This window comes from Carcharodon carcharias, chromosome 1, assembly GCF_017639515.1.
Source record: "Carcharodon carcharias isolate sCarCar2 chromosome 1, sCarCar2.pri, whole genome shotgun sequence".
NCBI classification, from domain to species: domain Eukaryota; kingdom Metazoa; phylum Chordata; class Chondrichthyes; order Lamniformes; family Lamnidae; genus Carcharodon; species Carcharodon carcharias.
In genome coordinates, this window is record NC_054467.1 from 15547564 (window position 1) to 15691742 (window position 144179).

The 144179-nt window shown below is 41.4% G+C and overlaps 2 protein-coding genes across 12 annotated transcripts; one reads left to right on the forward strand and one right to left on the reverse strand.

Moving 5' to 3' along the window:
- Positions 1-6086: 6086 nt before the first annotated feature.
- On the reverse strand, positions 6087-9932 carry LOC121280209 (transcriptional activator protein Pur-beta-like). The gene is made up of 2 exons (XM_041191999.1): positions 9845-9932; positions 6087-9071 (listed from the first exon to the last, which is right to left on the reverse strand). The coding sequence occupies exons 1-2, from the start codon at positions 9930-9932 to the stop codon at positions 7933-7935; spliced, it is 1227 nt and encodes a 408-aa protein (XP_041047933.1). The 3' UTR covers positions 6087-7932.
- Positions 8388-118221, forward strand: wrn (WRN RecQ like helicase). Of its 11 annotated transcripts, none has more exons than XR_005941741.1 (38): positions 12347-12972; positions 15651-15760; positions 18086-18201; positions 18866-19011; positions 21053-21201; positions 24379-24528; positions 25915-25987; positions 28193-28304; positions 30247-30691; positions 32478-32555; positions 38175-38319; positions 38623-38698; positions 40867-40934; positions 42629-42737; positions 48188-48256; positions 49717-49799; positions 50475-50581; positions 51550-51737; positions 51850-52024; positions 57229-57410; positions 62221-62322; positions 64930-65022; positions 65962-66103; positions 67367-67537; positions 69727-69821; positions 69930-70005; positions 73288-73367; positions 75349-75436; positions 80119-80231; positions 85252-85366; positions 87719-87820; positions 91440-91608; positions 93920-94059; positions 95951-96067; positions 104286-104450; positions 109187-109505; positions 109638-109709; positions 118161-118221. XR_005941741.1 is itself a non-coding variant. In XM_041177660.1 (37 exons), exons 2-37 carry the CDS (start codon positions 9975-9977, stop codon positions 109301-109303), a joined length of 4473 nt encoding a protein of 1490 aa, XP_041033594.1. In that variant the 5' UTR covers positions 8388-8490; positions 9882-9974; the 3' UTR covers positions 109304-110894. The 11 variants fall into 11 exon arrangements, 6 of the variants coding, with proteins under 6 accessions (XP_041033594.1, XP_041033690.1, XP_041033767.1 ...); XR_005941739.1 differs by lacking the exon at positions 118161-118221 and adding an exon at positions 111753-112212; XM_041177660.1 differs by lacking the exons at positions 12347-12972; positions 118161-118221 and adding exons at positions 8388-8490; positions 9882-9981 and having other exon boundaries at positions 109187-110894.
- The last annotated feature ends 25958 nt before the right edge of the window (positions 118222-144179 follow it).

Sequence of the window (144179 nt, forward strand, 5' to 3'; positions counted from 1 at the left end):
GTAAAGTCTAGAAAAACATAATTGCAATTTGCCTTGTGTTACAGCATATTTTTGCATTAAAAACATTACTTTATTTCCCTTCAAATACCAACAAAAGTGGTGTATTATTTAGTATGTCTCTAAATCTACTCTAAGATTCTGTCTCTTCAGGCGGCACAAAAATTACTAAAAGGTTAAACAAGACAACATTAAGGTGCACAACAAGCTATATTATCTGCATTCTCACTGTTCATAAAGTACATGACAAACTGTCCACAGGATTAACAGGATGAAAAATGTGTGCAATAGCTTTGTGAAATGGTCTCGTTTTGAAATCTCCAAGGTAGTCAACATATACCACAGTGGCCAGTTTAGAATAATGTAGAAACCATGTTGATGTAATTTATAAAGAAAAAGCAACATTTGTATAGTAAGGCATTCACTGCAGGGCTAAAACTTAAGTTAGCAAACCTGGCATATCAATCCAAGAACTACAACTGATATTCTACATTTGTTTCCTGGGTTTTCAGATACAAACTTATAGGGACAAGCTGCATATAAATAAAGGGATAGTTGGCACTAGTTCTGATGAAAGGTTATGTATTATTTGAAACATAGTTTCTCTCACCACAAATGCTGCCAGACCTGCTGAATATTTCTAGCATTTTCTGCTTTTATCTTAGATTTCCAGCATCCACAGTATTTTGCTTTTGGAAAATAACGTGTCGCATTATGTTTGATTACATCTGAAATAGGGATGTTTAAAATTACACATGCAATGTTTTTTTTGCATTCCACACATTGGTTTCAGTTGGAATGGGTCATCATTGATTCTTCTTTGCAACATAATTGTAATCATTTAACAAAGTCAGATTCTACACAATTTTTAAAAACATCAATTGCCATTTTTTCAGTTTAGCCAATAGGATCAAAATTACTCAACATAAATGCTGGACTAACTGGATTCTGATATTCCCTCCTTGTATTTAATACTTCTATTAAGTTACTGCAAATGTTTGAATTTAAACTTAACAAAACACAAAATTATAGCTCTGAAGTTTTGTCTTTAGGCTATTAACTATAATCTTGCAGTTTTGAATGGATTTTTTTTGTTCTTGGGACAAGGGGGACAATGGCAAGGCTGCATTTATTGAGCATTATTCGACATGCTCTGGGAAGTGGTGGTGGGCCTTCTCTTTGAAGAATTGCAGTATTCATGGTGATGGTACTTCTAAAATGGTGTTAAGTAGGGAAATCTAGGATACTGACTCAAGGAGGATGAAGGAACAACAATATATTTCTCAGTTAGGTTGGATGTATAATTTGGGAGTGCCAGTATTCCCACAACATTGCTGCTCTTGGGATAAACAAAAAAAAATTAAGGACAAAATAAGAAAGGATCATTATACCCATCAAATCCATCCCTCCCTCAGACCAAGTACAAAACAATTAACCTTCTCATTTACTCTATTAAACAACTAGCCCCACAGCGTGATGCAAATAAAAGATAAAACTTCCAGGAAAATGAAGCAAAATTTCTTCAGGACTTGTTAATTAACTTGTTTATTAAGTTAATTAACTCTAAGGTATAACCTAACCATGTAACTTCCATGGTTTAATCCCAAATATTTGTTTTCAACAATGCACCAGTAGCACGGGAACCATCATGTCCCACAGCATTTGACTACCTATATTGAAACATGGCATGCGTACAACTTGCAAATCTATTACACCTGCCAGAAGAAACCTTATCACCAAGATTCCACTTTTCCATCCTCCTCTGTAACTAAATTCTATTCATATTATCAAAGATTAACAGTTCTAAAGAAATATGTAATAGTAAATTACTGTAGCATTTACAGAATTAATTACTACAGTCTTCAGTGGCCATGCTTATGATTATATTTTATATCAATATAGGAATAACTATTGTGCTATTTAGGTCTTTGTACTGTATTCCAATTCTTCATTTCGATCATAGTAGGCACTCTTACTACTGAACTACCTTCTCATTCTTAAATGGTGTTGAAATTTTGATTGTGTAATCTTGATCTAATATGTCTACATATTACATAGAAGCATGCACGCATAGATTAACTCATTTCTTCCTCAAAACACGTGCATAACAAATTGAAGCATTTTATTCTGGGAATATTTATAATATAAAAAATTGAACTATCAAAAGGATTAACATTCTGACAGACAAAGATAGACCAGCCCAGAAAGGAAAGCAAAACTAGACTGTTTCTAAATTGTAGTATGTTTACAAATTCTATTGCACTTTATACAACAGTAGCTTGACCATACATACACCAGAGTACTGCTGCATAAGTTGCAAACAGAACTCTTGACACGGTTCACCATTTGCCTATTGCACTATAATTACGATGCTTCAGATTCAGAATGTGCAAACATCTCCATGTTTGGAACTGCTTTAAAAATACGACTGAGATACTTGTATTATGACAGTGGTAAGGGTGCAAGCAGTCAGTAGAGTAAACACATGTATTCAAGGTTCACAGCAATAGTAACTTACCAATACACATAATAAACATGATAAATTAATCTGCACTGCAAATCACTTACATGCCACCGTCTGCAAAGATGTTAGCACAGTGCATGTCAACTAAGAGCATGGTTACATCTTAAAACTTATTAAATCTAAGAAAATACAACCTGGAAGAAAATCTAGAGCCAATAGCAATAAATGTTACACAAACTGGCTTAATATTCAGAGTGTTGCGAGCTTCGCAATGAAAACAAATTGTAGGCAGTTGGAGAATTGCGAAACTCCAGTGATACAGTGCTGAACCATTACTAGATCCTACCATAATTTTATTTTGGGAGAGGAGTGAGTCAGCAAAACAAGTGTGTTTATATGAAGAATAGTGATACAAATTCTGGGGAATAGACATCCTTGCAATTCTGTTGCCTTGTGTCAGCATAAAATACTCCCTTCTCAAATATAGCACAGATTTGATGTAGAGCAAATGTTCTGCTCTGCTTCAACATTTGGTCTGTGTTAAACATGCCTTAACCGACCTTAGAATAGCAAGACCTATTACAAAATAAAATATTTCCAAATCATTCTTCTCAAAAGGAAACTGCCAGTTTTATACAGTCAATGCATTAACTAGGCACTACATCATATTAAACTAATTTTATATTGAATCTTTACAGCCAGCACTATGGGGACTTTCATTTTACTAATGAGATACCTTCAAATCCTGGTAGTAAAACAGAAAGTGTCCTAACCTCCTCTATGATCCATTTGCTACTGAGAGTCTATCGAACTTAATTGCCCTCTATTAAATGAATTGAGCTGATTTGTCACACAAAGCATTTTAGACCAACTCAAGAGAAACACCAGGACTCGTAAAACCTTTCCCTACAAACTTACCTCATTTACTTACCGAGAATGGCATTACTGAAAGTTATAAAGCAATATACAACCCAAAAAGACCCATCTAACAGCATCCAAGTGAAAAAACTGAGAAAACCAGAGTAAAGTAGATTTTAAAAAATGTAATCATTGCACCGTCAGAATGGTTACTAGGTGTTAAATTTCAACAGATTTGTGATGCTCAGCATCATACTTGTACAAAAAGGTGAATACAGCCATGGAAGAAAAATATGGAACACAAATATGAGAATCTTAAGCGCTAACCAGCTGTAAATGGAAACTTACCACACAGTTGGTAGTACAGGAAGATGGACTAATGGTTGGGTTGTACCATCAAAACCACTCAATTAGCACCCATTGTCTTCCAGCTAGTCAATCATTAACTAACTAAATTACAAGGAATCAGTTTAATGATAACTGATTTCTAAAAAGGACTTGCCTTCATAAGATTTATTGCTAATGGTCTTTAGTAAATTCCATACTGTATGTAAAAATGCTTCATACAGTTTATACATATTTCTGCTCATATTTATGATTGATTGCAATTATGTGCAATAACCTACATTGCACAGAATCTTTGAAGGATTGTTATTTTATAAATCAAGTATACTAAAAAAAACTTCTTGATCACTTTTAATCTGGATAGTTTACCTATTCTGATTTTCATTGCATCACAAATACGCACATTATTGAAGGCACAAATAAGCATTTGTGTACCTGCACAGTGCACATGTGCAATACATTCTATATGATGCAAATAGGTAAGCGTGGCACCCCTTTATTAAGGAGGGTTCTCCTGCTGCAGTAATCTTACTGTGGATTATAAACTATTACACCACTCCAAATCAGGAGAGACTGAACTCAAACTTGACATAAGTAGATATGCATAGGTAATGAAACACATCACCTATGTCCCCTTTGGGAAAGTGGCAGGACACTTTTCAAAATGTAAACACATGAAACACAACACCTTTCTCTTTTTCCCCCTGCATTCCATGCCAATAAATAAATGTATAACTTCATAACACCAGTTCAATGGCAGCTTTCTAACAAGGGTGACATGCTCTGTAAAATATCTTGAGGAAAGAGTGCAACATGTAGAATATAACTGTAATTTAAAACAAAATGATTTTGATTGTCAGCCTACGAATTTGCATGACATTTTACAACAGTCATGGTGGTTTGTCTGGATATCTACTAGATTGTCTCATGCAAAGTTTGAATTCCAATGGATGAAGGACTTTGACAGCAAAATGAGGGCTAACTTGCAAGTTATGTTAGCTCTGCTAGTTAGAGGTACTCATTTCCCAAATATCCCAAGTCCTTTCTGCAAGTTACAGAAATGGTTGCTAATGTCTTGCAGTGCATTTAGTTTTAAGAACACCGTAATGGAACTTTGAAAATACACAAGGTTGAATTTGTTTCAACTGATGTTATAAAGTTACTTCATGTGCCTTTGATAACGGGTCACAGTGCAAAAAGCTGTCATAATACTACAGAATAACCTGCTTGGGAGTGCTATGGTCATAACGATGTGCACCCGCAAATCAGAAAAATCCCCAGTTATGCCAGCAATTATGTTAACCAAAGTCCTACATGTTTCTGATGAAGCAGAGGATTCAGGCCTTGCACCCAGCACTGCAGGAAAAGTTCTTAATTCATGGTCTACATCATTATTAAAGTAACTGCAGCATGAATTAGCATAGCTATTCCATGCATGTTATAACAATTACTGCAGTTGATTGTACTGTGGTTTATTGTTAAATGTGTTTGGTACCCAAGTGAAGTGATTGCTACAGTTTGCCATTTTGTTTAGATAAGTAACAGGCACTGCACTGGTCTGCCTTTGTGCATAACAAGATATTGAAGGGTTGTCCCCAGTTAATATAGGGAAAGTAGAGCAGCAGCCAATTTTGATTCTTTAAAAATGCTATTAAATACCTGTCACGGTTGTTTTACGTGTCAGATACTGTAACAACTTTTCTTTCTCTGCCCTGCCCACCCCCACCAACCATGTCCAAATAAAAAGCAGAATTTTACACATTCTTGCAATTCAGAGTGGACAGTTCTTTCTTGTCTGGGGTTAATCCTATGGCACACTGGTCTGTAATTTACTTCTCATGGTTATTCAACAGAAGTATGGAACAACATATCTATAATGCACTTAGTCTTGTTGGTTACAAATTGATTAAAGTGCATCAGACAAGCTAAACTGAGCTATCTAGCGAGTTATTGCCTGCTTTGAACCCCATTTTTGTTTCAATAGCGGGGGAAAAGACGTGCACTGGATGTGGTACACATTGTAGAGTCAGTACTGAATTGCCTAGGAAGTACTGATTTTTGGTAAACTAAAAATCACAAATATATAGTACATGCAAAACGTACATCACATTTTGTGCTGATTTGAATTTTTAGAAGACTTGAATTTTTAAATTGCCACAAATGACAATTACAAAGGCTTTGATAGCTTGAAAGCTGTAAAAAAGCTTGATTCATTCAGGAAGAGAATGGGTATGCAGCTCATATAGTGTGAATCAAATGAAATAAGTTGCTACAACTTTACTTACAGCAGGCAGGCTGTAACTGTTCATGTAGAGAATAGGTGCGCATTTTTTTCCGTGGACAGTTTTACAATTCGAGAAGCCAGTCTATTTCTGTTTGTACAAAAAGATAAAGCAACTGCATTTTTATATTAAAAGTGCTCCTTGTTTGTACAATTAAAAAAATTATGAAAGTTTGGCTGGAGAGTTTTTTTTAAAAAAATGCAATGTTGACCACAGCAAACTCTAGTTCCTCTCAAGGAGGCTGAAATGAGCACATAACTCCTTCTCCACAAATTTGCTTTTCCGAGGGATGAACCAATGAAATAAAATGAAGGCAGACAATTTTTTGCATTGTACTTGCAATCAGTTAGCATGGTTTGGTGCTAAAGGCAGGGTGGAATGGGAAAATAAAATTATGATGGAAACTTGAAGAGAGGGGTAAGATGACGATGATGGCGGGGGGGTGTGGTGCAAAGGGAAGATGGGGTAATGATTGGGGGTGGGGGAGGCAAGACGATAAGACAATGAACTGAGGGAGGGGGAGACGATTTGATGATCGAGGGGAGGAGATGAGACAATTATCTGTGTGGGGAGACAAGATGACAACAATCGGGGGCTGGGTGAGACGAGATGGTGATGATTTGGGCAGGGGAAACAAGATGATGATAATGTGGGTAGGGAGGCAAGACGATGATCTGAGAGGGAGGAAATGATCTGGGATGGGGAGGAGAGATGACGATGATGATTTGAGTTGTGGGGGGCAGAAGAGAAGACAATGATGGTGATGACGATTTGGTGGTGATGGTGTAGTGGGGGTCCGGGGAAAATGATGTGGGAGTATATATTTGCCTTGGAGGCAGTAAAAAGAATGTTCACCAGATTGCTCCCTGGGATGTGAAGGTTGTCTTTTGATGAGAGGCTGAGTAAATTGGGCCTGTATCCTCTGGTGTTGAGAAAAATGAGTGGTGATCTTATTGAGACATATAAGATTCTGAAGGGGCTTGGCAGGGTAGACATTGACAGGCTGTTCCGCTGGCTGGGGAATCTAGAACACGGGGCACAGTCTCAGGATAAGGGGTCAATTATTTAGGACTGAGATAACGAGAATTATTTTCCACAAAAAAGGTTGTGAATCTTCAGAATTCTCTATCTGAGAGGGATGTGGATGCTGCATCGTTGAATATATTATAAACTGAGACAGATTTTTGATTTCTCGGGGCATCAAGGGATATGGTGAGTGGGCAGGAAAGTGTAGTTGAGGCAGATTAGCTATGATCATACTTAATGGCAGAGCAGCCTCTTAGGGCCATATGGTCTACTCTTGCTCCTACTGCTTATGATCTTATGCAGATATAGGGGATTTGCAGGACAGAAAAACAATGGAAGAAATTTTCAGGAGAGAGAGGGGACAACAGGGATTCGAGGGGGAGAGAAAGGATGATGGAGATTTACAGGGGGAAAGAGGGGATGAGGGGATTCATGGGGGAGAGAGAGAGAAAGGATGACGGGGATTCGTGGGGAGAGAGAAAGGACGATGGGGATTCGTGGGGAGAGAGAAAGGACGATGGGGATTCGTGGGGAGAGAGAAAGGACGGGGACTTGGGGAAAAGGGCGGACGACGGGGATTCACAGGAGAGAGAGCGAGGATGACAGGCATTTGCAGGAAGAGAGAGAGGATGACGGGGATTCATGGGGAAAGAGAGGGAGGATGAGGCTGTTTTGTGGGGAGAAAGACAATGACAGTGATTCATGGAGAGGCTGGAAGGCAGGGATATGCAGGGAAAGAGTAGGATGGGGATTTTTGGGGAGAGAGACAATGATGGAGATGGGGTGGGAAGAAGGGGAATGGGAGACAACGATGACGACAAGGAGTGAGGGGCTGCGCCTTTCATTTTGTTAAGGGTGCTATATAAATATACATTGTTGAAAACATGGGAAAACTAGGATGATGAGGTCAGCTGATATCAAGAGGGGAGAGGATATCAAAGGGACCACTGATGTAGGGTGTCAATCCTCCTCCTCTTCCTCCTCTGCACTGTCTGCGGCGGCGATTTCTCTGCTGAGCTCGGCCCTCCTGTCCCTGCGCCTCTCCTGGATGGCCCTCATCTCCTCGGCGTATCTGAGGAAGTTGTCGCCGAAGCGGGCCCAGGCTTTGTACGGCACGGTGATGGAGTGGCGGTACGAGGGCTTCACCTCGCTCAGCCGCAGGAAGATCCCGTAGCGGTTGGAGCCCGGGTCGAAGAAGAACCTCTTGTTGTCGACGGGCACCGAGATGCCGGCGGGCAGCTCGGGCGGCGGCCCGGGGGCCCCGGCCTCGTCCCGCGGGGAGGAGCCGCCGCCGCCTCCCCCTCCGCCCGCCGCCGCCGCCGCCGCCGGGGCGGCTCCGTAATCCTCGATGAGTCGGGCCAGGGCGTCCCGGAACTCGATGAGGCCCTGAGCCGGGAGGGCAATGGTCTGTCCCTGGGTCGCTCCCGGGGTCTGCCCCGGGTAGCTCCAGCCGGGGCCTCGGCTCACGGTCTGGCGGATGCGCAGGAAGCGGCCCCGCTGATTCTCCTTCAGGTCCAGGTAGTACTTGCGGTTCTCCCGCACCAGGTACTCGCTCTTCAGCACTCGCTGCGGCTGCGGCTGGGCCTGGCCCTGGGCCTCGGGCGGAGGTTGGGCCGGCGCCGGCGGCGGCGGCGGCTGCTGTTGCTGCGGCTGCGGCTGCGGCTCCTCCTCCTCCTCACCCGGCGGCCGCCGCCGCCGCCTCAGGCCCGCGCCGCTGGGCAGCCCGAGCTGCGCGTAGTGCTCGATGAAGTCCCCCAGGGAGTCGCGCATCTCGGCCGCCACCGGCATGGAGACGGTCAGGCGGCTCTTGCGGCCTCCCGCTCCCACCACCTCGGCGATCTTCAGGAAGCGGCCCTTGGCGTTCTGCTTCACGTCCAGGTAGAAGCGCTTGTTCTGGATGTCCACCCGCTTGGAGGCCAGCTCCTGGGTCTCCAGCAGCAGCGGCGGCGGCGGCGGTGGTAGTGGCGGTGGCGGCGGCTGCGGCGGCGGGGGGGGGCCGGCGGCCGGGCTCCGATCCCTCGCCTCGGCTGCCCGGGGCGCCTCACCCTCCACAACCGTCTCCGCTTCTTCCTCGTCCTCCTCCCCCTCCACCTCCTCCACCACCCCCTCCTCCTCCTCCTCCTCCTCCTCGGGAGGTACGACGATGGCCGCCGGCTGAATGTCCCCGGTGGCGCTCATTCCTCCTCTGCCAGAGTCGCTGGTCGCCATGCGAGGCCCAGGCCTAGGCCTCCCCGTCACTCCCAATCCGCCGGCTCGAGCCCCCTCCCCAACCGCCCAACGGCCGCCACTCGCGGGCGCCCGCACATAGACGCGGCCGTTCGCACCGCGCAGACTCAGCATCCGCTCGGGGAGTGGGGAGTTGGAGGGAGGGAGGGGAGGAGGAGGATACCCCCCCGCATCACCATGGCAACGGGAGGCGCCGCCGCTGTCCGTGGAAAAAGGAGGCGGGAATTCCTGGAGAGGAAGGGGCGGGGGCGCAAGCGTGCGAGGGGGCGGAGTTTTGGGTGGTGGTGTTTTGGGGAGCGGGGTCATGGGGAGGGGTCGAGCTTTTGATGGGGGGGACGGAGACTTGGCGAGGGGCGGAGATGAGAGGGGCCGTGGACTTATGGAGGGGGCGGTGCCTTGAAAGCGAAGACGGGGGGGCGGGGCAGGGGCGGGGCGGAGCGAGGGGGCGGAGGCATGTGGGCGGGGTTGTGGAATGGGGCGCGGTCTCAGGGTGGGAAACGAAGCAGCCTCGTTCAATCCTGCGCCGAGAACTCGATCGGAATACAAGTTCCACTTCCTTTATTTTTTTATATATATATATATATATAAACCCCGCGGTCTCCCCCACGACCGAAGAGGGCGCCAAGGCGGGTTCCGCCGGCGATACCGTTCACATTGACGACGCCTTTCCTCGTCTTCCTCAGGAAGCAAAGGAGGATGAGACCCGGCCAATCGAGCGACGGAAAGGTGACCATGGTTACGCGCGTGCGCGTTCCGCCGAGGTCGGGCGGGTGAAGATGGCGGGTGAGTGAGGGGTTCCAATTGGGAGGAGGTTGGCAGCCCCGGTACTTGCGTCGGCTTTCCCCAGTGTTGGCGAACTCTTTATGGGTTTTTTTCCCCTGCTGGTTGCAGCATGCACCGAGTTAATGGAATAAAAGCAGAAAGCGCTGGATAAACGCAGCGGGCCTGGCAGCAGCTGTGGAAAAAGGAACAAGAGTTAACGCTTCAAGTCCGAGTGACTGTTCTTCGGAACTGTACAGAGAGTTAAAAGAGCGTTCCCTGCTAAGCTCTTTCTGCACAGACTGCTGGACAGTTCACCTTTCGAGACACCTGCATTGATTTGCATTCATTTTTCGCCTTTAATGCAATAGGGACGGAATATACAAGTAGGGATTAAAAACAAAAAAAAACCGTGGATGCTGGAAATCCAAAACGAAAACAGAAATACCTGGAAAAACTCAGCAGGTCTGGCAGCATCGGCAGAGAAGAGCACATTTGACGTTTCGAGTCCTCATGACCCTTCAACAGAACTAAGTAGAAATAGGAAAGGGGTGAAATATAAGGTGGTTTGGGGGGGGGGGGGGTGGTGGTTGTTGGGACAAGCAAGCAGTGATAGGAGCAGATAACCAAAAGATGTCACAGACAAAAGAGCAAAGAGGTGTTGAAGGTGGTGATATTATCTAAAAGAATGTGCTAATTAAGAATGGAGAGTAGGGCAAGCAAGGTAGCTCTAGTGGGGGTGGGGTGAAATAAACCATGGGTGGAATACATTTAAAAATAATGGGAATAGGTGGGAAAAGAAAAAATCTATATAAATTATTGGAAAAGACAACAGGGAGGGGGAAGAAACGGAAAGGGGGGTGAGGATGGAGGAGGGAGTTCAAGATCTAAAGTTGTTGAACTCAATATTCAGTCTGGAAGGCTGTAAAGTGCCTAGTCGGAAGGTGAGGTGCTGTTTCTCCAGTTTGCGTTGAGCTTCACTGGAACTATGCAGCAAGCCAAGGACAGACATGTGGGCATGAGAGCAGGGTGGAGTGTTAAAATGGCAAGCGACAGGGAGGTCTGGGTCATGCTTGCGGACAGACCGAAGGTGTTCTGCAATGTGGTCACCCAGTCTGCGTTTGGTCTCTCCGATGTAGAGGAAACCGCATTGGGAGCAACGAATGCAGTAGACTAAGTTGGGGGAAATGCAAGTGAAATGTTGCTTCACTTGAAAGGAGTGTTTGGGCCCTTGGACGTTGAGGAGAGAGGAAGTGAAGGGGCAGGTGTTGCATATTTTGTGTTTGCATGGGGAGGTGCTGTAGGTGGGGTTTGAGGAGTAGGGGGTGATGGAGGAGTGGACCAGGGTGTCACGGAGGGCGTGAAGGGAAGATGTGTTTGGTGGTGGCATCATGCTGGATTGGCGGAAATGGCGGAGGATGATCCTTTGAATGCGAAGTCTGGTGGGGTGATAAGTGAGGACAAGGGGGACCCTATCATGTTTCTGGGAGGGAGGAGAAGGCGTGAGGGCGGATGCGCGGGAGATGGGCCGGACACGGTTGAGGGCCCTGTCAACTACCGTGGGTGGAAAACCTCGGTTAAGGAAGAAGGAGGACATGTCAGAGGAACTGTTTTTGAAGGTAGCACCAGAACAGATGCGACGGAGGTGAAGGGACTGAGAGAATGGGATGGAGTCCTTACAGGAAGCGGGGTGTGAGGAGCTGTAGTCGAGGTAGCTGTGGGAGTCGGTAGGCTTGTAATGGATATTGGTGGATAGTCTGTCACCAGAAATTGAGACAGAGAGGTCAAGAAAGGGAAGGGAAGTGTCAGAGATGGACCATGTGAAAATGATGGAGGGGTGGGAATTAGAAGCAAAATTAATAAATTTTTCCAGGTCCTGACGAGAGCATGAAGCAGCACCGAAGTAATCATTGATTTACCGGAGAAAGAGTTGTGGGAGGGGGCCGGAGTAGGACTGGAACAAGGAAAGTTCCACATAAAGATCAGAAGTAGGGAAGTCTGGCTACAACTGTGCAGGGCATAGTTGGAATCGCACCTGCAGCACTGTGTACAGTTTTGATCTCCTTACTTAAGGAAGGATATATTTGCATTGGAGGCAGTTCAAAGAAGGTTCACTAGGCTTATTCCTGGGATGAGGGGTGTTGTCTCAGAAGGAAAGATTGGGTCTATTACTCAGTGAAGTTTAAAAGAATGACAAGCAATTTTATTGAAACAGATGGGGCTGGCAGGGTAGATCAGGGTGACCAAACGTCCCTTATTTTATGGGTTGTCCTGTAATTGAACCAACTGTTCCACACCCTGGGTTGCATGTATTCAGGACATGGATTTTCATGTAATTCGGGCCTTTAAATCTTGTACATGTGTGGTAACTGCTCTCCTCCCATTTTTTCCTTCTGTCAGCCTCCCCACCATCCTCCTGCCCTACCTTCCCAACAGGCTGTAACAGACCCCCATACCAGTAGCCCTTATTTTTCTCTGTGAGAGTTGGTCACCCTGGGGTAAATGCTGAGAGAACATTTCCTCAGGTGGGGGAAAAATGAGTTTCCCGTTTAAGATGAAGATGAGAAATTTCCTCTCTCAAGAGGATCATTAGTCTTTGGAATTCTCTTCCTCAGGGAGCAGTGGAGGCTGGGTCATTGATTATATTTAAGGCTGTGTTAGATTTTTGATTGATAAGGGAGTCAAGCGTTATGGGGGACAGGCAAGAAAGCACCATTAAGGCAACAATCAGATCAGCCATGATCCTTTTGATTGGCGGAGCAGTGTCGATGGGCTGAGAGGCTTACTCCTGCTTATTTCTTATTTTTATGTTCTGTGATTTAAAAGCCCTGAACACCATAGACAACGAATAAGTCAGGGACAGCACACTCATCCAAGTCACAAAGCTGTGGAATCAATTTCTATTCCAGAGACCTGAGCATATAATCCAATACCGAGGGAGTGCTACACTGTCAGAGATGCTGTCTTTCAGAAGGGATGTTATTGCAAGCCCAGCATGTTGTTATGTTGTTTCAGGTGAATTTGGCCTGGTCAATTTTTATCCTCCGACCGATATCACTAACCCAAATTATCTGATAATGCCCCATTGTTGCTTGTAGGACCTTGTGTGCAAATTGGCTGCTTTATTTCCTATATTGTGGCTCCGCTTCAAACATAGAAGGCTGAGAGGAGACTTCAAAGGGATATTCAAATGGACCTGCTTGTGAAAGGATCAAGAAAGAGAGGGCACAGATTTGAAGTAATTGGCAAAAGATGCAAAAGGGATATGAGAAAAATCTTCTTCATGCAGCGAGTGGTTAAAGTTTGGGATGCACTGCCAGAGAGTGTGGTGAAGGCGGTTCAATTGAGGCATTCAAAAGGGAATTAGACCTCCCTGAAAAGGAAGAATATGCAAAGTTATGGGGAAAATGCAGGGGAATGGCATTAGGTGAGTTGCTCATTTGGAGAGCTGATGCAGACATGATGGCTGAATGGCCTGTTCTGTAACAATTCTGTGATACTTCATTGGCTGTAAAGCACTTAGGGAAGCCCTGAAAGTGTGAAAGGTATTATAATAAATGCAATTGTTTTCTTCTCGATGGTCACAGCAGACAGTGTTAGAATTGGTGGTTGAGCAGCTGTTTCTGCAGACTGCTGGACAACAGTCCAGGACACAGAAACAACTTGTGTGCCAGAGACAACTCTCTTATCTTTCAGATCGTGGTAATGCTCTTCTCCAAGTCAAAACATTGTGGATTCAAGTCTCACTCCAGAAACTTAATTAAGTGCATTAGTCAGGCTGTTACTTCACTGCAGTATTGAGAGTGCTGTCTTTCAGACAGGCGTTATACTGAGATCTGTCTTATCCTCAGATGTATTCAAAAGACTCTATAGTACTACCATTGGCCAGAACACTGGGAGAATTCTCCTGCTCTTCTTTAAATTGTGTCTTTGAATCTTTTATGCCCATCTGACGAGGTCTGGATTCACTGTTCAATCTGGAAGAATGCAGCATTGAAGTGTCAGTCTAGACTATGTAATCTACTGTCCGGACTGGGTCTTTCTAACACTTAACAGTGTGCTTGAGAAGAAAAGGGGATTTTGGACCCATGGTTCACAAAGTTCTCCACCACTGAGGTTTTCCTTGCCTCGTGCCTGGGTCTGTGGTAGACTGATTGAGATTGATTGTTAACATTAGGTAACAACATCCTTATTGTTGTATAATACGGCTCCTAAGAGAGTTGTTAGATGGACTTTTGTCAGTTTTGACTTACAATTCCTATCTCCCTATTGTTTAGCAAATGAGTATGTTTGTACAGGTTTGTACTAGTAACCCAGGCTCACATTCTCAACAAACCTGGTGTAGAGGTCCATGTTCTGTTCTCCGTATCTCTCCTGGAGCTGTCTCACTGCAATCACCGTATTGGTGGTTCCTTGGCCTTTTTTGAAACTGCTGACTCTTTGGCAGCAGATCCTAGTTTGAGGTGTTATACTACGTGGTTCATAAGGATTCTGGTGAAGATTTTGCAAGCGATGGAAAGGAGTGAGATTGGCGGGTTCTTTTCCAGTTGTATAGGTTAACATGGACTCCTGTACCATGTTTGTTCACCTGACCAGGGCCTTTTGAAGATAATGGAAAAATTTGGCTGCTCTGAGAAATTCATCACAGTGGTTCGGCAGTTGTATGGCAGCATGTTCCCGCGTGTCTTAGATTATGTTGAGTCTTCTAACCCATTCCTAGTTACTAATGGAGTTAAAGAGGGCTGCGTGCTAACCCCAGCCCACTTCAGCATGTTTTTCTCCAGCATGCTCTTCCATGCCTTCCATGATGGTGATTCTGGCATCGAAATCAGATATCACATGGATAGGAAGCTACTTAATCTGAGACAACTTCTGGTAAAGACCAAGGTTTCCAAGGACATACTTGTGATTTCCTGTTTGTCGATAACTGTATGATAGCTGCCAGTTCAGAGCTGGGGTCTTGTTCCCTAATGCATGCGGCAACTTCAGCGTTCTGAGCACGAAGAAATCTTAAGTGATGTACCAGCCTGCTGCAGGAAAGCCCTATCTCGAACCCACGGTTTGGTCCTTGATCAGAACTTGTCGGCAGTGGACACGCTCAATTATCTCGGGCAGCACACTCTCTTGAGTTCTCCATGTTTAGACAATGAGACACATGCAAGAATTGCCAAAGCAAGTGGAGCCTTTGGCAGACTTCGAACATCAGTTGGGTCCTCTTTGCAGCAGAACCTTCAGGGGCAGATTGGCCTTAGCAGTCACCCACATACCCACTGGAACCCTACCACACACCCGAGATAATGAACATTTTCACCTCGAAGGCCGATCAAGTATCGGTATCAGCCTTAAACACCGGCCACTGTCAGAAATAACCACCTGTTCAAGAATATGTAAAAGCATTTTGGAACAAGTACAAATGAATATCCATTTGTCCATGGGACATTTTTGTGAGTGATTTGAGATACTGAAAAATATGTGGTCAAAATTGAAATGGCAAAACCACGATGATTTGACTTCTTACATTTCTGGAAATCTGACATCCATTCCCTGGTGATTGGCGAAGGGCAGAAATTAATCGGGACGTGAGATTATTAAGTACTCTGTTTTTGACAGAATCTTTCCCTTTGGTCTACTTTTGATCTGGCGTGTTTCAGAGTGTTATCAATTAAAAACAACTTTTTTCCGTACCTCGGCAGGAAACCTTGAAAAGGATGCATTAAACGGTGAGAAGATGACCGCTGAGCCACGTAAACTACCGGAATGGATGGCTTTGGAAGAAATAAAAAAAGACGAAAAGCAACAGAAGGTATATAGGAATAACTGGCAAATTTTCTATCAGTTCTTGCATGACTCCGTTGTTTGAAAGATATGACTTCATTATTTTTAATTTGTTTAGGGCAAACATTACAAGGTGTTGTATTTTACTTCCAAAGTGACTGGGTGTTTTTTTTTTAAACCTTGATAGTAACACGCAAAAGGTGGAAATAGAGTGTGAAACTTTATCATGTGTTTGTACCAAGAAGATGTATTGACGTGATCAGTAAGAGAAAGATATGATTGCATCTACTGTTATTAATATTGCCTTCATCTTAGCTTTAATAGAAATGACACTGAAAAAGTTTCTGCTGCAGCACACACACATACTCCTGCACAGAAAGTAATACAGCATTGTAAAAGATTCAGGCCTTGCTTGCTCTAGGAATTAAACATTTCTGAATGCTTCCCAATTATGACTCTGACTTCTTAAGCCTCTACCCATAAGTATAATCATCCCTGTGAATCTATTCTATACCTTTTCGTTTGGCTATATCTGTCCTTTAATGGGGTTCCTAAGTTGCAGCCTAATTAATATCATTTGCAAGTTCACCGTATCCAATTAAGTGTCCTTGCCCATGATATTGCTTTTCCTTGCTATTTCTACACTGCATCTAATTCTGTTTTAATCTGTGTCTCAAATGTCCCCCTACCTTTAGGTTTCCTATGTGCTCTGCTTTTCGACTGGAGGGGCAACATAGTGATTGTTTGTTTTGTTTCAAGCAAAAACTCCCCCTTCTCATGAACATTTTCCAGTCTCTTTTTGTACTTTTTCTCCCTGCAGCTCTTGCTGTTAACATTTTTCTGTTGTTTGTTGTTAATTTAAAAAAAAATGTTTTTGGGAAGTTGACAAGGCAGTATTAATTGCCTGGCCCTAGTTGCCTCTCCCTGAAGCGATTGCTTGTATAACTTAAGACACGAACAGTCAATGGTGTGAAACTGGAGCCACATCTAGACTAGAATGAGTTGGCAGGTTTCCTTCTTTGAAGGATGCTAGTGAACCAGTTGCATTTTTAATGCCAATCCAGAAGATTTTATTAATTTCTCACTGGCTGCAAAAAATAGCTTTTACAACTTGGCAACGGTGGAGTTTTAACTCCTGAACTCTATAAATTCATTGCGTTGACCAAGTGTTTGATCAGTGTGATGTACTATAGTTAGTAATGAGCTCCCAGTACTGTGATTCATTTCTCATTCACTGCTCAGTTCTGTACAAAGGGATTCTGCATGGTCCACTTGCCTGTTTAGTTCCTTATATTCCAGTGCTATGATATTGCTCCTAATTACCTCTATTACTTACCCCTTCCTTCCTTATCCTATCTGAATCTTTTGTACCTGAAAATATTTAACTGCTAATTCTGACCCTAGTTGCAACCAAATTACTCAAGGATTCCAGTTCAGCAATTATGTTTGTTACACTCCTTAACATGTCGAGGCACAGAGTCATCTATTACACCAGAAGGCCACTTGACCCATTGAACCCATGCTGGCTGTGTGTAGAGCCATCCAGTCAGTCCCATTTGTCCAGGTCTATTCCTATAGCCCTGCAAATTTATTTTGTACCTATTCAATTTCCTTTTGATATCATTGATGTTCTCTGCTTGGTTTGGCAATTTTTCTTCTGGATTCAGTTTTATTATCTTATACTGTTGTATCATCAGCTTATTACTATAAATCTTGAGCACGCTTTCCCTTCTGCTTTTCTCCTCCCCATCCCCCCACCATGTTAGTTTAAATCTTCCCCAACAAATCTAGTTAACTTTCCTAGGAATGGTGAAAATTTGCTTCACCATTGGGTGGGTTGAAAGGAGCAGAGTCCCAGTACTTGAGAGCAGCAGCTGGTAAAAATTGAAGTGTTGTTGAGGGGGAGAAACTTAGTATGACTGAGAGAATAATTTGTGCAACTGCCCATGATTTAGCCAATTACCCAACAACTGCACTGTGACTTTTGGAGTCTAATGCTGGGTCAAATCACTTTGCGACCATGAATAATTCTTCTATTGAGGAAACAGACATCCTTTTTCCAGGCATTTGCTACTGCTGTTTATTTGAGCTGCTGTTTGGGAGGAGAAAAATTTGCATGGGTTAACCGAACCAGCAGTGTAAAATCAACTCTCACTCTTTCCTTTTGGCAATTTGCTACCCCAGTTATGGAGCTGAGAGTAGACATTTCTGTGTAGGGAATCAGTAGGGAGCCTGCTTTGTGAGGCAGTGGATTAGTATAACTCCACACTATGAGATATTGCTTCATTGGACGGCATGACAAGTAGGTGTTCATTTAAACAGAGGAGGAAAAAATGGTTTTCTTGTTTTCAAGGTTTCTTGCATCAAGAAAAATGCTCTGGAGGACAGACTTCCCTTCTTGGACTTTCCTGGATCCATTATCTTCAGTTATGAAGCAAATGACTGTTCTTTCCTATCAGAAGATTTAAGGTAAGATTTCTGAAAGTGAGCTATATTTTGTCTCTGAAACTAAATTGAATACCCTATATTTATTGTACATTGGTTTGGAAGCAGCACAATGATTGGTGCCTAGATTGTCTCTTGGTTGTTATTTCCAAGGCTTGGTTCACCAAGAGTTGCATACTTTCATGAACCAGTGATATCAGTCTCTACCCTGCAGAGAGGCATCAATCAAAAATAGATTGTTTTCTCACAGAGCATGGAAGAAAATAATAGGTGCCGTTATCATTTGGCTGCTGTAATTGTTTTAGGTGTTAGCTTGAGCGGCACTGGTGCAGGTCTGGGAACAGGTCTTTTTTGAACAATCTGGGGGAGACCAGAAAAGAACAAATAATAGATAAGTGGGTAAAATAATTGTGCAATATGCCCCTTTGTTCTTCCCCAAAAATGGGTATCTGTAGGAGAAGCCCTAGGTGCTAACAATTCAAATTTCTTGCACTGTTAGAATTGTAACAAAAATGGAAACATGTATATATGAATATTTGTTATTTTTTTCTAACAGTTTTTATCTTTAAAGAGGAGGGATCAATTTCCCTCTTATAAAACTGTGGATTTTAATTTCATATTTTTAATATTTACGGATTATAAATGCCAGTCATTTTTTTTGAATAAAATATAATTTGTTTTGTTTTAGGTCTTCTGTTCCAAAGGAATCAGCCATTGGGTTTGATATGGAGTGGCCTCCGACATATATAAAAGGAAAGGTTGGAAAAGTCGCACTTATTCAACTGTGTGCCTCTGTGAACAAGTGCTACCTGTTCCATATCTCTTCCATGTCAGGTTAAAGTTTGATATGTTTTTATCACTTATCTTTCTCCCTTCCTCTCACAGTGGTAGGTGGGTGCTAGCAATCCTTAGGTATCTCACAGAAGCAACTGCTTTTCCTGTATAAACCAGCTCTAGCAACAGTTTAACGGCTGAGTCCAACCCCATCTTTATCTGACACCTACACATTTGCAGGTTCTAGCATGGCTCGCTGGAGGAAGAAAGTTCAGAAGAAAGTTTAGTGTAACAAAAGGACTTTAAGCCCATCAAACCAAACCCATCTATTCTATATACAGTCCTCCCCACTTATACACTCCAACTCAACAATTCCAGTGCTCCCTGGCTGACCTCTGTCCATGTGAAGCGATTTAGGAGGTTAAAACTGCTGTATAAATGTAAGTTATAGCTTGACTAGCAGCCAGATTGTACCAATCCCTACCAATGTCCAGGCACAATATTCTCCCTGTGACCCTGTTCCAATTGTTATAGACAGTAAATGTCACAGTAGCAATTTCAATGTTAATAAGTAAATGTAGCCTTCATTCTAGTTGGAGGATCATACAGCCTGCATCAATGGATGAGAACTTGTGTTCTAGAATACACATTTGGAAGAACGCAAAGCATAGATTATTATTCCCTCCAACTACTGTGACGCCCACATAGTCAGTTTATGATATTGGCTGTGCTGTTAACTGAGGTGGTTGCTGAGGGGTATATGTCAGCGGGTTGATTACAAATTGCCTGCTTGCAGTATTGAAGCAGTAATCACCTGGATTTGGAGAATCCAAGAGGGTGAGAAATAAGTAGATACAATTTTTAAAACTTATAAAGTCCCAATGGATACAATAATAAATAGCAAAAGATTTGGAAAATGAAACATTTCCTAGGCCGGAGGTTCTCAACCTTTTTGCTTCTGAGGCCTCCCTCTCAAGTTGAAAAAATTCCAAATAGCACAGCTTTTTTTTTAAAAGATTGCCTCCTGTCATGTAAAAACCAGCAACAATTTGCACTTAACAGAAAAGTAGATGGATCGTCATATATGATATGCGCCTAAACTACAGGCTCAGTTCCCAATATAAACTTTCATGACTGCCCGCTCCTCAACATTGAGTTCAACAATTTTAGATTCTAACCTCTGCTCCCCATTTTGTTTCACTTTTCTCTGCAGGATTTAGTTTTACTCTCGTTTTTCCTTTGTTTTTGTTTTATGACAGCAACCGTTTATCATTCTCCTATTCATATCTCCTCTAAACACATCTTTTGTTTCTTGTCCCATTACCACTCCCTTTGGCCCTGCAGCACGACTCTTTTGTCATTTAATCTCGCCTGTCTTCCACCCGATTACCTTCCCTTTGGTTCTTCATCCACCCTCCATCCCTTACGCTTACTTTTTACTTTTCTCACTTTACCCAGGTCTGATGAAAGCTCATCGACCTGAAACATTAACTCTGTCTCCAAAGATGCTACCAGACCTGCTGAGTGTTCCCAACATTTCCTTTTTTAAAAAAATTCCACTAATCTGTTGTTCTACTTCCCAAAATTAAAAGTTGTGTCAGGGGAGCCTGTGCCGCATGGCTTGCCGGGAAAATAACCTGCTGCCAATTCTCGGTAAGGGGTTAGGGAGGAGAGGGGACAGGGTCTTGCTCCTCTCCTCCAACATTAGCAGTGGCATCACCTGGAACTAACCTCACAGTGCAATGAATCAAGTCTATCTTTTGGAGTTGGGCAAAAGAAGCATATAGCTGATTTCGAGGTCTCATTCTTAGTAAAGCACAGGGCACCACTGACATCAATAGTAACCACTCGTGCTCATTTTTTTTTGTTGACTCTGCTTGCAGAATTAAACTTTTAAAAAAGCTTTATTCTTGAAAGATGGCAGAACCCTTGAAAGCCTCTTTGGACTCCAAGGGGATCACGGACCCCTGATTGAGCAAGTAGATTTGTGTTGTAGGCAGTACGCTTTTATTTTCACATGAGGCCTGGTTTATAATAATAGCCAAAGTAGAGTTTTATCAGAGGAGTTGAATCTATATTGATAATACGAATTTGGTTTTAGGATTTCCAAGTGGACTCAAAAGGTTGCTGGAAGATGAAGCGGTTAAAAAAGTTGGCGTTGGAATTGACGGAGACCATTGGAAACTAATGAGGGACTATGACATTAAACTCAAAGGTTTTGTGGAACTAACTGATGTGGCAAATCAGAAGGTAAAACCTTATTTATTTTATATTTTACTGTGGGCTAAAATGTCACTGATCCAAGATCTGAAATCTTCTGAGAGCTGAGATAGTTAATGAAATCAATTGTAAGCCAAACAGATCTTTTTAAGAAAAGTATTTAAGTATTTTTCAGATTTTACAGTAGAAAAGTATTTGAACAATAGCAGATCCAGATCACCAAATAAGCACTTCACACATACATTCTGATGGGCCAATGTTTAAGTACTCCAACTCTCATCTCCCATCAGAAAGTCCTGATTCTTCTAAAGTAACCCTGTTTCCAAGTTTCACTTCTTTTGCTGACTGCATATTATATCAGTGCTTCCAATTCCTGTCTATTTTTAATCACGGCAACGTTACTGTGATGAAGTCAGCTAAACTTCGTCCTTTTAGTTGTCCTTTCATTGCAACAACAAGCTTTAAAAGGAAAGATCTCGCATTTATACTCTGCCTTTCATGTCTTTAGGACATTCTGAAGTGCTTCAAAGCCAATGAATTTTTTTGAAGTGCAGTCACTGTTATGTAGGAAGCCAATTTTGCATGCAACAATGAGATAAATCATCATTTATTTTTGGTATTGGATTGAGGGATAAATGTTGTCAGAACACCAGGAAAACTCTACTGCTCTGGCTCTAATTGTTTCATGGGATCTTTTATAGGCAGGAGGTTTAACATTTATTTGAACGAAGGCACCTTTGCCAATATGACATGTGCTCGGTACTAGGGTGTGTTACAGTTCACTTGGAATCCTAGCTGCTGTGGATACATGCACTTTAACATGCATGTTATAGTCTGGATAGTGATGCTTGAGGTTCCAAATTTCTTTCCGTCACATGACTATCTAGGAATCTCTCCCACTCTTAATGCCTTCCAATGGCCTGTGATGGCAAGATTTGCAGGTTGATAATCAACCTGTTTGGGCATTTTGTGAATGCAGCTTCCTTGGCCATTCCCTGGGTGGGACTCAAACCCGGAGTTTTTGGCTCAGAGGCAGGGAATGCTATTCATCACGCCACAAGACCACCATCCTCTGTACTGCACTGAGATGTTACCTTAGGTTCTAGCCCCATCTCCAGGACTCAAACACATATGACCACCTGATTTAGGAGAGAAAGTCATTGTTGACGTATTTATATAGCATGTTTTATCATGAACAAAAATGTCCCAAGGCAAATAGGAATATTTGGGGGTTGGCTGTTATGCCTTGGAGTGACAGATTAGGAGAGTCAAACCTAAAGCTTGGTCAAAAATATGCATTTTGATCCAATTTTTAAAAGCTGGGAGAGTTGTAGGGTTTACGGATGGTATTCCAAGGAAAAGAGATAAAGTGGTTGAAAGCTTCATCACCAGTAGAGGAGAATGCAAGAAAGGTCACAGTCGCAGAATGGGAAGGGTGTGGAAAGGGATATAAAGTTGAAGGGGATTGTAGACATAAGGTAGGGCAAAACCACAGATTTGACAAAGATGAAGATTTTAATTTCAATCCCTTGGACAGGAAACCAGCATTGGTCAGCGAGTCTATGATGGGCAAGTAAGATTTGGTTTGTGATAGAAGATGGGTTCTAAGATAGAATGACGAGAGATCATTAACAAATAAATGTTAGCATGAAATTTAGCATTATTACTTTGAACAAATATTAAACAGTAGCCTGCATTTATATAAACCCTCAACATAGAAAAACGACCCAAGATGCTTCACAAAGACATATGAAAAAGATATGAATGATGAGCCAAAAATTAGGAAAGGTGATCAAGTGCTACATTTTGTTGGACAAAATTTAAAAGTCTTTTTGATAAAATGTTTGATACCGAATCAGAGATTGGTATCAGTGATATTGGCACAAATTGGCATTTAACCTGACGCTAATCTCCATTGCTTTGTATAAATCATTTGCAGTGAGCAAAAGATGCTTTTCTGAAATATAATCAGCATTTATTGTCAAATGTCTTTAAACCGAGGGTGAGCTAAAATGGATGGGACTCACAGAGAAGTGGAACTGTGTTGCATACTTTTCATAAAAAATCTGAGTGGAAGGAAGAATTGCTGCCTTAGCAATTTTTAATGTGAACTGAACTTGAAGAATCCTATAAATACATTATGAGCTTGCAATATTTCCAGTAAATCTGCTTCTCATTAGAAAATCTAAGACTATCTCACAAACCTTAAGTTTGTAAATCTAACTAAGGAACAGTATTAGGTAGTTGTGGGATCTTTGTGACCGTCCATGTCCAAGATATTTCCATCTGATAGCTCATTACAATTCTTCGCATTTGGCATTGAGACTTTCTTATTCTTTCCCTTGACTGATTTGCACCAAACATCAATGGGCTTTTTCTTTCTTGTAAAAAGTGTTTTGCAATCCCATCTTCCTGAAATTCTAATTGAGTTTTTAATGCCAACAAGATGTAAAAATGTAATAGCAACAGGATAAAATATAATATTTCCAGTCCCTTTCAAGATCTGCTTCTGATCTTAGCTGGGATGAATGGCTTATCCTATGAAGAAAGGTTGAACAGGTTGGGCTTATACCCATTGGAGTTTAGAAGAACAAGAGGTGATCTCATTGAAACATATAAGACCCTGAGGTTGACTTGACAGGTTAGATATCAGGATGATGTTTCCCCTTGTGGGTAGACTAGAATTAGGGGATGCAGTTTAAGAATAAGAGGTCTCCCTTTTAGATGAGGAGAAATCTTATCTCTCAGAGGGCTTTTAACCTGTGGAATTCTCTTCCCTGGAGAGCAGTGGAGGCTGGGTCATTGAATTTATTCAAGGTAGAGTTAGACAGATTTTTGACAGATAAGGGAACGGATGGTTATTGGGGTAGGCAGGAAAATAGAGTTGAGACCATGACCAGATCAGCCACAATTATATTGAATGGCTGGGCAGGCTTGAAGGGCCAAATGGCCTACCCTTCCAAATTGCTATGTTCCTATGAACCAGCTGAGAAGATGATAGGCACTGTTATCATAACCCATCATGTAAAAGTCTGGTTGTTTTCAGAAGCCCAACAGTATACTTCCTTTCTTGAAACCTGTGCAACATTTTTAAAGTGGGTGCTCAGATTTCTTTTCATAAGGCTAACTGAATTAGATATTATGTTACAAAGGCTGTCAGAAGATTTGTTCTGATTCTGAAACTTGTTCTCCTGTGGTACACTGTAGTTGAAATGTGCAGAGACGTGGAGTCTGAATGGGTTGGTGAAGCATCTCTGTGGAAAAAAGTTGTGGAAGGATGAATCTATCCGCTGCAGCAATTGGGACATATTTCCACTCAGTGATCAACAGCAGCGATATGCAGCAACCGATGCCTATGTATGTATATGTCAACTTCAGCCAAAATACCCTGTCCCAAATAATTGTTATTTCGGTTCTTTACTATTTAATTGAAAAGCTCTTTGACTCAAGTGCTCTTTTTAAAATGAATAAAGTTTGCACCAATAAGTAGTTAACTCACATGCCTTTTATGTACTTTGGTATAAGATTTTTAATTGGTTTTTAATTTACTTTTTAAAAGAACTAAAATAACAACAAAGAGGTATATGGAGTATGTGAAGCTTAATGGTGATGCTCTGCTAATGAGTGGCATGTAGAAATAAAAGTAAGGCGTTCAGCTTCTGTAGCCTGTTCTGCTCTTCATTTAAATCATGGCTGATCTGTATCTTAATTCCATCTATTTGTCTTGGTTCTGTCACTCCTAATGCCCTTTCCTAACAAAATACTATAAATCTCAGTTTCAACATTTTCAGTTGATTCCTAGCATCAACAATATTTTGGGAGATTTGTAGAACTTAACTTTGCATGCACTCAACATGCTTCTGATTTCTGGTGCCTTGATGGCACTGTGTTGAACATGGGCACTTCCACTTGCTGCTGTGAGATTGGTGTCTGAATTATCAATTGCCGTTCTTGTACACTTTCATGATAAAGCAGGTCATTAGCAGAGGCTGGTTTACCCAAGTGCCCTATTTGCAGGGATTGGTGTTGGAAACCTTTGGAAAAGAAATGGAGGGGGGGGCGGTTGTGGGGAGGCAACATTTTTAAAAGACCCTACATTGTACCCTGAAGTTAAAGGAAAGACCACTGTTGTGCTACAGCACATGTAGTAAGTTGCGGAGTTGTGGCCAAAATTGTCCATGTGTTGAGGCTTTAATGCTAATTGTGTTGTGGGCCAGATAGCAAGCCATGCACATCACCAGAGCGAGGGGAAGAAAATTGAGAACAGAGAGCAGGGAATTGGTCCAGGCTACCCTTGCATGCTTCAAGCAGCTGGTTTCAGAGTAGCACTGTGGAGGGTTGGTCCCCAATTGAGTAAGTGCCATCTTGGCTGTGGTATAGTATACTCATAACACAGCACTATTGTTCAAATATCAATGGGGAAACTCAGAAGATTTAATAAAAAGTTATCTGATTTCCTGAAAGTATTTTGGAGCCCTGTAACAAGCATTATACATGCCAGCAATTAATTGCATTGTATTTTTTTTAAATACATTTCTTGTTACGTAATGCTTTGGCATTTGGGCTCATGTACTCTATTCCCAGTGGTATGTTTTGCTGTTTTGGATTTATTGCTCAAAATAGGACATTATCACATGTCAGAAAGGTAAAATAAGCCTGAGTTTGCTGTTAGAAGGACTGCGGTGGCAATATTTTATAAGTGACCAAGTTTGCACTCATTTATGGTTCTTTCTCTTTCTCCAGGCTGGTTTTCTAATTTACGAAAAGTTAAATAGCTTGGATATTAGAAGAGGAAAACTGTTTCTTAATAAAAATGGTACGTTGTGTTCGGGTTGGATAAGTTCCCCAAATGATATGTAACTTGGTAACCAAAATCTCCTTAAGCTTGCTCAGTTCCATTATAACATTGGGAAGGAATTTCTCGAAGTTGGCACAGGTTTTTTCCCACTGTTTTGTTTGGCTCCCTGACTAATTATCATCACTAGCAGCTGCAGTTGCACACTCCAGTGGGGTTTGAAGGGCATGATGCTCTTTTCTTACCTTACCTTTTGAATGTTTATGTTAGATTGTCATTATCTTTGTGTAATGTAGATCAAAATGGCTAATTTTTGACAAATGCTCTAATTTTTTATTTGCTTCAATTTTCCCCCTATTTATTTGCTTGTTAACGATAGCAATAATAATCATCATCTTTTTGTCACTGCAATGAGAAGTGCCAACAGAGCATATCACGATGCTAGATTGGTGGGTTGTATGACCTGCTGCTCCATTTCAAAGCATGACCAAACCTACCCCACCAGGCTGCCACGTGGTAATTTATCTAAACAATTTATGAACAAGTGTTGTTTTGTAGAATTGAGAATATCCTCTGAATGGATCTGTAATTATCAACATCCTGGAGGTTACCATTGACCAGAAAGTGAACTGGACTAGCCATATAGATACTGTGGCTACAAGAGCAGGTCAGAGGCTAGGAATTCTGCAGTGAGTAACTCACCACCTGATTCCACAAAGCTTGTCCACCATCTACAAGGCACAAATCAAGAGTGTGTTGGAATATTCTCCACTTGCCTGGATAAGTGCAGCTCCAGCAACACAATCCAGGACAAAGCTGTTCAATTGATTGGCACTCCTTCCAAAAACATTCAGCCCCTCCACCACTGATGAACAGTGGCAGCAATGTGTACCATCCCCAAGGTGCACTGCAGGAACTCCCCAAGGCTCCCTAGGCAGCACCTTCTAAACCCACAACCACGACCATTTAGACAGAAAAGGGCAGCAGACACACGGGAACGCCACCACCTGAAAGTTCCCGCCCAAGCCACTCACCGTCCTGACTTGGATCTAATTGCCTTTGCTGTCGCTGGGTCAAAATCATGGAACCCCCTCCCTAACAGCACTGGGTGTACCTACACCACGTGGACTGCAGCAGTTCAAGAAGGCAGCTCACCACCACCTTCTCAAGGGCAATATATGGTGGCCTAGCCAGCGTTGTTCACATCCTGTAAATGAATTTTAAAAAATAAATAAAAAACCTGTTCCCACCCTCTAAGTACTACTGTTTCTCTGGCTGGTTAGCATGAGAGAGCAGTGAAGGGTGATTATCTCTTTCATTGGAAACCATCTGGACTCCATTCCTAAGGTGCTGTTCACGTGGAAACACCACCCCCGCAATAGTGCTGTTTACATGCAGAATTCTCGAGGTCCGCATACATAACCTATTAATCTAGCAGTGTTTTGGAATGCCACTAGGTGATTCCGTTGTTCTGTCCCAAACAGGGTACAGTTACGTTCAGTAAATGGGAAAGCCATGTGGGGAACTGAGGCATCAGAGCACTGTGGTACAGAGCAGTAGGACTTGGGTTTATGCTGATGCTACTCGCTGCTGAGTTCTCAGTGGAGTCACCAAATGGAGGTTTTGCATTTCTCTTGGAGAAATAGAAAATGGCCACCATGGACAATACTGGTCTTGCACACCTTTTAACAGTTGGCTTCAGCATGTCAGTTTCAGAGGCCAGGATAGTGTTTAGTGCAGGAAATAATTGGAAATGAGAAAGGAGAAAATCCAAAAGACCATGTAAAAACTTAAGCCCACGGTGCACGTGCAATACGTTGATGCATCAATTTTGTCTTCATCTGCTACCTACCCACTGGATTCAGGCACCCAGTAGCAAGTGTACCCCTCCATCTAAAGTGGGGCTTTAATTAGAAAGAATTGCTTTTTTGTGAATTAATAGTGCCTTTAGCACTGTGGGATTCCCAAATTAACAGCAGTTTGAATTCTGATCATCCACTGAGCCCTGCACAGGTATTTTAACATCTGAAACGGACACTCTCCCACACTGCCATGTGAAAGATCAAAGGAGCTAATTTTTGTTGCTTTGATGTTCCCACTTCTTTCCCAAGAATAAGGGTATTAGATTAGAATGACCATTGTGCCTAATGTTGACAGGCAAAAACAAGCTGGACATATGGGTGTAATATCTGCCAACTGATAATTTTTTACCTTGTGTGTTTTCAGACCCGAATCTGCCTCCTTCTCTTGATTTAAGGTCTAACTTGACCTCTGTTGCCTGTGAGATGCAGAAACTAGCAGAGTTGGTTCCTGATTCCTTCATTAGTGGTGTGCAGAGGTTAGTGATGAGTAGCCAATTGGATGCTGCATATGAGGATCTGCTAATCATAGTGCTGTCATCCTTGCACCTAAACAAAAATAAGTGCCTGCTTTAGCCAGTCTTTCAGATTGGGCCTCAGCTTCTGTTGTCTTGTCTTTCAGTAGTCTAATGGATGTTCCACAAGTAAGCATTTAGTTTTACAGTTAGGAACAGGGGTGCTGACTACGTGCCCTGCAGACTTTGTGCAGCCTGCAGCCCTTACCGGTTTTTTGTACCATATTATGATTGGAGTCATGAATCCCTCCTCCTCCGAGGCAGCAATGACACCTGTGGAGCAGAGACTCTACTGGGACAGTCCTGGGCTTGGCTCCGAGACCCCATGACAGGCACCCACGTTTTGTTCTTGCTGTGGGTTTGGAGGGTGTGCCCTAAGGAAATGCACTCCAAAGTCCCTATAACTGTCTCCATCAGAGACTGCAAAGTGTTTGTGAGGAAAAAAAGAACTCCTTCCCTCCCCTCTGTTCTCTCAACAACCCCCCCACCTCATCTCTTCACAGCCCCCCTCATCTCTCCACCCTCCTCTCTCATGTGGCCCAATGAAAATTTTCAATATCCCAATTGGGTAATCTAGTGAATACCACTGAGCTCTGGAAAACCTACCTTTTCTATGCTCAGTATTTACCTCTGCAATTGCTCCACTAACAGTAATCTTAGTAGATTTCATGTAGCCTTGTACTGGGTTATCTATTTGTAAATAGTATAGAAACAAGAGGATAACTTGAATTTATATAGTGCTTTTTATCACCACAGGACGTTCCAAAGCACTTTACAGCTAGTGAAGTACTTTTGAATTGTAGCCACTGTTATAATGTAGGAAACATGGCATCCAATTTGCACACAGCAAGCTTCCACAAACAGCAATATGAACATGACCAGACGATCTTGTTTTTTGTGATGCTGGTTGAGAGGTCAATATTGACTAGGACACTGGTGATGTCTCCCATGCTATTCTTCAAAATAGCACCTGCGATCTGTTATATTCACCTGAGAGGGCAGAAGGGGCAGGGTGGGCTTGGCTTAATGTCTCATCCACAATGCCTCACTTCAGCACTGCATTGGATTTGCAGCTTTGAATTTTGTGCTCAAGGCCTGAAGTGGGGCTTGAACCTGAAACCTTGTGACTCAGAGTCGACAGTGCTACTAGCTGAGCTATGGCTCACTCTCATGGTAAATGGCAAATGTTATTACAAGAGCCACTAATAGTGAGTTTGCTTAAAAACAAATAGTAGTTTCAAGCATAAGCAACAGCAAATCCTGAAATTATAATATTTATTTAATGTAGTATGAAGAGAATATCTGCATTAAGTTAATTATCTTCAGTGAAAATGCTTTCAGATGTAGTTTAAATGTTGCTGCCAGGCTGACAAGATGTTTGCACTGCAAATTCCATTAATCCCCAAACATTTTTCAGAAGACTAGTTAAAACCTCGAGCTCTCTGAAGCTGCTGCTTTTAGCTCCATAAATGTTGAAAGCCAATATTTTCTGGCTATTCACGGATGTTTTGTTTCCCATACAAATTGCCCATACTCACTGTGGACTTTCACGTGAATGGCCACATGGACAAGGCATTTGTGGAGGTCTGTTATCAGAAAACACAAGTTTTTAAAAAGTGCATGTATAATTTTGGCATGACAGAAAATAATTTCAGAGTTAAAATCGCTAAATGTTTATACTTAATGTTTTATCTCTGGATAATCAACTCCCTCAAAAGATTAGATAACATGGGGACAGTCCACTTGAGTGAAAATTATCCACAGTTCATTGGAAGGACCAGGGCATTTTTCCTATGTCTTTATCCAGACAGCAATGCTATAGAATTGATGCAGATTACAGACACTCGTTAGCATTTACATTTGACTTTAGTATGCCACGTACTAATACTTGTTTTTTTTTGATCAGAGCTACGAATATCTTGAGTGTCATTTCTGAAAATGTTTCTTCTTTGAAGACTATTTTGCTTGAATCGACACCTGGAACTATTGTAGAGTTGGGGAAAGAAGCAAAATCTGAATTGCATACAGACAATCAAGCTGCAAATGATCAGTCTGAAAATAGTTTAGAAGATGTCCACAATACAAGTGGGAGCTACCAAGAAGTAGAGCAAGAGAGTAATTTGACTGACTCACCATTGGATCCACATAATAGTAGTGTAGCTTGTGTGACATACTCAAAACCCCAGGGGATTGACAAAAATGAGAGTGATGTTTGTGCAGAAAGCAATCAGAATAAGCATGAGGATTACCTGATGTCTTTACCCATATCTGAATATGAGCTCCAGATGTTAGAGCAGCAGGCAGAAGCAGAAGATGCAGTGGAAAATGCTATTTCCTCTTTGCCAATCAAGGTAAAATGTCATGCAGTTATATCTTTGAACATTAATTGCACTGCCTTTAGTACGATAAAATTCTCTTGACAGTGAACCAATTTATAATGAAGCAAAAATAGAAAATGCTGGCCCAAGCTGGGAGTACATCACATTGAGTTGGTAATGGAGTAAGTTGGAAACAGAGTAGGAGTAAGGACTTCTGAAAATGGAAATTTGGTGAGAGTAGGAATGCACTGTGTGGACATGGAATACAGATGGTGTTTTTTTGTGGACCTGAAATGCAAGCTTAGAATTATCAACTTGTGTAACTGTAAGTCAGGTTGGCAGTTATCTGCCAGTCAACTGAATGTTGGTGACCAGCCAAGCATTAATTAGATATTGTGCAGTTGGGGGCTGCCTGACTAGTTGGAACTGGTTTGTGCCTGAGGAGGAGATAATTGAGAGTTCCCACTGAGCACATCGCCAGGTAAACTGGTAACAATTCCTGCAAGATCTGGCAGTTAACAAACACCTGAGGTTAATTTGAGCAAAACGTCTATGGCAAGAACCACCAATTGACGTTGCGCAAGCTCAGGATTTGAGAAGGAGATGGAGGCAATTTAACATGTTATGGTAGAAGAGCATTTTATGAAGTGAGAGTTTGAGAGGATAGTCACTCTGATGACAGATAAGGAACAGGCAGCAGAGGAGGAAGGTTTGACGACCGTCCGCAGAGGAGGAAGGTTTGACGACCGTCCGCAGGGAAAGAAGGGACAGAGTGAACCCCGCGAAACTTATGCTCTGAAGCATATTTGAAGCTCTGGCTTTCTTTAGTGAAAATGTGAATTCTGGATAGGGCTGTCAAATAAATATTAGTGACACCAACTGATGGTTCGGCAGAGGGAAGAGATTAGCCTAACAGTAAGAAATGCAGTAGTGATAATGATTCGATAGTTAGACGGCTGACTTGACCTTTTGCACCAAACGTTCAGCAGTATACAATTTGTCTGTATAGAAACTTGGTTAGGCTATATTTGCAGTACTGTGTATAGTTTTGGTCTCCATATTATAAGGATATAGAGGCACTGGAGAAGGTGCAAACAAGATTTACAAGAGCGATACTGGAACTGAGGTGATATAGCTAACAGAAAAGATTGGACAGTTTGGGGCTTTTTTCTTGAGGAAAGAGAATGCTGAGTGTAACATAATGAGGGCTTTAAAATTATGACGGTATTTGGTTGGGTAGATGTAGAGAAGATATTTCCACTTATGAGGAAGACCAGAGTTAGGGGCCATAAATATAAAGATAGTTGCCAATAAATCCAATGAGGAATTCAGGCAAGACTACTTTATCCAGAGAATGGTTAGATGTGGAACTTGCTGCCATAGGGAGTGATTGAGGCAAATAGCATAGATGCATTTAAAGGGATGCTAGAGGAATAGAAGGGCAGACTGAAGGGGTTAGATGATGGACGGTGAAGGAGGCTTATGTGGAGCTTGAGCCAGTTGGACTGAGTGGCCTGTTTCTGTATGTATATTATGTCCGTGTCTCAATCAGGAAAGCTACTTTGTCCTGGTTGTGTCATGTTTCTTGAGTGTTGTGTGGCTGCACCCATCTAAGTGAGTGGTGAGCATTTCATCCTCTTTCTGACTTGGGCCTTGTGGATGATGGAAAAGCTTTGAGAACAGGTCAGTTATTGCAGAATAGCCCAGCTTCAGCCCTGTTCTTACTGCCACGTCTTTTATATAACTGGTCAGTGCTAATCCCAACATGTTGATAGTGCGGGATAAAACTATTTTCATTTCATGTTTTGCAATTCCGCAGGCACCTAATGCTGATGAAGAAGCAGATCTCTCTTATGTGATTGAAAGTGATGAGGAGCTAGAGAATGAAATGCTCAAGGTAAGGTCAAAAAGTGGAGGATTGTGTCAGATTATGTTGAAATGTAGAATGAAGGCATGGCAACAGTAACAACAAAATATAACTTGACCAACCCTACTCAACAGCAATCTCCTGTTTTGGTAAAGATAGCACAATAACTCAGGTCATTGAAACCTCAGTGGCCACCTGTCAGCTAAACTATTTGTCTCATTTGTCCAAGCTCAGTTCTTTCCTCTTTGGAATTCTCTTGGAAACATTGAGGAAGTGACGTATTTTATTAAGGGGAAATAAAAGTGGAAACTCTAATCACATGCGTCTTCCTTCAGGCTCGGGTGATGCTAGAAGTTTGTGTCTGCTGAGCAGGCTCCAACTTGCCCCACCAAAGTCATTCCTTCAATGGCCAGTAGCAATGACATTAATAATAGTAGAAAGTCTGTGGGCCTTACCATTACCATTTGGTACCTATTGTTACATTTAGAAAGTGTACCTTCTCATCGTTGAAATATGTGAAAACATGTCGGATCAATGGAGTTATAACATTAGAGAAAATTACAAAATTTTCTGGTGCAGAGACACCATTTGGCCCCTCATGCCTGTGCCAGCTTTCTTGAAAGAGGTATTCAATTAAAATCTCCTCATTATTCATAAGAGAGTCACTCTTTAAAATATCTTGTTTGGCTGTGACTGTGGAATGAAGATAATCATCAATAAAGATATAGACTTTTTTTTTCCCCTGCTTTGAAAGGCTGTTTATTTTGCATCCTATGCTTTCTTTAGCTTTGATGCTGCTGCTGTGCCAGGAGTTAATATGGCTGGCTCCAGTCACCTTTTATCAGTCTTACTTTGTAATGAAGCCTAACTTTTTAATATGCATTCTTAACACTTGGATTACACGAAGCTCCATTGTTATTCCTTAGTTACTCAGCTGACTGACCAAGGATCACTGCTAGAGCACAAAGTAAATTGTGCTCCTATTTTTCAAAACTTTTTAAAATGAGCAGTATAACTCATGCACTTTCTGTTCACACCAGTATATTAAGGGTGCTGTCAGGTTTAAATGAATCCACAAGCCTGACGCAGCTTTGCTGTATCTTCCAGTTTTGCAGAATTGGTGGTGTCTGTAAAGCTTTTCCTTGCCTAGCTATTGAACAGCCGTAACGGGTAAGCACATCCGAGCAAACTGGGGTAACCCCAGTAATTTGAGATTACAGTTGTAGGTAATTTCGGTATTCAGGAGGGAAAGCATTGCAATTCAGAACTGAATTTACAAGCAGCTCATTTACAGATACCCACTAGATGGCACCCAAGTAAAAGTTATACATAGGGGCAGAACTGCAATGCAGAAGTCATTTTCCCTTGGGTATTGATGCAGTGGTATTCTAACTGAACTGGCAGCCAAGTTTTCCCATGTAGTGTTTTTGGATATAGTGAAGGATTCCCATCAGAATGTGGAAACTTGAATTAGGCTGCTTCACCTGGCCACTGGCACAGATGGCTCACTAGCAGGCCTTATAGAGAACTCTTCAAGGAAGGGTGTTAACTGCAGTCTCCCTGCAGAGTAGACTGTTTCCTTCCACAATTCACAGCTGAACACAGGCAAAGAAAACAAATTGCCATTGAGTCAGAATTTTAATTGTGCTACACAGCTGTACCCAGCTACCTGAGATGGTGTGGAGGGTGGGGTGGTGGAGAGGGGATGGGGGAAAGCTCAGCTCGTAAAAGGAGTCATTGAAACTTATAGCAGAGAAGGATGGCCATCAACTCATTGTGTACTTGCATATCTTTGCTGGAGGCGGGAGCTGTATAGACCGGGTGGGTTGCACATCAGCAAGGCTGGGACTATTGTCTTCAAGGAGCAGTTTGTTGCTGCTGTCAGGAAGAGTTTAAATTAACTTGGCAGGGAGATAAGAACCAGGATGTAGCATTAGATGGACAAAGGATTGGGAGAGACAGCACTAGAGTAAGAAATAGTAAGGTAATAGATGGGTTCAGATGATGAGAAAATACTCTAAGATCTAATTCAGGTTCACAGTGCATGTATGTAAATGCATGGAGAGTTATAAATAAGGTTGATGAGCTGCAGGTGCAAATACCCCAAGGGAGTATGATGTCATGGTGTTAATAGAGATCTGGCTAAAAAAGAGGCAGGGCTGGGTAATAAATATCCCTGGATACAAGCTGTTCAGGAATGATAAGGAATAAAAGAAGGGTGGCAAGATTGATTGAGGGAATGTTACAGAGAAGATGTCCCAGAGCTGTCAAGGACAGAATCTATTTGGTGAGAACTAAGAACGATAGAGGTGTCATTACCTGACAAGGTGTATTCTGTAGGCCACCAACTAGTGGGCAAGATATAGAAGAGGAAGTTTACAAGGAAATTAGAGAGAGGTGCACAAACTATAGAGTAGTGATAATGGGGCCTTTAATATATCCTAATATAAACTGGGATAGCAATAGTGTAAAGGGCAGAGATGGGGAAGAGTTTCTGAAGTGTTCAAGAGAATTTTCTTGATCAATACATTTCCAATCCAATGAGGAAGGAGACTTTGCTGTATATAGTTCTGGGGATTGACGCGGGCCAAGTAGATCAAGTGTTAGTAGGGGAGTATTTAGGGAATAGTGACCATAGTAATATATGGTTAAGATTAGCAATAGAAAAAGGGTGCATTCCAGTGTTGAAATACTTAACTGGAGGAGGGTCTGGTTCGACCTCAACTGGATATTGTGTCCAATTTTGGAGGTCTGGACAAAGTAGATAGGGAGAAACTGTTTCCACGTGAAAGGAGTGAGAACGAGAGGGCACGGATTTAAAGTAATTGGCAAAAGAAGCTGAAGTGATATGAAGGAAAGATTTTTTTACGCAGCATGTAGTTAGGGTGTGGAATACACCTCCTCAGAGCGTGGTGAGGGCAAATCCAATAGAAGCGTTTTAAAAGAAATTAAACTGATATATGAAAAGGAAGAACATGCAGCACTGCGGGAAGAAGGCAGGAAAATGGCAGTAAGGGAATTGCTCTTTCGAAGAGTTGGTGAGACGTGATGGGCCAAATGACCACCTCCTACTCTGTAACAATTCTGTAATTCTGTGAATTCTGGACACCTCGCTTTACGAAAGATGTGAAGGCATTAGAGAGTGCAGAAAATATTTACGAGAATGTGTCGGGGGATGAGGGACTTCAGTTAGGAGGATAGATTAGAGAAGCTGGGGTTGTTCCCTTGGAGAAGAGACGGATGAGAGGAGATTTGAGAGAGATGTTCAAAATCATGGGGTTGATGGAGAGAAGCTGTTCCCTTTGAAGAGGTCAAGAACCAGAGGACACAGGTTTAAGGTGATTAGCAAAAGAACCAAAGGTGACCTGAGAATTTTTTTAATGCAGTGAGTGGTTAGGATCTGGACTACACTGCCTAAGAGTGAGGCACAGGCAGATGCAATTGTGGCTTTCAAAAGGGAATTGGATAAGCACTTCTTTTAATGTTAAGACAACCTGCTAAATTGAACATTATAAAACTATTGTAAGGTAACAAAAGTCAGTTCCGAGAATACAGGAAAATGTATAAATTATTATATCAACGAGATTCTTTTTTGGCTTGCTCTGATCCATTCGAAATAGTCCCAGTATCTCAAATCTATCCTCATAATTATAACTTATAATCCCAAGTATTATAAGACCATAAGACGTAGGATCAGAAGTAGGCCATTCAGCCCATTGAGTCTGCTCCGCCATTCAATAAGATCACGGCTGATTTGATGATCCTCAGCTCCACTTCCTGCCTTTTCCTCATAACCAGTGACTCTCCTACAGATTAAAAATTTATCTATCTCAGCCTTGAATATACTTAATGACCCAAACCCTACAGTCCTCTGTGGTAAAGAATTCCAGAGATTGACTACCCTCTGAGAGAAGAAATTCTTCATCTCTGTCTTAAATGGGCCACTCCTTACTCTGAGATTGTGCCCTCTGGTCCTAGATTCTCCCACGAGGGGAAACAACCTCTCAGCATCTACTCTGCCAAGCCCCCTAAGAACCTTGTATGTCTTAATAAGATCACCTCTCATTCTTCTAAACTCCAACGAGTACAGGCCCAACCTACTCAACCTCCCCTCATAAGAAAATCCCTCCATACCCGGGGTCAACCTAGTGAACCTTCTCTGCACCGACTCAAATACCAGTATATCTTTCCTTAGATCAGGGGATCAAAACTGTTCACAGTATTCTAGGTGTGGTCTAACTAGTGCTTTGTATAGTTTTAGCAAGACTTCCCTACTTTTATACTCCATTCCCTTTGAAATAAAGGCCAGCATTCCATTTGCCTCCCCTATTACCTGCTGGACTTGTTTGCGATCTTTTTGTGATTCATGCACGAGGACCCCTAAATCCCTCTGGTGAATCTATGTTTCATAATTTTCAATGGCACTTTCGTCCCCTTTGTAATAGAATTTCCAAAGCTGTAACATTTTACTTTTCTGATGTTCTGCTAATTGCAATTCATTATACTATATGTGAAGTTTTAGAGAAATTATGATATATACATGCAAGTAGATTCTTTCCTAACTAGGGTCTTGCAAAAACAAATTTATTGCCCATGAACTTTAAGACCTGGGTAGCGCACATAAGCATCAATGATAATCAAATTATATACTGCTGCCTCATTACTATAATTGTGTCTTCCTGAAATTGTGGATGCACCGTAGTTCAAAGTAAAATGATAGGAAGGTCTCTCATTCATTAAGGCACATTAGATCTCCAACCATATACCTATGAATTGTAGAATTCAATGGGAGGAGATGTGAGCAATGGCAGCGTTGCATTTTTGGTTTGACCAACACATTCATCTATGGTAACATGGATTTTAAGAACTGTACTGTGAGAAGATACCTTAATTTCAGCCTAGCTCACTGCTACAACTCTATTTAAAAGAGGATGGCATGATAAAATTACAGCTTCATCCCCATTGTGGAAATTGTCACTGGTGACATTATCTTAGGGGAGAGGGGTATTACTGTTCTTCAGATAAGGCGTTAAACTGGAGCCCTTTCTATTCTGGAAATTCAGATGAAGAAGAGCAAGAATTCTTCTGTTGTCCTGCCTGAAATTCATTTCTTAATCAATATCATGCAAGTTGCTGCCTGGTCCATTACAAAGCAACAATAGCAACCGCACTTGAAAGCATTCATTGTATGCAAAGCATTTTGGGATGTCTCTGAGAGAATTATAATCTTACATAAATGCAAGAACGTCTTTTTATTTATTATCTTCCAAAAACAAACTTATATACATGAACTTTTAAAAACTTATAGTATGTATAAGCATAAAATGATTTCAGGTTAGACATATTTTCAATGCAGAATTATTTAATGGGATTGTGCCATGCCTTGATTGTATTATTTTTCCCTCCTGCTCTGGGGCCTTCAGAATATGCTAACTGATGAGAACACCCCATGAAAAGAAAAATATGTAAATGCTTGCTCAAAGAAATGATCATAAGTAGCAATGAGCTGAATTACCAGTTAGACTATTTTGATGGAGGTATTTGAGGGAAGAATATCAGTCAGGCCAACTCATTACGTGAAAAAAAGCCATTAAGTTAATTAAACTTGGGCTTTCTGTTTGTTTTGCCTCTGACCCGCTTACCGTCCAGGCACTGCAGGATTTGGACAACTGTTCTGGAATGGAGACTCAAGAATCTCTCAAGGATTTATCTGACCAGTTTGATGCATCAGAGAAATTTTGTGGGGTGGAGGATGAAGAAGATGAAAGCATCAAGGAAGAGGAGGACAAGTGGGGTAAATTGGCTTAAAAAGTTGGTTGGAACTAAATGTCGATAGAACTTGCAACACTTGTATTGTATTGTATGCTTTTGTATTAAAAATATCCAATATATAATATCCTTTTGTGTTATCAGTTTTCCATGGTGCTTCTCCTTCCCCCAAACTGCCCCCAAATGTTTGCCCTCTCATCATCAAATCAGCCCAATTAAGTAATTTCAATTATGTGCATTTATATAATAAATTTGCACTTTTCTGTAATCAAAATATTCAGGGCGTGTTGCAGTTATATACCTGTGTGTTTTGTTATTTTTGATCTAGATGCTTCAATACCTGAGCCAAATGCAAAACAGATCAAGTGCCTGAAGACTTATTTTGGACATTCTAATTTTAAACCGTAGGTTTTATTTTTCCAAAGCATTTGGGTCATTTGGCATGAATTAATAGTAGAAGCCACATATAAATAACACACTTCAGCCTTTCTGTTTTCTCCTCTGCTAATGCCTCCCAGCTTTTTTTCTCCATTACTAATCGTCTCTTTAAAACGTTCTCTTTTCTTTCCCTGTCCTCGCTTCCAACATAAGTGCAAGGAACTCATGGACTTTGTTGTCATGAAGATTGAGAGTGATACCACTATTCAGCTGCCTTTACTGCTCCCTTTCCTGTTGCCCTGGTTCTGAACCCATCTATTCCTTTAGTTTCCCCCCTGCCTCTCCTCCTGCTATCCCAAGCTATTTTTACCTCCAATCCTACCTCCTCTGCCTTGACTAAAATATCCAATATATAATATCCTTTTTGTGTTATCAGTTTTCCTTGGTGCATTTCCTCCCCACAACTGTCCCCAAATATTTGCCCTTTCATTATCGAATCAGCCCAATTAAGTAATTTCAATTATGTGCATTTATATAATAACTTTGCACCTTTCTGTAATCAAAATATTCAGGGTGTGTTGCAGTTATATACCCGTGTGTATTGTTATTTTTGATCTAGATGCTTCAATACCTGAGCCAAATGCAAAACAAATCAAGTGCCTGAAGACTTATTTTGGACATTCTAATTTCTAATAATCGCACTAAATTACTGACTACGCTGCTTTCCTTCTTAGCCCCAATGCCAGCTGACTTTGTAAATAGTTCCCTCTCCTCAGACGCTGCCCTCGTCCATTTTAAATCTGTCATCATCATCACTCTTCAAAGAAATCACCTTGACCTCTCTGTCCTTGCAAATCAGCATTCTATCTTCAACCTATCTTTCAAGCCCTTGAACACATAGTTGCCATTCAGATGTGTGCTCACCTTTCCCAGAACTCCATATTTGAATCACTCCAATTGGGTTTCCATCCCTGCCACAGCACTGAAACAGTCTTAACCAAATAACATCCATTGTGATTGTGGTGAACTTCTTCCTTTGTTTTTTCCACTTCTCTGTAAGCTTTAAATAGTTGACCACATCAACCTCATCCAATCGTATTCCTGCATTGTCTAGCTTACTGGTAATGCCCTCGCTTTCACTCTCACCTATCTGATCATAACCAGAAGATCTCCAGCAACAGCTTATTTTCTTGCCCCTGAGGTGTTGCTTTTAGAGTCCCCTAAGATCCTCTTCCTCAACTTCATGTTGCCCCTTCCCTACGTCATCTGCAGATATGTGGTCAGCTTGCACATGTACAATAACCACACATAGCTGTACCTCTCCACCACCACCCTTTAACTTTCCCAATGCTATTGTGTTGTCCCACTGCTTCCCTGATGTCCAGTGTTGAGTGAACCCCTTTCCTTCAGCTATTTTTTAGGAAGAACAAATCCATTGTTTTCAATCCCTGCCATAAGCTACAAAGCCTTATCATTGACTGATTCTGTTCCCCATATCCTCTCCGTCACAAAGACTGCCTCTATTCACTTCAGTAACAACACCCGCACCTGTTCTACCACAGATCTTCTGCTGAAAGTCTGTCACTCCAATGCTCTCCTGGCCGGCTTCTCCACTGTATAAATGTTTCGGTCCACACAAAGCTGTGCTGCTCCATCGTACCCTGCTCACCCATCAGCCTTGTCCTTGCTGATCTATGTTGGCTCCTCAGAATTAAAATTCTCATCCTTATGCTTAAATCCCTTCGTGGCTTTGACCCTCCCTATTACTTTATACCCTTCAAACTCTACATCTCCCTACAAGCTCTCCATTCCTTTAATGTTGGCCTTCTGTACATCTTCCCACCTCTACCCTCCCGACATTTGCCTTCCATTTGCAGTGTGCTTTGAGCTGCCTTGGCTTTAGACTCTGAAATTACTTCTCTAAGCACCTTCACCTTCGCTTTCTTCTCCTCCTTAAGACTTGCCTTAAAACCCATTACTTTGAGCTTTTTGGTCATCCTAATATTTCTTTCTTTGGTTAAAGTTCATTTTCTTTTGATTACACCTGTGAAGTGCCTTGTACATTAAAAATGTTAGATAAATGCAACCTGTTGTAGTATGTGAAAAGGTGAAACTTGTTAGTAAATCAAACATAAAGTTCTAAGTGACATTTTGCAATGCCAGCTGAACTGACTGTCCCGTTCTTGAATCATAGGGTTCAGTGGAAAGTTATCTATTCAGTACTTCAGGAGAGAAGAGATAATCTTGTTGTTATGGCAACTGGTAAGTATTGGAAGTATGTGTTGTGGTGTAATATATTTTTAATTATTCTTTCAGGTATGGGTTTCACTGGCAAAGCCAGAATTTATTTATTTGTCTATCTATCTAGATGTATATCTATCTCTCTGTATGCATATATATCTCTATATGTATATTATATATACATTCATGGGATGTGGGCATCGATGGCTAGGCCAGCATTTATTGCCTCTGAAAACGGTAATTGTCGTTTCCCTTGGGAAGATGATGGGCTGGCTTCTTCAGCCACACTAGTCTGTGTGGTGAAGTTGCTCTCAAATTGCTTGTAACTCTTTCGAGTACAAACACGTTTCCATCTGTTCCTATTTAGATGAAGTTACATTGTTTCATAGTTTGCCATTGTGAGATTTGAACTCTTGATACTCTTTTGAGTAAACCTGTTTCCATCTGTTTCAGATGAAGTTACATTGTTTCATAGTTTGCCATTGTGAGATTTGAACTCTTGATCTTGGGGTTACAAACCCAGTACCATAACCACTTGGCTATTTAGGCCAAGCCTCAAATTGCTTGTATGCAGGAAATTTCAGGATTCTGACTCAGCCATAATAAAGGATCATTGATAATTGATAGCATGTGACTAAGAGGTGAACTTGGAGGCTGTGGTGTTCTCTTGCACCTGTTTCTATTGCCCTTCCAGAATGTGAAGGTCATGAGTTTGAGATGCTGCAGAAGCCTTGGTGAATTGTGTAGGTCGCCCTATAGGTAGTGCACAGTGCAGCCGTGATATGCCGGTGGTGGAGAGTGTGTATGCTTAAAACAGCGAATAAGGTGCCAGTCAAGCAGACTGTTTTATCCTGGATGGTGTCAAGCTTCTTGAGTGTTGTTACAGATGGACCCATACAGAAAAGTGGAGAGTAGTCCATCACTCTTATGACCTGTGCCTTATTGATGACAGAGAGGCTTATGGGAATCAGAAGGTGGACCACTCGCTGCACAATACCCAGCCTCTGACCTGCTCGATACTGAGTATAAGGAAGAGAGGAAGTTAAAATACAATATGCAGGTTTCACATATTTTGGTGTACAAAGAATGAAGCTACATACTGCAGACAGTAACTACATTTCGCTGCAGAAATGGTTTGGTGAATTACAGTTTTGAGTGATACAGGGGCAGATGTGGTCTGGTGGTGGCTGGCTGGGAGCTATGGTAGTTAAGAGTAGAATTAGACCTCTTTTTAAATTGTCTTCTTCCTCCACCTTTCCTTTCTTAACTTGCAATGCTAAAAACTAAGTGATAATTTACTTATTTTAATTTTAATAGCTCTGAGCAATATTTGAGCCTGTTACACTGACTGAAGACTGGGGATTCCTACTGTTTGTTGTTAGTCTGTTATTGATGCTAGAAAGTTCACTTGTGTAGACATTGAGCAAGAATAGGATCAGATTCATCTGCAATTTTACCCCATGTCCCTCCGCTCCACCAGTCCCCCGACTGTTGAATGCCCCACGGCAGGGCTCCTGACATTCACTGTTCATGAATAAAGGTAATTGGAGAAGGCGTCAGATGTCCCCTTCTGCTTGTGGAACTCTACCGCAGCATAATTAATAACTTAAAGGGGAAGAAAGAACTGATCACGATGTCTATGTACAGATCACTTACAACCTTTCTTACGTAATGCAATTTGAGAACCAAATTACTTATTTTTTTTTACTGAACAGGTTATGGTAAGAGTTTATGCTACCAGTTCCCAGCTATTTACACAGGAGGGGTTACCATAGTGATTTCTCCTCTCATCTCTTTGATGGAGGACCAAGTATTACAACTGAAGTAAGTCTATTTAACTATGTTCCCTTTTTTCTTTCTTTTTCCCTTCCCCTCTGCTGAAGCATTTCTTGCTGGGTAAAATTCCATAACTTCAGATGTTATCTGCCTAGTTCTTCTGAGACAACGAATATGAGTGGATTACTTGACTACATGGGAAATCACAGCCAAACCTGGTTTTGACTTCACCCGATATCCACACAGTTGCACTTCTAATAGGGTCTCTAATCGCAGTCGGTAGGAACCCTGGCCAGATTGTCCCCTTCCCAAATCCACAGTACTGGCACCCATTGTAGTGCCTCAGTTCAGATCAGCAATTGGTACAGAATGAGGCTCAAACAAAGGATATTACAGCATATAAAAATGATGGGCAGGAAAAGATCAGTCGGTCTATCAAGCCCAGGGCCAATAAGGAGAAAAAAAATTACTCTGGAAAATTCGTAGTCTAAATTCCTAAAAACTAGTCCAATAAATCACATGGACCAAGTGTTGTCTATAAAGACACTTACCTTCTACCTGACGCAAACCCTGCCACAGTTAAAAAATGGTCCAGCTCCCTTTGAAGGCAGTGCAGAGTCAGCACACACTGCACCAGCCAGCAATGTATTCCAGGGGTTTATGTCCCCTGGCTCACCACAACCTGTCAAAACTGGAATAATCTGTCAATCAGCATGCTAGACAGTAAAGTCCCGCCATTTACGGGAGTTACGTTCCCGTGAAACCTTGCAAACGGTGAAATTGCGAAAGAGGAACAGGCTTTTGAATGGGATTCAGTTGGATAAGTTCCAGCCATTCGATGGCAGCCTTGGTTTCGGCAGTTACGGTACTCTACAAAAAGCTGTGTTTCTCTTCGCTGAAACTGTCAGACGTATATACTCCTGTATACTCTACGTTTTTGATTTTTGTTGCTGATTTCCAGCACTGGCAGTTTTATTCACATTTAAAAATCACGGTCAATGAAAAAGAGAAAAACTGAGGGCTAGCGAGGAGTAAAATATATCTGGAAAGTTCCTGTCCGACCATCCGACACCCGCCGCCCCCCCCCCCACCCCCCACCCCCCCTCCAGGTCACTGAAATCAGCCAAGGTGGTCACATGAACCAAGGATTACAAGGATTTATAAAAACGCTTGCATTCCGTTTCATGTGATTTCAGTCCTCAGCAGGAAGTAGTCCAGTTCCCTCTGAAGGCATTTGGAGAGTCAGCTCTACCACACCAGCCCTGTATTATATTCCAGAGCCTCACTACTCTGAGAAAAGACAAATCACCTAATATCTAGTCTATTTCCTACTCTCTCATAGTACATTATCCAATCCCACACTTGAGCTGTGCTCACAGGGTGTACCTGTCAAAGAATCAGTGCAGTGAATTGGGCATTTCAAGTGTAGATACGCGAACATTGCTCACGCGATGGGCGATGTGTACAAAGCACGAGTAAGTGAAAACACGAACAAGGAAGTCACGGAAGGCGGAACTTTAGCCTATTGACTATTTTATTAACCTCTATTGGGTCACCTGTTAGCCTACACTGCTCTAGAGTGAATGCACATAGCTCTGAGTCTATCTGAGTAATTTATAAGCCAGGGATCATTCTCGTAGCTTTCCTGAAGCCCTTCCAATGTCACTATATCAAATGAGGGGCCAAAAATGGATGTAGTACTCCAGATACGAGCTAACCAGTGATTTGTATAATGACAGTCTGCATAATTCAGCCACTTACTCTTGTATTGATTTTGCAGAATGAAGTTTTCTGCTTTGGTAGAATATGATCGGTAATTCAGTCAGTAAAGTGCTTTTTGACAGAACGCGATTGTTCATTTGTTTCATATGTTTGAAATCAATTGCAAAGCAGAGAAATACAGAACAACAATACTTAACTGATTGAGCGGTAGCACTTCCACTTATGAGACAGGTGATTGTTGCTTAAACTCTGCTGCAGAAACGTGCATAGAAGTATTTAGCAGTTGAAACATGGAACCAGACCTAACAGACAGTCTGTCCATGTAAGCAAATTAGGGCTGAATACACATATCCACCGTGTTCCCACATCCCTTGATTTCCTTTTCCTTCAACCACCTATCCAATTTCATCTAATTTCTTGGCAGTGTTGCTGCCTCAATCACAAGCCCTGGAAGTGAATTGCGCAGCCTCTCAGCTCTGTTAAGAAGTTTCTCTTGCCCTCTGTTCTAAATCCTTAATCTTGTTTTCTGGGGACTTATTCCAGATTCCTCAACAATTGGAAAAGGCCTGCTTCCATTTCTGTCAATTTTAAACACACCACCTCAACCTGCGTTGTTTCAGTGAAAAAAGTCCAATTTTTCTAGTCTATCTTTGTGTTTGTATGTCAGGTAGCATCTTAGTGAATCTTCGCATAGCGTTCAAATGCTCAATATTCCTCCCATAGTTTGGTGTCCAGCACTGCATGCTGTGCGCTGTAACTGAGATCTTGTTAGGGTTTTATATAGGCTTCTTGTTATCTCTTTGCTTTCATAATCTTTACCTTTGGTGATGAAAACCCAGAATTCTTTTAGCTTTTTTAGTGGCCTTCTCAAATTTAGATGCTGCCTTTAATGTCTTCTGGACCTGCATCCTCAAATCACACTGCTCTTTTATACCACTGAGCTGACTTCCATTCAAAGCATAATTATTCAGCAGTATAATTAGAATGGTGAGACAAAACGAGGGACTTGCAGAAAACATTAGAATCAGGGGAGTGAAAAGTGCAAGTGAGTGACGTTTGGTGAGGGGAGGATGGTGAGGTCATGGAGAGATTTGAAATGAGGATAAGGAGTCAACACAAGTTAACAAGGATGTGGGGAGTGGTGTGGGTCAAGTCATGGGCAGCAGAGTTTCAAAAGAGTTTGTGGCGAGTGGGAGACCGGCAAGGAGGCAATGAGAATAATTAAAGCTAGAGGGAACTGAAACCTGGTGAAATGTTTCAATGGCAGAGGGGCTGAGGTAGGGCTGGAAGGAGGCAATGTCTAAGGATAAGATAAGTACTGTCAGTGACAGATGGAATGTGGGCTTTGATTCTCCAGAACGAAACTCCGAAGTTCCACATAACCTGATTCAGTACAATTGAGTAGATGGGGAAGGGCCCGTAGTCAACAGCAGGGGAGTACACTTTGTTGGGAGCCAAATAGCAATAACTTCAGTTTATATGGCTTCAGTGTTCAGGAGGAAATTGAGAATGCTTCACGAGTTGATGTCAGGTAAGCAGGCTGACAGCTTGGAGGTCACCATGGGTTCAAGAGAGGTGGTGCAGAGATAGGGCTGTGTGTATCAGCATACATATATTTTTAAAATTCATTAATGGGATTTGGGCATCGTTGGCTGGGCCAGTCTTTATTGCCCACCCCTTATTGCCCTTGAGAAGGTAGTAGTGAGCTGCCTTCTTGAACTGCTGCAATCCATGTGGTGTAGGTACACCCATAATGCTGTTAGGGACAGAGTTCCACAATTTTGACCCAGTGACAGTGAAGGAACGGCGATATATTTCCAACTCAGATCGGTAAGTGGCTCGGAGGGGAACTTCCAGGCAGTGGTGTTCCCATGTATCTGCTGCCCTTGTCCTTCTAGATGGTAATAGCCATGGGCTTGGAAGGTGCTGCCTGAGGAGCCTTGGTGAGTTCCTGCAGTGCGTCTTGTAGATGACACACACTGCTGCCACCATTTGTCTTTGGTGGAGGGAGTGAACGTTTGTGAAACGGATGCTGACCAAGTGGGCTGCTTTGCCCTGGATGGTGTCAAGCTTCTTGATTGTTGTTGGAATTGCATTCATCCAGGCAAGTGAAGCATATTAAATCACACTCTTGACTTGTGCCTTGTAGATGGTGGACTGGCTTTGGGGAGTCAGGAAGCGAGTTACTCTCCGCAGGATTCCTAGCCTCTGACTTGCTCTTGTAGCCACAGCATTTATATGGCTAGTCCGGTTCAGTTTCTGGTAATGGTGATTTCCAGGATAGTGGGGGATTCAGCGATGATAATGCAATTGGATGTCAAGAGGTGATGGTTAGATTCTCTTTTGTTAGAGATGGTCATTGCCTGGCACTTGTGTGGCGCGAATGTTACTTGCCATTTGGCAGCCCAAGCCTGAATATTGTCCAGGTCTTGCTGCATTTGGACATCGACTGATCTTGTGCTTGAAGATAATGTCCCCAAAGAACAGCCTGATAATGAGTAAGAGGAGGGAGTTGCAGTTAGATTGATCTGTTGGGGGACTCTGAGGGGCGAGGATGGGGGACTGAATAGAGAAATCATGTAGAGTAATGTGAGCTGTATTCCTTTTTAAAGTGCATGATAATGGTTTAAGAAATATTCAAAATGGCAGTCTTTTTCATGCTGAAGTGTGATAGTACATGCTTTATGACTTTTTTTCTGGTTTGCTCTCAAAGCATGTTATTGAAAGAAATGCAGCAGACTATCAAATCCTCTGGGAAATATGGTAATTTAGATGCTATGCTATTCCAAACGATTCCCACAAATTCTCACTTCTTCATTCACTCGAGTCAGACTATGCAGCTTCTTTGTAATTTAAACAAGTATCAACAAATACCAAATGCATCTTTATTAATATCCCATTGACATAATCATTAATGTTTGGTTTTTTTGTGTTGATTCTTTGTACTGCGGGGCAGATTTAGCAATAATGGGAACTGTGACTTGGTCCAAAAGCATAGAAGTGACTTGTTTGTTCAGGATCCTGCTGCCTCTGCCCCAACCCACACCAGATTCTATTTACCCATTACTCCTTTGCTTATTACCTACATTGGCACCTTGTCTGCCAGCGCCTTGATTTTGGTGGTCTAATTATTGTTTTCAAATCGTTCCATGGCCTCGCCCCTCACTATTCTAACCCTCTTCCACCTTCAAAGATATCTGTACTCCTCCAATTCTGGCATCCCTGATTTTCTTTGCTCCACCATTGGTGGCAGCGCCTTCAGCTGCACTCCTGTGAAGTGCCTTGAGGTGCTTTACTACTTTAAAGGCGCTATATAAATCCAAGTTGTTAATGGCACTGACCCTGCACAATGCCCAAATGAGAACAAAATTGCTTTATATACCCAATATGATGCCCTGACTAGAAATGTCACCAGTGCAAATTGTTTATATAGTTCCTGTTGATATCAGTTTTGGTCTATAGCGCCAGGAAAAGCAGCCTCAATTATATCATGCTTTTAAACCTATAAATCGGTGTTTCATAGAGGCACAGGTTAAAATGGAGTTGACCTTAATCCCAGGAGCATTTACGATCTCATTTGACAAGCATGTCAAGTTGTTTAGGTACGGGATTGCCATCAGAGGCATCATTGTATTACGACAGAGATATTAACTGCACCAGTTGTCAGCATTTGTCATCTACAGTCATTGCTTCTGCTTGATGATGTAACCAATTAAATAAACTGCATTAATGCAACAAAATGGCTCACTATCCCCGTATCTGATGTTCATTTGTAGCATGTCCAACGTGGCAGCTTGTTTCCTTGGTTCTTCGCAGTCGAAAAATCTTTCCCATGAACTGACAAAGTAAGTATGCTGCCAGTGAACTTTAATGTGCTCCTTGTGACAAACTAGAGAAAACAACACCAGCTAGTTTTTCTTTAATCCTTGGATGATGTGTGGAAATCTGAACAAAGTTTACAAAAATCTCCTGAAATGGCTCAGCCTTTTGATTTTGGAAAAAATAAGTTCTGTACAAGAACTCTATATTGCTGAGAAATTAAAATTATTGCCAAGTCTAACCTTTTATTAGTAAATTGACATCTAAGTTTTGAAGATATCAAAATGTTCAAAAAATTGCTATGTTTATGTAAATTTGTGATGTTAAGATGGCATTTGAGTAAATAATAATATTGAAGGAATGATAAGCTGATGCAATACGTTATAACCCTTAGAAGGTAAAACAGGAAAGATGCCATATGTTGCAGCGGCTTGTTTTCCCTTTAAACAAGATCTGCATGTATGTTACTTGTTGCTTTAAAATTAGTTCTGCATGAGTTCCTCGTAATTTGACTTGAGAAGAATCAAATGAACATGTTCCTTTTCAAAAAAGGCATTTGTCACACTTGTTCTAGTGAGCCACACACTTTGAATTTCCTACTTTGAAGAGCACCCAGCCAATTCATACCACGCTGTCGACACATGCTTGGTATCCATAAAAGGTGGCTGGTCGCCTCTCTGTAGTCAGGGAATAAACCGGCTTGCAGCTGTGATTTGAGTTAGACAATAATCAAAGCCCCTCTGGCATGTATGATGTATGCATTTCTTGGTTGTTATTTTCATTGTTTTGCAAACTTAATCACTGTTCCAAAACTCCCAAGATCCGTGTGAATTGAGCTTTTGTACAATGTTTACAAGAAAAGTTACCCTATTTCATTATGTAGAATTGTGAAATCTTGCAGCACACAAGGAAGCATTTGTCCCATCGTGCATTTGCTGGCTCTTTGAAAGAGCTAAGCAATTAGTCCCGCTCCACTGCTCTTTCTCCATAGCCCTGAAAAGTTTTCCTTCTCAACTTTTGAAAGTTACTACTGAATCATCTTCTGCCTCTCTTTCAGGCAGTGTATCCTAGATCATAATTCGCTGCATAAGACAAAATACTCCTCATCTCTCTTCTAGTACTTTTTCCAAATAGAAAAGAAAATGCTAGGAAATTCTCAATGTTTTTCTTTAAGTATTATGTTAATACTGTAGTGAAATAATGAGAAAAACTAGAATGAATGATAAACAAAACACTGCACTTGTAACCCCATAAAAATTCTGTCATCAAATGTATTTCAATGAAAAGTAGTATAAGGTGGGAGAGCGCTTCATCATGATGAAGAGTGTGTACGTTTGTTACAAAATTGTGAAATACCAGTAGAAATTCCAGAAAGCGTTTATAGGTTGATTGAAATAGGCTTTATGTGAATAGTAATTGTATTTGGGCTTCACATTATGGGGAAAGATTGTTGTAAAATGACTCCAAATTTTGTTTCAATCTTTAGGGGTCATTTCAAAGTTATTTACATGACTCCTGAATTCTGCTCGGGATCTATTTCGTTACTCAAGAGACTTGATGACAGTGTGGGTAGGTGCAACTTAATACCTTCCATGAGTTTTCAATGTGCACAACTACAATAGAAAAATCTAATTTTTAAGAAGTCTGATGGCTGTTCCATTGCATGCACTGCAGTTCAGATGCTTTAATCAAATCTGTTAAAGGTGCGTTGTGACTCGGCTTCAAATGCTGACCTATTGTCATGAGTGACTGATGCCTCTCTCCACACGAACTTTGGATTAAAGCTAAAATTTTGATTTCAGGCACCTATATTGGCAAATTTTTCACCTAATTATTGCAATAAGATAAAGGTCACAATCAACAATATTGAGTTCTGGAGTGCACTCCGGATACACTAAGCTGATGTATTTTCAAGTGATGGATGCTGATCTTTAATATTACTGTAGGGCGTCATTGAGAAGCTCCCTCCTGGGGATGCAAAGAGAATTTATTAAATAGAGCAGCCACCCTGAACCAATTTTGTGAACTTTCCATTGGTACTCCTAAGAGTGGAATTACTAAAGGTCTGGGAGCTTTTCTCTACCTGTCCTCTCATCCATGGAAGGACCATGGGATGGGAACAGAAGTAATCTGTCCTTTTGACCAGTAACTAATTTGCAGGATTGCTCACTGGTGAGAGTCAATCATTAAATATTGCACAAGTTGAAGCGGTTCAATATATTTGTCTTTTTGATTTACTGCCAGGTATCACCCTTGTTGCTGTGGATGAGGCTCACTGCATCTCCGAGTGGGGACATGATTTCAGAAATTCATACAGAAAGCTAGGAGCTTTAAAAAGTTTTCTGCCGCAGGTGAACTGATAAAATATCTTTGCCCAAAAAGAAATCAAAGCATTTTTCCCTTAAGTAATGATATTAAATAAATAGTATTACAAGCTATTAGTTAAATATAAAGTAACTTGGTACTTTGATATAGCTGTTCACGTACAGGCTGGAACGATAGATTATTGCACTAGGTTTGGAAATGCTTATGACACAATCCTATAAGTTAAGCAGCTTGTGTTTTAACTTCCAATTACTCTTTCAGGGTTAGCAGGACCCAGGAATGTGAGTTTGTATTGAGCTTTACAGAGGCTATGACGGTTTGCTACAAACCTGTCTTGTGTTGCTATGTAGACCAATTTAACCCCCATTGTTTTTACTGATTTAAATATTATTCCTCCTTTTTTTGTCTTGTCCAATGTACATCAAAGTGGCATCAGTGGGTGAAAGAATATAATCTTAAAATGCGCTTAATTATTAACAGTTTTGTATTTCAAGTCCATTGTGTTCACTGTTTGCACAATGATTTGTTAGTCACAGGGAGAGTAGATTGGATGGTTGGAGATCATTGAAGGAAAGTTTAGGTTGATTTCTTTTTAATAATTTGAAATTTGCAAAAGCACATTATTACTTCATTTCAATTTGAAAAATTAATTTTACGTTCTGTAATTGGATTTTGATTTTGTTATTGAAACTGGGTAAACTGGGCTCATGGTTACAGCACTGTACCAGCAGCCAAGTGACTAAGTTTGAATCCTACCATGGCATGTTATAAAACTGTGGGCTGGCAAGCATAAAGAAAATGACCAAAATACAATTAATGTCCATCAAGGAGGGGTGCTCTCACCTTTACCTGGTCTGTCCTGCACTCAGGGCCACTAGGCATTACCTACGAATGCTGCTTCGACTGTGTCACCCACATCCAATGAATGAAAATAAATGTTATTGTTTAAATGGGACTGTTTTACTCTGTTAATATGATCATTTATTGGCACTAGACTCCAGTTGTTGCTTTGACTGCCACCGCCAGCCCTTCAATTAGAGATGACATCATAGAGAGTCTGATGTTGAAGAATCCTCGGATTGTCTGCACTACATTTGATCGACCAAACTTGTATTTAGAAGTAGGCTGGAAATCTACAGACATTCAGCAAGATTTAAAGCCACTATTAATTAAAAGGGATGAGTATGTATTGACTTAAGTTGATCAGATATATGGAAAATTGAAGAATCTACTCTATTGCACAAACAATATACCTTCATATATTCTAAACATATATGTTTTGTTTGAATGGTAGATTCACATTTGAGTTTGAGGGTCCCACTATAGTTTACTGCCCCTCCAGGAAAGCCACAGAACTAGTGGCTGCAGAGCTGTCACGGATGAATATTGCTTGCGGCACATACCATGCAGGCATGGGCATCAAAGCCAGGAGAGACGTCCATCACAAGTTCATGAGGGATGAAATTCAGGTCTGAAACAATTTAATTATTTTTCATTTAAATTATCAAGGGCGGTGCTGCACTGGATTATACTTATAGGGTAAAGCTGAATATTGGTCACTATTTTCAGTTTATCGATATTGATGGTTTCGTATACATACTGTTTTTGGAGCACTCATGTTAAATTAAAAAAAGACTGAGTGGAATTGCCAAAAGTAGTAGGTTTGTATAGAGAATGATGATCTACTGAGGATCAGGTTAAGGCACATTGTTGCAGAGTAGAGAGAGCCTTACAGAGTAGAGAGAGCCTTATTCTTGGCTGTACTTGATGCTTACTCTGAGATTCCAAAATGGTATTGCTGCCCAGCAGCTTTCCTACACCTTGAATGCTATAGATGTCAGCAAAAAAAAATCTAATTCGGAGAAGATAGTGAAAACTCAAAGAGCCAGGGTGGTGTTTCTCAGCTGTTCCACCTTTTTATAAGGAATTGAATATTCTGCCTTCCCCTTTCTAAATAAAATGAACCAGATGAAAACAAATTCAGCAGAGACTACACTTACTTTTCTCCCAATTTTTTCCCTTTACTCTCTGCAAGATGGCGACAACTTGTGCTACATTGCTAACATCGTTGGTGGCCTCGACTGCTTTGACCAAGTGATCTGACCAATGTAGTTTACATACACATGAAATAGGAGCAGAAGTAGCCATTTGGCCCCTTGAGCCTGCTCCACCGTTCAATAAAATCATGGCTGATTTGTTTGTGTTTCGAATTCCACATTCCCATCTGCCCCCGATAACCTTAGATTCTTGTTAGGCAAACAAATCAGTCTACCTCCGGCTTAAACATATTCAATGACCCCGCTTCCACCACATTCTGAGACCGAGAGTTCCAAAGTTGCACAACCCTCTGAGAGAAAAAAATTCTCTTCACCTTTGTCCTAAATTGCTGCCCCCCAATTTTAAAACAGAGCCCCCTAGTTCTGGACTCACCCACAAGAGGAAACATCCTTTCCACGTCCACCTTGTCAATACCGTTCAGGATCTTATATAGTTCAATCAAGTCACCCCTCACTCTTCTAAATTCCAGTGGATACAAGCCCAGTCTGTCTAACCATTCGTCATAAGACAACCTGCTCATTCCAGGTATCAATCTTGTAAACCACCTGTGAACCACCCCCAATGCATTTACATCCTTCATTAAATAAGGAGACCAAAACTGCACACAATATTTGAGATGTGGTCTTACCAATGCTCTGTATAACTGAAGCATAACATCCTTACTTTTATGTTCAATTCCTCGCATAATAAAGGATAGCATTCCATCTGCCTTCTTAATTACTTGCTGTCCCTGCAGACTAACTTTTTGTGACTCATGCACTAGAACACCTAGATCCCTCTGCAGCGTGGAATTCTGCAACCGTTGGCTTCTATTGGTTTTGAATTGTGGGGGCCATCGCAACCATGTCCAACCATGAACCCAACCAGCATCCACAGAAACATTTCCAGCTGTGGCCACCTCTGGATCGCAATCAGGAACAGGAACTCTTATTGACAGTCTTCTTTCCTGTTAAAAACCATAGAAGCCAACAAACAATTGTAAATTCGGCATATTATTTGAGATCAGCTAATGCAATGCAGACCAGCGATCAATCCTGGGGGCAGGCCTTTATATGACTCTGGAGAACTCAATATGATTGACTTGTTCTTAAAGCTCTTCCATGGTTATGATGATTTAAGAAGATTCCATTTACCTGGCTGCTGCCTGTCTCTTTTAGCGGGTATTTTTTTTTTGTCAAAGCCTGAAAGCGTATCACCATTAGAAATCAGCCTTTAAAGATGCTGTAAATGCTTTGTAGCTGATGTGCTGCAAGAATTTCCATTAAAACAGAAAATGCTGAAAATCCTCAACAAGTCAGGCTGCATCTGTGGAGAGAGAAACAGAGTTTCTGCTGAAACTGACACAATGAACAAAGATGTTTTAAAAACCTACTTTGAAAAAAAGCTGCTCAGCTTGTAACCTCATAAAGTGTCAATCAACCATAGCCATTCATAGTATCAATGTCAAAAGCTTCTATTCATTGCACACCTTTTAATCTTTCTTAAATAAATACGCAGGCATTGAAAAACCACATCAAAGAATAATGTATTATAAGGTAATAAACATGTCAATTAAACAGAGCCAGCAAGCTGATTCCTGGTGTGCTCAATGCATTTGCCATTCTTGGAGCTCAGCCTGCCATTCATAATGGGGCCACCTGGAAAAACAGATGTTTGGCCATCTGTTCTAACAGCTTCTGTGGATGCAGCTCAAAGCCTCCTTGTTTATTGTATCTTTTTCAGGAGCATTTCAAAGACTTGCCTGACTTGCTCACAGCTTATTTGTTCTAAATATAGTGTATACTGGCAGAGGGGTATGGAGGATGCATTGGGAGGGTGAAAGGGGGAGTGTGAGGGGGAACAGGGGGCATGGGATATGTGGGGCATGGAGGGAGCAGGGGATATGTGGGGCATGGAGGGAGCATGGGATATGGGGATGTATGGAAAGTGTAGTTGTGGAGGATGAGGGCTAGGGGGCCTAAGAACCATGTAGAGTATTAGAGAGTTGAAGCCGGCCTTCTAACCAGCCCATCTCGGCACCTGGTCACCTCTGCACTGCCTTGGGCCTGCATATGGAGGTAGCAGACCCGAATCATTTCCACCGCGCCTCACAGACAAAAATTCTTTGGGAGTGGGAGGGGGTTATGCGCTTGGGACCCTGAGTTCGGGCAATGGCCCGACTCGTATTTTCTGAAACAGAGGGGAAGGCCTGGCCCAATGTTTCAGGTTTGTGACATGAAAGTTTATTGACCTGAAACATTAGCTCAGTTTCCCTCTGCACAGATGTAGCCTGACCTCCTGAGTATTTCCAGCATTTTATGTTTTTATTCCTTTGTCGTTTACTGTTAAAATGGGCCCGATAACAACTGAGTGGGGAAGGGAGCATGGGCAGTGTGGGGGAAGATTTGCAGACTGAAATCCTTGAAAATAAGTTTATCTTGAAGGTCCTACTGAATGGTAGGTTTTCCAGCTGGCACCAAGCTAGATTCACAGACTGGCTATCTGTCAGGCTGGAAAACAGAGTGGATGGCAGTTGACCATCATCCAGTGACTGGAGGGTAGGTGCAGGATCCTGTCTGCTCCACAAGAAATGCAATAAAGGCACCAAACTTAATTACCTGTCGCTTTTGCCTCCTTTCATTTACCTAATTTCCTGAGTACTTGGAAACCCAGCCTGCAGAAGTTAAAAATAAAATTAGACTCCTGATTTCAAAAAATTAAATTTCAGAGCCAGAGGGGTTTACTGGCATTAAATAAGTTTTATTATGTTGTCAAGAGGGCACTGAGACTGAAATGGGCAAAGCCTAACTTTCTGTGACTAATTTAGTTAGCATCTACCATGTAAATACAGCTACTTGACGCAACCTCCTTAAATGACCAGTCTGCTTCCTGTGAGTAGATAGGTCACCTGCTTCGACCTGACTGAATTATAATTGGAAATGGGTGCATTGGATTGGGTTTTGTGTTTCGATTTTTAAGGCCCCGCCCCACCACCACCCTGGAAGGGGTGTTAAAATTGCCCTCAGCGTATCTGCTCCACAAGTAACTGCAGGACTCCATAGAAAGGACCTAAAGTTGGGAAAAGACTACTCTTAATCCAACATATCGCCCATTCAACTTCATCTTCACAAATTTGAAGTGTTAACAATTGAATAATTTTTTTGATGCTAACATGAAACTATTATAATGGCCCATCATATGCTTTGGCATTGACCACGTCTGCCATTTGTTAGACTTGCTCTTGTACACTTAGGCTTTCCGAATTTATATGTCGCAAGTTGCTGAATGTGGGAGCTGTTAATGTCAAGCTGAGGGAAACTGGGAATCTGGAATCTGAATTAACAGGAAAAGCAACTGTGACTGGGAAATAGCACAAGGACTAAGAAGGAACTGTCAGTTAACTTGGCTGCATTCAATGTTAAATCAGGTACAGGAAGAGAAATAATGAGAGGGAATGAAAGATTGGAGACAGAGGGGTAAATGTAGAAAGGAAAAGTTTAAAAAAAAATTAAATGTCTGATTTGACATTTCTAAAATCTCCCAACAATTAACCTCGAGAGAATGAGACTCCTGATTTCAATAAGTTAATTTCCTGAGCCAGAGAGGTTGACTGGCATTAAATAAATTTTATCATGTTGTCAAAAGGGTACTGAGACTGAAATGGACAAGACCTAACTTACTGTGGCTAATTTAGTTGGCATCTGCCCCCGTGCAAATACAGCAATTTGACACAATCCAATGCATTTCAATGTTGATACATCTTGGACAGCGACTTTTCAATTTAGACTTATAGATGTTTACAGCACAGGAGGAGGCCTTTCGGCCCATCATGTCCGCGCCAGTCAGCAAATATCTGACTGCACTATCCCATTTTCCAGCGCTTGGCCCATAGCCCTGGAGGCTATGGCAACACAAGTGAATATCTAAATACTTATTAAATGTTATGAGAGTGTCGGACTCAACCACTCTTTCAGGCAGTGAGTTCCAGACTCCCACACCCTCTGGGTGAAAACATTTCTCCTCAACTCCCCTCTTAGCTTAAACCTCTGGCCCCTCGTTATTGCCCCCTCGACTAATGGAAAAAGTGCCTTCTATCCACCCTATCTATGTCCCTCATAATTTTATGCACCTCTATCAGGTCCCCTCTCAAGCTTCGTTGCTCCAAGGAAAACAACCCCAGCCTATCCAATCTTTCCTCATAGCTCAGACCCTCCAGCCCAGGTAGCACCCTGGTAAATCTCCTCTACACCCTCTTCAGTGCAATCACATCCTTCCTATAACGTGGTGACCAGAACTGCACGCAGTACTTCAGTTGTGGCCTAACCAGCGTTTTATACAGTTCCAGCACAACCTCCCTGCCCTTGTATTCTATGCCTCGGCTAATAAAGGCAAGTATCCCATATGCCTCCTTTAACCTTGCATCTGCCCTTGCCTGAAGTTCTTGTGGCATTTTGATATAAATTACATTGAAGGCCGTTACCCTCACTATTACCTTGGCAACAACTTATGGGCCGTTATTGTTAGAAGAAGAAATGGTTTTCTGTTCTCGTTAATCTGTACAATTATTTATATATCAGTTGCATGTAGTTCTAATTAAGTGGTTCACATTTTCAACTAACATTTTTTTTTCTGCCAGTGTGTGGTAGCTACCATTGCTTTTGGCATGGGGATTAACAAGCCTGACATTCGTAAAGTCATTCATTATGGAGCACCTAAAGAAATGGAATCATACTATCAACAAATTGGGAGGGCTGGACGAGATGGTTTGCCCAGTACTTGTCACGTCCTCTGGTCTCCTGCTGACATGGTGTTAAACAGGTACAAAAGTCTACTGTCACTCTGTATCCATCTGCATCAGTAGGTAGCATTTGTTTATTGGCAGAATGGAATCTTCACTGTACATGGTAGGAGGGAATACATTTAGTACAGCTGTATTTTTGCTTAATGAGGTTATTATTAATGTCACAAAGTACTTTGTACTTTCTCACTTTTCTAATGGGATGGGCAGTAATTGAGGACTTGAATTCCAGCAAAATTAAATAACTTCTGATCCCAAGCACTTTGCTTTGACTTTCTCACTCAAAAAACTGGTGAGTATGGAATGGTTGCAGTAAGGAATTCTAATCAATTCTTCTCTCCTCCACTCACCACTCCCCTACCTTTTCCACATTGCTGTAGCAATGTGTTTCTAACTCCAGCCTCAGAATGATGTCCTAGTTTATAATCTCTGTTAAATGTGATTTTGTGACACAGGCTTTAGTTCAGATCATTAGCTCTAAAATCATACGACTATTACCAGTAGAGTATTAGAATCAGAATCACAGAATAGTTACAGCACAGTAGGAGGCAATTTGGCCCATCGTGTCAATGCTGGCTGATTGAAGGAGCAATTCAGATAGCGCCCCTCCCCACCTCGTCCCTGTTTCCCTGCACATTATTCCTTTTCAGATTTTAGTCCAATTCCACTTAGCTGGCATTCCTTTCTGTACAACAGGACTTGTGAAGTAATTCTTAAATTTATTATTTAAAACATAAATGCTGTACATATTTTCATATTTTCTTGCAGGAATAGTCACTTGCGATTCTGAAGGTGCTAACTCTTGTTCTGTGTATGGCATCAGCAACCTTTTAGCATGCAATCATTATCAGTGAACCTAGACAGGGAGTGCTGTGAGGCTATTTGACATTGGAATACATCACAGCTGAGCTCAAACCTGCTTTGGTCTATCCACACACCCCTTTCCAGTAGAGTACGTTGTGTATCATCAGAATTAGGAGCCCTCCAACTTCCACTGTCTCCAGTGAACTAAGAGAGAACCCTCAGGCCTGCAATGTTTCAACCACCATGTTGAGGACCCAGAGGCAGGAATCATCACCTGGTGGTTACTGCTTGGAGTGGCGCAGCCCGGCCAACAGCAAGATCGTGAGACCACCAATGCTCTTTTTGAATCCCAGGGAGAGAGGTACAGTAGGAAAGAGAAAAGAGGACAGGAGGAGGATGTGTGCCTATATGTCCCAGGTTCTCTCAACAGAGCCTGGTCTCCAGTTGTCTCAGACTCCCTTGCCACTGGACCAAGGCCTTGTTCCGTCAAACCCATGTAGTAGCTGGTGTGCAGTGGCCACCCCACGTTAAAAGCAGTCATGCACAGGCATCTTCCATCCCCTTAAAATGAAGTTCAAGACCTGGACAAGGATCCCCATAGACAACCCCAACAGCGACAGACATGGAATGGTGCACTGCTGTCCTTGCCTGGGAGCTCAGACGTTTTGACATTGACATCACCGCCTCAAGTGAGACCCAGTGGACAGGCTAAGGCCAACTCGAGGAATACGGTGGCGGTTACACCTTCTTCTGAAAGGGTAAACTAGTAGAAGGTCACTGCCTCCACAGGGTTAGCTTTGCCATTAAAAACAAACTAGTTGGCTGTCTCAATCACACCACTTGTGGGATAAGTGAGCGCCTCATGACCCATCGTTCACCCTAACCCAGAACCAAAGTGCTATAGTCCTCAGTGTGTATGCCCCAACACTACAGACAAATCCAAAGAGGAATTTTACTCCAGCCTTGAACACTCCCTGGCCTGAGGCCCAGCGGATGATAAGCTGATCCCCCTTGGCAACTTCAACACTAGGACACAGACCTCTGGGAAGATGTAATTGGCAGAGAGGGGGCAGGGGAATCTAACACCAACGGTACCCTGCTCCTGACAAAATGCCTAGAACAAGGCCTTGTCATAATGAACACCTTGTTCTGTCAGAGAGACAAGTATAAGGCCTCATGGTAACACCCTTGCTGTAAGCACTGGCACTTGCTTGACTATGTCATTGTCCAAGCAAGGGACCGCAAGGACATGTGTATCACCCGCGCCATGACACAAGCCAACGACTACTGAACAGACCACCGTCTAGTTCGCTCTGTCATCAACATCAATGTAGCCCCAAATCAAAGCAGAAACAGAAATACCTGGAAAAACTCAGCAGGTCTGGCAGCATCGGCGGAGAAGAATACAGTTGACGTTTCGAGTCCTCATGACCCTTCAACAGAACTGAAGGGTCTGAACAGTGGGTGGAAAAAGCACGAGATCCAACAGTTAGCCGACACCCATGACGTGCGAGGTTTCTTTAGCGCAGTCAAGACTGCCTACGGCCCAAGCACCCAGGGCCCCACTCCACTGCTGGCGAAGAATAGAGAGGTGCTCATAAGGACAGAGAGGCAGTCAGCACCCACTGGAAAGAGCGCATTGAAGATGATCTTAACAGAGATTCTGTCTTCAACATGAGTGTCCTCGACTCCAGCCCTCAGCATGCTACCCACCATCATTTCAGCACAACCCCGACCCGGTAGGAGGTAGAAAAAGCTATTCGACAGCTAACGAGCAGGAAGGCATCAGGAGTAGATGGAATCCCTTCCGAAGCATTAACGCATGGTGGGGAAGCACTATTGGTGCGAATGCATGGCCTCATCTCCCTTATTTGAAAGGAAGAGAGCATGCCAGGAGATCTCAGAGACACTGCAATCGTGGCCACCTTCAAGAAAGATGACAAGAGCGACTGTGGTAATAATAGAGGAATCTCCCTGCTGTCGGCCACAGGGAAAGTCATCGCAAGAATCCTCCTCAATCACCTTCTCCTGTGGCTAAAGAGCTCCTCTCAGAATTGCAGTGCAGATTCCACCCACTAAGGGGCACAATGGACATGATCTTTACCGCATGGCAACTGCAAGAGAAATGCAGCGAACAGCACCAACCCTTGTACACGGCCTTCTTTGACCTCACAAAAGCCTTCGACACTTGTCAATGCGAAGGATTAGATCATCATTCCGTTTCAAAAGTTTCCATCCTCCACCTGCTCCACGATGACAATGAAGCCGTAATCCGGACCAACGGGCCCACTGCAGACCCAATCCACGTTCGGACTGGGGGCAAGCAAGGCTGTGTCATCGCACTGACACTGTTCTTGATTTACCTTTCCGCAATGCTCCATCTCGCCCTCAGCAAGCTCCCAACTGGAGTGGAGCTAAACTACAGAACAGGCGGGAACCTGTTCAACCTCCGCTGCCTGCAGGCCAAATCCAAGGTTGTCCCATCCTCTGTCATTGAACTACGATATGCAGACAATGCTTGTGTCTGCACGCACACTCTGAGGCCGAACTCCAAGCTATCGTCAACAACTTCACTGAGGCTTACGTGAGCATGGGCCTTACACTCAACATCCCCGTGACACTAAGGTCCTCCACCAACCTGCTCCCATACCTTGGGAGCCTACTGTGAACAAGGGCAGACATTGTCGATGAGGTTCAACACTGCCTTCTGTGTGCTAGCGCAGCCTTCAGCCACCTGAGGGAGAGAGTGTTGGAAGACCAGGACCTCAACCCAGCACCAAGTTGATGGTCTACAGAGCAGTTCTGCCATCCGCCCTCCTATATGGTTCAGAGATGTACAGCAGGCACCTCAAAACTCTGGAGAAGTACCACCAGCGCTGCCTCTGCAAGATCTTGCAAATCCATTGGCAGGATAGGTGCACCAGTGTCAGTATTTTCACTGAGGCCAACATCCCCAGCATCTAAGCATTGACCACGCTCACTCGGCTCCATTGGGCGGGCACATCGACCGCGTGCCTGACACGAGACTCCCGAAACAAACGCTCTACTTGGAGCTTCGACACAGCAAACAAGCCCTAGGAGGGCAGAGGAAAGGCTTCAAGGACACTCTCAAAGCCTTCTTGAAAAAGTGCAACCTGCCCACCCACATCTAGGAATCCCTGACCCAAGACCGTCCCAAGTGGAGGGAAAGCATCCAGGAAGGAGCAGAACATCTCGAGTCTCATTGCCAAGGGCAAGCTGAAACCAAGTGTCGGCAGAGAAAGGAATGCATAGCAACCAGGGTCGCGCATTGGATTCTTCGGTCACCTGAGAACTAATTTTTAGTGTGGAAGCAAGTCATCCTCGACCCTGAGAGACTGCCGAAGAGACAAAAGCAACCCTCAATCTCCTCCCTCAAATTATCACGCCCTGCTGCTACATTGAATAAGATCAGCAAACTTGACAAAGATTAGTAAGCTTGCGACGCTCTGGCCTATATTGCTTTGTACTGCAACATGAGAGATTTTTAGGTATTAAGTTAATATATTTCCTGATGCAAAACTAATGTGATCATATTAAAAACTATTATCCTTGGAAATCTTTGTATTATATGTGAAGTTATTGTTTACAAGAGAATAGAAAAGGCTCTCTGTCCTACCAAAAACTTACTTGTGTGTGTGGACATCAAGGTGGCATAGCACACTGGATTCTAGCTTATTGTGCTTTGAAGCAATGACTAAGTTTTCATTCTTAACTGTTGGGATTTACAGACCAAACCAAGACCAAGTGCTTAACTATAAGGAGGGAGACAAATTTGGAAAGTAAATCATGTTAAATGCACTGTTGCAGATCATCTAGTGGTTGGCATTGCTAGCATACTGGCATTGTGAGTTTACTTTCTTGAGGAATGGTGTACAGTGGAGGGAGGATCAAGTGGGTTGAAGGGCATGAAATAATTTATAGGAATTTGTTCAAAAACATGCATGTCTGTTGAGAAAGCAACAAGTGTGTACGCTGTAATCGATGCAGTCATTGTTTCTTCTTCAGGCGGCTGCTGAGTGAGATTAAAAGTCCAACGTTCCGTGCCTACAAGATTAAGATGATGGAAAAAATAAAGAAATACCTCACATCATCCAAGTGCAGAAGAAAGTAAGCATTTAGTTCCAATTACTCACCATTTTATCCAATTTCCATGCCATTCAGTGCCAACTTGGCTCAGTTGATGGCACTCTCTGAGTCAGAATGTCATGGTTGGATTCTGTCAGGACTTGAACACATAATAAAGGCTAATACTTCAGTGTAGTAATGAGGAAGGGGCTGTATTATTCAAAATGCTGCCTTTTGAGTAAGACATTGAACTAAGGCCCAGTCTTCCTGTTCTAAGTGCATAAAATGCTCCAAGGGACTATTAGAAGAAAAACAGAGAACTCTCCTGGTTAATGATCAACATTTATTCTTCATTCAGCACCCCCAGCTGACCTGTCATTTATTTCAATTTCATTGTGCCCATTTGTCCATGCCCATCTTGCCCTCAACTCCATGTTTGAACCTTTCCAGCTTAGTTTCTTCCCTTGACACAGCACTGAAACACCATTCAGAAATTTTATCCTCTGGGACTGTGACCTTGGTAGATTGTTGCTCCTCATCCTCTGATCTCCCTGCAGCCTTTGTCAAATTCAGTCACGTGCCTGATCCTTCTTCAACCCCTCTCCTCCATTATGTTGCTCAGTGGACTGCCATCACCTGGTTTCACCTGCCCTGCTTGAATTCATCACCCCAGGAAACCATCTGAAGACATGATGTAAACTTCCACATGTATCCTGACAACCCCCAGCCCTACTTACTAATGCCCTTATTGGTTCCTACTGCCTCTTTGTTGTCAGACTGCTTTTCCAAAATCCAATGCTAGATGAGCCAAAATCTCTGCCAATCCAAACATTTTGAAGACCAAAGCCATTGTTTTCAGCTCATGCCACAAACTCTGTTCCCTCAATCAATTCCATTCCCCTCCATGCCCAGTGTCTCAGACTGAACTGGACTTTCGCACTCTCAGCTTCCTATTTGACCCCAGATCTTCTCCATCATAAAGACTGCCTATTTCCACCCCTGTAATATTGACTCTGCTCCTGCCTCAGCTAATCTGCTGCTCACCATTCCTGCTTTTATTACCTCTATATTTAACTGTTCTCATGCTCTCCCACCTTTCATCCTTCATAAACCTGAGCTGATCGAAAACTCTGCTGCCTGTACCCTAGCTTGCACCAAGTTCTTCTCATCCTTTAACCTTCTGCTTGCTGACCTACATGGATTAGCAGTCCACCAATCTCTCACCAGTATAGCAGTCTCTATTTTAAAATTCCCTATCTGTGTAACCCCCTTCAGGCATTTAACTCTCCAAGAAATCTGGGTCCCTCCAACTCTGGCCTCTTGTGCATTTCCCATTTCTTTCACCCCAGCGTTAGGAGTCACGCCTTCTGCGGCTCTAAACTCTGGATTTCCCTCTCTAAACCTCGCCGCATCTGCAGCTCAATCTCCTCATTTTAAGATGCTGTTCAAAACCTACCTCTTTGGCCAAACTTTCAGTTACCCAGCCTGATATCTCCTCTTTTGGCTCAGTGCCAATTATTGGTTGATTAGAGTCTTGTGAAGTACCTTTAGACGTTTTCCTGTGTTAAAAGCACTATGTAAATACAAATTGTTGTAGTTTGTGGGGCCTTGTCCACACATTGTTTCCATACACCATGTGACTATACTTCAAAAAATATTAATTAACTGTGAGGTATCTTAGGGTATGCTGTGAAATTGAAAGATGCTATACAAATGTAAGTTTATAAAAATTCTTTCATGGAATGTGGCATCGCTGGCTAGACCAGCACTTATTGTCCATGAGAAGGTGGTGATGAGCCACTGTCTTGAACTGCTGCAGTCCATTTGGTGTAGGTACACCCACAATGCTGTTCCAGGATTTTGGATTCTCTTTTTTTGGAAATGGTCATTGCCTGACACTTGTGTGGCATGAATGCTATGTGCCATTTATCATCCCAAGCCTGAATGTTATCCAGATCTTGCTTCATATGGGCATGGACTGCTTCAATATCTGAGGAGTCGCGAATGGTAATGAACATTGTGTAATCATCCCCACTTCTGACCTTCTGATGGAGAGAAGGTCATGTATGAAGTAGCTGAAGATGGTTGGGCTCAGAACACTACCCTGAGGAACTCCTGCAGTGATATCCAGGGACTGAGATAATTGACCGCCAACAACCATAACCACCTTCCTTTGTGCTAGATATAACTCCAACCAGTGGAGAGATTTCTCCCGATTCCCATTGACTCCAGTTTTGCTTGGGCTTCTTGATGTCACGCTTAGTCAAATGCTGCCTTGATATCAAGAGCAGTCACCCTCACCTCGCCTCATGAGTTCAGCTTTTTTGTCCATGTTTTGACCAAGGCTGTAATGAGGCCAGGAGCTGAGTGACCCTGGTGGAACAGGAACTGAGTGTCAGTGAACAGGTTATTACTGAGTAAATGCCGCTTCCTAGCACAATTGATGACCTCTTCCATCACTTTGCTGATGATCATGATGATGCTTGTTCATTCTCTCTTTCATGTTAAAAATGCTGATTTCTTCCCTTTCTTAACATACTTCAGCTTTAAATTGAAAAATATTTGACATCTGAATGTTTAGGTACAAAACTTCAACCTAAACAGGTTCACCTGATGCTGTGTAAATGACTAGTTTTTCCTTGCCTACAGTATCATTCTGTCCCATTTTGAAGATGAACAGCTCAGGAGGGCGACTCTTGGGATCATTGGGACCGATAGATGTTGTGACAATTGTCGATTAAGGTAAGTGATCCAGCTGGGGATCACAGACGAAGTTAGGCATATTTTATAATCCATCTTGTAGAGCCCCTTGTACAGATAAATAGTTAATGAAATTATATGTATATGTTAAAAAAGTACTTGTTATGGTTTTGTTAATAATTCCCTTCCTTATCACTGTAATATTAACAAGAAGATATTAATTGATGTGATATGTGACTCTTGGGGACCATTTATATTAACTGTACAATTTCCACAATGTTTTGAAAGATTTAACTGGGAGATGAGGGAAGAACTAAGTTGCAATACATAACATACAGTGCAATTCGCTATCCAAAATAAATCTATTTATAATGTCGTACAGCAGCTACTACACTTGTGCATTGGAGACTTATGCCATCAATGGTGTAAAAACAGAAAACAACAATAAAGATAATTTTAAACATCTCATTGACCTAAAATTCTAACTTCATATTGGATGATTGTTTGAATTTCAGGCAGCGATCCAATTCTAGAGTTCAGATGATTACATCTGTATATAAATAATAGCGGTTCAGATAAGTAAAAGATTCTATGGCACAATTCAAAGAAGAGTGAGGACTTTTGGTGGTTTGGCTAGTGTTCATCCCCCAACTCAATCCACCAAACACTAAAAAGCTAGTTATTCATCTTGCTTGCTACTTGCATGATCTTGCTTACCACAGATTGACCCCTGCATTTTTTAACATAACCATGACTGCACTTCAAAAGTGATTCATTAGTTCAGAGTGTTTAAGATATCTCAAGAACATGATTGGCGTATATAGATATGATTTATTTTTAGCAAAGTAGTTCATAAATATAAGGGCAGCTGGGATCAAACAACCCTCCCTAAAACAGAGCTAAAAGGATTACATTTTTGATTTTTTTTGGTTTACTTAATATTCTGTAAGTGTTTAATATTTTCCTTGTTTTCTGCTGTAGAATTGGTAGCTACGTTTCTGCAGATGACCCAGAAAGTGAGATGCAAGATTTTGGAAAAGAAGCGCATCAATTGCTATCTGCAGTCTGTGTTTTAGGAGAAATATTTGGCATTGGAGTCCCTGTTTTGTTCTTGAGAGGATCTGTAAGTATATTGCTGTTAAAATCCAATATGTGAAAAAAAGGAAAAATTTGGTTTCAGGATGTCAAAGTTTTAGTATTTGGCTCCAAATAATAAACAAGTCCCAACTTACGGCAACTGTTGCGTCAGATCCATAGTACTACTGTTTATTTCTATTCCTTGATGTTCTGTAGCATTGCACTTCAGGAGTCGAAATCAAATCAAATGAAATGAGGTTAGGGTGGGGAGAATAACTGAACCGTGGAGTGCAGATGTGATTCCACCCCATTCATATATTTTGTCTTTATTTTTAGTTTTCCATTATTTATTTCTGTGTCACATTTATAATGGAAACTACCCATGTAAACTTATCATTATCATGCTGTGACTACATCCTCTTACTTGTGCAGCGCCACCACTGGCAGGAAAGTGTAATTATGTGTGGTAAGTTTACATAGATTCTATCATAAATATCCATAGAGAAATTTAGTATGAGGAAAATTGACAGAAAAATGTCATATGTCATACTTTTAATATATGTATACCATATAATGTTACAGGGAAAGAAAGAAAAAGATTTGTTGCAGTTAAAAATCACTCCAGCTTTGACATAGGTGCTAGAATTTCTTTTCTAGATTTTATCCATCATTAATACTAGCCAGCAGCTGATTACAGGTGCAAGCCCATTGCTATGAGTCCGTAGCTCTGTGCTGCATATTTGGAGCCCGACAAATGTTTCCTTTTCAAGTATATATCCAATTCCATTTTGAAAGTGATTATTGAATCTGCTCGTACCACCCTTCTCAGCAGTGCATTCCATATTATAACGTGTCATTGCTTTAAAAAAAGTTTCCTGATATCCCCTCTGATTCCTGCCAGTGGAAGCAGTTTCTCTTTATTTAATCTATTAAAACCCATCATAATTTTAAACACCCCTATTAAACCCCCCCCCCCCACCTTAACTTTTTCTCCATCCTGGAGCAACATCACAGTCTCACCACATAACTCAAGCCCCTCATCCCGCGTTCCATTGCAAATCTCCTCTGCGCTGTCTCTGAGATTTTGACCTCTTATAAGTTGTGATGCCCAGAATTGGACACATTACTCCAGCTGAGGCCCACCTAGAGATTTATAAAGATTAGCATAACATCTTTGCTTTTGTACTTTGTGTCTATTTAGAAAGCTAAGGATCCTGACAGTGGTAAAATAAGATGCCATGTGTGTAGGAGTAATTGGGATACTGAGTGCTTGGCTTTTTTGATGAACATACTTTCCTTATGTTTGCAGCGCTCTCAGCGTTTGCCAGAAAGGCATCGTAATCACCATCTGTTTGGCAGTGGAAAGAACCATCCTGAAAACTGGTGGAAAGCCTTGGGTCAGCAGCTCACCACTGAGGGCTTCCTGCGGGAAAGTTCTAGCTTTAGCCAATTTGCCATTAAATGCACTTTGACTAATAAGGTCAGCAAGGTTTATTTCATGTCTCAACTGGGATACTGCAAAGGAAACTGGATTATTAAGAATTATTCAAATGCACTCTATGCAATGTTCTTTGTTCAGTCTGGTGGTGACAAAGGGAAATGCAGTACTTTCAGAATGGGTGTAGGGTAAAATTCACAGAGCTGGCTTGTATGAAAGATATGGATTTGAAAGTGAATGCTGAAGCCAAATTGATTAACTATGTCCATTCTACAGAGATGAACCGATGTTTGTACTTGTAAGTGTTTGTATTTAGTTTCCTGGCAACTGGAATTGGTACTTCAGTTCTCAATCCCTATCAAAGCCATTTTTTCCAAAAAATAATTCTTTAATTTTTTTCCTTCGATTTTTTTTTTGCGCAAATCTCTCCCCTTTTGCTGCACTACAAGTAGATGATGTAAGGGAACTCTGCTGTCTTTTTCCAAAGATAACCATCCATTATTTCTCCAAATGCAAATATTTGATTTGAGATATCAATAACAATTTTTAAATTGTTCATATCAGTTTTCTGCTACTTTGTATGTTTATTACCGCTCTTCCCTTCTGCACTCAATAACTTCTCATTTATGCCAAAAGTAAGCTCCCAAAAGAATTTCTTTTTCATTTTCAGGTTTAAGTAACAGATTTTGCTGAGCAAAGTGCAAAAAGGAAGACTTGTTTTTATATAGCAACTTCCATGATCATGGGATGTCCCAAACTGCTCTACAGCAATAATGTATTTTTGAAATGTTGGCACTGTTGCAATGTAGAAAATGCAGTAAGCAATTTTCACACAGAAATATTGTAGAAACACAATGTGGTATCGAGCAGATAATCTCTTTCGTGATGTTGATTGAGGGATGAGTATTGGCCTGGACATGGGGGTAGCTGCCCGTCATTTGTGATTTTTTCACCTACCCGAGAGTAGGTGGGACCTTGGTTTTGAACTTATCATTCGAAGGATGACACCTTTGACAGTGCAGGCCACCCTCAGCGCTACAGTGGAGTGTCAGTCTATGTTTTGTGCTCGTCTCTGGAGTCAGACAAAAGTTTGTATTCCCTGGAAGTTTTAGCAGAGATTTGATTGAGTTTTTTAGGATTTTAAAAGGAATTGATAGGTTGGATAGAGACTTTTTTCTGTTGGTAAGGAAGTCTAGGACAAGGGGATATAATCGTAAAGTCAGAGCCAGGCCATACAAGAGAGAAATTAGGAAATACCTATATATGAAAGGTGGTGGAGGTGTGGAACACTCTCCTACAAAATAAGCAGTAGATACTAACTCAATTAATTTTAAATCTGAGATGGATAGAGCTTTGCTAACCAAGGGATATTGAGTGATATGCGTCAAGGTGGGTGGATGGAGTTGGGATCCAGATTAGCCATGATCTCAAAAAATGGGGTGACATGTTCAAAGAGATTGAATGACTGAGCCTGTTCCTATGTTCAAAATGGTTTCCCCTTCACCCATGTTGCACTCAAAACCTGACCTATACCAGTAATGCGAAGAAAGTAGCATCTTAAACAAGTTAACCCTCATTCACAGTCGCTGATGGTTAGTGTTGTGCAGAGTTTTAGTTTTATAGTTATGACACTGGATTGCTGGTACAAAGCAGAAGGAAGTGTATTCTGCATCTGGCCCAAGCTGCTTTACTTTGGAGTCCTTGATATTGCCATTGAGTGACAACTTAGTGTTGACCAGAGGCTGTCATTGTAATGGGCCCCTGCAAAATGAGAACACTGATTTGATCCATAAGTGCTTCCAACTAGGAGCCTCCCCTGTGCATATCATCTTATTGATTGTAAACAATGCTTGTGATTTCCCAACATGGTGGTTGATAGTTGAAGCTACCTGCTGATAAATATATGCAAGTAAAATTAGCCCTTAAAACTCAGTAGTTGCAATACATTTTTTATCACAAAAGCCTTAAGCACAGTTTTTTTAATATATATTTTATGGAAATATCTTTCAAATATAATTATGGAAGTTAAAGTTTATGCCTAAGGGATACAATGCTAGTTCTGCAGAAGAATCATTTAATAATAAATACCAAGAATCATTGTGTACAATGTTGCTGTGAAGGATTTTGAACAATGCATTAAACAGACTGCAAATGCTTCGGTTCCCAATAAATTAGTAACTGAAATCTGCACCCTATATTAAAATAAAGAATGAAAATTCTTATTTACACAGGGAAGAACTTGGCTGAGTAAGGCCTCTGATGAGTCCTGCCGTACTCTTTTACTTCAGGCCACCAAACAGCTGTGTCCACCTGTTCCATTTAAAGCGTATGTATTGTGTACTTATTGCATTTTACAGCACCTCCCTGAGTACCTACCTCATTTTAAAACTGCACAAATATTCTTTGATTTCATATGTGCTTTATTTCTTTGCAGTAAGGTTCAGCCTCCAACCTCATCTTCAGTATCGTCTCAACAATCTTCTTCATTGACCAGCCAGTTGGAGCTTCAGGTCTCTATTATTCACCTTTCATTTAATTTGCTTCTAGGGAAGTAATCAATTTAAATTGTTACTCTGATCTCCTATTGTGGAATTTGCATACATGGAAAATATTAAATGTTTCTAGTTCTTAATTGAAATTTGTTAATGGGATTTTTACTTTTTATATAATCGTACCTGTGGTACAAATCTTTATATTCTGTAGCTTTTATTATTATTTTTTAGTCCTGTAGAGCCTATATTTCAGTAGGGACTCGATACTTGTGAAATTATAAGCTAATGATCACTTGAGTATGCAGCCTTCCTCAATGATATTGAGGAAATTGATAGACAATAAATCTAGGCATTATGTTATTCATTGAACACAACATTGCAAGTATATTCCAACAAATATGTCCAAGTTCAAACTTAAAAAAAATTGTTTTCTGTTCAGTTAAATATTTTTTATTTGACTTAGATTGTCTTTTCTAGCTGTGGAGCAACATGTCTTTTAAGAACTGACTTTAGCTTCTAGAATCAGCAAATTATTTCTTTTTTATAATCTTGTCCGCACAAATCTGGACACTTGAAATGTTAACCACTACCAGATAGAGCAGAGGATTACACACATAAGTAACTGCCAACTTTATTGGTAATTAAATAGTGATGTAAAGCCAAACTTGTGTGCAATTTAAAAAAAGCTACTTAACATCATAAAGACAGTGATGCATCTTCTGGGAGCAATATTTTCTGTCCCCACGCGGCTGCGCATGGGTGCACGGCTATACAAAAATAATTTACTAAGGGGCCACGTACTTAAATAAATCACCTGCACACTCCACAAAACGTGACTGTTGCCTGGGAGATGTGACCCCTTTGTACGGCTGTATTGAGCATACAAAATGTAAAATAAAACAAGCCTAGTTAATTTGAGTGAAAAGTATAAAGTTCCTACTTAGATCAAGGAACCAAACCATTTTCTTCTTTAAATTAAATCAGAAGGTCACATTAAAGTTGTTAAGGTTCCAATTGTCCCCAAATTTTCATGTTTCGTCCAACCTTATGGTTGGCAGACAGACAAATCAGCCAGGCGGACTTTACATTTTTAATGAAACCTCATCCAAGGGCAGGATGAGGTCTCTGTTATTAAATTTAAAAAAAAGTTTATGGACAGAATTTTCATCGTGTGTATGTTCAGGTGACTGATTCTGATGAGTGGACATTTTTTTCCAGATTTTAAAATCTTCATTTAATTGTTTTGAAGTCTTCAGCTCCCTGAGGCAGCTCTCTGCCCTCAGGGAGCTTTCATGCGGCACTCGCCCATGCTTCTGTCAGCACCTGCCCTCCTCCCGCCTCCATCTTGGCAGCGCTGAGCATTTCAACACACGCTTCACACTGGCTGGCCGTTAATTGGCCATCCAGTGTGAAATCGCGGTTGGGGGCTGATGTAGGCGGCGGTCCGTTCCCTGGCCGCTCCCAGGCCCACCGATCGTGCCCGCATGCCCGTCTAAAAATTCCTGCCCTAGGTGTAGGGTGAACCAGATGTAGTGCAAGTGCATTTTTTACACTTTGCTCCTACTTCTTTGCGATATTTTAAAAGAATTAGATCTTCCCATTGATTTGAACTCGGCAACATAAGCAGCTTAACACAATTGGAGTTTAATTGAATCACATAATTTGAATTAAGTGATTAGATTAAGAGATGTAGACTTTGTTGAGCACCACCTATTTGAAAAACTTTTTTCTTGAGCACCACCTACTGCATCACCGTGTTACTTTAATTGTTCATGCTTACCATTCTAATTGCTATTTTAAGTGAGAAGTAAAAATTATTATTAATATTTGTACTGTGCTTGTACTAGCCTTACGAGTAATGGTGTTGACTCTGCAAAGGAATTTAATTTGGGGCTGAGAGACTTTTATCCAATTTGGGTTGAACTTTCACCCAGATGGTGCTTTGACCTACTATGGTTTCTATTTACTTATCCTTTTAATAATTTTTGGGAAGATAGCAAAGGGCATACTTACATCAGCAGTTTTCATTGTGATTCATTAACACATGAGCTGACCCTGTTTGTGCGATTAATTCATTGTATTTTATGCCAGGAAAATGTGGACGAGAAATATTACTCCACTTGTATGTGATGCAATGGAAACAAAAATCCTTTAAGGATAATCTATAAGACTATTGACTTTAAAGGCTGTTACAGCAGAAATTCGTCTAATTTTTTTTTAGAAACAAAAGCCCTTTAAGCAATATGAAAATGGTGATTTTTTTTAGAACATAGTAATGAATTCAGGTACTCAATTAGTTTTAGGGGAAATCTGACCGAAAATAGCAACGTTTGGGGGGGTGGTTCTTGACTTCTTAAGTAAATAAAAGTGGGATAAAATAACACTATCCGTTATTAGCAGTAATATGTTAAAACAGTTTGTTAGTGACATTGAGCAGTGCAAATTATTAAAACTAAGCAATGCTGAAATTTACAAGGTTCAGGACATTGAAAACAATAAATGATATTTTTATAATTTAGTTGCTAATTTACTTCAAACTGCAACTTACCTGAAGGGTAAGCTCTTCTACAATGGAAAGAACATTCATTTCCCAGCCATGCTTGGGTGCCTCCCCATTCTTTCTTTGCACCCTTCATTCCTCGCTTTTCTCCCTCCTGCCAATCCATAGAGACCTCTTCTGCTCCCTGCCAACTTAAACCAACCCAATCTGCCACCACGATTCACAAGCTGACAAATTACAGAATTGGCAGCACAATCACTTTTCTTTCACCCCTTGCCACTGCTCATGGAGGCATTTCTGTTACTCCCCCACCCCACCACCCCGTTTACCACTCATCGACTCAACCAATTCCCACCCCTGCTTTACTTATTGCTAGTCAGCTTCACCCTATGTGCATGAATTCCTCATTCCATAAAAACAGAATTAAATTAGGAATTTTCTCCTAGAGCGTGGAGCAGAGTTGGATAGCTGAACGCAGGTTTGCTGGCATGTAGGAATCAGGAAGTCACTGAATGTTGAATTGTAGGGGGAAGGGGGAAATGATTTTCTCAACTGGAAATGGCAGACACGTGGTCAAAGTCTATTCACTATTTGCCAGACACACCTCTTAGCCAGCCCAGTTTAAACAAAATTTCATTGTTTCATCATTCATCTTGGCTCTCCCCATCCCCCTCCCATCACTTAGTATTTTGGATAATTACATGGGTGGTTGATTTGAAAAAAGTTCATTATTATTGATCACCTTAATTCGCAACTATTTTCCACCAGACCAATTGTACTATTTTTCATTTTTCTTTCAGAAAGTGCCATTGCGTGACTGGTTTGAACGAAAGAAGGGAAAAGAGAATGAAAAGCTGCTTTCTGCAAGTGCAGTCAAAAGGTACATCTATTTGTGGTATTTCTAATGGGTATGTAATGTTGGGTTATGAGGCTAGACATTCTGTCCAATTATAATTGTTGGAAGGTCTGGCCCCTGATGTTTTAGCCAGCAGGCTGAGATGAACAGCTGATTTTATTGCTAGTGGAAAGATTGAATCATAACCTGGAATCTGTGATGAGACTCCATTTGTCACCATGATTCACAAACTGATATGTTACAGAATTAGTAGTTCCAGAAAATTTCAAGCATTGCAGGATAACAGTTGAATTCCTAACTAAAAAGTACATAGCTGCCTCCTTTTGGGACGTGGAATCTGTAGTGAGAGATTTTAATATCATGTTCAATAAGCTGACAGTTCAGTGAATTGTGTTGGAAAACTGCTTCTTTCAGACTCGATTAATTGACATTTCACCCATAAGCTAATGTCACTGCAGTATCCCTTGGCTTTTCATCTGTACCTTTACAAATCTTTCACATGCTACTGTGAAGATGTTGGAATGCCCTTTAGGCTGTTAGCATTTTTGTCTGTAGATTATTAAAGGAAACATCTGTTCCGGTTGGATCTGGAATAATAAATCCCAAAACTAATGGCAAGGTGCTCAGGAGTCTGTGGCATTTGGTGACTGTGAATGGTAAAATCGCTGAGCAGTAAAGTGATAGTGCATAGCAGTGAGATTTAAAAACACACTGCAGTGTGGTGAGTCAGGTCCATGAGGGCTGTTCTTCTGTCAACTTAAAACCGTAAAGGGAATCCTCGATTACATAAGCAGATCAGCAGTGACTGTTATTTGTTTCTTTAAGCCATGACACATGATGTGTCCTGCATGGGCAAACATAAACTTCCAGCATGCTGGTTTAAATGCTTTATTATTATTGAAGCATGTATATGAGGGTTGCAGTATAATTTCCACGCCAATATAAAAACCAGGAGCATGATTTTCTTTTAATGCTGTGGTGCTGCTCTTTTGTTTTGTTTGTGAATGCAAACTTTTCTTGCCAGTAACTTGCGTGATACAGCAGTATAGTGATAGCATGTGGTTTTAAATCCTCATGTTCTTGACAGTGTCACTGGAGAGCATTGCAGAACATAAGGCTGTGTGCTTCCCCAAGCATTGTGAGAGGGATCCTGTCGGACAGTCCCTCCCAAGCAATGCACCACCCATATGCCAGCTTGAGGACTGTATGGTCAGAGGGCTGGCAGCTGGCTTGCTTCCAACTATCTGCAAGACAGATAGGGGTATTATGGAGACCAGGATACAGGACACAGAGAGAAAACTTCTTTTTCTAACTATGTTTACCAAGCTGGATCACCCTGTCATCTATTTGACAACATCGTTGAGCAGTTCTACTGGCCGACGTATCAAGTTTCAGACTAGCTGTGCATATCCTAGGTTTCTAAGAAACACAGTATTTTAATCTACCTTAAATAAATGTTATGAATGGAATATTCTGTAAGTTACTGTATCTCACTTGCCTGTCAGACGTGGCTCAGTTAGTAGCATTCTTGCCTGTGAGCCACAAGGTTATGGGTTCAAGTACAACTCCAGGACTCAAGCACAAAAATCAAAGCTGGCAGTCTGGTGCAGTATTGAGGGGCAGCTGCACTGTCGCAGGTGCTATCTTTTGGATAAGACGTTAAACCAAGGCCTTTTTGTCCTCTCAGGTGGACATGTAAGATCCCATGGCTCTAATTTGGACAAGAACAGAGGAGTTATTCCCAGCGTCCTGGCAAATATTTATTCCTCAATCAGCATCACAAAAACAATAGATTATCTGGTCATTATCACATTGCCTTTGTGGGAGCTTTCTGTGCTCAAATTGATAGCCACGTTTCTTACATTACAACAGTGCTTGCACTTTAAAGGTACCTCTTTGGCTGTAAAATTTTTTGAGGCATCCTGTGGTTGTGAAAGGTGCTTTGTAAATGCAAGTCTTTTTTTTTGAATGTGAAATAGTAACATATTTATGTTCTTCTCCTCAGTCGCATTTTTGTTCCACCCTCATCTGGCTCCCCAGTAAAACCCATTCCCGCTGAAAGAGTCATATCACCCAGGGAACTGGAGCTGCAGGTAAGAACTTCTATTTAACAGAATGTCATTTTGTTTGCTCATTGTCTCAAAACTATTGTGTGCTTTCTAGTCATGATATTTCTGTAGGCATATGGGGAAAACCCCAAGATTTTTTTTAATCTGATTACTTTCTCCCTATCAATACAGTAACCACAGAGTACAACAAATAATATTTTTCATAATCCTCAGACACTGCTCAGGACATGCTGTGCAAGAGTGCTGGCATACAATCCTTTCCAGAATTTCACCCAGTGCCACTTTAACAACAATTTATATTTGTATAGCATCTTTAACATAACGAAACATCTCAGGAGGCTTTACAGGAGCATTATAAAACAAGGTATGACGCCGAGCTACATAGGGAGATATTAGATGACCAAAAGCTTGGTCAAAGAGGTTGGTTTTATGGCGTGTCTTAAAAGGTGAAAACGAGGCAGAGAGATGTAGGGAGTGGGTATTCCAGTGTTTGGGGCCTGGGCAACTGAAGGCACAGCCACCCATGGTGGAGCGATAAAATTTGGGATGCACAAAGAGGTGCAGAATTTTGTGGAGCGTAGATATCTTATAGGACTGGGTGACTGGAGGAGGTTACAGAGGGAGGAGCGAGGTCATGGTGGATTTGAAAACAAAGTTGAGAATTTTAAAATCAAGGCGTTACTCGACCAGGAACCAATGTAGATCATCAATGAGCACGGGTGATATGGGACTTGGTGCAAGTTAGGACACGGGCAGCTGGGGTTTGGATGACCTCAAGTTTATGGAGGTTGGAATGTGGGAGTCCAGCCAGGATTGTGTTGGAATAGTCATTTCTAGAGGTAACGAAGGCATGCATGATGGGTTTAGTGGCAGATGAGCTCAGACAAGGGCAAATTCAGACAATATTACCGAGGTGGAAATAGAGTGTTTTAGTGATGTCATGAATTGATGCTTAGAGTACAAGAGGACTGGAATAATTTGTCTTCGCATTTATTTGCCATTTTATTTTTGGGGTGTTGAAGGGTGAGAAACATCTAAAATTCAGTTGGTTCTCCCTTGACAACTCAGTGAAAAGCTTGAATGCAATTTACCCTGTGCGTAGCAATGATCTGGAACTCACTACCTAGGAGGGTGATGGAAGTGGAGATGATGAAGGCTTTCAAAATTAATTGGATAGGCACTTGAGGGAAATGAATTTTTCAGGGCTACGGGGATAGTGTGGGAGAATGGGACTGATTGGATCATTTTGCAGAGAGCTAGGGCTGGGCTTTGATGGTCTACCAATGCCCAATGATTGAAAGGTTGCACCTGGCCTGTTGGATAAGGTGCTTGATTTAAGGAACCATAACCTAGGCTGGAGTCAGCGATTCATTGAGGCAAAGGGAAGATGGAAAAGAAACTTAAGCAAGTTGAAGGTTTACTAGACTGGAATGGGAGGGTTGTCTTATGAGGAAAGGTTGGACAGGGTAGGCTTGTATCCGGTGGAGTTCAGAAGAATAAGCGGTGACTTGATTGAAACATATGAGATCCTGAGGGGTCTTGACAGGGTGGATGTGGAAAGGATGTTTCCTTGTGGGAGTATCTAGAACTAGGGGGTTATTGTTTAAAAATAAGGGATCGCCTATTTAAGACAGATGAGAAATTTTTTCTATCAAAGGGTAGTGAGCCTTTGTAACTCTCTTCCTCAAAAGATGGTGGAAGCACAGTCTTTGAATATTTTTAAGACACAGCTAGATAGATTCTTGATAAGCAAGGGGGTGAAACGTTATCGGGTGAGTGGGAATGTGGAGTTTAAGTTACAATTAAACCAGGCATGAGCTTATTGAATGGTGGAGCAGGCTCAAGGGGCCAACTGGCCTACTCCTGCTCCTAATTTGTACGTTCATAAGTCAAATATATTTTAATAATTGGCTATTGATCCACTAAGCTAGTCCCAACAGTCTCTCTTCCTTAACGTGGTAGTTGACCATGAACACAGTCTGACGTATCAGTATATTGATGTTGAGATTCCATGGGTCATAACAGGCAGGCTCCGGCATTCTCCTCCACTTGGGGAAAATGTGACATAGGTGCCTGAGTCAGACAGACTAGCCCCAGTTTATTTCTTTTGTTTTGAAGAGGCATATCTGAAATTCAGCACGTGGACCCTAAGTAATATTTTACCTGGTGCTTCTGTTCTTGTGATAGGCTTTCTGGTGCAGACATGATGGGCTGAATGGCCTCTTTCTGTGCCATAACTTTTCTGTGGTTTTTAGAGGTGCGTTAAGTCTTGCATTGTTGTACTATTGAGAATCTATCTTGAGGTTGCAAGAAGTGTGCATTTATCTTTTGGTGGTTTCTATATAGTATGCCATAGAAATTATGACCAATTAATGTTGGTATTTATCACCTACACAAGCAGTAGCCTTAATCCCATATGCATGCCCATTTCTTTTGTCTCTCTAAGTCTCTTTAACCATCTATCTAAATTATTCTTAAATGTTGAAATGACCTCTGGTTCAGTCGCTAATTCTGGATCAAATCCTGGACTTTGACCATTATCCCCTGTAAGGTAACTAGAGTATTTCCAGGAAGTTCCTCCTGTGCCTCAGTAAAGGTATACCCAGATGTACTATTAAATCAATTGGGTGCAAGTCTACAGTTTATGCAGAAGTAGCTGATATTGTCCGTCTGCTTGGCTAAGTGGTCGCACTCACCCATCTGACTCAGCAGAGTGAATTCCAACGCCAGGATTTAGGCACATAATCTAGGCTGATATTTTGGTGTGTTCCTGAGGAGTGCTGTAGTGCTGAACGTGCCTCCTTTAGTGGGCCATTAACCTGCGGCCCCATCTGCTTGTTTGTATGGAGGTGGACATAAAAGATCCCATGATGTGTTTCAAAAGGAATTTTCCCAATGCCGTTGCTAATATTTACTTGTTAGCCTTTACAGTGGAAAACTGTTATATGAACAATGATTTTGCCAAGTAATTTTATTCACTTAAACCTTTATATTTCTTCCAGCTGTTGTAACAAGTTTAGCAATCAGGTCCTACGCTGATTTTCATTCATGTGTATACAACAAATATTTCCACTTTATAATTTAGGAATATATTCATGAACTTTCATATTCATGGGATAGGTTTTTTTAAAAAAACTCACTTCCTACAAAAAGAAACATAATTCCTACTTGGAATCTTAACACGGTGTTCTCCAAACATCACCGGAGAGCGTTCCTGAGTGAAGTTGAGTCACAAAGATTACTAAACATCTGCAAAATGCCTGTAGACAGTAACCTGTGCACATCTTTTATCGATTTCCAACAATCATGTTGTTTCTGACTATGACAATTTTGAAATCACAATACCTCTTGTACACCGGTAATGATTTTATATTCAAGAAAACGCTCAGATCTGAGCAGGCAAGGCTCAAGTTAATTCCAAGCTCTGGAACATGTACAATGTACCACTTGTATATGATAGTCTATGAATGTTCATGAAGAAGTTAATATTTTCAAAACACTAAATTTTTAATAAAGGAGATGACCAGTGTTTGAGGTTCTTGTGGATAATATGGTGTGAAGCTGTGCCGATCCATTATATTGGGCACTTTGTCTCAGAGCTTGTATTTTCAAATGTATAGTGTATTATTTTAGCTTGTGAAAGTTGATATGCTGGACCTATGACAATCACAAATGTCCACAGCATCAATTGAAGTATCAAATATTTTTTTCGACAAGTGTTAAGGATTTATGTAAATAAGTTAGTAGCTTGTACTAAGTTTGTTTGTCAGGACTTTCCCCTCTCCTCAGCAATGTCATGAGCTCATAGTACAAACATTTTTGTTTAAGAATAGCTAAATGATGCATACTTCATTAATAGTTAATATGACAGGCGTTGTAGAAATAAACTATTGTGGCAGAAATACATATTCATGTTGGGCAGTGTAGCTTACTTGATCTTACACTAGTATCTGTAATGTTTTCCTCTCAATTATTCTAATGCTCTCCAATGCTCTCTTTCACCCTCTAAAGTTGAGCTCATCCAAAACATAAACAGAATTACCTGGAAAAACTCAGCAGGTCTGGCAGCATCGGCGGAGAAGAAAAGAGTTGGCGTTTCAAGTCCTCATGACTCTTCAACAGTTCTGTGGAAGGGTCGTGAGGACTCGAAACGTCAACTCTTTTCTTCTCCGCCGATGCTGCCAGACCCGCTGAGTTTTTCCAGGTAATTCTGTTTTTGTTTTGGATTTGCAGCATCCGCAGTTTTTTGTTTTTATCTCATCCAAAACATTGCTGCTTTCATCCTTTCCTGCTGCTGCCTCACTTCTCCTTTTCTCTGTAACCTTCTCCCTGAACTCTACATTCCTCTGTCCCTCCTCTCCTCCATCCTATTATTTGTAATAGTGTCTTTAGCCACCTGTAGCCCTCCTTAAACCTGACTACTTCAATCAATCCTTTGGTCACCCATCTTGGCATCTTCTTTGTCTAAGCATTCATTTTTTTTATTCCATGAGGCTCTGCAAATTAGCTGTTAATCCCACTGCCCACCCCCAACATTTTTATTCAGGATTTTCATTTTGATTTAACATTGTGCTTTTCTTAGACCCTTTGTGAATAAAATATTATTTGTTTTATGAAGAGTTTGAAAAAAGATATTAAGCATTCAGATTATAACATAATGCAAAGGGCACAAATTATGTTCTTTCTTTGTGTCATTTTGTCAACAGGGGAAGTTATATGGCAAATTGGTGGCAGCAAGACAGAAAATTGCCATTGAGAGGGATGTTCCTCCAGTTATATTGGCTACAAATAAGATACTGCTAGAGTTTACCATGATAAGGTAAATAAGATATATTGAACCTAGACTGAGAACTGAGTACAACTCACGTAATACAGCTGATCAATCAGCTAATAATTCCTATTTTAGTCCACTGACTTTTAAACACGTGATGTATATTTGAAACTTTCTCTATCTAAATTAGTAAATGTGATGGATGCTTATAGGTCTGTTTGTTTTTTATTTGGCAATTTATAATTGTAGTCCCATTTGAAATCACCTGTTAAGGTGCCTTGGGATCTGTAGGATTTGAGAGCTTAATCACAGCATTATGGGGTTGTCAAGCGGAAAGAAAGAAAAACTGTGACAACACATTAAAAATTCTGACACAAGGTAAAACAGTATCATAGGAATAGAACAGTTCTGTCGACCTATGTAATTGAATAACTCAGGTGAACCAGTCAATCTCTCATTGTGTTATAGTCAAAACTAGTTTGAATCTCTCAGGTCAAACAGGTGCAGCATGTGTGGAATAATGGAACCATTGTGAGGGAGGGGGAAAGGACGGGAAACAGAGTTGTGGGGGAGAAGAAAATCAGAGGGGGAAGGGAAAGACAGCAGGACAGAAGGGGGCATGGAATGGAGAAGGGTGAGGGGAGATGGAAAGGAAAGGATTCTGAGAAAAGGAAATCCACACCATAAGGATTGGGGTATGGAACAGCCCACCATTGTGGGGGGAGGAGAAATACAACTTGTTGGAGCAGGGGTCCTTTGGATGGGAGAAGGGGTTGAGGAAAAGAGCATAACTTCAAATACTTGCTTAAGGAGCTGGAATTTCAAATTAGCGGCTGCTGCTTACAATTCCTCTCCGTTTGGTGGCTGTCACACATCTCCAGGTTCAAAGCCAGGAAGGCCTTGAGCCCGATTCGCTGTTCCTAATATAACAGATTGGAACTTTGGCTGAAAGTGGAATAGATCTTTGAAGTGTAAATGTTTACCTGAGATAAATCCCACCTCCCAGCTTCGACAGCAACTACCACTTCCTGTTTCCAAATGCTTTAAATGTCCATTTTAAAGCATGATAGAAATTGCTCGGGTGTTGAGCTGCATTCTGTGCGGATAAATTGGAGCTCTTTCAGGGATGAGGGCACTCTATTCTAAGTTGATGCTGCATTTCTTTAGCATTTTTATTGGCACAGCTGGAGATTGGTAGCTCCTGATCACAGAAAATGTCTCAGATCAAGTCGGCAATTAAGGAAATTATTTGCTTGAGAGAATCAACAGCACAGAAAGAGGTCACTCAACAGCATTCCTAGGGTAGTGCTTGCCGATCAGCTAAAGTTATCCATTCTAATCCTATTTGCCTGCCTTTTATGCTTTACCTTTTCAAATATGCCTTTTATCTCTGCCGCAGTATCCCTTTGTGAGAAGGCATTTTCTTGTTCTAATAGCCTCTTTTGTGAAATAATTTTTTTTTTTTTTTTTTTGCTAATTTCCTTTTTTTTTTCCAGCAATAGTTCTGAATGTGTATACCCCTTGCTACCAATTTGCTGACTGGTGAAAACTGCCATTCACTATTTACACTCTCAAATCCTCTCATAATTTTGAGAAACTGTTTAAATTCCCCCTAACCACCTTTGTTCTATGGAGGAAGAAACAATATTTCAAAGCTTTTTCATAACTACAGCCTCTACTGAAGAAGAGAGATACGGACTCCCTAAATGTTAATTCTTTTTTTTCTCTCCACAGATGCTGTTAGACCTGAGTTTTTCCAGCATTTTCTGTTTTTGCCACTCATTCCTGTTGGTATTCTAATGAAACTATGCTGTGTACTTTTTGTATCCACTTTGCTTCACTCTATGCACGATCTTAGACTAGAATTTTCTTAAAATGACTGGCACATTTATTTTTAAAGAAGTATTGCACCTACCTGTGGCCTCCAGAAAGAGCTACATATGTGTGTTTTCCTGGGTTTGCCCAATTGCATTCCCATTGGTGCAAAACTAGTGTAAGCAGCTGAATTACCAGGAAACTGTGCAGTCTTTAAAAAGAGTTCAGCCTGCAGACTTCAGATTGGGGGACAAACTGGTAAGAGAGGTCTTTCACATCACACTGTTAATAACTTTCTGCATGTCTTAGTGACATTTCTGTTGCAGTTGTGCAGAATAACATCTGTGTCGGAGGGCATCATAACCTAGCCAGAGAAGACCGGATAACTCCACTCACACACATCTCCAAGCCCTTCTGGTTAGATTTTGGAGGGAGGGTGAGCAGACTTGTGTGTATGGTGCCATTAAGTCACCTGGAATTATCAGCCATGCTACATGGAGGGAAGTAGCACTGATTCTGTCAAATCCCCACACCAGGAGTGCAGAGCAGTTGTTGCAAAAGTTGCATTTCCATCATTCCCTTACAGCAACACCTGTTTGCTAACCCTTCATTATGGCCTCTTGTTAAAGTGAGCTCCAAGCATTAAAAAAAATTGCATATTTCATTTTCTTTGAGCACTTTGGCTTATTAGTTATAAAAATAGTTAAGGATAAGGAGGAGAAAAGGCTATTTGGAGTTTGGTAGTTGGAGGTGCAGGTTCATGTAATGAAACCTCCAAGAAACGTCAAACTGGAGGTAACAACCCCAGGGTCACATCCTGCCCATCCAAATACTTCCTCTTTGCAATTGCCCCTAACCATCTCTCTAAACACGTGGCTACATTCCCTGTGGGATCACATTTTCCTTTTAAGTACACCTTATTTGTTGTCTTCTCAATAGCAATAAATAGAATGTAGATCTGCATCTAAACATTGTAATTTTCTCAAAAAAATCAGTTAAACTAGTGAAGCATGGCCTGCCTTTTACAAATCCATGCTGCCTATCCTGATGAGCCCCTAGCTTTCTAAGTGCTTGAATTGGACAGAAATGGTGGCATAGTGGTAATGTCACTGGACTAGTAATCCAGAGGCTCGGGCTAATGCTCTGGGGGCATGGGTTTAAATCTCACCATGGCTACTGGTGGAATTTAATTCCAATTAATAAAATATGGAATTGAAAGCTAGCATCATTGACGGTGACCATGAAACTATGGTTGATTGCCGTAAAAAAAAAAAAGCCCAGCTGGTTCAAGAATGTCCTTTAGGGAAGGAAATCTGCTGTCCTTACTCCAGTCTGGCCTAGATGTGACTACAGACCCACAGTAATGTGGTTAACTCTTAACTGCCCTATAAAATGGCCCAGCAAGCCACTCAATTCAAGGGCAATAGGAATGGGTAACAAAGGCTGGCGAATTATGGGGTTAAGAGGACAGATTTTGCTGGTAATGTTGGCAGCATGTGGGATGGGAAAATTGGGTTGTCAGTGCTCCGTGTCCGATACAATGCATGCCACATTCTGTGGTCTCAGTTTTTTGGGAATGGGAAGAGCTTTTGCTGCTGACATGCACAAGCATCTTTAAAATGTTAGATGGCCCCACTCTGAACCTCAGGCCCATGGAGCTTTGACCTTAAAAAAAAATTAACCCAAGTTGTTCCTTGGATCCCAACCAGGTTTATTTTCATCTATGTTTTTTTTTCATTTTACTTCCTGCGTTAGGTAATTTTACTAGATAGTTCTCCATTTACACTTTATATCTGTAATTTTCTTTTAATTTTTTGTCAATATTTTGCTTTAATTGCTGCCATTATTTAAATTGCACACAGGGATGAGGATGAATATTCCTTTGAGGATTATGAATGGATTGCATAATTGAGATGAGTTGGAGGAGATTGTGAAAGGCCAACAAATCCAACTGTAATAATATGGTGTTCTGGCCACACCCTTTAGCCCTTGTGTTTACAGATCCCTGTCATGTTGGAGGGGCACTGTCTCACATAGCTGTGCAGTCTGCTGCATAGTCAAACGCAGAGAAGAGTTTCCTGCATTAAGCTTTCATGCTACTGGTATGTTTCAAACCACTTGCCACAAATCAGGCAATCTCAAACAAAGTGACTGATGCACAGTTTGCAAGGAATAATACCATCACTTTTGCAGTGCCATGGCTGATGGAACCCACAAAACAAGGGAGCAAGGTTTAAGGGCATGCTTATTTTTCCATTGTTTCTGACACCAGAGCATACCTCACTTGCAACCAGCCATGAGGGATTTGGGTGACTGCATTGACTCATCTGGCAGCCACACCAACTTTTCATCAGAGAGCAGTGTGCTTTGCATCCACTGGACAATTGATCCACTTTCCTGCCAACAATAGAACTTCTGCTCTAATGTCAAACTGGTGCCTAATTGGACCGCAATCTGCAGCTGATTGAACTATGGGCTGAGCTCTCTGGGCAGGGTTTTCATGTGCCAGTAGCCTCATCAAATAGGGTGGAGAGGACCTTCTTTTGCAAAATTGTGAGGTTTGTTCCCCCTGTGCCAAGTACCAGCTCAGGCCCATTGCTGCAAATTTCATACAGTATTCAAATCATCGGCTTCTCACTCCTATGCTTTAATAGCACAAATTCTACATTATTGCATTTGGGAACTAATCGCGTTGCACGTGCAAGGTATCTACAATCGTAAAGGTCAACATTAAGAGATTGGGAGCCAGGATCTAATCTACAACTAGCAGTGCCAGAGCATTGATCCTTGTGACAAATATGTGTTGCATACCTTGCCAGTATTAGGATGTTGTCGGGCATTTTAGTTTCTTGAGTTTTGTTAGTTTTAATCTTTTCATTTTAAATGTTAATTTATTTTACTCCAGATTGGAAGAGAATGCCCATGCGGTATCATGCTGTACTTGTCAGTTTGATTTAACAGTTTATAAACTGGTTTTAACCAGTTGACAAGTTTTAAGGTAATTAGCACCATGTCTGATACTGGCCTTGTGGCTTATTTACAAGCGATTTAAGCTGGGCCTTGGTTCTGCAGGGACCTAACAGAATTAAGTGGTCAAAAGCATTGGAATGATTGCATCAGGCTTAATGCTTTAACTGTTGGCTGCATGTCTCAGAACTGTTGCTACCATATCCATCTTTGTTGATAAGAGTTCACATAAGTTGTATGTTAAAATACAAATATCTATCTGGGTTATTTTCCCTTCTACTCACAGGCCAACTACTTCTGACAATATGAAAAGAATTGATGGTGTAAGTGAAGGTAAATCTCCTGTGTTGGCTCCCCTCCTGAATACTATCAAGGAGTTCTGTCAAGCTAACGAATTGGAGGTATGTTTCAAAAAGTCATGTCTATTTTGTTTTTTGCTCCCTCAGTACTTAAAGGTGAAGGAGGCATAGACACAGACTTCTACTAAACACTAGGGTCTAACACTGGGCATGTGCAGTTCAATCCAGTGTCATGAAAATATAATGCCCCTCATGATATTAATGTGATTTATTGTAAAAGTGGGTTAATAGTGGGGTTTTGGATAGTTTCTCTGTGTGTATGTGTGAGAGCGGAATTTAATTAAATTGGAGACAGCTGGACTGGAGGCTTTGAGTTATCAGTAAGAAGCTAGGTTTGAAATGCTAAATACGTAAACATGACTGAAGTTTTAGAATGTGAGGTGTGAGGAAAATTTGCATTTTTAAATAAATTAGAGCAGTTTGAATTTCAAAGAGATAAGATGTTACACCTAGCCAGAAGAAACTAAGCCAAGCAGTCTGTTTATTTTTCTCAAAGGTTACTGATAATATCAATCTTTTCATAGTATTAATTTTATGTAAAAGCTAAAGTTCCAAAGATATCTCCGAACAATGGAATTTGCATTAAAAAGCGAGAAACGTGTGTAAAGGAGATGTGTCAGAGGGGAAGGAATTCTAAGATCTAACAAGTGTGAAAAACCTCCAGCCTCTGTGCATCAAGTTGCTGTCTATAGGAACCGAAGCTGAAAATTCACTTTGAGTTCTACTGTCTAGGGTATTGTGTTGCTTTGCCTGGGCCTGTTTAAATCTATTTGTTTTTATTGTTGCCTTAATGAGGGTGTAACTGGAAGCCAGATTAATTATGGGTTTTAGGAGTTATTATAATAGCAATTTGTAGACCTATGTACGTGCTTGAAATCTTTTTTTTGTTAATAAATGTTCAACCTAGTTTTCTAAAAACCTCAAGTCATGGTAGTCTTATTGCTCCTGGATTCAGGGCACACATCTCAAAATAAAATACAACTTGCAAAACAGTTGTGACCATGTGATCAAATTTCCCTCGTGGATTTGATCTGCCTGGCACACATCACCTGTAATGTCATAACACCAGTGCCACTGATTGGCAGAAGGAGAAAAGAATTGTATGACTTTTCTACTTTGTTTTCTGCTTCTGTCTCCACCTCTATCCTTATCCACCCTTGATTGCTCCTGATATACATTATGTATCAACTCTGTGTTATCAGCTTGTAAACTCCCAGCACATAAATAGGATTAATTGTTTGACTGCTCCTAGACAACAGGCATCAGATAGCACCATTGCGGAAGCACTTCCCCTAAGTGCCTTTGGACCCCCCTGTCTGTCCTTTCACACAGTCTGGAACAGGTATATTCATTGCCAGTTCACAGTGCAGAATGGGCAATAAGCAATTCAAAGCACACAGGCCTGTAAATAAAGAAATCTCACTTAACCGTTAGATTGGGTAGCCAGTGAGCGACATAAAACTTCTGTTAGAGAATTAGGTGCAGCAGCACATATACATTAAAATCAGATTTCAAGGAGGCTGATGAGGCACCACCATACCTTGGGTAATTCTGGTTGAGCGGTGAGGTGATCTAACAGTATAGGAACATTTGAGAAGCAGCGACTGTAGCATAATTACGTTAAGTGAAATAACAAAAAGGAAAAACGAATCAAGAACAAGGAATCTTCCCCATTATAATTAGGAAACACTTGACCAATAGGACAATCGATTATCAATGGAAAATATTTTAACATGGAGATGGAATGAAGAAGTATGTTTGACTAAGGACACAGTAGAGTGCATCAAATACTGGGATTCTAGGGATAAAACTGAAAAAGAGCCATTTGATGCTTACTTCTTCAGTCCATTACTGAGAGAGTGCTGCACTGGATGAAGGCTTTAAACTGAAGCTTCAACAGCCCTCACAGGTGGGCATAAAGGATTACATAGTATTATTTGAAGGAGCAGGCAAGTGTTGCTACATTTCATCATCATTTAGCATTTTCAGGTTTTATTACAGTACTGCAGAGTCTTGTAGAGATCAACTTATCATAGTTAATTGCATAATTAGGTAGATAGACCAGCATAGGCTGACGACCCTTTTAAGCTGCTTTTTCAGTTCTTTTTAATACTCCACTCTTTTCACTATTAAGTAGCTTTTTGGTCTTTGTAGTAAGATTGAGAAGTTAATAATTTTGTGCTGAGGTAGTAAAAGCTATCTCATTAACTAACACATCATCATCTAACATTACTAACTAGCCATTAATAAGCTCTCCAAATCAAATCTAATTTCGTCAGATTTTCAGAATTAATTTCTGAACAAATTTTGTTGGCTTAGATTTGCTGGGTTCACTTAAAGCATGTTTATGCCAAATTCATTGCTGTATGAAACATGATCTACATTTTTCACCAGATGGACAGGTTTTCTGTTTCGAGTCACGGTGTAAAACAACAACCAGTATTCCAGCTGAGCTCTACCTTTAAACCCGTGTCGGATGTCGCACTTTCAACATTGGTAAGACATTATTCTAAAAATACCACTTATTTTACCCATTTCTTCTCATTGTTCCATATTTAGATGTACTGTCCAGTATTTGACCACTTAGTAAATGTAGAGTAATAACAATGTTTACTGGTGCTCTTAAATTCTGAGGTGTTCTGTGCATAGCCCTCGCATATTTGTTTCTTTTTTACTTTCACTTCACTGCATTACTTTTGCAACTGCTGATCATTAACCATCCTCTCTCTGCCTCCCTTGTCCACAAAAAAATCCTAATTCACTTCTATTCTGCTTGCTCCACCCTCATCCCTGCTATGGCTCCCATCTTTGCCCTCTGATGTCAAGAGGTGCAGATTTGAGCACCTTTTGCTGTGAGGCCTCACTTTCATCTACCAAAACCCTTTGTTTAATATTTGGCATGAGGGTGTATCAGCTTCTTTCCCCCACTACCAGGAATTCCCACTCCCTTGTTCCCTCCACCACCTCCACTACAAGCATGAAAAAAAGTACAGTTCTTTGTTGCTAAGATTAAGACCATCTATTCAGATGCCTCCACAGCTTCCCCCTCTTCCCTTTCCCCTTACTTACCATGCCAGATCTTCCCCATTCCTCGCACCTATTTGAATCTGTGTATTCCTGTAATTTCTCACTCCTCTCCCGTCATGCCTACTCCAAGCTCACCTTGTCCATGAGATCCACCTTCTCCTTTCTCAACCCTATTCCCATTAAACTGCACACCACCCAACTTTTCTTCTTGCTTATACTCCAGCTAGCTAATAGTGTAATTGGTTTCCTCTTCTCAAAATACTCCCATTATCGTCATGTCTCAAAAAGCCTGCCCTGTCCACTCCCACCGCACCTCCAACCTCTCAATTCTCTCCGCAATCCTCAAATAGGTTGCCACCTCTGAAAGCAGTATGTGTATTTTCTATAACTGCATGTTTGCATCTCTCCAGTCAGGTTTCTACTCCAGCCAAAGCACAGAATCCATCTGACCCAGAGTTACAAATGAAATTCAATGTAATTGTGATCGTTCTGCAGTGTTTGACATGGTTGACTCAATGCCTGTCATCAGTTGCCCAGTTTAGTGGGACTGCCCTTTTTGGTTCTACTTCTAAACCTGATTGTACCATGAACATTTCCAGCAATGGCTTTTCTTTATGCATCCACACCATTACCACTGGAGCCTCTCAAGGACATCACCTTGATTACCACCCCTTTCTCTTCTATGCGTGGTCTTCTGGTGAGTTTATCCAGAGGCTTAGGGCCTACCGCCCCTGCTGCCAATTATATTTCCCTCCCCAACTATTTCTTGAGCTGAACCAGGCTCTTTGAAGCAGCAACATCCAACTTGACCACACCCACCCAGCTCTCTCGATCTTCTGGCTCCCCATTGCCTCCAGTTTAAAATTCCCTTCTTTGTATTTAAAGCCGTTTATGGTTTTGGCTTTCCCAATCTCTGTAACCTTCTCCAGCCCTGGAAACGACCCTCATCCTGCCCTCTTTGGTGACTTTTTCACTCCTCTCACTCTGGCTTCTTGTGCATCCAGCTGCTCTTTGGGCTACCATTGGCAGTTGTGCTGTAACAAAACATTTGGGTACCCTTCCTAATACCTCTGATTTAGCTGTGTCCATTTTGCCCCTGACTACACCTCCATGAAGCACGTTGAGATGTTCTTCCATGTTAAAGTCATCTTGTAAATTTAAGTTGTCAGTGTTAAACTGGTCATTGAAATCTCGCTTCCAAGGAAGCAAAACTGGTTGTCTATATATTTTTAATTTTAAGAGCTCATATCCTGCTAAGATATTAGGCATCAATCTTTTTTGCTGGTGCTATTGCCTTTATTATTACTATCTGGTTTATTAGGCTGGGGAGGACACTGGCTTCCAAGTCAATGCTGTGTTAATCTATTGCAAGTAGGAGCATAGAACCAGCTCTGAGAACTTTTCTGACTAATCTTCCTTAGCTTCCTCATGGATGCTGCTTGGTTTCTAATAGTTCCCCCATTAGCAGCACACCTTACATCAGGTTCTTAACTGTATGAGTTTGAGTAAAAAATTTGCAGATGATATAAAAATTGGTTGTGTAATTAATAGTGAGGAAGAAAGCTATTGACAGTGGTTAGGCAGCGATGGACTGGTCAGGTTGGCGGAACAGTGACAAATGGAATTCAGCCCTCAGAAGTGTGAGGTAATATGTTTGGGGAGGGCGAGCAAGGCAAGGGAATGCACAATGAAGGGTAGGTTATTGAGAAGTGCAGAGGACTGAAGAGACCTTGGAGTGCATGTCCACAGATTCCTGAAGGTAGCAGTTCAGATAAATAAGGTGGTTAAGAAGTTGGCTAGCTAACAGAAAGCAGAGAGTTGTCATAAATGGGTCTTTTTCTGGTTGGCAGGATGTGACAAGTGGTGTGCCACAGGGATCAGTGCTGGAGCCTCAACTTTTTATAATTTATATAAATGACTTGGATGAAGGAGCCGAAGGAATAGTTGCTAAGTTTCCTGACGACACAAAGATAGGTAGGAAAGTAAATTGTGAAGAGGACATAAGGAGGCTACAAAGTGACATAGTTTAAGTGAGTGGGCAAAGATCTGGCAAATGGGTATAATGTGGGCAAATGTGAAATCATTAATTTTGGCAGAAAGAATAAAAAAAGAAGCTTATTATCTATATGGTGAGAGATTGCAGAGCTCTGAGATTCAGAGGGATCTGGATGTCCTAGTGCAGGTCCAGCAGGTAATTAGGAAAGCTAATAGAATGTTATCAGTTATTGTGAGGGGAATTAATTACAGAAGTAGGGAAGTTATGCTTCAGATGTACAGGGCATTGGTGAGACCATATCTGGAGTATTGTGTACAGTACTGGTCTCCTTATTTAAAGAAAGATGTAAATGCGTTAGAAGCAGTTCAGAGAAGGTTTACTTGACTAAAACCAGGTGCGGGCAGGTTATCTTGGGAGGAGAGGCTGGACAAGTTAGGCACGTATCCACTGGAATTTAGAAGAGTAAGAGGCAACTTAATTGAAACCTTTAAGGTCCTGAGGGGTCTTGACAGGGTGGATGTGGAGAGGATGTTTCCTCTTGTGGGAGAATCTAGAACAAGGGGTCACTTTTTTAAAAATAAGGGGCCACTTATTTAAGGCAGAGATGAGGAGAATTTTTTTCTCTGAGGATTGAGATTTTTGGAACTCTCTTCCTCAAAAGGCGGTGGAAGTAGAGTCTTTGAATATTTTTAAGGCAGAGCTGGTTAGATTCTTGATTAATAAGGGGATGAATGATTATCAAGAATAGGCAGGAACATGGATTTGAGGTTACATTCAGATCAGCCATGACCTTATTGAATGGTGGAGCAGGCTCGAGGGGCTGAGTGGCCTTCTCTTAATTTGTATATTTGTATGTTGGTAAACCTTCCAGCAGCACCATTTGTATTATCAACCAGATAAAACAAACCATCATATATGCTAATACACATGGTATAAAATGTGTATGTATGAACAGTTTTGCGTGCATGTATATATTAACACACAAGCTGGTATTGAGAAATCATTGATAATATACCATGGACTTAATTCTGGAAATGGTTCTGGTGATTTTGTACAGTATAATCTGGTGATTTTTCTATGCCATTGTTTTAGTTTCACACAAAAATTGGAGATTCAAGCAATGTGGCTCTTCCTGTCGTTGGTCGCCATTTGGCTAACGCACCGAAATCTAGTCACTCAATGGATGTTAATCAAGCTAGACTTAGTCATCCAGTTCAAGAACTGAACATCAACACCACTCCGAATCCTCCAGTTACCTCAGGTGAAAATAACTTAGTCTTGTTCAATGATTCAAACTTTTCTAAGAAATGTTATGTTTCTTTACCCAATCTACTAAACAAGCTAAATAAGTAGATAGAGCCATATAGATATTAGCAATTGAAAGTGTTTTTTAGTCGATGAATGCATTATGTGGTTTGGGCATTGAGACCAGCGAGAAGGCCCAGCTTCAATCCTTACTCCTTGCCAAGTTAGCTTATCTCATCTGGTGTGGAATTGGAGACACTGCACTTGGCGTTGAGCCCATAGGCTAGGGAAGAGAAAATATTTGCCAATTCCAAGTTCCTGTCACTATCCGATCATGTCTGTGGCAGGTGTATATAAAACATAATCATTCCAGTTGTCAGTTTGTCCACAAACATATTGCCCAAGCACACATGGGAAGGAAGATTATTTGGGTAAGTTACTGGGGAGCAACTGCCACACATAGAGTCATAGAGGTCTACAGCACAGAAAAAGGCCCTTCAGCCCATCAAGTCTGCGCCGGTCAAACAAGTTCCTAACTATTCTAATCCCATTTTCCAACACTAGGCCCATAGCCTATATAGGATAAGGGTGTGGGTACAAAATAGAATGAAAAAATATCCCTACAGTGCCACAGATTGTAAATTACAGATTTCTCGGCTGTGAGCTCTCAATCTTAGCTAGGATGTTGTAAGATGGGGATGCAAGTGACTTCATCTTAGGAAGAGAGCCAATATGGAAAGTCACACTGAGCTGTTGTTTTAGCTTAGTTTTAGAATTTGCAATAATGGAGAATGCTGCCTTGTAGTATGAGACCCAAAATTAAGGAGAACAAAATATTGCAGTAAATAGAAATGTCCTCTTCATTGGCAATGATACCTCTCTGCAATGACAAGGAGATTTGGATGGGACTGGTGTTGATGGGTCACTGGACGTGATCACTGAAAGCCCAGCTGCCGAGCAGTTGTCAAATGTCTAGAAACTAATTCCCCATCTGTCATCTCAGAACCAGAAGCAAGGGACCAGGCAGAATGCAAATTTATAATGTACACACACACACCACTGAAGCGAGTAAATGCCCTGAACAAAAACAAATGTTCTTTCTGAACCATTGCATATCCATAAAGCATGATGCAGCATAACAAAGCTACAGTACAGGCATGAAAATTATAACTTAAAAATATACCAGCAAGAATCATTTGTTGTGTTTTTTTTTCCCTTTTCTGCTAGGGATGTCTTCTCAGATTGCTTTTGAGTAAATGTCTGGTTAGCTTTTTCTTTATACTCTCTGTATCTACTTCTAGTGACCCTATTTGTTGTGTTCTGCTTGGGTATGCATCTGTGCTTTGGTTGGCAAGATTGCCTTAAGTTTGATATTAATTGAATGGTTTGCTAGGATTCTTCAGAGGGCAGTTGGCGTGGGGCTGGAGTCACCTGTGGACTAGACTAAGGACGATGACTTTCCATCTTGAAATGACATTAATGAACCAATGGTTTTTTTATGACCATCTGACGGCTTTGTGGTGGCTTTTACCGATGCAATCTTTTGACCCCCATATATTTTTCTTTAAGCTTAATTCAAATTTTCAGTCTTCAATGGTGGCATTTGAACTCTAGTTCTCTAGCTTAATAGACCTCTGGACTATTACTACATTATTATCCTTGTTTGCGCTCCGTGTCTCTAATTTTGCTGTAACTTGCCTCTCTGATCTTTAAAAGGCTAATATTGTTGAAAGCAGAAAATGGTATTACAAAAGATCAGGGTCAACAACACAAACTTCTAAATATTTACACACGTAACAACATGCCTTCGTAGCTTAGTGTTGTCCAATCAGACCTGCACATGGAACCATAACACATCATACAGTTTACTATTGAATGAAATGCAACTTTTAAGCCACCCTTTGCTAACAGATTTAACTCAATTCATCTAATCCAAATGTATTTTTAAATTTGAGAAACCAGAAATTTAAAATCTCATGCAGAACAGAACAGTACAAGCTATTGGTGCTCTAAGCCCCTGCACTAGTGAGTGGTATGCTTGGAGTTTAAGATCACAGTTTTCCAAATTCCTGATTTCAGCTGTAATGCTCACGGTGTAGCAGAGTGGAAGCTAAGTGCTTTTTGATGGGGAGGAAGGACACCTGGGCAGGGCTAATCCTGGTGGCAACAAGTAGGGCATTATGAAAAGTTTGAGAGCAAGGCAGCTATCCATTCTCTGGATTGGGGAAAAAATCTAGAGAAAGTACCAGTGTTACTTTTTTTGCTAATGTTGTTCCTGCATTACTGTATATTTATAAATGAGCCCCAAACTCTTCTTGTGCCTGTAGACTTGGAATCTGTTGAAAAACAGCATGATGGCGAGCACATGGGACAGCCACAAAGTTCTTGCATTGAAACAAAATCTCCACTACCCAGAACTACTACACCTGATCTCAAAGAGGAAGAGCTAACATGGATTGAAACAGCAGTGAGTATTTTACTTAAGACCCTAAATTTCCTTTTTCATTAAAATGAATGGTATGCCTTAACCATAATATTGTTGTGGGCATTTTTGGCAAGAAACTAAAATTAAGAACTAATTGAAAGAAAATAATCTGAAGACTCTCAACTTAAAGTTATAACTACCAAGTCTTATTTTTCATTGTCATGTTGTGACATAATGTATGAACACAAATTAAACTAAACTTATAAAGGTTGAGTAATCATTTGTACAGACCAGGTCAGTTCTGTAATTGCCTGTGGAAGAGGGACTGATCAACACCTTAATAGTCAGAGAAACATATCGAACCTCAACAGCAATGTTAAGGCAGAAGTGACATTTATGAAATAATAATTGCTTCAATTCGATTGTTCCTTGTTTGTTCGTAACATGGTTCCATTTTAGACTTACCTGTTTGAGATTCTTGTATTGAGTTATATTCGTTTGGGATATTGCCTGGTTGTAAGATGTTGTGCCAGTAGATGGCAGCAGAATCCCAGAGATTGATTTACTTTGCCTTTCTCCTGCTTATTTATACATGAAATTTGCTATGAGCGGTGGATTACAAAGGTTATTGCATTTTTGGATTTTAATAAGTGAAGAAACAGGCAAAAAAAAAGTTTTCTTTAATTAATGGGAGGGAGAGAAATAACCATTTGCTATAATTTCTATGCATTCTAAAACATGGAGATAATTTTAAGTCAGTCTCTCATTTGAGACTAGTACTTTTCATATTTGTTCTTGTGCTCAACAAAGTGAGCAATTTCATTGTAGCAAAACAAAACAGATTTTTTTCCTATTGGGGCCCCTTGAGTCAGCAGCAAACAGTTGCAGGCCAGGCATAGAATGGGTATATGGAGGCTCACAGTTCCTCCAACTGTGCCCCAACAACATATCTTTGTTTTATTCCTTCATGGGAAAAGGGTGTTGCTGGCTAGGCGAGGATTTATTGCCCATCCCTAATTGCCCTTCAGAAGGTGGTGGTGAGCTGCTGCCTTGAACTGCTGCAGTCCATATCTAGTCTCCAAAGAACCACCCTGCCTTTGCACCAGTGTTCGTTTTTCCACTTTTCACTCTGCCATTTTTATGGTGTGATTTCCATTTTAATCCAGCCTGTGCCTAAATTCATCAGGCACTGTGTGGATTGAAAGCACTCATTCTGTTACATTGGAGTCAAATAAACAGTGGAGGGAAAATATTTATCATTCTGTTGGTCTAGTCTAAATTCACAGGAGGATCCAAAAGGGAAAGGATCTAGTACTTTGGCAAGTTTTTTCTGGGTATTAATGATGAAAAGTTTTTGAGAATTAATACATGAAGTTTATCTCAAAATAACAAAAATATAAACACTGATACATATAAATGCTAATACAAATGTAAATTAGCGCTTAGAATTATGCTCTGGGTTAACATTTTTAAGGATAACTATTCCTATCTCGGTAACTCAAGCCTCCTACTTGTTTCTTATAAGATTCTGTGATGCAAAAGATATTTAGATTTTTTTAATGCAAATCAAATTATCTGAAGCTTTAGATCCAGTAAATAAATGTTCTGATTGCTTTTATAACTTACAATGTAGAAAAGATGCTGTCTATCGACACCACCAAAAGTAAATCAACTGAGCATTAACTGATGCTTGAGAGATTTTGGTGTGTGCAAATTGGTTGCCACATTTGCCTACATAACAACAGTAACTACACTTTAAAAGAAATTATTTGACTGTGATGTATTTGGGGACGTCCTGAGGATATGAAAGATGCTCTATAAATATAAACCTTCTTAAATGCCTTGTTAGTGAAAAGTTGCTCTTTTGTATAAAGCAGCTCTTCATGATTCATGAATTTATTCCAACTGTAAATGATCATGTTTCTCCCTTCAGGGAAAGCACACAAGCAGCTGTCAAAAAGTTCAGTCCAGCGTATCCTCTCTCAGTTTGGTGTCATGGAAACAGCCTGATGCTGGCACAAAAGATTTGTTTGATGATTCACACACAGAGGTGAGTCAGTTCCACTGATAACCGCTTGTGATATTTTTTGGGAGAAATGAGCTTCTGCTAATTGATTTAGCCTCATGTACAATTCTTTAATGCTTGTATAACCTTTCAAATTGTAACCACATGCTTACACAGTTCTTAAATATTATATACAGTAATTACAGAAGAATACTTTGCAGCAAAATTGGATAATTTCTGTAACTGAGACTTGCTTTTATTTAAAGTGGTTTTGGATAATTTCTGTAACTGAGACTGGCCTTTATTTAAAGTGGCTAAAGAAAAATTTTCAGGAGATTGCTTTTTGGTAAATTATCCTAGCCAAGTGTAACATCCCTAAACTGCACACACAGTCTTTTAATCAGTTTAATGGTGCAGTTGATGTTGGAGTGGTTCCAAATGGACTCCAGACTGAATCTTTTAGACTGTTGGATCTATCTGACATCAGGTCTAGTTCTCCAGCTCCTCCCTTGACCCCTTTGCTGTTTGCTGCATTGGATGACCTGCAATTTCCTCCAGTTAAACAATTGTGAGGCTGAAGCTGATGTCTTCACTCTCTGTCACAAACCTTGTTACTGATTCCATCTCCCTTCTCAGCAATTGGCTCAGGCTGAATTTGACTTCTCACTGCATTGGCGTCCATTTCAACCCCAGATTGAGCTTCAAACCCAATACCCTGTTTGTCATATCTTTCTTCCATCTCCATTGTGCCACCCATCTCTGATATCTGCCACTGAAGCTCTCGTCTATGCTGTTGTTATCATCAGACCATTTTAATGCTTGCCTGACTGGCCTCCCATCTTCTAACCTCTATAAACTTGTGCTCATTTAACATTCACTGTCTGTATCTAAGCCCATATTTAGTCTTGCTCATCCATCATCCTTTTCCTCACTAATCAGTACTGACTTCCTGTTCCTCAAACCCTCCACTTTAAAACTCAAATCCTCGCACCTCTCAACCTGTAAATTTATTGAACTCCACAATCCTCATCTTACCCCTAGCTCTCCTAAACTTTCCACTCCTCTGATTGTTGCCTCTTGTGCATTCTACCTCCATTTGATTTGGCCCAGTGCTGGAGGTTGTCTTCAGCCACCTAGGCTGCATGTTCTAGAATTGGCTGCCTAAGTCTGTCCACCTCTCCTTCTTTGAGACCCTCCTTAAAACCCATCTTTTTGACCAAGCCTTTGGTGAATCATCCTGATATTCCCTCCTTTGTCTCTGCATCTGTTTATTTCTGAGAAATTTTCAGGGTTTTTCTACGGTAAAGGTATTATATTAATGCAAGCTTTTGTTGTAACCAAATGTCCAGTGGACCATTGACATTCCCTTTGAACAACAGAGAAACGATGAAAGGTACATTGATTGGACGGTCTCAAAAAAATCAAGGTCCTTGCAGTACTGACAATCTGTAAATCAGATCAGATTTTTGCAAATGCATATTTACAAAATATGTTTTTCTCTTTCTCACTTGCTGTTTTTCTCCTTTGTTTGTTCTTTCTCTCTCATTTTTTTCTCTTTTATTTGTCCCCCCTCTCCTGCTTTCTCCATCTCTCTCTCTCTTTCCCTCTCCCATTTTGTGTCCATTTAGCAATATAGGAGTAGGCCATTTGACCCCTCGAGCCAGCTCTGCTATTTAACTCAATTATGGCTGATTTTCTACCTCAGTGCTATTTTCCTGCTCAATTCCTGTACCCCTGTCATTGGCATCTGGAAATCTATCGACCTCTGCTTTGAACATACTGAATGACAGAGCCTCCAGAGCCCTCTAGGGTAGAGAATTCCAAAGATTCACCACCCTCTCACTGACTGAAGAAATTCCTCTTCATCCCAGTCCTATACGGCCTACATCTTATTCTGAGCCTGTGTTCCCTGGTTCTAGCACCCCCCCACACCCCCCCTTCCCCCAGCCAGAGAAAACATCCTCCTGTATCTACCCTTTTGAGCCCTGTAAGAATTTTGTAGACTTCAATGAGATCACCTTTCATTTTTCTAAACTCTATAGAATACAGGACCAGTCTCCTCAATCTCTCCTCGGAGAACAATCTTGCCATCCCAGGGATTAGTCTGGTGACCCTTCATTGCACTCCCTCTATGGCCAGTATATCCTTCCTTATATAAGGAGACCAAACTGTGCACAATACTCCAGGTGTGGTCTCAATAAGTCTGTGTACAACTATAGCAAGACTTCCTTACTCCTGTACTCATCCCCCTGCAATAAAGGCTAACATACCATTTGCCTTCTTAATTGCTTGTTGCATCTGCATGTTAGCTTTCAGTGACTTCACGAACAAGGACACCCATGTCCATCTGTACATCGACTCTTCCCAATCATTCCACATTTAAGAAATATTCTGCATTTCTGTTTCTCCCACCAAAGTGGATAACTTCACCATTTTCCACATTATATTCCATCTGTTATGTTCTTTCTCACCCACTTAGCCTGTCTAAATCCCCTGGAACCATCTTTGCATCACCCTTGCAACTCACATTTCCACCAAGTTTTGTGTTATCAGCAAACTTGGAAATAATTCATTTCGTCTCCACATCCAAATCATTGATATTGATTGCGAATAGCTGCACCCAAGCACTGATCCTTGCGGTACCCCATTAGGCACAACGTGCCAACCAGAGAATGATCCATTTATCCCTACTGCCTGTTTTCTGTCTGTTAACCAATCCTCAATCCATGTCAGCTCTAACTTTGCTTACTAACCTCTTGTGTGGGACCTTATCCAAAGCCTTCTGAAAATCCAAATACACCACATCTGCTGGTTCTCCCTTATCTATCCTGCTAGTAATATCTTCAAAAAACTCCAGCAGGATTTTCAAACATGATTTCCCTTTCATAAATCCACGTTGACTCTGCCCAATTCTACCATTATTTTGTCCAGTTATCACATCCTTTATAATAGATTCTTTTCCCTACTACTGAAGTCAGGCTAACAAGTCTGTAGTTCCCTGTTTTCTCTCTCCCTCCTTTCTTAAATAGTGGGGTTATGTTTGCTACCTTCCAATCTGCCAGCACTGTTCCAGAATCTATAGAATGTTCAAAGATGATCACCATTGCAACCACTGTCTCTACAGCCACCTCTTAACATTCTGGGAGGCAGATCATCAGGTCCAGGGATTTATCAGTTTTCAGTCCCACTAATTTCTCCAGCACTACTATTTTCCAAATACTAATTTCTTTCAGGTCCTCAATCTCGCTAGTCCCTTAGCTCCCCAGTTTTTCAGGGAGGTTTCTTGTATCTTCCTCTGTGAAGACAGTGAAAAAGTATTTGTTTAGTTTCTCTGTCATTTCCTTATTAACCCATTAAAAATTCCCCATTCTCTGTCTATAATGAGCCCAGATTTGCCTTTAGTAATCTTTCCCTTTTTACATATCTATAGGAGATTTTACAGTCAGTTTTTGTGTTTCTTGCTAGTTTACTTTCATATTCTATTTTTTCTTTACTGGTTCTGCTTTGCTGAATTTTAAAATGCTCCCAACCTTCAGACTTTTTTTTGGTAACTTTATATGCCCCTTTCTTTGATGTAATAGAACTTTAATTTCTCTTAAGATAAAATAAAAAACTGCGGATGCTGGAAATCCAAAACAAAAACAGAATTACCTAGAAAAACTCAGCAGTTCTGTGGAAGGGTCATGAGGACTCGAAACGTCAACTCTTTTCTTCTCCGCCGATACTGCCAGACCTGCTGAGTTTTTCCAGGTAATTCTGTTTTTGTCTTTAATTTCTCTTGTTAGCCATGGTGGATCACGTTTCCTGCTGGCTTTTTGTGCCTTAAAGGAATTAAATTTGTTGCAAACCATGTATTCATTCTTTAAATGTGAGCCGTTGCCTGTCTATAGTTGTACCTTTTAATGTTATTCCCTAATCTACCTCAGCCAACTTGTCCCTCCTACCTTTGTAGTTTCCTTTGTTTAGATTAAAGACCCTAGTTTTGGATTGAACTACATTACTTTCAAACTTCATGTAAAATTCCAACATATTATGGTCACTCTTCCCTAAAGGCTCCTTTACAACAAGATTATTAATTTCTTTCCTTTCTCACTGCACAATACTAGATTTTAAAAAGCCCGTTTTTTAGTTGGTTACTCAACATACTGTTCTAAAAAAAAAACCCCATTGCTTTTACATTCTAAGAATTTGTCCTTCTCAGCACTAGTGCTAATTAGGTTTACCCAATCTATACATAGATTGAAGTCCCCTATGATTACTGTATTATTTTTTTATGCACCTCTAATTTTCTGATTTATACCGTGCTCTACATTACCATTACTGAATTGATAATGCTAAAGTGAGATGTAGCCCCGCGATCGAGCGTGCTTTTATGTGTGATGAGATTGAACAGATTGGTAATAGGGTTTACACTATGCCCTACACTGCACTTGGTCTGAGGTGCGCAAATTTCTTTCATTTCTCGATTTGATCCTTTTATGCCGCTGTATTGATTCTATAGATGACCGCACCATAAACAGTACCTGTTTGAAATACGCCCGAACTATAAACTCTCATAAGTGGAAGCGATTTGGCAATACAATTATTGACGCCACTAACCACATAACAAATCTCTGCAATCACGTACCCTCAGAAAGCAAGGAGTTTATTCTTACGCATGGCTTCCATTTTCATGTGCCTTCATTCCAAATCAAACAGGAAGAGGTATTTGCTGAGTTTGAACTCCTTCATTCCCAACTATCCCGCCACAAACCAGTGTCCACTGGAGACGTTGAATCCTTGAAAGCATGCCTAGCTGGCCTAGCGCATGCATATTGCGGGATTCTAAACGACCTGTCTGACTTTCACATGCAATGTTGTAGCGTTGTGAGGGTTTAAGATCAACCTGGACGTGCACTTAGGTAAACCTGACAAAGGGACGGGAATAGTCATCCTTAACAAGCGTGACTACGTCAACAAAATGCACATCTTAATGACAGGCCCAGTGCACACGAATTTGGACCCGCCGCACAACATGACTGGACAGCTTTGCTTGAAAGTAAGCTTAAAAAAATGCTTGCTGGACTTGTGTAAGAGCTGCTGCGTGATATATATGACAGGGTTCATCCTTGCTGCATCTGCGTCGGTATGGACTGCCCAAGACACAGAAAAGTGATGTTCCTTTACATCCTATCTTATCTATCTTCTCTATGACTGATTCGGCAAAACATGAATTGGCCAAATGGTTGGGCACCTCACGCATTTGAGTTCATTTTTGATGACCCCATGTGTGTCCAAATAGATGGTGTCACTATGGGATCTCCTCTAGGCCCAGCTGTTGCAAAAACCTAATTAGGTTCCATGAGAAACGTGCCTTCAATGGAATGACACCTACCCTCTTACCCCTCGAATATCTCTGATATATGGATGATATGTTTGCTATATTTAAGCTTGTAGCTGCATGTAATCATTTCCTTATATGTCTTAATGGGTTTCAAATTCACCTTTGAAATGGAGCAGTCAAATGATCTCCACTTGCTTGATGTACTAGTTGAGAAATCTGTCAGGGGTTCTCTACCATGGTCTACCGCAAGTGTACCTTCACTGGTCAGTATACGCGTTGGGATTCTTACAGTTCCACATGCTATAAGATTGGTCATATTGACAACCTTGAAAATAGGGCCCGAGCCATTTGGTCACCATGCAAGCTTGATGCTGAAATAGGGCGCATCAAAGGCATCCTGTGGGATAATGGCTACCCTGATCAGATCATTTTGTGCCGTATATCACACAAGCTTATCCATGGGCCTAAGGCCGTCACTTTCGGCCCTGAAAAGTGCCCAGTCCATCTCAGATTACCCTGGAAGGGCAGAGTATCTCAAAAATTTGAGCAACAGGTAAGGCTAGCTATTTCACGCTGCTACTATGCAGTGGCAACACAAGTGGTCTTCGCCACTAACAGGATGCTGTGTCAAACCAAAAAGATGTTCTGCGTATCTCACAAATGGGTAATGTGGTATCTGAATTTCAGTGGCAGTGTGATGCTAGGTATGTAGACAGTACGCCCAAAACATAGCGGACTGTATCAAACAGCATGTTCCAGCCACTGTTCTCAACGGACAAAGTACAGACTGTACCCAACCAGCCTATGCTTGCAAAATTCAGAATACGGTGTCCAACATTAGATGCGATTCCGCGAATGAACAACATTTGCTAAATAACCCACAGTATGTTAAGAATTATGCTGACGACCAATTTAAGATTGTCACTTGGGCTCGCAGTGTGGTGCATTTTCGTGTACTGGAAGCTACTTATGTTAATACACAGGGCCCTGTTCTTTGCGGACAGAAAGAGCATTGTGCACATGCGCCTGTTTCAACTAAGCAAATAAGTGACAGCCATTCGTTGACTCATTGCTCAGGGCAATGCCTTAACCAATCAGGCTCAAGCTGCCAGGTTTAAATTTCAAACAATGCTTGCCCGTTAACTGTTAGTCACCATCACTGGTGCATTCTCCATGTCACTGCCTCTACCAATCAGAGTCTACTTGCTAACCAATCAGCACCCTGTTCTCATATAGTATAAATTGTTGTTTCCCTCTTTCGTTGGTATTCTTGCAAACTGCCCTGATGAGTGTAAGACAAAAAGCTTTAACATGTCTCTCTTTTCAGCAATACTCATGTTTTTTACTACCAAATGACTATTATCACTACTATTTGGTGGCCTGCAAACAACTGCTACCACAGTTTGTTGCTCCTTGCTGTTTCTTATGCAGTTGACAATTTGTCATTTCTTGCCTCTCTTTTTGTTGGGCTGATTTATGTATCCCTTGATCTCCATTATATTGTAGTGCAATAAACCATGTTTCATTCAGTCTCTTCTCCCTGCATGCATACACATATTTTCCTTTTCCCTCATCTTGTAGCTTCGCTCCGGTGTGCATCAATCTTCAGGAGAGTGGTCAGGTGACCTTTGATACTTTCTGTATTTAAATATAACCAACCATCCGTCCTTAGATTTCTAAGAACAGCCTGAGTTGACCCACCCTCTGATTTTCTGTGCTTTTTTTGGAATGGAGCACTTTGATCTGACAACCTGGCCAAGATTGGGGTGTTGCTGTCTGGAGGAATCATTGGCATGAATGTGCATCTTAAAATTTTGTGACGTAATGGAGCAACAGTGCTTTGTGCCCATGGGTTACCATTACCCTTTTGTTTAATCAGTAAATTGGCTTGCTTGCCCTTGACTCTTATACATTGTAGGCTCTGGTCATATAATTATAGCATACACTGTGATGTTAGTGTGACAGGCGCTTCAAATGTGCAGCTGTCACATGGATGAAAGCTTCCATTATATGTTGTCACTTTATTGCTGTTAAGTAACCTGTTTCTTACCATTGCATTAGGATCATCAACTCGGTGAAAGACGCTCTTTAGTCTGCCCAAAACTTGTTAGTTTTCTAGTACAAAGAGTTGTCCACGATCGAGTGTTTGTAGACTGGCACATTCCAAGGTCCAGGAGTACGTGCTGAGGGAAGCACTAAAGCTTAGGGCAGCAGCTGCAAAGGCGCAATGGGAAAAGGCCTCTGTCTAAGGCCTTTCAATCATAGTGCACCGAGTAGTTGGTAACTGTGTAGAACCCTTGCTTGTCATTGAATGTATATGGCAAATGCAATTGTATCAGGGAACCTCAAAGTGCAACATTCTGTATGGAGAAAAGTTGAATATCATTCGCTTTATGTAATGACCATAATGAAATGTTTTGGCACGGCTGTTTAGGTATTTTATGAATAAAATGTATTTTTGGGAAAAAAATTGTTTCTTACCATTGCACTGATGTGAACCACAGAAAGACATGGTTTGGTCAATCAACTATTAAATAATACTGGTTTTTACAAAATACAATTAGAATCTCTATTTTTTGTTTTGTAGTCATGAGCAAAGTTAAAAGGATCCTTTGGTTAGATATTCTTGGTTCCACCATTGGCAGCTGTGCCATCAGTTGCTTGGGACTCTCGCTGTGGCATTCTGATTCCAAATCTCTCCATCTTTCTCTGTGCCTTTAAGATCTGCCTTAAAACCCACCAAGTTTGTGGTCACCTCTCCTGGTATCTCCTTTTTCAGCTTGGCATGCAATATTTTTGTCTACGCCTCTGTGAAGCCCTTAGGAACGTTTTTTTTCTACATAAAAGGTGCCGTGTTGTGAAGTAGCAGTAATGAACTTGCAAGCTTGCTCCTGTTTCAAAAATTACTCCAAATGAAAATTTACATTTTGTTATCTCCAGGGGAAGGATGCAGATACAGAAAAGCCTGCGGTGACATCTTCCAGTCAGCCCGCTGACAGGAGTCAGAGCGTTCAGAGAAGCGTATCCTCTATTAGTTTAGCATCATGGAACCAGCCAATGATTGATACATCTGTAGCTGACTTGTTTGATGATTCACAGACAGAGGTGAGGCAGAGTGAGACAGACTATTTGTGTGAGACTTTATGGGTGAAGATAATCTATGCTGAATGATTTGGGCCCATGCAATTCTTTCATGCATCTATAAAGCTTGTTTTTGAGTGTGACCACATTGCTTAATGCTGTATACAAAAAAGTTGTGTCTACAAAATTCAGTACACCCAAGGACAATGAGATTAAAATAGTTTCATGTTATCTTAATGTTATATAGCCTTTAGAAAATATGTATATTTCAGTTCCGGTCTAGCAACATCTTATTTAAAAAAATTCTCATTTTTCTTTTAAGGTCCCTCCATAGCCTTGTCTCCCTCTTTCCGTGTAATCTCCTCCAACCCCACAGCCCTCTGAGATACCTGCCCTCCTTTAATTCAGGCCTCTTGTGCATTCCCAACAGTAATCGTACCACCATTGGTGGCTGTGCCTTCAGGTGCCTAGGCTCCAGACTCTGAAATTCCCTCCAGACAGCTCTCTACCTTGCATTTGTCTTTTAGGACAGTTCTTAAAACCTACTTCTTTGACCAAGCTTTTTGGTCACCTGACCTAATATTTCCTTTTGTGGCTCGGTGTCACACACATTTTGTTTTATAAGGCTCCTGTGAAGTGCCTTAGGCCTTTTGATTACATTAAAAGTGCTGTATAAATGTAAGGTAGTGTTGTTTAATATCCTGAGAGAAATAGCAGTCAAACAGCATGGACTGGAATCATGCATGGACCTGACAGGGTAGGGCCAGTAGCTTCGTCTCCCCAAATGACATGTGAACCAGTTGGGCTTTTAACCACAGTCCAGCTTTCATGGTCATTTTTTCTGGTGTCAGCTTGAAAATGACCAAATTCCATGAATTCAAATTCACAACTCTCCACAGTGTTATATGAGCTCATGCCCTCAGAGTTTCTGATCAATGTACTGTGGCATGTTGGGTTTATTCCTTGCATTAGCTATTGCCACTATTCTAATACCCATGCCCATTACAATGCTGTAGATAATGTTGCTCCTAATACTAACAAGCAGAATGAATGAAGGAAGGAAAAACAATATGAATATTAACTCCATCAATTTCCATCAGGAAATGATCCAAAACTACAGAGCAAATTAGCATGACAGATTGAAGATTAATGTAAGGGAGTTATATAGCCCACTGTCAGTATTTGCATTGAATTTATGCAAAAACTGGAGAAAACCAGTTTACTACTTTTCCAGAATAATTTATCACTGCATCCTCCATGCATTGCTCATCACTTTACTATTTCAAGAAACTCAAAACATTCAGTTGGCCCATTGACAGCCACAATGGAACTGGTAACATTAATCAACATTCAGTCACCAGCCAAAGCCATCAGCTGTGACACTGAGTGATTGGAAGAGGCACAGACCAGTCAGTCACTTTGACAAAAGGGCTGCTCCTAAGAAGTCAGTCCAAGGTTAGTGCATATAGCACAGCTACTGGAGTCTCATGAAATTCATCCATCTGTGTAGATTCCTTGCATTTTGTAACAGGCAAACATTTCTTTGAAATATCATTATGTTTTTGCAACAAACTCTATAGATTAACAACTGAAACTGAGTTGCAAAATATAACCAAACATGCTTGCAATTCAGAGGAGCTCTTAAAACAGTTTACAGCTTCATCAGGCTCTTTGTTGTATGTTGATATGTTCAGTTTATGGAATTATCTTGAACTCTTGTGTTGACTGCTATTACCTTATGTAGAAACAGTGTGCAATTTTGTCGAAGTAGGTTGACAATGAATGAAAACATTTGTCCTGAGTTTAACCGCAATGCAATAATAGTACATGTTTGTCACACGACCTCTTGAAGCCTTATTAATATAAGTTGTGAAATTGTAAGTACAAAAAGACAATTTACGTGATTCCTCATTACTGGCATCTATAACATCGTGTAGTTATAATCTTAATAAATGATGGGGTGAATGTGTAGAAAGTTACCGCGTCCGCTGGGAAAAATTATTGAAGAGTTGTCATCCTTCTGCTTGACACAGATGGGGAAAAGCTTCTTCAAAACACCACTTCATGAGTTTTTGTGATTGATTTTCCCTACCCAATTTCACGTGTTCCCAAGCTGTTGGCATACACTAGCTTTAAAATTACTCCGCTTAAAAAAAAAATCCCTGACCACAAAGCAAACAATAGCAATCAATCTGGAACTAAAAGGATAGCTGCTAAGGACCGTGATGCTTTAGAGATTTGGAGAATAGCGAAGAACCTACAAGGCAGTTAATCTTACCTGCTTCCCTATTCGGGCATTCCTTACACAACTTGGAAGCTGTCTTATAGTATCATAGTATTAATTTAGGAGGGTGTTCCCAATCCTTGCTGCCAAAACAGGCAAAAAATATTGCTGCAGGTTTTAGTCAAATTTAGACAGCAAACCTAAAAAAGTAAAAGTAACAGGACACCCCACAAAGCTGTTTTACAGACACTGTCAATGGAATTAAAAACCTAAGGGGAGAGTAGACTAAGTCTCCTGGAGGATATACTTGCTAATCACTTTATCACTAAGTTGTCCAAGGTCGTCTTTTCACTTGAAATAAACTGCTGGGGCTTCCGAAAGCCGGGTTTGTCAAAACAATCTACTTAGCAGCATCTACATTATTCCTCTGATTGTGGTAACTACCGCTCCTTGTGGTAACTACAAGCACCTGACGAAAATGAAACTCTGAAACCACCTTTGCATCCCAAAGCATTTTACAGGCAATGAAGTACTTAGTCATTGCTGTGTAGGGAAATGCAGCAGCCAATTTGTGTACAGCATAAACTTTCTGTTTCAGTTGTGGGTTGAAGGATAAGTATTGACCAAGACATTGGGAAAACTCCCATGCTCTTCTTTAAATAATTGTCAGGTTTATTTACATCCAGCTGAGAGGCAAACCCTGATTTAACATCTCGTCCAAAATGCGGGGTCTCCTGACGGTTCAGCATTGAAGAATCAGCCTAGTTTTTCTGCTTAAGCCTTTGGGTTAGGCCTTAAACCACAACCTTTTGACTCAGGCTACCACTGTTCCACAGCTGCCACAGAAAGGCTCACCTGGCCTCTCCCATACACTTTTGATGCCTTATATATCACAATTAAAGCACTCCCCACCCAACAGTGTAATCATCTGGGAGAGGCGAAAAACCACAAAAAAACCCAAGGCCAATTTGGAGGGAAGAATCATGGAAAATTTCTCTCCGAACCCAACCTGAACCTTCATGGGCAAATGATTATTTGAAGAGCACTCTATCTGACAAGAGGTTCATTAACTTGCACATCTGAACAGCAAAGGCAAATAAGTTGTAGAAGTATTAATTAAAACAAACAATGTGACCCAAAACTTAATGTTTCTTTGTTAATCTTACATCGAAACGAAAGCATAATACACTAATTTAGTGAAAATATTTAACAGTAAAAAAATTACCAGACTCTTTGTGAATAAGTATTTCATTGAGGACATTGCTCTGAAGAAGGGTGATACTACATCTTAATGAGCTGGCTGATGAGGCACTTGCATTCCTTGCTGTATTCAGCATTACTGGTTGATAGGTTTATGCTTGTAGGTCATCTCACCTTCGAGATAATAATGTATCTAAGAATGTTTAAGGTATTAACGCTCCACTTTGTATTCATAGGCCATGCTTTTTGAGATGCATATCTTCATGAGAAGTGAGCTATATCTGTCACTGCTACCCTACCTGCAAATTTGATCTTTGAATGGAGGCTGATCATGACAATTAATGAGGGATTATGCGTAATTTTTAAACCTGTGAAACTTTTGTTAAATGTGTATTTCTTGTAGTGCTGGCTCAGAATGGAGCAGTCGGCTTCCTCTAAGGGATTCTGGAGAGTGAAAAGCATGAATCACATTGCAAATTTGCAGTGCATTATTTTTTGCCACATTAATTTGTCAGTATCAATCTTGTGTACTGAAGCATTTAACAATATATGCATCCAGTCACCAACATATGAATTTGCTGATATAGGTTCACTACCTGATAACATCCTGGCACTAATTTTGACAATTGTTACAGTGAAGGACTTTTGTCCTTGACTTGAACTGGCATTCCTGAATCATGGAAGCCCTTGAAGATTGATTGTTATATCTTCTTAGGCAGTCCCTCTGGATCAAGGATGACTTGCTTCCACTCTGGTTCGATGGGTTCTGAAATGGCTGATAAGTCCAATGTGCGATCTGCAGACTCTGCCACCTTTGGGCAGATGGTTCTTGAAGGGCTGGGTAGCTGGGTGGTTTATGCGCTCCCTCCAATGCCTTGACTTCACTCTTTCCCATTCCTGATGAAGTCTCTTGATATGTTCGGTGCCTTCCCAAATAAACCTTCTCCATTCTGGTCAGTCATAAGTCATGGTCGCCCATGAGTCAGTGGGGGTGTTTGACCTCTTCAGGGACGTTTTGAGGACCCCTGAGATATTTCTATTGTCCTCCTAGGAGTCTTCTGCAGATGGGATGACTAAAGAAAATTTGATTATTTGATTAAACGCCTGATAACTAACATAAAGGTGGGTGGTGTAAATAGAGGGTAATTAGATTGAACTGTAGCAGATGTTGGTTTGACCCAAAATGTGTTTGAGTGCTGTGGGCAAGTGGTTGTGTTATGGAGATGATTCTAGTACAGGTTTGACTGTAATTCAAATTAGATCCTTGTGGAGCATCAAAGCTGTGCCATTGGGATTTAAGGCCAAGTGCTAATTGCATATTTCTATTGTCTTCCAGGCCTGCAGTCAGTCAATAAAAAGGAAGCTCCCAGATTGGTTTGACTCTTCAAATCCAGAGAAAATCTCCTGTACTACCAAGAAGAAAGTGAAAAAAGGGAAAGGACTTTTCAATTGAACCTATTTCACTACCATTGGTTTTCTGATTAACATTTCAACACCACACAACTTGTGGTGGCAAAATAAAAAGCAAGCCATCTGGGTCAAGCTCCATGCTTCCCATGTTTTGCACACATCCTAATTTAGCTGGAGATACCTGGGTTAGGAACATTCAGCTAGGCTGGAGGAAAGCAGCAGAAAACGACAAGATGATAATTTTGGTAAACTCACGTTATTGTATATTTTAAACAAAATCTTGAATGTATCAGAACTCACCATTAAGTTGTTCTTAATGACATTCTTTATGCGTTGTGAAAATATTCACACAACGGCTGTTTTCTTGTTATTGTTAGATCCATTAATATATACTGCTGAATGCTGCAAAGGAAGACTATTCTCCACTGTTGGTGTCTTGGAAATGTAATGTAAGTGGGATAATTTCTGCAGTGACATGAGCAACAAATAGGATATTTTGGCAATGGAAGTTTCTCATTTGATTTGAAAGTCTCTGCCTGTATTGTACAGTACGATACTGTACTGCAACAAACGCATTGAGAGCATATCCTTGTGCTACCAATGGCCACAGTCACTTTGCGACCCTAGAAGGACTCTTAATGGTAGAAAGTCCAAAGGAACTACCCTGTTGCACAACACATACTGAGAATGGTTCTGTTAACTCTTCTACATAAGTTGGAAAGGAATACCACACATTAAACTGGTACCTTAAGGTGCTTGATGTCTTCATGCAAAATAAGTTTTTGGTGCAATTTTTTCTAAAATTTCCACGGTTGACTTCTGGTTAAGCTCTTATGACCGGAATATGATTTTTTTTTCCACATGAAGACATTGATTATTCTGTTCATCAGATAATATTACTTTGTGTTTCCGTATTCATTTTTGTAAGATTACGAAAGTGCCATCACATTGTGGAGCATTGATGCACTTTGCTACAAAATAATTATGTGGATTCACACCTTTGCTTTCCCGTGTGGAGAGTTTCTCAGTTTTAGTCATGTAATCTAGGACAATGTTGAGCCATGCCCAAGCACTTCCTCACGTGAGAGGGAAAGTCTGGATGTGGTGACCTAGTTGCTGTGAAGCACCCCTCAGCTGCACCTTTAGACACCTTAGAACCGGTCGTCTGCTCACTTTTGTTTTGTGCTGATGCATTTAGAATGTCTCCATGAGCCATAAGGAGATGCACTGTCATAATGCAAGTGGGAGAGAAGTTACTTGCAGAAAATTTCTTCATAGAGTTCGTTTAAAGTCCACATAAAATTGAATATATAGATGGGCACTGTCTTTCTTGACTTTGCTTTAGACAGGATGTAGGTAGATTTTTCAAAATAGTGGTGAAGCAAATCCCTGCAAAGGGATACTGTGTTTTGATGCCTTATTAAAATTGGGCAAAATGTCTACCAGTAAACAAAAATCACCTTTTAAATTTTTACAGGCAGAAGCCTGAAGCCTAACATAAGGTAAATGTCAGCACTTAGTAGGTTTGCATGGCAGCAGACTGGGTTTCTGATATGATGTTCTGTTTGTATATTTTGGAACAAGTCAGTGTCTTGGACAAAATTAATTGGCAATAAATAAGTTTCTACCCATCACTGGTGCTACAGGGTTTGACTCACGCTTATTGGGTCCAATTCAATTTTGGGAGTTCTTATGCTTGATCATATGAAGGCCTGGAATTCCGACAACTTTGTTACAGCTTACCCACCTTCAGGCACTGACCCATGTCGTCAATTTTGGAGTCAGCTCATTTAAATATATGGTGATGTGCAGACTGCAAGGGCTCTAGATATGCTTAGGAAGTGGTGTTGGGGGAGGGGGTCGGAAACGCTAGTCTACAGTGGAGTGGGAAGGTAAACTCCGTATATATCATGGAGAGAGAGCTGAAAATAGGTGGAGAGTGAGAGGGGGCTGAATAACTCCTGGAAGAAAGGCAGAGATGGGATGCAGGGGTAGGAAGTAAACTGGTTACTTAAAGGAACACTGGGTATGTAGGCAATGGGAGTGATGAAGACAGCAGCCCAGCTCTGGTGTCATGAAAAACCGATTATAGCCACAATTTGCTTACGGGCATATTGAACTTTTTGAGGAAGGCTTGTGTGTTTTTAAAGAAATACAAGAAAGGACACTGAGAAAAAGATGGCTGATAACGTAAAGTGACCACCTTCTGGAAAATTCCTATGTGGAATATACTGACAGACCTGTCCTGAGAGAGCATGGAATGTCGCACCTGAAAAAGAGTCATGGCCTTCCTCAAGCAGAGACACTTGAAAGGGAGATAGGAAAGATAACTTTAATCTCCTGTGGTTGCAGAGACAAAAGACTGATTACCACATCTCAGCAGTCACCTAAAATCCATCTCCTGTTGATTTATATTTCGGAATGTGTAATATGATCGGAGATGAAAGAAAACAGACTCTGGGTACAAGATTATTTTTTTACCCCCCTTACAGGAATGCACTGGGAAAATGGGCTAAAAAGCTAGCTGCAGAGCAGTGCAGTGTGTGCTGATGAGCTGTATGTGTGTGACAGCAACAAGACCACCAACTAGGCACCCCTGCAGTTGCAGGCAACCTCTCTCTCCCTCTCCCTCTCTCTCTCTGTTGCTGGAGACAAGGCTCAGCAGAAGCCACAATCAAAAAGGAAATAGGACAGTTTCTTCAGCTACCCTGCAAAACCAAATGTCTCCAAACCAACTGCGAAACTGCCAAAGTCAGCTCTACTGGAATCACCCAACTTAACGGCCGCAACATATTGCAATCTACACCTCACGGACAAGCCAAAGACTGATTCTTTTTTAAAAAAAAACTTTTATTTGGACTCTTAGCTTCTCATTTCCAATATGTGTGTATGTGTGTTGCATTTTTATGATCTTTCTCGGGTTTTAATAACTAATAAACATTTTTTTGACTCAAGAAAGCCTGGTTAAATTGGCTCCTTCTAAAAAAAAAAACATTTCGACGGGAAAAGATATCCACGGGCGAAGGGATCCATTTTAAATTAACCTTGTTGCGACCAACTGAGGGGGTTGAATAAAGAAGAGGAGCCTGCTCATTTTTCCTCACTTTGGAGCATAACAAAATTGGGATCCTGTTCACGAAGTTAAATTGGGGTCCTTGCCTAGGGACTAGTCCTAATACTAGGAAACAGGCAGGAACTTGAGGGGGTGTCAGGCATGCATTTCCTCATAACAGTCTGTTTGAGGCTGACAGCTAGAGACTTGCCAAGATTGTAGTCTGTTCTGTTTGGAGGGAGGTGGCTGTGATTCTCCTGGGGCAGAAATTTTCGCTTGGGCAGGCGTGTGCCCGGCCCGCTTGAGTCTGAAATGACGCACGTTGACATCGGCTGAGTGTGCAGACGTCAATGCACAGTCGCATGATACCTCAGTCAGTGGGTGTGCGCCAGAGTTGGCAGTGTGCTCACCGACACTTAAAAGGCCTGTTAAGGCCATTAAATAATTAAGCTAAATTTTTCACTGCTCGTCCAACCTTGCGGTTGGTGGGCAGGCAAAAATGCCAAGTGGCCTTTGCATTTTTTTGGAAACCTCATCCATGGGCAGGATGGGGTTTCCAAAAGCAAATAAAAATAAAATAAAAGGTTTGCAATTAATTAATAACATGCCCCTGTTTGTGTGACAGAGGTTTATGAGTGGGAACATGTTTCGTTATGTTTTTATTTTCTTTATATCTCTTCGTGTCCCTGAGGCAGCTCTGTGCCTCAGGGAGATTGTAAAACGAGCGCATGCATGCACGAAGCTCACACTCGACCCGCTCGCCCTTCAATCCCCCTCCCCCAGCCTACACAGGCAGTATTGAGCACTGCCGCTTGCATTTCAGGCTGGGCAGGCCTTAATTGGCTCGCCAGTATGAAATTGTGGTGCAGTGCTGATCGCGCAACCGCCCCCGCTGAGCCTACCCGCCATGGGCAAAATTCAGTCCCTGGAGTGCCTGGACTCCTTTGAAGTGCAGGAACAAGTTTAGCAACTGTTCCAAAACAAAGGAAAGCCACCTGCTCCTGCAACCCTTGCAGTTTTTTTTGCATGTGTAGTGCTCCCTCATTCATTTCCTTTTAGTTTTAGGGTTATTAGCTCAAGCCCAAACCCAGAAATCTGAGCACACATGCTAGGCCAACATTTGAATGCAGTACCAGAGGAGTGCTTCACAGCCAGAAGTGACATCTTTTGGATGCACAGTTTAAGCGAGGCTCTTTCTGCCCCCTCAGGTGGATGGAAAAGATACCATGGTGCGATTTTGAAGAAGAGCAAGAGAGTTCTCTCATGTCCTGTCTTAAAATTTGTCCCTCGCATCACTGGAACATATTTTGGTCATTTATCTCATTGCTGTTAGTTGGATTTTGCTGTGGAATTTGGCTGTGACATTTCCTTACATTATAATAGTGATTAAATGTCAAAAAGTAATTCATTTGCTGCGATTTGTTTTGGGACATCCTGAGGCTTTGAAATTTTCCGTATAAATACAAGTTTTTTTCCCCACTTTATCTCCTGAATGCTGATGGGCCTATTGCATATTCCAACATTTTGTTTTTTTTTTTTTTGTTGTATTTACGTAGTACCTGTAATTCAAAAACACCCATTCATGCTCTTCAGTGAAGAAAGCTGCTACTGTCTCCAAGAATGAGAGATTAAGAAGGATGATCAAAATAAAAACAGAAAATGCTGGAAACACTTAGCAGGTCAGGCAGCATTTTTGGAGCCTGGGACAAAGTCAACATTTTAGGTCAATCAACCTTATGGTGAAAAGTTATTGACCAGAAATGTTAACTCTGCTTCTTTCTCCACAGGTGCTGTCTTACCTGCTGTGTATTTCCAGCATTTTCTGTTTTTATTTCTGACTTGCGGCATATGTAGTATTTTAATTTTGTATTAGGGATGATCTTAAAAACTTGGACAAAGTAGTGAGATTTAAAAGAGGGCCCTTAAAGGAGGCTAGAGTGGGTCTGAGCTGCGGGAACTACAGACAGTGGGGTCCAGATGGCTAAAGGTACAATCTCTGGTGGGGATGTACAAGATGCTGAAGTTAAAGGGAGGGAGAGTTTGGTGGGTTTGCTATAAAAACTAAAGAAAGTTACAGAGATAGGACCTTCCATTTCAAAGCTCCATCTCAGCCAGTTATTTTGCAATTAAAAAATATGTATGTTCCCTATGTATTCTATGACGCGCGTGTGTGTGTGTGCAAGATTTAGAATAATCCTTATGGCAGCCATTCACAAACTGAATCTTACAATTCAGGGAGCTTTAATCAAGAATGCAGATGTCTTTCTTTCACTCTTTTCCTTTGTGTGTGGGCTGCTTAAGCCTAACACCTGTGAAGTGCGGCCCTGAATGGAAGCAAGAATGTGTACCAGTAATGTTTTGCACAGATGTCCAAGAAATTCAGTGGGAACGCGCATTAAGCATAAGTGACTCATTAAGAAAGTGTAACATAAAGAGGCTATAACATAAATGTGAGTGCAGTTTGACGATGTTAGGGATGCTATTTAACTAGCTGTACTAACATACCAGCTTGTCAATTACTGTGATAGCCAAACAAGCAACTCCCTTAAAACATAATTTTTCCCCTTTGTATCTGGCTAAAAAATTTTCTTTGGCTGTTGTTATCTTCAAAGAAGCACCCAAAAGGGCATTACATTTATGTGACCATTTGATTAATTCTGCAGTGAGTTACTACAACAGCTAATTTTTTAATAGTCTTGTTTTCGAGTGTGCAGCTGGTTCTCAAATAAGTTATTTTGTAATTGTAGAACAGGTATCAGAAATCAGATATTGCATATGTTCCCAAACATTGCTGTTTGAAAGGCAAAATACGTTTATTGTTCTCAAAATATTTGTATTGTGCCTTTCACAGCATTACTTTGCCAAAGAAACTACACTTTTAAAGTGTAGTTACTGTTCTAATGCAGACAAAGTCTGCAACCAATTTGCACACAGCAAGGTCCCACAAATGGCAATGAGATAACTGACCAGGTAATCTGTTTTAGTGTTGGTGTTTGAGAAATGATGCTGGGAAGACTCTCTGCCCTTCTTGAAATAAAGCCATGGGGTTTTTTGCATCTATCCAAGATAGCAGACAAGATCTCAAATTACTTCATGTCTAAAGGACAGCATCTTGAACAATGTAAGACTTCCACAATATTGCACTGTAGTGTGAGCAAAGGTCAGCATTGTCCAATAGAATTTGCTGACTAGCTCAAATATGGATATAATGACCCTGTTTCATTAGAAACCCCTCACTGATACATGTACAATATAAGTAACTACACTTCACGTATGTATATTTTCTTAAGAAACATCTACCACCATTCTGTAACCATGGAAGTAAAACACTCACAATGATCAAGAAACACTCGCAGTCTCTGTTTTTGTTTTACCATTTTATTAACGAATGCACATGATGTAAAAGTACACGTGTACATTGTGTGAATGAGTATTGAGCTCACATGCCCAACAATGATGTCAAATATAACATACATAACGACAAGTCACAGGAGAACAGGTAGAAGCCGGTCACTGAGCAATTAGCATTTTAAAGAAATCAGATTTTCACAAATCAATTTTCCTGAGCAGCAACAATTAACCTCGAGTTGAACTCAGCATGTTCCCATCTACAGCATCTCCCTCCAGGGACTTCCTGAGCAGAAAGAAGATGAGGATAAATTTTCAAGGTCCGGTGCTGATATCCCAATGGATTGACCTTGTTGGATGTCCTGCGATTGGTACTTATCACCAATTCAAAGTGAATTCCCAGCCCATCTTGGGCATGGTGCCGTAAGGCAAAAAGCTACAGTCATTAGCCCTTTAAATGGCATAGGGGCACTTGAAGGTAAGTGGCTGCATATGTGGGCTATATTTAGCACATCCAAAAACTTTTTCAGACTTAGGATAGAATGTATGAAGACATTAGAAATGGCTAGCTGAATTCAAGGGATGACCGCCCATGGTATCTCTGCAGATGACAGCCCAGCAGCACGCCTGTCCGAAGATGGCAGCCAGGGTCAACACTGCACACATTTGGAACAATATGATAGAAGATTCTGCAACTACAACAAGCTGCTGAGGTAAAATTACTCAACAGCGCAATTTATCAGATAGGTGCCATGAACCTGCACACCACAAAGTGTTGCCTGTCAACTTGTTTCACGTTTAATTCTAGCCCATGACATGCTGTCACATAACCCTATAGGTGTTTGGTTGTTTATTATGCTGCAGCAATTCAAGCTACAATTCACAACCAACACTCTTGGGAGGCCTGCATCTTCCAAGGGCTTCACACGTAAAAACATTGCAATGCGGACCGCCTGTATGATGCATTGTTGCTACCCACTAAGGAAAGGAGATGGTAGTCCTGCCCACATTGGCCTAGGATCCGGTCCACTGTTTGATACATGTGTGGGACAGCACATTGATTAAGCCTGCCTTTGACATACTAGACTGGCCAAGGCAAAAGCAAACAGATGAGGAAGGGAGTGATCCCGTTACTTGTAATGCTGGCTGTATGGTACAGGTTGACTGCAGATGTCCTTACAGATATTGCCACAGGTTTTAAACTATCTCTATGCTAACTTGAAGCCTGGAAAGTCAGTTCACCGTGATCTCTGTCCAGTGGGTGTTCCAGGGCCAGTTGCTATCAGTGGCTGCAGACAGTCTAACTCTGGTGCTCGCTAATCTCCATAACATGCCCTCTTTCATTTTGTACCACTTCAACAATGAGGTATTTGGGCACTTCAACAGTAATCCCCATTAGTCATTGCAACTTGACCCGCCAAGCTTTGCCTCAGCTGATATGCCGGGTCCCTGGTGAACCAGCGAAGCAAGAAGCCTTGGTGTAAAGAGCCTCACCCCTAACACAGGCCTTCTCCCAGCATTGCTGATCTTGTAAGGGGGAAGAAAGGTTCTTGCCCCACCCAAGCCCAGCCAGAAAACACTGGAACTATTGGGAACCTGGCGCAATGGGGGGTTCCTATTTTTCGACAAGTTCCAATTCGGGTTGTGGCAGGGCCATTGGCAACTGGAGGGCATTCAGTGCTGCTGTTCCTGTAAAAGACACATTCAGAAACTGCGGTAAGTTCTTCACTCCATGCCAGATTGGACACTGTATTGTCATTAAAACATATGCAGTGAAAGAAAACAATCTGCATCAACAATGAGGCTGACAACTATTTTTCCCAATCAACATAAAGTAAGTATTCTGAAGTAAAATATGTACAAAATGTCTTTAATATGAAGTTATTGCTTTACTGAAATCTTGGAGAGAATTCATTTTCTTGGCAGTGAGAATCAAAAGACAAAACCAACCTAACCCCAAGTGTGACGGGTAATAAAGCTGGAAGCGTTTTGCATACCAAAGTGCTAAATTATACCAAGAGCTGTAACTCACTTGTCATATTACATGGTTGAATCACAGACCAAAGGACTGCAATTTTCTTTACCTTAAGGGAGTGCTTTCTACCATTGCTTATGAAAAAGAACTCTTCTGCGAACATGATAATGCTCAATATGTTTAGGCCAGTGTTGCTAAATAGTCCATAGCCATGTTGAAATGTGTCACTCCTTTGTTTATACGCTAATGGTTTTGTGGGCTAAGGACTGGAGACATATGAATATATTTCACTTAAAATTGTCACTGAGATAATGAGCAGCGAGATTAAAAAGTAATTTCTTTGAGCAGAGGGTTGCTGGAGCATGGAATTGTGTTGTTTGTTTTTAACATTTATGCTTTTTTATAAAAGGACATTTTAAAAAGAAGTGCTATATAAAAATACTGACAAGAGGGTGTGCTAAGTCCCAGATGTATTGCCCTCTGGGGTAGAATAAGGAATAAAGGAACCTTCTGTTTTTTACACAGGAAGCTGGGGCTCTGAAGCAGATAGCTGTGTGTGCGTGTGTGGGTGTATTCGTAATTGTTAAGAAGTGACAAAACACTTCAGATGGCGACAAGGATGGAATTGGTCGCAAGTCTGTCAGATATATTTAAAGGAACTCAAGCAAGAGCTCACTTGTGTTAAGTCCTGGCACATTTCACTGAAAAGTTACCTGTCAGCCTGGCTTGTGATGCATCTGGATGTGGCGTTGGAGCTGTCATCTCCCACACATTTCCTGATGGCAATGAAAAGCCCATTGCATACACCTCACGCACATTGTCCAAGGCAGAACAAAATTACGCCCAAATGGAGAAAGAAGCTCTTGGACTAATCTATGGAGTCAAGAAGTTCCACCAATATTTGCATGGGTGTAAATTCACATTAATTACAGACCACAAGACTTTGATCTGGTTGCTTAGCCCAAAGTCACAAATCCTGACACTTGCCGCTGCACGCCTACAAAGGTGGGCACTGATCTTATCTGCTTACCAGTACGAAATTACATTTGGCTCTGCTGAGAATCATGGAAATGCGGATGCACTTTCCAGACTTCCATTACACCACAGCTCCACAACCCGAGGTGAAGTCACTGCTTTCAACGTGAACCAGAGAGACATGTTACCTGTTAAGGTGGATCAAATTTGACTTGAATCGCAGAGGGATGTTGTGCTCTCCAAAGTTTACCTGTACACACAGAAGGTTTGGTGTGTACCTCAGGAAGTGACTACTGAGCTTAAACCTTACTACATGCATTGATTTGAGCTGACTCTGCAAGACGATTGTTTGTTATGGGGATCAGAGTTGTTATTCCTGCAAATTTCCAAACACGAATGTTAGAAGATCTTTACTTCAGTCACATGGGAATCGTCAAAATGAAAGCATTAATTCGTCTACATGTAATGTGGCCACATGTGGATAAAGACATCGAAGGCATGGTCAGAGATTGCCTTCCATGCCAGAAATGATGTCTTCTCCTGCACCTGCCCCATTACATCCTTGGGCTTGGCCTGACCACCCATGGCAGAGACTTCATGTGGACTTTGCTGGACCACTTCTCGTACATATGTTCCTGATTGTGGTGGATGCCCACTCAAAGTGGCCTCATGTTATTCCCATGAACTCGACTATTTCAGCAAAGACCATTGATGCTCTCTGGAAATTGTTTACTACTTTTGGATTGCCAGAGCAGATTGCGTCTGACAATGGCGCACAGTTCACGCCATGTGAATTTCAAACATTTCTGAAAAACAATGGGATCAAGCAGATTTTCATCTCGCCTTATCACCCATCCTCAAATGGTGAAGTGGAGCGTTTTGTCCAGACATTCAAAATGGTGATATTGAAGGTGAGGGCACAAGCAGATTGGAACTTGAAGCTGAAGAATATTTTGATGATGTATCATAACACTCCACATTCAACAACAGGCGTATCTCCTGCTGAGCTGATGTTTGGAAGATGACTGCATACCAGAATGTATTTGCTGTGTTCAGATTTGAAAGGAAAGATTAGTTCAAGGCAGCTTGATCAGAAAAGGTTACATGACACAAGTAAACCAGCTCATGAGTTTAATCTGGAACAGTCTGTTTGGATCCGAAATTACCGTGGGGCACCAAAGTGGCTCGTGGGAAGAATCATCAAGTGTCGAGAACCACTGACCTATGATGCTGAATCTTCCTGTGGAACCTGGAAGAGACACACTGACCAGATTAGAGAAACCAAATCCCAGGAATCAAATTTCCAGGGTTCTCCAGCCACAGTGGAAGATTTCTAGGAAACATCTGCTCCAGTTGGTGAAACCTGACTTGATTCAACTGACAAACCTATAGCTGCAACTTTTGAACCTGAACAGAAACAATTGGAACAGCAGAACCTTCCATTTCTAAGCAAACAAACTGAGATGTTTAAGCCAACACTCCTCATTAGACCAAAGCGAATCTGCAAACCACCTGACTGTTTTGTTCCTGGTTAAATGGGAAGGAGATTTAATGTTTATGCTTTTTTGTAAAAGGACATTTTAGTTAAAAAGAAGTGTTATATAAAAAACTTGACAGTACGGTTTGCTAAGTCCCGGATGTATTGACCTCTGGTGTAGAATAAGGCATAAAGGAACCTCTTGTTTTTTACACAGGAAGCTGGGGTTCAGAAGCAGATAGCTTTATGTGTGTGTACATTCTTAATTATTAAGAATTGACAAAACACTTCAGGGATGATTTGCCACAGGGATTGATTTAGGCAGAGACTATTGCATCATTTAAGGGAAATTGGATAAATATTTGAAGCAGAGTAAGATACTTGACTACGGGTAGCAGAGCAGTGCAACTAGCTCCTGATTTCTTCAACCAACCCATGACACAATGGGATGACAGATCTCCTTCTGGGCTGTAAACTTTGGTTATATGAAATCTCATAGAGTAAAAAACCTTACTAATTTTTGGAGAGGGATGTTGTGGATGTGATAGTAATGGATGTATGATGTACTAAAAGGTTAGCATAACTGAATGTTGGTAAATCACCTGGTTCAGATGGAATGCATTCTAGGTTGTTGAAGGAAGCAAAGGTAGAAATATCAGGGACATCGTCATGATCTTTCACTCCTCACTGGATAGATAACCAGAGAGTTGCTAATGTTCAACCACTATTTTAGAAAAGGGTGAGGGATAAACCAGGAAATTACAGACCGGTCAGCTGTGCTTATGTGGTGGGTAAGATATTGTCCATTATCAGACCATTTCATTTGGGAATACATTGGATTAGCTAAAGAGGGCCAGCATGGATTAGTTCAAGGCAATTGTTATGTAACCAATTCGATTGAGCTCTTTGATGAGATAACAGGGAAGGTGGATCAAGGTAGTGCAGTAAATGTTGCACAAACATGTGTTTTCAGAAGGCCTCATAGGAGGTTTGTTAAGAGGAAACTGGTGGTATAAATGGACACAAAATTGGCTAAGTGACAGGGAGCAAAAAGTAGTGGTGGATGGATGTTTTTCAGACTGGGAGGTGGTTTGCCGTGGTGTTCCTCAAAGGTCAATTTTAAGTCCATTACTCTTTTCAATTTTTATAAATGACCTAGGCTCAGACTAGGGAGCAACATTATAGAGTTTGCAGATGGTACAAAATTTGACAAAGTTGTAGGTCATGATGAGGATAATTGTAGACCTCATGATGACAAAGAGAGGATGATAAACCAGTCAGAAGTATGGCAGATGGAGCTCAATGCAGAGAAGTGTGAAGTGATGCACTTTGGGAGGATTAATATGGGTAGGCAATGGTGTAGTGGTATTGTCGCTGGACTAGTAATCCAGAGACCTAGGGTAATCCTCTGGGAGCTGGGTTCAAGTCCAACCACAGCAAATGGTGGAATTTGAATTCAATAAAAATGTGGAATTGAATGTTTTAATGATGACTATGAAACATTATTGTAAAAACCCAGCTGGTTCACTAATGTCCTTTAGGGAAGGAAATCTGCTGTCCTTACCGGGTCTGGACTCCACATCCACAGCAATGTGGTTGACTCTTAAGTGCCCTCTGAGCAGGGGCAATTCAGGATAATTGAGGTAATAAATGCTGGCCTAGCCAGTGACGCCCACATCCCATGAATAAATTAAAAAAAAAAGACAGTATAAGTATAAATGGCACAACTTTGAAAAAGGTAGAGAGATTTTGGGGCAGGAATTTTACGTTGGCGTGTGGGCGCGATCGGCGGGACTGGGAGGGGACCGCCACCTGCGATCGGCCCTCGACCACGATTTCACGCTGTCTGGCTAATTAACGACCAGCCGGTTTGAAGTGTGCGCCGAAATGCTCAGCGCTGCCGGAGTGGAGGCGGGAGGAGAATGGGCGCTGACGTTAACGTGGGCACGGGGAAAGGTGGAATGAAAGCTCCCTGAAGGCAGAGAGCTGCCTCAGGGAACTAAAGACTTCAAAACAATGAAATAAAGATTTTAAAACCTGGAAAAAAAAAATGCCCACACTTCACAGTCAGTCACCTGAATATATACATGATGAAAAGTCAGTCCACACATTTTTAAAAATTTAATAACGGAAATCTCATCCCGCCCTTGGATGGGGTTTCATCAAAAATGCAAAGTCTGCCTGGCTGATTTGCCCATTCGCCAACCGTAAGGTTGGACGGACCACGAAAATTGGGGACAATTGGAACTTTAACAATTTTAATTGTCTTCTTAATTGTCAGTGGGTGCACTTCTGACACTCGCGTGTGCCCACTGGCCAAAATATCTTAAACAAAAACAGAAATACCTGGAAAAACTCAGCAGGTCTGGCAGCATCGGCGGAGAAGAGAAAAGTTGACGTTTCGAGTCCTCATGACCCTTCAACAGAACTAATTAGAAATAGTTAAGGGGTGAAATATAAGCTGGTTTAAGTGGCGGGGTGGGGGGGGGGGGGGGGGTGGGGGGTGGGGGGGGGGGGTGGCATTGGGGGGGTTGTTGTTGGGACAAGCAAGCAGTGATAGGATCAGATAACCAAAAGCTGTCACAGACAAAAGAACAAAGAGGTGTTGAAGGTGGTGATATTATCTAAAAGAATGTGCTAATTAAGATTGGAGAGCAGGACAAGCAAGGTAGCTCTAGTGGGGGGTGGGGTGAAATAAACCATGGGTGGAATATATTTAAAAATAATGGAAATAGGTGGGAAAAGAAAAATCTATATAAATTATTGGAAAAAACAAAAGGGAGGGGGAAGAAATGGAAAGGGGGTGGGGATGGAGGAGGGAGTTCAAGATCTAAAGTTGTTGAACTCAATATTCAGTCTGGAAGGCTGTAAAGTGCCTAGTCGGAAGATGAGGTGCTGTTCCTCCAGTTTGCGTTGAGCTTCACTGGAACAATGCAGCAAGCCAAGGACAGACATGTGGGCAGGAGAGCAGGTTGGAGTGTTAAAATGGCAAGCGACAGGGAGGTCTGGCTCATGCTTGCGCACAGACTGGAGGTGTTCTACAAAGCGGTCACCCAGTCTGCGTTTGGTCTCTCCAATGTAGAGGAAACCGCATTGGGAGCAACGAATGCAGTAGACTAAGTTGGGGGAAATGCAAGTGAAATGCTGCTTCACTTGAAAGGAGTGTTTGGGTCCTTGGACAGTGAGGAGAGAGGAAGTGAAGGGGCAGGTGTTGCATATTTTGCGTTTGCATGGGGAGGTGCCATAGGTGGGGATTGAGAAGTAGGGGGTGATGGAGCAGCGGACAAGGGTGTCACGGAGGGAACGATCCCTATGGAATGCCGCCGGGGGGGGGGTTGAAGGGAAGATGTGTTTGGTAATGGCATCATGCTGGAGTTGGCGGAAATGGCGGAGGATGATCCTTTGAATGCGGAGGCTGGTGGGTGATAAGTGAGGACAAGGGGGACCCTATCATGTTTCTGGGAGGGAGGAGAAGGCGTGAGGGCGGATGCGCGGGAGATGGGCCGAACACAGTTGAAGACCCTGTCAACTACCGTGGATGGGAAAACCTCGGTTAAGGAAGAAGGAGGACATGTCAGAGGAACTGTTTTTGAAGGTAGCATCATCAGAACAGATGCGACGGAGGCGAAGGAACTGAGAGAATGGGATGGAGTCCTTACAGGAAGCGGAGTGTGAGGAGCTGTAGTCGAGGTAGCTGTGGGAGTCGGATGGCTTGTGATGGATATTGGTGGACAGTCTATCACCAGAATATCTTGCTTGATTTCGTGTCTGATTGGGTCAGGTGTGCCCATGCACACCGATTTAAAAATTCTGCCCTTGGTGTTGATATACACAAATCCTTAAATCTGTCACAGTGAGTTAATAATGTGGTCAAAAAAAGCATATTTGTCTTTTTGAGTTTATAACTAGAGGGACAGAATATAAAAGGCAAGCAACCATGTTGGCACTTCGTAAATCATGTGATATTCTACAACTGGAACATTGTGGACAATTCTGAGCATCACACAGGAAAGATGTAAAGGCCTTAAAAATATAGAAGTGGATATTGCCAGGGTTGAGGGACTTCAGTCACAAGGAGAGCTGAGAAAAGTTAACACTGTTCACCTCGGAAGAAAGATATTTTAAAAAGTAACTTAATCAAGGTTTCCAAGCTAATTTCCAAGAGTTTTTGGTAGAGTAGATAGACAAAAACTATTTCCTTCGCACAGTGGGTTAATAACCAGAAGTCATAGATTTAAAATCATTGGTAAAAGGCCTGGGGTGGGAGATGAGGTGGATTTTTTTCACTCAGTGTTGTTTGGTTCTGGAATGCTGTACCTGGAAACTTGGTGGAAGCTGATTCCCTAAATAAATTTAAAAGGGAATTGGACAGATTCTTGAGGATGAGGAACTAGCAGGGTTACGGTAAAAAGCAGGAATGTGAGACTAAACACAACTGTTTTTTCAGAGGTATGACAGGCTGAATGGCCTCCTTCTGTCCTGTAATTTTCTATGATTGAATGATTTGTTTTCCTTGAGCACATAATCTACCCGAATATTCCAGTTCATCCTGTACATTTTGGGGTGCTTGTCTTGAAATTAGACATTAAACCAAGTCTGGTCGCTCAGGTGAAAGATCCTGCAGCATTTTTCGCAGAAGAAGAGGGGGTAGTCTCTTGTGCCCTGGTCAATATTCAAAGGTGAACCAATATCACCAGAAAACAGATGATCCAGACATTTATCATATCGCTATTTGTGGGACTTTGCTTTGTGCAAATTGGGTGCCATGTTTTCTATCTTACAACAGGGGCTCCACTTCATAAAGCAGTCATTGGCCATGAAGCGCTTTGGGACATCCTTGGGTCACGAAAGATGCCATTTAAATGATTTATAGATTGAATTTAGTCACGACCTAGGAGGCAGTTACCCTGTGGGTCCTACCAGCTGGGAAACTGTGGTTGACACTGAGGATGGGTGAACAGAAGTTTTAAAGAAATAAAAAAAAACAACAGAACTGCATGTTTAAAATGTACTTTAAAAGCTAATAGTAAATGTTGCAGAAATCTTAAAAGTTGGATTACTTAAGATTGCCAGGTGAAGACTCAGTAACTAAACAATTGCAGTCAGTCTATTTCATTCACTTTCTCAAGCACACGCCTCCACTTAAATTAAAACCGCACACTTCATCCACAGATTATTCATTATTAACTCCACATTGATTCACTCACAGTTAGCTAATTAACTTCCTTTTCATTGGTTTAGTGATGGGCAGCCTCAGCACAGACCCGTTGACCTCCTACACACACCTTCAGGGTGCAGCCATGACTCAGGTTCCTACCAATGGTGCTTTTGTGGGAATCGCATTCCAGTATGGGAAAACGTACTTGTACTCCGTGGGACTGGCCTGGCCCTTCCCATGAGGATGTGTGCCAAGAATTCCTCAGCATGTTAAAACCTATTCTGCACGTATGGAATGTTATTAGGCGCTATGGAGAGTCGAGCAGGGGATTATTCCTGAATGTGTCATCAAATGGAACAAAAAACAAGTTTATCTTTGAGCAATGTAATACTGTGGGCTATAGGCCATGATTTTTAACAATTGGGAGGACTATGCAATTGTTAATAGTCACTTAGAAATACATTTTAAGTTCTACTTATTATTATAGCTTATTATTTACTTACTATGAAAGCAAGGATTGCAGGTTTAAATTAAATATCACAGATGTAATATCGGTAATCTAGGATCATTCTTAGGAATATAAAATAAATTGAATGAAAGCCTTAAACAATATAAAGCCCTGGATACTTTTCTTAAACATAGCCCCATTTCTTTCAGTCAGAAGAAAGAACTTGTATTTCTGTAGCAACTTCCTTATCCTCAGGGAGCCCCTAAACGCATCACAGCCGATGAATTATTTTTGAAAGACAATCACTGTTGTTATGCAGGCAAAGGCAACAACCAATGTGAGCATGGCAAAATTGCATCTCCAAGTTGGCACCTAGGAAAAGAAGTTGGCCATTCAACCCCTCGAGTCTATTCCATCATTCTGTTAGATCATGGCTGTTTGTACTCCAACTCCATTTACTCCTACCCACTCTTTGCACCATATTCCCTTATTTCAAAAGAATTTATTGATTCCTGCCATGAAAATTTCAATTGATTCAGCTTCCACATTCTTTTGTGAGGTGCGAATCCCAGATTTCCTATCCTTTGAGTAAGAATGTGCTTCCTAATTTCATCCTTGAATGGCGTGATAGTTTCAGCCAATTTGCACACAGCAAGGTCTCATGTCCAGCAATTAAATAAAAGACCAGATCAAGCGATATTGGTTGAGGGATAAATATTGGCCATTCCAGTGGGAGAACTCACTTATTCGTTGTAAAATAGTGCCACGTATGGGTGCTTTCACATCCCTTTCAAGAAGCAGGCATCTTCCCAATAGTGCTACACTCTGTCAGCCGCATTGAATTGTCAGCCTAAGCTACAAGTTCAAATCTTTGGAGTGGGGCTTGGCCACCTGATGCTCTGACTCAGAGGCGACCTTGTTACCATTGACCCAAAGTTGACACTTTAGAAGCATGCATGGACAGTTCAAAATATTTTTGCAATGTGTGTTAAACACTGCATGCGGCATATAAAATAGTACATGGTCAAGGTGGGATGTTGAATTTGTTTTCACAAGTAAACGCCTGCATCTGACTCAAATACAACTCCCAGTAAATTAAATGTCAGGGTCATGAGCCTTGCTATTCATCACATTACAACTTTCCCCATTCATGTCCATTATAATGTACATTTCACTTCCTTCCATTTTTGGAGCTGTTATTTGTCTCTTTTTGTCTCTTGCTTGCCTGTGATGATCTTCATAGGTGGTTAGTATTGGGGAAGTGCTGCACTATAGAAAGTGTGGTCTTTCAGGTGATACATTGAAGCAAGGCTCTGTCTGCCCTCTCAGGTGGATATACAAGATCCCATGGCCCTATTCAGAGAAGGAGCAGGGGTTCTCCTCAATGCTCTGGCCAATGTTTATTATTCCACCAACATCATTAAAACAGATAACCTGGTCATTTATCTCATTGCTGTTTATGGGAGCTTGCTGTGCAGAAATTGACTGACGCCTTTCACCACATTACCACAGTGACTACACTTCAAAAACCACTTCATTTGACGTGAAGTGCTTTGGTGCATCCCGAGGTTCTGAAAGGCAATAAATAATTGTTTATTCCTTTTCTATTTAGCACTGTTTCACCTCTTTCCAGCCTTTAAAGATTGTTGACAATTACTGAACCTATAAGCTGCCTCACAATGACAAGAGTTAGTATATTGAACTTTATCTGGTGGCCTCTCAATGGCTTGGCTGGTAAGAGGGATGGGTTGTGTAAGCAAGGTTGGGGCAGAGAATGGTGGGGCAGAGAATGGAGATTTGGATGCAAAACCGGGTTTCCCCACAGGCTGTGTAGTTTTAATCCGCAGCATGCACCTCTCCTCTTTCAGGAGTCAGCCTGATTGACAGGTCTGGCTTCCAGTCAGGTGGGGAGTGAAGAATCCTGCTTCAGACACCATGAAGTAGGCTTTGTGTCTAGAGCGTATTAACAGCAAGTCTTTATTTATTAACAACTCATAACTATATGCATATTTACAGTAGAGGATACAGGTATGGAGCTGATTCCAGTCTAGTTCTCTACCCATCTCTGTCCATCTCTAGACTAACTCTGGCTCTGGGTCATGCGCCTTCTTACATTACTGTGTTGGTGGTACTGTACTCAGTTGCACATTAACCCTTTACATGCCAGACCTTATTACTACAGGGAGCACTTTGGAGCAGATCATAGGAGCAGGATGGTGCTTAGCAGCCAGGTCAGGTCAGACTTGAGAGCAACGTTATGGAATATTTAGCAGGAGCTGAGTAAAGTGGCATCATTTATCTCAGTATTGGATTGGAGAAGGCTTTGAGTCTGGGAAGAGTGTCCTGTAGTCAGTTCTTGTTGAAAATAACAACAGTGACATCATAAGGCAGCACGAGAGAGCGGCGGAGAGATCAGAACCAGCGTGAGTGCCAGAAAGTTTCAAAAAGTGACGTCAGCACAAAGGTGAGAGCTGACTGGTGAGTAGTGGGTAAGTGTTTTTCTCCAGTTTTTCTCCAGTTTAAAATAGATTAAGCTAAGGAAAGGTAAGGGTTCTAATTTTTATTTAAAGTATATAAATAATTTAACTTTTTTACTATATTTAACTTAAAGTAACTTTCAACTAGAGGCATGGCAGGGCAGTTCAGTCCATTGTTATGTTCTGCCTGCAACATGTGGGAAGCCCTATACGCTGGTTGCGCTCTGACCGACCATGTGTGCAGGACGTGCCACCGGCTGCAGCTACTTGAGCTCTGAGTTTGAGCTTGAGCGGCAGCTGGAGACACTGAGGTGCATCTGCAAGGCTGAGAATTTCGTTGATAGCACATTTTTAGACATGGTCACCCCACAGTTTACGGAAGTGCAGACGGAGAGGGAGATGGGTGACCATCAGTCAGAAGAAAGGTGTCAGGCAGGTAGTCAGGAAATCCCCAGGGTGCATCTTGCCTGAGAACCGTTTTTCTGTTTTGGAAAACGGTGAGAGTGATGGTTCCTCTGGGGAGTGCAGCTACGCTCATGGCACTGTGAGTGGCTCAGCTGCACTGGGTGGGGGAGGAAAAAGAGGGGAAGAACAATAGTGGTAGGAGACTCAATAGTAAGAGAGACAGACAGGCATTTCTGCGGCTGTAGATGTGACTCCAGGATGGTATGTTGCCTCCCTGGTGCCAGGGTTAAGGAAGTCACTGAACAGCTGCAGGGTATTCTAAAGGAGGAGGGCAAACATACAGAGATCATGGCACATATTGGTACCAATGACATAAGTAGAAAGAGGGATGAGGTCCTGCAAGCAGAATTTAGGGAGCTAGGAAACAGATTAAAAAAACAGGACTTCAAAGGTAGTAACCTCTGGATTACTTCCAGTGCCATGCGCTAGTGAGTGTAGAAATAAGTTAGTCCAGATGAATGCGTGGCTGGAGAGATGGTGCAGAAGGGATGGCTTTAGATTTCTGGGACATTGGGACCATTTCTGGGGGTGGTGGAACCTGTACAAGGTGGACGGGTTGCACTTGAACTGGAATGGGACCAACATCCTTGGGGGGAGGTTTGCTAGTGCTGTTGGGGAGGGTTTAAACTAATTTGGCAGGGGGGGTGGGATCCTGAGAGGAGGTTCAGCAGGGAGAGATGCACAGCCAAAATTAGAAGAGAGAGCAAGTGAGTCTGGAAGGCATAGAAATTATAGGCCAGTTAAGGCACAAGGGAGTTTGGCAAGGTTGGATGGTATTTATTTTAATGAAAGGAGTCTGACGAATAAGGCAGATGAGTTGAGGGCACAAATTAACACTTGGAAGTATGATGTCATTGCTGTCACAGAGACATGATTGAGGAAGAGGCAGGATTGACAGCTCAATATTCCAGGATATAGGGTCTTCAGGCAAGACAGGGAAGGAGGTAAAAGAGGAGAGGGTATCGTAATATTGACCAAGGAATCAATTACAGAAGTAAGGAGGGATGAGATCTTAGGAGGCGCCTCAAATGAAGTCATATGGGTAGAACTGAAAAACAAAAAAGGAGCAATCACATTGCTGGGAGTGTACTATAGGCCCCCAAACAGTCAGAGAGAAATATATGAGCAGATATGTAGGCAAATTTCAGGGAAGTGTAAAAATAATAGGGTAGTAATTGTGGGGGATTTCAACTTCCCCAACACTAATTGGGTTAGTCATAGTGTGATAGGTTTCGAGGGAGCGGAATTCTTAATATGCATCCAGGAGAGCTTTTTAAGCCAGTACGTGGAAGGTCTTACAAGAGAGGGGGCAGTCCTGGATTTAATTTTAGGGAATGAAGCTGGGCAAGTGGTAAAGGTATCAGTGGGGGAGCATTTTGCAGATAGTGATCATAACTCCATTAGATTCAAGGTTGCTATAGAAAAGGACAAGGGTGGGTCAGAAATCAGAGTTCTAAATTGGGGGAAGGCAAATTTTAATAAGATCAGATATGATTTGGCCAGGGTGGACTTGGAGCAGCTACTTTTAGGTAAATCTGCGTCAGAGCAGTGGGACTCATTCAATAAGGAAATAGGGAGAGTACAGGGCCAACACATCCCAATAAAGACAAAGGGTGGGACCAACATACCCAGGGAACTCTGGATGTCGAGGGATATATAGGATTGGAAAAAGAGAAAAAGAGAGGCTTATGGCAGATACCGAAGGCTCAAAACAGCAGAAGCCCTAGAGGAGTATAGAATGTATAGGGGGGAACTTAAAAAGGAAATTAGGAGAGCAAAAAGGGGCATGAAAAAGCATTAGCAGGTAAAATAAAGGAAAATCCAAAGTTATTTTACAAGTACATTAAGAGTAAGAGGGTAACTAGGGAACGAATAGGGCCCATTAAGGACTACAGTGGTAATTTGTGTGTGGAGCCGGAAGACATAGTTAGGGTTTTAAATGAATACTTTGTGTTGGTGTTCACAAGTGAGAGGGACAACGTGGGTATGGAAATCAGGCAGAAGGACTGTGATATAATTAAAGAAATGAGCATAGTAAGGGACGAGGTTCTAAGCGGTCTGGCAGGCTTAGAAAGTAGATAAATCTCCAGGCCCGGATGAAATGTATACCAGGCTGGTCAGCGAGGCAAGGGAGGAGATAGCAGGGGTGCTGGCAATAATTTTCAATACCTCTCTGGCCAGAGGACTGGAGGACAGCCAATGTGGTACCGTTATTCAAGAAGGGAGGAAGGGATAAACCAGGGAACTACAGGCCAGTCAGTTTAACCTCAGTAGTGGGGAAACTATTGGAAGAAATTCTGAGGGACAGAATTAATCTACACTTGGAGAGACAGGGATTAATTAAGGACAGTCAGCATGGTTTTGTTAAGGGGAGGTCATGTCTGACCAATTTGATTGAATTTTTTGATGAGGTGACCAGATGTGTAGATGGTAATGCATTTGACATAGTCTACTTGGACTTCAGCAGGGCTTCTGATAAGGTCCCACATGGGAGACTGATAATGAAGGTAAGAGCCCATGGGGTCCAAGGCAATTTGGCAAATTGGATCCAGAATTGGCTGAGTGGCAGGAAGCAGAGGGTGATGGTCGAGGGGTGTTTTTGTGACTGGATGCCTGTGTCCAGTGGGGTTCCACAGGGATTGGTGTTGGGTCCCTAATTGTTTGTGGTATATATGAATGTAGGAGGGTTGATCAGTAAGTTCGCAGATGGCACAAAAATTGTTGGGGTGGTAAATAGTGAGGAGGATAGCCTTAGATTACAGGAGGATATAGACTGGCTGGTCAGATGGACTGATCAGTGGCAAATGGAATTTAAACCGGATAAGTGTGAGGTGATGCACTTGGGCAGGACAAACAAGGCACGGGAATACACGATGAATGGTAGGACCCTGGGAAATACCAAGGATCGGATTGGTGTGCATGTCCACTGGTCCCTTAAGTCAGCGGGACAGGTAGATAAGGTGGTTAAGAAGGCATATGGGATACTTGCCTTTATTAGCCGAGGCATAGAATATAAGAACAGAGAGGCTAAGCTGGAACTGTATAAAATGCTGGTTAGGCCACAGCTAGAGCATTGCGTGCAGTTCTGGAATCCGCATTATAGGAAGGATGTGATTGCACTAGAAAGAGTGCAGAGGAGATTTACCAGGATGTTGCCTGGCCTGGAGAGTTTTAGTTATGAGGAGAGATTGGATAGATTGGGGTTATTTTCCCTGGAGCAAAGGAGATTGAGGGGGGCCATAATTGAGGTGTTTAAAATTATGAGGGGCATAGATAGGGTAGACAGGAAGGAACTTTCCCCCTTCGTGGGTGGATCAATAAGCAGGGGGCATAGATTTAAGGTAAGGAGTAGGAGGTTTAGAGGGGATGTCGGGAAGAATTTTTTCACCCAGAGGGTGGTGGGAATCTGGAGCTCACTGCCTGAAAGGGTGGTAGAGGCAGAAACCCTCATAACATTTAAGAAGTATTTGGATGTGCACTTGCGATGCCATGGCATACAAGGGTATGGGCCTAGTGCTGGAAAATGGGATTAGAATAGTTAGGAACTTGTTTGACTGGCGCAGACTCGATGGGCTGAAGGACTTTTTTCTGTGCTGTAGACCTCTATGACCCTATGACTTTATGGCAACTTAATATCAGACAGATAGACTGATAAAGCAAAACTGAATCAGAGAACAATTACCTAATAGTCTGTGAATGGGGCCTCCATCTTACCTGGTACATTCAATAGCCCTGAACAATCAGCTCCTAGGCATGAGGTCTTGACAGAAAGCTATGCCTAATTCGCCACAGGTAGTATCAGAGTGGGAGCCTCTGCCCAATATTTCATCCCCCTTCACCCCTCAAAATTCTATATTGTACCAGATCTAAGTATTTAAATAATTATTAAATTAATATCATTCTTTAGCAAGATCAGAATCATTCCTTCAGCCACTAGGTGCTGCTATAGCTTCAGTAAATCACTGGGCAATATAAAGGATAGGTTTTGCAAAATAAATCCATTAAAATGACCTATTATATTGCCACATATAGAGCTGTGCTGGCTCTTATTATTTATTTTACAGAGAACCTTTTGTTCTTATGTGTAATCTGTGTAGATTGTACTGAAGAAAGACTGACATATTTTTATACCTCTAAGTTCTGATGCAGTCATTAAGTCATAACCCTTTCTGAGAAGTTAAGTTGAGGCTTACAAAAGATCCACGATATAATTTGAAGAAGAGCAGGGAAGTTCTCCCCAGAGTCTTGGCCAATATTTATCCTACAGTCATCACCTAAAACAGGTTATTGGCCATTTGTCTCATTTGCTATATGTGGGAGCTTGCTGTGCACAAATTGGCTGCCATGTTTGCCTACATTACACCAGGGGCTACTCTTCAAAGTGTGAAGCACTTTGGGGTGTCCTGAGAATTTGCCAGGTGCCATATAAATACAAATCTTGCTTTCTTTACCAAGTACGATGTGGTTCTCACAATATAAGTATTGTTTAATACCTTAGCACTCAACATGCTGAACCACCAAGTGTGAAGGCGAGGGGCCAGCATCGGGGAACCCTGCTCCTCCTCTGCCAAGTAACTGTTCATCAAACGTGACTGAGCTGTTTTTGGGGACTAGGTGGATTAAGTGATGGATGTTGGCCATTTACAGGACAGAGGAGAACGCATGTGGCTGCCTTGTCACCTCCCTAAGCACCTTGGAACATTGTCAGGGACCAGCAGCCAAAAGCAGCGTTGGAAGAAAGCTGTTGCTCAGCCTCTTGGCCATTATATTATGTCCCAAGGGAAGGAAATAAAACAATTACGCTCTCACAAGAGAAAAGATATGATCTCTTTAACATCTACCTTTCTGCAGTTTCTATCTCCTACTCCATTCCAAATTAAGCCACTGCGTGTGCTGGTTAGTAAGCTCTTTGGTTAGCAACCAGAGCGGACTTGAATGCAATCTTCGGCATTCTTTAGTTGGTCTATCAAAAGAAATGCTGGAACAATCTATCCTGTCCTTAACTCGCTACACAACTTGGTTAAGACCTGTCAAATGAACCACGTAGAGGAACCTGAGTGTGAATCATGTTGGCTGAAAATGGGTTCAGGAGCTAGGCTGGCATTAAATTGGAGTGTGAATTTAGTTGAAAACTACATGTGGTATTTTAATATCTGAGTTATATACAGTTCATGCTCTTAATGAATTAAACTCCATCAAAGGCTGAGATCAGTACAAGAGGAATTCATAATTTTTATACTCTGAAATGGTGAGAGTACATAGATGGCATTGTACTTTACATAAATATTACAGTTAGAGGCTGTGAAGGGTGGGACTGTCAGAGATCTCAAAGTATCGGAAGTATATGTGGTAAAGGATATGTTGATTCTTGTCTTGTGCTGGTGCCAAAATCTTTGAGATTATGGAGACAAGGTTATACAAGAATCAGTAATTACACTGTGGACTCAAGTTATGTCAACAGCTGAGATAGTGTGTTTTTTTAACCCATTAACCATCAAACATCACTGTGTTTGGCTAAGGCTGAACTGATGACTTGCTATCAGGAGAGGTTGGAGGCATATTGAGGCGTAAAGCACTGGCCTGGTTGTGGGCTTAATCAAAAAATCACTGTGTCTCTTAGAACCAAATGTTTAGTTAACAGTTTTGAAACTATTTGAATATGGGTAAAACTCCAACAGAAATGTGCTGAACTTGATATTTCGGATGCTGAATTGCTGGTATTTGCCATTCAGATCATTGCTGGAAGGTACAAGTTTTTATTTATGCTGGTCATCAGTGGTGGTTTTGTGTTGTGTTACAACCTTTATTAATAGTGGAAGTTTATTCAAGGCCCAATATAACTTCTGTTTAATTCCCCTCAACTTCAGTTAGAGGGAGCTAGACCCAAGGACACACAACTGGGTTATGAGCCCTGCTCGACCTCTGATTGAAGGATTGAAATCAACAAGAAGTATTACCATAGAAATAAAAACAAAAAACTGCGGATGCTGGAAATCCAAAAGAAAAACAGAATTATCTGGAAAAACTCAGCAGGTTTGGCAGCATCGGCGGAGAAGAAAAGAGTTGACGTTTCGAGTCATGAGGACTTGAAACGTCAACTCTTTTCTTCTCCGCCGATGCTGCCAGACCTGCTGAGTTTTTCCAGGTAATTCTGTTTTTGTTAAGAAGTATTACAACCTCCTTGATAGACTTTTTACACCTATCTCTTAAGTAGGTTGTCATTTCTTGGATATTACAAGCGTCCGGGTGAAATTCCTCCATAAATATTCTGTCACCGCAGGCGAATTGGAGTGGCGGTTCATGAGCCTTTGATACAGAAGTCTAAATGAGAAAATTAAAGTTTAAAACACACACAAATTTATTCTAATAGGAAAGCATGCAATTGTGATGGTTATACAAAAGGTATCAGTCGCAAGCTGGATAAACTCCAAAAAGAAAAGATAGCTAGTTCCTTTTTTATATAATGGAATCCTAAATTTAGACTTTACTTGTTACAGATATAGCATTTTAAAAGAAAGTAAGGATATCCGTCAAATATTGAAGTAACATTACCTTAATCCCCAAGTATGTGAGATTCTCTAGGTTCAGAACCGATCAGAAATCAATCATCGAGAATCTAACGAATCGGAATATTCGAGTTTGGGTTGAGATATTTACAATGAACTTTAGGGCTGTATGGGTTAGTGGAAGATGTTCATTTTATCAATAATAGTACCTATTAGTATCCTATAGTTGGTGAAAGGGCCACCTATTATAATGAGGGTGCCCGTTCAATTTTTAGGAAATGTTATTTTGAATTTATTCCTGAAAACTGGACTTTACATAACAGTCATGTTGGTCAATGTTGCTTCATCAAGGGACAGTGTCCAGCAAGATAATAAGACTTGAGGCCTAGCCTTCTTTTATCTGATCAGGGATTGCATTGTATGTGCCAATATATTGGCAAGAACTATGGAAACCCATTATTTAGGTGTGTGTATTCCTTATCAGTGAATTCACAGTGTTGTAAAGGGAGTTAACCTTGTTGTTTGCAAGCTAGTTTTGACTCTTGTTAAGAGTTTACTGTGAGTTTACCCAAAGTAACTCTTAACCTAATATTCCTGTATTAATTTCATATTAATTGACGTTTATTTCTTCACAGTTCTTGAACAGCACTGGGAGGACTCTAGGAAGAGGAAAGCATGAGGGTTCAGCATAGAGGCCAATAAGCTCCAGTATAATCTTCCTTTTCTTCTTTTCTGTATTGACAACCCATTTCTTCCATTGTTTTCCATTTGATACATCATTCTATAGCAGCAACAAAGATGCTTGTTATGTGGATGAGCCTTATCAGGAGGACTGGCTTGATATGATGCCAGGGATTGGTGGTGGTAGTTGGGGTAGGGACTGGGGTGGGGGTTAGAGTTAGGATTGGAGTGGGGGTTGTGAGGGTCACCACTTCCCTCCACTCTCATTGGATGCATACACCTCTGGATTCTGAACTCTCATCTTCCCTTGTCTCTAATTTATTAGGTTCTTAAATTGAGAGAGAAAAGAAACTACAGGAGATACACATTTCACTGCATAAATGCCATCCTGTTGCTAATCATAATGTCTTGAATGACAATTAAAATATTTATCTTATAACACATTTGATTGGTCTCACATGATTTGTGTTTGATTTAAATCTTATTGAAATTTCCTCCACCACAACTATTACATAGTGTTAGTGAAATCACTCTCACTTCTGAGACAGAAGTTCATTTGTTCAAGTCTAGCCCATGCATTTTGGCACGTAACCTAGGCTAATAATTTAGTACTGAGGGAATGCTGCACTATTGGAAATGCTGTCATTTGGCTGATTCATACTCCGCTTGCTCCGGTAGATGTAAAAGATTCTACAGTGCTATTGAAAGAAGCGCAGGAGAGTTCTCCTGGTTTCCTGGCCTATATTTATCCCTCAAAACAAATTACTGAAAATAAATAATTTTTGTCAGTTATTTTATGGGATCTTGCTGTGTACAATTTGGCTACTGCATTGGCCTACATAAAAACAACAACTACAACTCATTGGCTATGAAGCACTTTGGGATGTTCTGTGGATGTGAAAGACTCTATATAAATGCAAGCTCTTTCTTCCCAATTGACCATTCACCCAACCATAATACGATGTGCAGCCTGTTGGGCCTGTATTAACCACCCAACAGTTTGGCGCAAACACAAATCAAATTTGCTTTAACCTCTGCTGCACTGCTGCCTGGGCTGACACTAAGGGGAGCTCTACTCTCATTCAACCCAGCTTTAAGGAAACATTGTAATGGATATGGGATAATTGCACCTCCTGATATTTAGCACGTTTTGGAAACCATAAATACCTTTTGAATAAAGTAATTAGAAGATAGGAGGAGAAAAACAAAGAATACAATGAGAAATTCAATACAAATTGTTGATAAATTTCTGAATAAATATAACAGGAAATGTGAATCAAATAGAAAAAAATGAACTCTACTGGAGGCACCCAGGCAACAGATTATATGAGCTTGATTTAGTCATCGTGGTGGGGGTTCCGCTGATAGGGCCAAAAGAGTGTGGGGGTGGTGACTCCACTTCGGAGATCTGTGGGATCCAGGGCCAAATCTCGTCAGCGGCAGCCAATCCCACCAGAGCAGCCATCCTTATGAAGGGCAGCCCCAAGAGCTGCCGGACGATCAGGCTCTCAGCAGCTTCCGCAACACCACCAGGAATGGTGGTTACTGCTAGGACTGCACCTTGAAGAAGAGGACGGAATGTATGGACAGTGTCATCACGGCCAGCTAAGTGAAGGCTGGGGTACTGGAGCCAGTCGGGCAGACCACCATTGCCCCTCCAGGGCCAAAGAGTGCCCGAGCAGGAGGGTGCCCCATTTCCAAACCTGTTGGGAAGCTGCTGGGTTTCACTGGAGGATCTCCTCAACGGGTGAGGGTAAAATGCCAGTGGCAGTGGGGAAAAGCCCTTAATTGGCCACTTAAGGGGCTCATTTGGCCTTTGAGCAGGAGGGCAGTCTGCCACCTTCCCTCCCACTGGCAAGGTGGCACGGTGGCAGGAAAATGACAGGTACGCCACCTTCCAATGATATTTTACCGGTCTGCCGTCACAGCTCATCCCCAGATGGCTATTAACATCCAGTTCTATATTGCAGAAAAATAATATTTTAAATAGTTGTTCTTGGTCTGTGAGTGTCACTGGCAAGGCCAACCACATTTATTGCCCACCCCTCATTACACAGAGACACTAGTGGTGGTGGGCTGCCGCCTTGAACCTGAATAGCTCACCAGGTTCTCAAGAGTTAACTGTAACACAGTATGTTTGGTATCACATGTAGGTCAGAGCAATGAGGAGTTTCGGCTTTGCTTTCTTGAAGAATGAAAAGTGTTATCTTTTCACAACAATTCAGTAACCACCATGGCATTGTGTGCTGCCACTCCAAAGTTCTACTGAATTTAGTTTTACATGCCGTGACGGGATTTGAGCTCATGACTGTTGGGTTGCCATTATAACCACTCCAGTACCCACAATCTGTCACTGCAGAGGTCTGGACTTCCTGTTAACTATAGCCTAGAAGATGTTGTTGACAATATTAGCAGTCAAATGTTGTGCAATGCTGCTCCATATGTCATCTTATATGGGGTAATACCTGGGTTAAGGCAAATAAAGGAGTGCGATCTGATCTCCTAAGTTTAAAGCAAAGGTGGGTGAATTCTGAGCTAGCTATAGACATTAGCGAGAAAGAATTGATCTTTATAGTTGCTTTTGTGATTCTAGCAAGGCCACATTTATTGCAAGTCCCCAGCTGCTTCCTTCATGATCAGAAGGCATTAAGTGTCAAGCACATATTGTGGGGCTAGAGTTGTATGTCTGAATGGCAGTCTCCCTTCTCTGAAGGACATGAATGAACCAGGTAAGTGTTTTTTCGTTGGCAATCAATTGCTGTCATGGTCATTGTTTTCTAATTCTAGCCAACAAATTGCTAGATTTAATTGCATGATTTTCCATGGTAGGATGTAAACTCCTGACCTTTAGACTATTTGCCTGGTATCATATTCACTAAACTACCATAGCAACCTAAAGGGCACAGAATGCCAAACTCTGATTAGTGATGAAACTGTTGCTGTGTCTAATATATTTATTATTTAACATGGTGCCATTTTCCACATAAACACTGACGACAGCTCTCACTATCACCACAATCCTGATCTGTTCACCATCTCCAAATTCTCCAGATTGGCTGAGCAGAAATTTCCTCCATCTTGCTATTGGGAAGATGAAAGCATTGTCTTTGAGCCCAGGCACAAACTCCATGCCCTAGCCACTGGCTCCAGTGGCAATCTCCCTGGCAACCATCCCGAGGCTGAAGCAGACTGTTTGCTACCTTGGTGTCGTATTTGAAAGCAAGATTAGCTTCTGACCACATATCTACACCATCATTAGGACCACCTGTTTCCACTTCTGTAACATTGTTCAACTCGGCTCATCTACTGCTGAAATCCTCACACCTTCCTTTGTTACCGCTAGGCTTGACAATTCTGAATTTCACTCCTGAAACGTCTGACTCTAATTTTTAAACAATGCCATCTAGTCCTAGGGCGGAGTTTAACTGCTCCATCGGGGTGGGGGAGGGGGTCGTAAAATGCAGTGAGCCATCAAAAGTTCATTGACGTCAGCAGGAAGGTAAAATCCTGCCAGCATAAAATTCCGCCCCTAGACCAACAGAAATAATTTCTCTCTATTTATCCTGTCTGTTCCCAATGCCTTGAAAACTTTGATCAAATCATCCCTTATCCTTCTAAATTCCAGGGAAGGTGACCCTAATTTGTGCCATTGTAACGTAAACCTTGGATTCTTGTAATTCTGTGCTATGCTCCCTCCGAAGCACATACATCGTCCTTAGGGAATGGTACGCACAATTGCTGGCACTTCTCCAGGTGTAGTCTAGGGCTTTGTATAGCTTAATCAGGGCCTCTACCCCCATTCTATGCTTTCCTCTAGATAGAAAGGTCAGCATTCCATTTACCTTTTTGATTATTTTCTATACCTACCTATTCATGACATTTAATGAGCTAAACACCTAGGCCTCCAAGCTTCTTTGGATCACCATAGTCACTAACTTTTCACCAATTAAAACATACTTCATTTTATTCTTTTTAGCTTGAAAGTGGATAACCTCACCTTTGCCTACATTGAAATCCATTTGCCATGGTTTTGCCCATTCACTTAATCAATTAGCGTGCCTTTGTAATTTTATGCTGCCATCCACACTGTCACGATTTACTGGGGATAGTGCACTGCAATATCAAACCTCACTGCTCCCTGAGTCACGACAAATATGAAAAAGTTGGACCAATCCACCAGACTGCCCCAATTCTACCCAATTGTTTAATTTAGGTTAACAGAATACAAGCACCAGGTTTGTAAAGTCAATAAGTAAATAACTGTTTATTGAACAAATTGTCGTTAACCAGTGGCAAAAGAAAGAGATATGAACTGCTAACTTCTAACTCTATAACCTAAACTGTACCCCATCTCAAATCGCTATACATACAAGATACATAAGACACACAAACACATGGATTTTAAGGGTGGGATAAAACAGTTCAATAGCACCAACCCGGAGTACAGGTTTTGATGGGTTGATTTTAAATTCCTTTCAGTTCTTGTTGATGACACGAGGTGGTCTTCCAGCACTTTCAGTATTTAGTTCACTGGTTTAGCACTTGCCTTTCAATGTCTCTAACAGTGATTTTCCCCTTTGCTTCTTGACAGGGGTTTTCAGAGAGAGAGAGAGAGAGAGAGCAGGTTATAGAGATATGAGGAGAAAAAGCCAGCTAGCTATTAGTGTGGAATTACTGGAATCTTCCACATACAGGAGCAAGAGGTTTTAGGTCTTTTTCCTTTCAGGCTAGGAGCTATTCTGTTGCACTGCTCTGACACAAAACTTGGTCACCTGGTCAGGGGCCAATCAAAATGCTGTTGTCACACATTCCCTTGGTTCAGGACTCCTTTCCAGCACCATCCTGTCTTTCATGGCACACTCTGTTCCAGGACTGCAACATTGTATATATCTCTCATCCTGTCTCAGTCTGTCAAACTGCAGCCATTGTAGTTTTAAATCCACAGTGCAACAGAAATAAGAAGATATGTTCCTTACAACACTGTTTACAATGCTGCCTATCTCTGTGGGTAGTTAAGATCCCAACATAGACCCTAGCTGGAAACCACTAATTACATCCGGCCTATTAGAGTACCTGATCATTATCCCTACTCTCTGTCTCCTGCTGCTTAATTCCCCACCTGGGTCAATAAAGTTGCCTTCAATTCCATGAACTTCAATTTTAGCTAACAGTCTCTTATGATGGACATTATCATCTGCCTTCTGGAAGACCATATAAATACATCCATAGTTATTCCCCTGTCTGCTCCTTTTGTCACCTCTTTAAAACATTCAATAGGTGCATCAAGAATGACCTACTCTTTTCAAATCCATGTTGTAATTTTGACGGCACGACAGCGATCAATAGGTGTCATGGTCATTGTTTTCTACAATTATTGTAAATGGTATGATGTACATGGTCATTGTTTTTTTACAAATCCATTCTGCCTCTCTCTGATCAGCTGAAACTTGTCAAGCTGCTCAGCCATATTCTCAAGTGATTTCCTGACAACAGATCTTAGGCTGACTGCTCTAATATTCCCTGGCTTTCCTCTCTGATTTTCCAATCTAAATCAGCAACCTAAAGGTCATCCAAGACTTTGCTGCAGTGTTCTAACTCTTATTAAGTCTCATTCACCCCCCTCCGCTCGATGGCCGACATTGGCTCCCGGTTAAGTAAGGCTTCGATTTTAAAATTCTCATTCTTGTTTTCAAATCTCTCCGTGGCTTTCCCCCTTCCTGTAACCTCTTCCAGTCTCACCAGCCTCAGAAATCTGGGCTTCTGGCCTCTTGCGCATCCTCGATTTTAATAACTCCACCATTGGCGGCCATGTCTTCAGCTGCTAAGGCCCTGGAATTCCCTCCCTAAACCCCTCAGCTTCTCTATGGGCAGGATTTAATACCCTGTGGGTGGGTGTGCACTCGATCGGATTGGGCGTAAAATAGCGCATGATCCACGGGCGGGATGAGGTTTCCAGCAGTAATTAAAAAAAAATTTTTACACATCATTTTTAACATGCTCCTGTTCATGTGACTGAGTCACATGTGGGGTCATGGTTCTCTCATTTTTAAATTCTTTATTTTCGTTTCCACAATTCTTCAGCTCACTGAGGCAGCTCTATGCCTTCAGGGAGCTTTCATTGTGTGCACCCCTGCACAGACTTCAGCGCTCGCTCTCCTCCTGCCCCCACCCTGGCAGTGTTGAGCTTCTCAGCGTGCCTTTCACAACGGCTGGGCCTTTAATAGGCCAGCCAGTGTGAGATTGTGGTTGGAGGCCGATCATGGGGCCGTTTCCCGGCTGTTCCCAGGCCCACTCGCCATGTCTGCCTGACGACCAAGAAATCCTGCCCTTTGTCTCTTTCCTTTTTTAAGTTTCTTCTTAAAACCTTTCTCTTTGATCAAAGTTTTGGTCATTTGGCTTAATATCTCTTATGTGACTTGTTGTCAAATTTTGTTTGATAACACTTGTGAAAAGCACCTTTAGGACATTGTATTATGCTAAAGGCTCTACAACAGTGTGTGACATATAAATAAATGTCAACCAAGGAAGAAGAGAAAAGGTATTTCAATTCCAAAAATTAATTGAACTATATTATATGGTAGTTAAATTTTTACCATGGTGTATGGGTCTGGAGGGCAGTCATGTGCTGCACTTGGTAGTGTTCCTGCCTCTGAGCCAGAAGCTCCGGGTTCAAGTCTCACTAGGTACTTGATGGCCATGGAAGGTGCATTCGTAACGTGCCCAGACAGGTTGAATACCAACCTGCAAATTCTTCCAACATGCCTACACCTATGGCGGGTGCTGAGAGAGCCTCCTGGTCAGCCATGTTTGATGCAGAGTGGCGTCCCTCAAGCTATAGCCTCTGGCAACAGGCTGGTGAGCTGTTTCTGGAAAAATGAGTTATGGAAACAAACCTAAGCACGTGCTTTGCCTGCCTTATGCATCACCAGACCCAGGAAGCTTCTAAGTCTAAGTGTGGGTACAGGTGAGTCAGACAACATGGATATGGAAAGGAAGTATATTTGAGATCGACCATAAGCAGTTGAGCATATCGTCAAGAAACCTCTCCAACTGCAAAAGTTCACAAAGAACGTGGTTACATTTGCAGCAAAACACTTTGAAGGCAAAGTATGAGCAACAATCTGTTATTTTCAGTGGTGATGCTTTGAGTGGATCCTATTTGCCCAGACCGATGATGCCAACAAAAGACAGGGATGATGAAGATAAGTTAATTGGAATGATCAAGACGACCAACACACCGGAACATCTGCCTATAGCATGATAACTTGTAGCTGCAAATCCAACAGAAAAATCACAACCTACGAATGTTGAAACAGATCATTCTGAACAGTTGACCAAAATGATGTTCCTCTTGAGACTAAAGAGCAATAACATTTCCAAGATGAACTGTCTGTTAAAGAAGAGACCTTACATTCTATGAAAGCTGAGGGATCATCCCTCGAGACAAGAGGGCAGAGATGATACAGAAAATCTGCTCTGGTCATATTGGTATTTAAAGATGTTCTGCATGAAGGCAGGGAGGTTATATACTGGTTTGTGCTGAATATTGAAATCATAGACGTCAAGGATGAGTCTCAATTGTGTGCAATTATCTCATTCAATGTCCTAACCAAAGCCCCGAGAAATCTTTGAGTTGGTACAAAATTTCCATTGCTCAGATTATGTACTGTGAGTATATTTAAAAAAATTTTAGTGCTCATTCAAAAAGGTTGCTGAAGAGAAGAATTTGTAAAACAGAATAACCATTTGATGATTGCATTCTTAAAGGCGAGTGCCATTAAATATGAGTGCTGTTAGCTCCTTCATAAATTAGCTCTCCTTCAGTAATCAGTATCCTGTTGGATGCTTCATGTATTCTTTTAGTTGCACAGGCTTCTCATAGGGCTTTAAGGTCTCATAGAATCATGGAATGACACAGCACAGAAGGAGGCCATAGCGTCCATCATGTATGTGCTTGCTCTTTTGCAGCACTATCCAATTCATCCCGCTTGCCTACTCTTTCTCCATAACCTTATATGTTTTTTCCTTTCAAGAAGGGAATATATCCTCTGTAACTGTGAGTTTATGTCGGGATTTATCTAGAAGAGATCTTGCTGGAGGTTAAACAAGACTAAGACATAGTTAGAGCTGCTGTCTGAGTCAGTCATCTTTTCTCAGTGAGTGACATCACTTCGCCACATCTCCTTATGCACATGCTCAGTAGCCATTATTAGAGTTAACTTTTTACTCTACATCTCCCCCCAAGTTCACGATTCCTACAAACTGTTACCTCGTGTACCATTTAGAGTTTTCATCCAACTCCTATGTAACCCCAACCCACTGTCCAAGTCACTTTTGGCAAAGGCCTCTTGGAGGGT

What these genes read in the sequence shown, in the direction of transcription:
- LOC121280209 (XM_041191999.1), bottom strand. Translation starts at nt 9,932, where the DNA reads ATGGTCACCTTTCCGTCGCTCGATTGGCCGGGTCTCATCCTCCTTTGC. An exon ending in AGGCGTCGTCAATGTGAACG is followed by an intron (nt 9,072 to 9,844) that starts GTATCGCCGGCG and finishes AGGAGGGGGTGG; the next exon opens with TGGAGGAGGTGGAGGGGGAG.
- wrn (XM_041177409.1), top strand. Translation starts at nt 12,915, where the DNA reads ATGCTGTCTTTCAGAAGGGATGTTATTGCAAGCCCAGCATGTTGTTAT. An exon ending in TCATCCAAGTGCAGAAGAAA is followed by an intron (nt 62,323 to 64,929) that starts GTAAGCATTTAG and finishes CCTTGCCTACAG; the next exon opens with TATCATTCTGTCCCATTTTG. An exon ending in CCAGCCAGTTGGAGCTTCAG is followed by an intron (nt 70,006 to 73,287) that starts GTCTCTATTATT and finishes TTTTTCTTTCAG; the next exon opens with AAAGTGCCATTGCGTGACTG.